The sequence below is a fragment of the Chenopodium album genome, chromosome 11 (assembly GCF_948465745.1).
Source record: "Chenopodium album chromosome 11, dcCheAlbu1.1, whole genome shotgun sequence".
NCBI classification, from domain to species: Eukaryota; Viridiplantae; Streptophyta; class Magnoliopsida; order Caryophyllales; family Amaranthaceae; genus Chenopodium; species Chenopodium album.
Window position 1 is genome coordinate 15,702,780 of NC_137844.1, and position 126,812 is coordinate 15,829,591.

Consider the following 126,812-nt stretch of genomic DNA (forward strand, 5'->3'; position numbering starts at 1 on the left):
CATGATCCCAACCTGTCATATTTATCACAATATTATACATATCAAATTATGCCTCTTGTCCCCAAATTAATTAATTACTTAACAAATCTAACCAAGCAAAAAAAAATTCCCAGATTATGTTTGTAATCCCCCATATTTTCAACTTAACTATAATATATTTATTTATTACTTATACAAATATTTTTACTTCGATTTTATGGTATGAATTATTTTGATGTAAAAATAATAAGATTTTCGTTATTAGTAAGCTAAAATTGCTAAGTTTTTAATTTAAATTATAAGTCTCTTTTAGTTAATAGCCCAATATTTAAATGTTACTCAAGCCCAAACAACAATCCTACTCCTACTTGGATTAGGAAAGTTAAGCCCATACCCTTACAAAACATAAAACCCCAAAAACCCTTACTTTCCCTCACCTCTCTTCCTCCTCTTTCACGGTTTCACAACAAAGAAAAAATTCGAACTGCTGCTGCACCACCGCAGACCACCGCCATTGACCACCGCGCCACCGCCGCGCTGCTGCCCAGCCACCACTGCAGTTCGCATCTCTTCTTCCTCCCTTTTCTTTACTTCTTTCTATTTTATTAAATTGATTTAAAGTTTCAATCTTTGTTTAATTTTGATTCTAAATTATTATTATTATGGTTTGATATATACATGGGTTATAAAAGATTATAAATTTATGAATTTTAATATGTTTTATTTACAATACAAAATTTCAGATTCGTTTAATTAAGAAAATAAGGGTTTAAGTATTGATTTTTCATGTTTTTAGGGCTTGAAAACGTGCTAATCAATTTACCTAATCATACTATGTTTAGATTACGTTAAAGTATAATTATTTTGATTATATATAAAATTTCAGATTATTAAAGTTTCAATTTTTATGATCAAGTTGTGTTAATTTCATATTTTTTATGCTTCTAATCTCATAAAATAATGTTGTGGGTATTTTATGATAAAAAGCCTTGAACTTTAAAGTCTAACCTCAAGAATAAATTTTCAGATTTTATACTTATTATTTTGAAGCCTCTAATTGCATTGAATTGGTATAATTTTGGGTTTTTAACATACTAACCTACTATATAATGATTATTTCAAGTAAGTATGTTTATAAGGTTGTTTTATATACCTAAACTAAATTTTTCAGATTATTTACTTACTGTAAAGTTGCTGGAATTTTATGTTATAAGCTATATTTTTATGATTCTAACATTTAAACTTATAGTGAACTATTGAATTATCAACTTTGACTATTGGGTGTAATTTAAAGGCATTATTTTGATGGTTTAAGAGGTTTTAAAGTAGTTTGGTATTGCTGTAAATTTGTTTGCTTGGGTGTTGATTAAATTCTTGTCATTTGGTTTAGGAGAGGACTTTGTAGAAGGCGACTTCTAGTTCCTAAAGTGGTCAATCGAATCGTTTATACAAGGTACGTACGAGTTATGAAACCTTGCCTTTAGATACATGTTTAGGGATGTATCGAGAATTTAGTATCATGTATAGAGAAGATTGTGCTAAATTGTTTGGTTATACATTGTGATTTCCGTATGTTGTGCACTATTCTACACTGCAAGTACTATTTATGCATTAATTATGCAAGATGCGCTTAGAGGCAAAGGTATGTGCTTTGTTGAAATGATTTATTTATTACTCGTTCATGATTATTGAGATAGAACGAGTAAAGGAAGATTTTAAGTCTCATAAGACGAGGTTCAGGTTTTGGGGTGCCTTATGCACTCAAGGTGTTTATACACCGAGGTAGTTAAAGGAATCAATAATAAATATTGCTTGTCACTAGTAAACCAAGAATTGAAATTGGGAACTTGCTTTACTTGATTGAATTGATATTGGATTGATTGTATTGTTTACATATGAGTCATCACCAAGTCTAAACTCGTAAATCACGTAAAGTGCAAGATGGATGAGCAATAAAACTCTGGATTTGTGCACATCTGGAGTAATGACAACCAGGGGTTGTGGTACACGGGATACCAGCCGTGCACTTTTCTAGAGGTCGTCTGATCTATGAGTCTCTTATTTCAAATACTTTTCAAAAACTAGGAGTTAGATGAGATCTCATACTAGCTACGGTCACGGAGTCGCGCCAGTGGTCGTTGGATGTTTTATTGATGTTTCCAAAAGGAGGCATGGGGTTTTTCTTTTAATGTAGCTTCTCTTACTGAGAGGACCTAGAAGCCTGAGTGATGTCGTTATAATCCCCTATTACGGCAGACGTTTGACAATCATCAAAGCGGACTAGTACTCAAAAAAGAAAGCTCACAATACTCATGGTCGAGGAAAAAGGTTCCGATAGCAATAATGAGAAGTATACTTATGACAATTTTTAATCTCTTAAAGTATTCTCATAGGTCGATCCAGTATGGTTCTAAACCAATACCTGTGTAAATCAAACTACACACTAATCTCAAATGGTCATTAATCGTCCATCGTTTAAATGACCTCGATTAGGGATAATTTTCGATTATAATATTCATTGTTCACTTAATAGGTGTTTCCTTACCAAGACTGGTCTTGATACCCTATTTTGAATATTCCAAGAATCGAATGGACTCATTATTTAATTCTAAACCACAATTAAATAGTCAACGGAGTGATTTAAATCGCATGAAAATTTTAATTACTCCAAAACCGAATGGTTCATCATAGTGCTTTACATTAAAATTGTCCAAAATTAATTAAAACACTAAAAATAAGGAAATCAAAGCCAATCTCCGATGTGCCTGATTCCCATTGCCTCAACGTGCTTGTTGTGCTTCACTTGAGGCAAAGGTTTAGTCAGTGGATCGGCTACATTGTCATCCGTTCCAACTTTACAAATTCTGATTTCACCTTCTGATTTCCATTCTCGAATCATGTGAAACCGCCGCTTGACATGTTTGACCTTCTAATGTTCTCTTGGATCTCTGGCCTGAGCAATAGCTCCATTGTTATCACAATAGAGGTCTATTGGACCCTTGATGGAGGGTACAACACCAAGTTCACCAATGAACTTGCGAATCCAAACTGCCTCCTTAGCTACCTCAGATGCTGCTAAGTATTCAGCTTCAGTTGTAGAATCTGCAGTTGTGCTTTGCTTAGCACTCTTCCAACTAAACGCTCCTCCATTGAGACAGAATATGCACCCAGATTGTGACTTGAAGTCGTCTCTGTCTGTCTAGAAGCTTGCATCGGTATAACCCTCAACAACTAATTCATCTCTGCCACCATAGACCAGGAATTTATCCTTGTTCCTTTTCAGGTACTTTATGATACTCTTGGTCGCAGTCCAATGCGCCTTTCCTAGGTCTGATTGGTATCGGCTCGTAGCGCTCAAGGCATACGATACATCTGGCCTAGTACATATCATGGCATACATGATCAATCCAATTAGCGAAGCATATGGAATCTGATTCATCCTTTCTCGCTCATCAGGTGTCTTAGGACACTGCTTCTTGCTTAGGGTTATGCCATGAGACATGGGTAGGTGACCTCTCTTGGCCCCTTCCATTTGGAAACGAGCTAGTACCTTATCAATATAAGTACTTTGACTCAATCCTATAATCCTTTTCGATCTATCCCTATAGATCTTGATGCCTAGTATGTACTAAGCCTCTCCCAAGTCTTTCATTGAAAAACATTTTCCGAGCCAAGCCTTTACAGACTCTAATAACGAAATGTTGTTTCCAATGAGCAATATGTCATCGACATATAAGACTAGGAAGGCAATGTCACTCCCACTAACCTTCTTGTAAACACAATACTCATCTGGATTCTTGATAAAACCAAACTTACTGATGGCTTCATCCAATCGCAGATTCCAACTTCTGCTTGCTTGCTTTAATCCATAAATGGACTTCTTAAGCTTGCATACCTTTCCAGCATTGTTTTGGTCAACAAAACCTTCAGGTTGTGTCATGTACACAGTTTCTTCCAAAATACCATTTAGGAAGGCGGTTTTGACATCCATCTGTCATATTTCATAGTTGTAATATGCAGCAATCGCTAGGAGGATCCGAACAAATTTAAGCATTACGACTGGAGAAAAGGTTTCATCGTAATCAATACCATAAACTTGTCTATAACCTTTTGCTACCAATCTAGCTTTGTAAATGAATACATTTCCATCTATGTTAGTTTTCAACTTGAAAATCCACTTACATCCGATAGGTGTGTAACCTTCGGGTAAGTCAACCAAGTCCCAGACTTGATTTTCAAACATGGAATCCATTTCAGATCTCATGGCCTCTTGCCATTTAGCAGAGTCGGTGCTTGCCATCGCTTGCTTGTAGGTTGCCGGTTCATCTCCATCCATGATCAGGATGTCCTGATTCTCGGTTAATACTAAACCAAGAAATCTATCAGGTTGAGATCTCGGCCTCTGAGACCTACGTAGGGTAATGGACTGAGCATTTGCATTGTCGGTTCGACTTTGCATATTTTGATCACTTTGACCTTCGTCAACAGATGTTATTTGAGCACTTTGACTGTCATTCTGATTTTGTTGCTCATCTTCACGAACTTCGTCGAGTTCGATTTTCCTCCCACTTGTCATTTTGGAAAGGTGCTCCTTCTCCAAAAAGACACCATCGCGAGCAACAAACACTTTGTTCTCCGATTTGTTGTAGAAGTAATACCCTTTGGTTTCTTTTGGGTAGCCCACAAAGTAAACCTTATCAGATTTGGGAAGAAGTTTGTCAGAAATCAATTTAGTGTTAGTGCCGCAGTTAAAAGTGCATGTCCCCAGAAAGAGATAGGTAGATCACTAAGACCCATGGTTGATCGTACCAAGTCTAACAAGGTTCGATTTCTCCGTTCGGATACTCCGTTCCATTGTGGAGTTCCCGGAGGTGTCAGTTCTGAAAGTATGCCATGATCTTTCAGATGGTCATCGAATTCTTGGCTCAAGTATTCACCACCTCGATCTGATTGAAGGGCTTTGATTTTCTTGCCAAGCTGATTTTCCACTTCACTCTGAAATTCTTTAAACTTGTCAAATGATTCAGATTTATGCAACATGAGGCAGACATAGCCATATCTACTATAGTCGTCTGTGAAGGTGATGAAATATCGATGTCCATTTCTTGTGGCGGAGCTCATTGGTCCACATACATTGGTATGTATTAGACCCAATAAGTCACCTGCTCTTTCTCCCAACTTGGAGAATGGCTGTTTTATCATCTTGCCTAATAAACATCCTTCGCAATTCTCAAAAGATTCTAAATCAAAAGAGTCAAGAACGCCTTCTTGTAGAAGCTTCTTGATGCGTTTGATGTTAATGTGGCCAAGACAAAAATGCCACAAGTAAGTTTGATTTGACTCCATGGTCTTAGCTCTTATGGTATCATTATAAACAATTTTGTCTAAACACACAAAATTGTCATTTTCATAAATATAAACAAGACATGAAACAAAATTCTTGTGAGCAAAGTTAAAATGACGTCTAACATCATGAGATCAAAGTATGGTAGATAAAACTCAACAAGTTTTAGAATTTAGACAAAACACATGAGAATACAAGCTTTCTTTGGATAGATTATCTTCATCTTCCACTTGTGTACTTATGTCCACTTGAAAAGCGCCGCTCACTTTGTTCCTGAAATAGGAGCATAGAGTGAGTCAATTTTCCGGTATCTAATACCTTATAAATTGCTTGTATTCAAGTGTCAAGATGATACCTGAGATTGAGGCTCCTTTTCCTCTTGCCTCATCTTCCAGATACTCGCTACGTTCTCCTTTGTAGTGACCTTGCTTGCTACAATAGAAGCAGCGCATCTTATCCTTGTTCTTGAACTCCTTCTTCTTGAACCTAAGAGCAAACTTAGCCGCCTTGTAAGAATAGGTTTTCTGGAGCTCTTGGACAACTTCCTTGTAGGATAGTTTGTCCCGATTGTTGGTAAGTTGCATCTTAATTGCAATGTACCCCGAGTGGAGTGAACTTAAAAGAATATGAGCCGCTTTCTCATCCTCCACCGGCCTACAAATCAGTTCCAGATGGTTAAATAACCTTGTCATCTTTTGCACATGGGCTTGAAGCGGCATCCCGGGTCTAAGTCTTGCACTATAGACCCTAGCCTATACTTCTTGCCTCTCTTTGCTGAGACAACCATCTTGCGGTGGCTTGATCCTCATGTTAGACAGTGACCTATTCACTTCTTCCACAAGTCCATCATAGTTGCCCCTGTCGCTCTTTGTGACCCTCAGATTGACAACATCTTCTAGAGCCTTGAGGAGTACATCCGGAAGGTAGTTGGAGAATTTCTTCTTCCACTGTTTTGGAATGGAGTTTGCCATGAGTCACGAGACTCTCTTGCAATCATAACTCCACTCCTCATGAGCTTCATCGCTCATAACCCCTTTTGAGTAGAAACTCGGGATGGGTGTATCCAAGATATGCTCTGGGTAGCAATTGCGCAGGGTCATACGAAGTTCTTCCTCCCATTCCTTGAAGTTCACCAAATTCAAGCTAAATGGTAACTTCTCGGGAAGATCTGGGAATATTAGATTGTTGTCGATAGTTGAAGACATGATTCTACAATTTGAAAGAATTTTAATGAAAAACCATTCATGATACTTAAATAAGATTGAATTTAATTCACGCATATTTCAAACTTATTTAACGTCTTATTTACAAATAAAATTGTCCTTATTTTGTGAAAATAAGTCGATTCCAAGATCCAAGGAAACAAAGAGTGGCTAAGCATGCTTTGGCTTGTCTTAGCACTCAATCTCCCAAGGTAAGCAACGCTTAGCTAATGGCTCCAAGCCACTCTTGGTTGAATAAATCGTCGCATCTAATGCTCTCTCAAAAATTTATTCACTTTGCCACGACATGTTAGGACTCCATCACTCATATCGTTGAGTACAACCAAAACCAACTTGCATACCCGGTATGCCTTATGAGTCTAAGGAGTAGTAGTGATGCCTCTCTTTGGCGTAGCCCATCACTACTCTCAATAGGTCGATAAGTGTTGTTTTGGAATGGCAATTTCACTCAATATTTTAGGGACCTAGGGTTTCTATGTTGGTTGATTTAAGTGAACTTAATTAATCATCACAACATTCGAAATCCTAAACATGCATCTAACATATAATTCATATATAAATGATCATAAATATGTAAAGCATAAGCATTTGATGCATATTGGCAACTAGCATGACCCCTTGAATTCTTCAAGTCTTCAAAAGGTCTTCTTTTGCAACTTCATGGCTTTGTCTTCCAAGAACCTCCGTCTTCAAGACTTGACCAAAATTATGCAACTACTAGTATCTACGATAAAGACTATTCTAAATATTAAGGTACAAAAATACTCAACGGTACGCAAACTGTATTTAGATTTACAAAAATACATCACGGATCGCAGTCCATATTTTCTATCCTAATCGGGCCCCACTAGTTGCCATTTTATTGAACCTGTGAGAGAATATACATTTCATTCATCCATTCACTATTTGTGAATGGCCCATGCATTTTACAACGATAAAACAAGCAACAATGCATAAACACACGATAACTAGTAACTAATCTAGGTGGTTAATCCAATTAACACGCCTAATTAAAACTAGTCAAAGTTGTTTTAACCGATTATGTAAATAAGCGCAATTAATATTTGAAGCTCCCACTTAATTCCGCATCCAACTTAATTAATCCAATTAATTAAGCCGGTAAAACCCAATTTTTTGCCAAAATAAAATTTTTGCAAATGCCGCTTAAAAAACTGAGGCCTAGCCTCCAAAATTTATTAAAATAATTAAAACGACAAATCAAGCAAAAAAAATTACGTAGCCCAACATATCTAAGTGCCTAGCACTAAGACTTGGAGTGCTCACAACTCGCACAACCGAATGATGCTCAAGGAACGTGGGAGTGGGACACGATGTCGCTAGGCGTTACATCACCCACATCAGCGAACTTTCACACACCAATTCGTGGCCCATTATGGCCATGTTGCACGAGCTCATTGCACCACATTACTTCGCAAGCAATGTCTACGCATATTACCCTTAATTATGTACCAAGCTACGCACTCAAAGCATATTCAATGCAAGCTCAATGCAAGCACGATGCAAGCACCATACACGGCTTACCCATGGCAAGCCACGAGGCCGCACACACGATGCGCGCACAGCAGCTAGTTGTTGCCGCACCTTGTGGCAGCCTTGGCTGCCATGGTGCGCTAAGGTGTGCACACAGCAGCTCCTCCCCACACACAGCAGCACCAAGTCGAGGCACCCGAGCAGCCTCGGCAGCCCATGGCTGCGTGAGCAGTCCGGCTGGCCGAGAGCTAGCTCGGGGCTTCTTCGGCCTTGATTTTGGTGCTCATGCCTCGGGAAAAATCCCAATTTATTGTGACATAATTAATCAATTCTAAATTGATTTTAGAATCAATTAATTTTGAGGAAAAATGAAAATATAACAAGTCCAACTTAAATAAATTCATCCAAGTGCATAAAACCAAAAATTATTCCAAGAACCATTCTTTAATAAAATTGGTTAAACTTGGTGCAACAAAATAAGAGGGCAATTACTCACTATTAATTTAATCAATTTAAATTAATCTTGAGATTTTGACAAAATAAAAGAGAGTTGGAAAAATGAACATGAGTTCAATAAAGATTCCAACTTTAATACTTGTGAATCCTTGAAAAATTATATCTTCCAATATGAAGATAAACAATTTTCTATCACAAGTTTCAAACTTTATGATTCCAATCAACTTAGAAATGATTAAATCAACAAAGTTCAATAAAAATTCATGGAATTTAGTAACTCAAAGTTTCAATCACTTAACATAATTAAAGATTGAATCTTTAGTACTTAGAAGCCTCAAACAACAACAATTTCACACTTAATGCAATTAATTTGCAATTATGTTAAAAATAAAACCAAGCTTTCAAACACAAATTACTACCAAGTAATCATGCCTAAAGAGGTTTAAAATTGCATATAAAATAAGGATTGAACCAATTACATAACCACCATAAATATGCAATTAATTTTCAAGGTTAGAAAGACTTAAAAAATTTCGTCAAAACGAAAAATCCCTTGAAAAGTGCATTTCTGGTTGTTTTTTGGCTAAAAACCGAGTCTTGAAAGGGAAAAACCATTTCCAGGACGCCTTTTCCACCCAAAATTCACTATTTTTGGGTCGAAATCTGGGTTCGGGAGCTGAAGTCAGCTCTAATATGAGATTAAAATTAATAAACCGAGCTACTAATCTAATTAGCAACTTAAAATCAGAAAAATTAAGCCATAAAAACACCTTGAAAAATAATATGATTTTAAAAATAAACGAGCGAGGCTCCGATACCACTGTTGGGGTTTGGTGAGTCTGACTCACCGCGGAAACAAACCCAAAAACAAGACTGCACTCGCAATAAATAAAACCATAAACATAATTAACTTAATGACAAGATTAAGATAATAATTATACCTTTGATGCGTGCTTCGCCGGACCTCGAGGGGATCTTACTTCAAAAGCTAACCTCGAAAATACGACGACCTCCAACGGAAGTCCACCACAACTCGAACACCGACTAGGTCCAATGCCTTGGAGTTAGCAAGGCCCGACCGAAAAACCCGAGTAATTGAGTTCAAAGGTTTCCACAATGGTGATGCCTTTTTCAACTCTTGAGTTCAAAGGTTTTCACTACTAGTGATGCCTTTTCCAACTCTTACTCAAGTTTTTTACCAATACCCCAAGTTGGGTATTTATAGGGAAATGCAAGATTATGAAAAGCTCTCCCATCAATGTAGGAGAATTTGATTTTCTCATTTTATTTTAAAGCTAAAATAAAATTAATAATCAAACTAGTAATAAATCAACAAGTGGCAAGCTCATAAGGAAGAGTAGGTGAGGACCATTTGGAGGAGGGGGGGACCAAACTTGCCCCCCACTCTAGCTCCCATAACCAGCCACCTCCCTTTCTATTCCTCCAATTGAGTTCGGCCACATGGCAGCTCACTTGGGCACCCATGGTTGCCTTGTGGGCTGCCATGGTGCGGTTGTGAGGCTTCGACCCACCTCACTTGCGCCCAAAACCGTGGGCTGCTAGCTGCCACGGCCTAGAAAGCCACGCACCAAGTGTGCGGGCTGCTAGCTACCGTATGCTAGCACAGCCACGCACACTAGTGCGAGCTGCTAGCTGCGGTATGCTAGCCTAGCCCCGCACTTGGTGCAGGCTGCTAGCATTTGCCGCGCCCCTAGCACTCGGTTTTTCCGATGCTAGGGGTATTTTGGTCATTGTTGATTTATTATTATTTTCACGTCTCGTCTTTTACTATTTTCGACTCGACTTCCGACGCTCGGTTTTGACACTCCAAGCTCGAATTTCTGACGTCTAAATATTAATTACTCGGTCGACTTATTAATTAATTCGTCGCTTCGGCTCGTTAGTTGCTTGGGTGTGACCCGAAGGATTCAGTCAAGATTAAGCTGTAATATTAATAACTAATATTACTGATCAGAAGTGGCCTCCACCCAGGCATTCCGATCACTTGACCTCACTGAAAAATTAGCTTTCTAATAATTTCGAACCCCCTATCGGAATAATACACTTGTTCGAATGACACTATTCCTTTCAACATTACAGCAAGCAATTGGTCTATATTGAGTAACCTTTGTAGCTTGATCCAACTTAGGAACCAGGGTCAGAGTGGTGCATTTAATTTGTCTCAACATCTTCTTAGAAGAGAAGAAATCGAGTATCTCATCACCAACTTCCTCTCCCACTATAGTCCAAGCACTTTTATAGAACTTGCTCGAAAACCCATCAGGACCTGGTGCTTTATCATCATTAATATCCTTAAGGGCTTGCCAAACATCAATCCTGCAAAATGGCCTACAAAGCAGCTGTTGTTGTCTATCAACTGAAGTACCCAGCAACTCTTTATAAAAATAAACAAAAGCACCTACCACACTCACATGATTTGTACAAGTAATCCCACCCTCTGGACACTATAAGTGGCAAATAGAATTCATACTAGTCTCAAAGATAAGCAAACACTAACCTATGTAGAAGCACACTAAACAGCCTATTAGAAAATAAAAATAAAAATTTAAAACAACATTAAACCTTAACTAAACAAACACCTAAACACAAGCTTAACATATTACTCATCATCATCACTATTGTCCTCCACATCATCATCACTCATCACCATCGCCATCGTCCTCCTCCTAAGCTCCCCCTATTAGCCTTTGCAATGGAGAGATTAATAACAGTTTTTCAACTGCTATAAAAAGCTTTTTAACCGTTGTAAAAAGACAATTCTGGCATAGTGCTCCTCCTCTTCCTCCTCCTCCTCCTCATCATCATCATCATCATAATCATCATCGATAACCATCACCATCAACATCGTTCTCCTCCTCCTCCTATACATCATCAACATCATACTCATCATCTGGCGGCTCCTAATCACTAATGATGTCATCATCATCACACAAACCCATAGTGGACTCCTGGTCGAGCCTAAATCTACGGCAAATGTACGGGTTAATTGCGGTAGATATAGGGTGAGCAAGGTATCGTATCCATAAGGAAGACTAAACAATTACCAAGTTAAGAAACTGAAATATTATTTAGACGATGGAAAATAGGAAAAAAAGTACTACTGGGTTATAAATGATAAAATTGCAAACTAATAAAGACGACAAACAAGTATAAGAAATAGTTTTAGGTTTCGGGTTTCGTCGGATACTCTCTATAATGAAATCAAACTAATCGCAGGGTTGAATAAATATGATATTGCAATGATCAATTACCAATAGTATGTTATCTCCTCTCCCAAGGTAAAAACGTATATTTAAATCAACCTTATGTCTACTCTAGTGATCACAACAATTGAAATAAACTCATTAAGAATAGGAATTCAATAAAGATCACCGCAAGTGTATAATTATTCCTAAAATTGTACTACTTGACGTTTGATAATCCCATGAACTATTGAAAGTTCATTCCCTTAATAAATCAATACCTAAACATACAATAAATTTTCCAGATTAAAAGTACGAATTAAAATAAAATTATCAAAGTGCAATTATATAAAGAAAAAATGGAAATAAAAAATCCAACCTTTGCACCTTCTTCCCCAAAAAATCCAATCTTAATTTATTCCAATAAAAATCCAACCTTTATACCCCCTTCGTTGACAGGTCATACTATTCAGAGAATTCTCATAATATTCATATTGTCTCTCTTGTTAAATAAATTAGTACAAGTATTTATTTATCTTTTCAATATTTTTAATTTTAATTTTTTTTTTCAAATAAGTAGGGTCAATTAACCCCATTACCTTGAACTTTTAACAACCCCTATTCCTCAGTGCGCTTCTCAAATCCATACTGGTGCAGCTAGGGGTTGGGGGCAGACGGGCAGTGTGCAGGTAGTGGAATGGTGAGCAAGGAAGGGGAATAGTGAACAGAGAAGGGAATAGCATTGTGCAGAGAAGGGGAGCAGGGAGGGGATCAATATGCAGGGAAGGGGCTGTCAAAATGTGCTGCTGTCAAAATACCATTGGAGATTCTGATGTTTTCAAAAGGGGTGGTGGGTGTGATTAATTTGGACTATATCTAACATTTGTATTAGTTGATTTAACTTTTTTGTGTAAAAAATCAGTTGATACCATAAGTACGTAATAAAATTAACATACTTAAGAAATGTGTACATAGTATTGTGCAAGTAGGGTAGGGGGAGGTGTGTAGGCAGGGAAAGGGAATGTTTGCACTCAAAGAGAGGGAGGTTGGTAGTGAAAATTGAGTTGGATATTTTACTTCTTTTCAAAAGGGGTGGTGTGTGTAGTTCAATTTGTATTACTTCATTTAACTTTATAAGTTGTCGTGGTTGTTATGGTTTATTACGTTATAGAAGTAACATGTTGATAATTACGTTTTCAGAAGTAAAATGTATGTTGAGTTTTTGCTTAACTTTAATGAAGTTCAAAATTTTAACATCTTGTTCTCCTTCGAAGTTAGAGCATGACTTAATTGACTTGTCTTTTGAATTCTTTTTGTATTTATAGTTCTTCTTTACACATGGATACTTTGAAGGTTCAAGAGAGGTTATGATGGATGAGGTGTGCTAATAGGACAGACAATTTATATATAAATGGTGTTAATAATGCGTTTCAAAAGTACTAAAAAGATAAAAGAAAAGAGAAAAGGGAGGGGGTGGGGGATGGGGGCAGTTGCAGGCACGGAGTACAAAAGATGGGAGAAGGGTTGTGCAGGGAGGGGGTGGATCATTTTGGGTTATGCAAATTAGTCAATTAGAATTTTTTTTTTTTTGGGATGGGGTGGGGGGAAGAGAGTTTAGATTACATATCTTAGCTTTGGGAGTGTCCAGCCACTTAAAAGTCTTAGACCCCATTTGATGATTTAATTACATTGAATTTCAATCTACTATCAATTTCCCCTAACTTTACATCTTATTTTTACATTTCTAGAATTAATTTGTATCCGACAGTGCAACTTAGAGTAATAAATAGAAGTGTTGGTTGGTGACATGCTTAGTTTTAGCTAACTTTTAGCCAATTAATCCTGTAAGGACAAGTCATTTCTAGTGATGTTAAATTATATTATTTGGCCTATTTTTTCCATGTACATGTAAACAGAAAATGTGGAAGAAACTGGTGAGACAGGGGATAATGACAACAACACAGAGCAATACTATGATGAGGAAAGACATGTTGGTCAATATCTTGAACTTGAAGATGCATGTACGCATAATGAGCCACTAAACAACGATGAACATATGAATACAGTAGAGGAACTTCACATTTCAGCAGGTATGAATTAACGTATGCTTAATACATAAAAAAATGTTCAATTTGTGTATAGTCATGTCAATTCATTGTCTTATGAACTTATGCGTGATCTAGGCGGCACTGTTATTAAAAAAAAGAGGGACAATATACAGTTGAAAGCTTACTCTACTACCTCCTAAGGAAAAATTGAATGTGGAGTTTGATGAGGATGGTGTTGCCATTGGTGACAATGCCTCATTATTTTCTTTCTTCTTGGGTTAACAAGTTTGTAATTAATCTGTTTGTCCAATACAATTGTAAAATGTTGAAATGAGTATACATCCGAAACATTTGACCATTTGTGGGCTTGCATCAAGGTAATATGTTTTCGTAAAACACATGTTCATGAGTTTTTTTCTCTCTTATTATCAAGCAATAGCATCATAAACATTATACCTCTATTTCTGAAAGATGTGCACTTTGCTATTAGCTAGATGCTTTCATTGAATCCTCGTTCCTCACACTATGTGCTGCTCATTCTCTGTCAACTTCTTAAAATCACTAGGAGATGTGTATTAACTGAAATTCATGCTTAGAGTTATTAAAATAGACTGATGTAGTGGGCCATAATGTGGGGATCGAGGGAATGTAGTGCAGGGAGGGGGTGCCGAGTGCAATGCAAGTAAGGGTACAGTGCAGAGAGGGGAGGAATGCAGGAGGGGGGCTATGCAGGAAGGCGGGCAGTGAGGGAGGGGATAAGTATAGGGAGGGGGCAATGTAGGGGGTAGGCTTCTTCACTTTGTTTTTTCAGAAAAGAATGAATAGTACAACCTTAATCGGGTGCACTTGTAATACACCGTATTTTTATTATATTTTTATATATATAAATTAACGATTTTATTTATTTTATTTATTAAAATGATTTATTTCATTTTAAAAAATAAAATTATTTATTTAAATAAATTATAAGTGTGTGTAAATAAAATGGATCATGAATTGAGGCAACAAAAGTATTTTTAATTGGGTCAATCCTATTTTAAAGGGTGGACCAACTTATCGAGAATTTAAGGGCCCAATAAGTTGGCCCAAAGGGAGAATTTGTAAGGGATTAGGAATTAGTAATGGCAAAGTTGTAAGGTAGATAACCGTACGAATCAGTCTTGAGACACGGTTGTGTCAGAGTCAAAGAAAGCTCCAGCTCCAAGTACCTCAGGTTGTTGCCATTGAAATAAGTCATTTTTGCACCAGGCTGCGTTACAATCGGTTGTGTGTCCGTGTAAGCTTCTGTAAACTACTGTAAAAGGTGCACAGTCTGGTAATTTTTTTTTGTTTATTGTATTATTCTATAAAGGGTGTAGTGTTATTAGTGAGCTGCTGAAACTTGGTTAATTATTATGAACGTGATAATTCAGCTTTCCTGCTTTGATTTAAGAGGAAGAAAAATAAATAAAATGAAAATTGGGAAAAGATGGAAGTTTCAAGATTAGAATGCTTTATTTCTACTTTACTGGCACAATCTATTTCTACATTACCCTTGTGAATTGGCGCAATCTATTATACGATTTTGCACAAATTGTTGTCCTGTATAGTGTATACTGTTGGAGTTATAACAATTTACGAATTGTTAACTCAAATATTAATAAGGATTATAAGAAAGAATTCATATGGGTTACAACCCGAAATAACAAAATATACTTCTTTGAATTAAGTTACATCTCCTTATATCTCCCCTTTAATTTCTCTCTTATCATCTACCTTCTGTTATCTCTCCTTCTTCTCATTACAATGAAAAAGAACAACTCTATATTTATAACTTATGAATTACTAAACAAACAAAGGACGAGAATTATTCTCATCTTGAACCACAACTTATTTAAGCCAATGCTATTAAAAACAATCTAATAATAAAAATGCTATTTTAAAGTTTGTATTTTCAACACACCCCCTCAAACTTTAAATTTCATCCCGAGCATTTCTCTCAATATATTGAATGTGTCTAGATATAGAGGCTTCGTAAATATGTCTGCAACTTGCTCATCTGTATTACAATACTTCAGTGTGATTGTTCCTTGTTTAACTTGTTCTCGAAGAAAATGAAATCGAGTATCAATATGCTTGCTTCTCCCATGTTGTATTGGATTCTTAGCAAGTTTTATTGCTGACACATTGTCAACATACACTATTGTAGACTCCTCTTGAGCATGACAAAGTTCTTTTAGGAGATTTCTTAACCATAATGCCTCACACACTGCAGATGAAGATGCTGTATATTCTGCTTCACAACTTGATAATGCCACTACTGGCTGTTTTTTAGAACTTCAAGTAAAAGCAGTTGATCCTAGATAAAATGCATATCCTGTTGTACTTTTTCTCTCATCTAGATCTCCAGCCCAATCGCTATCTGAATAACCAAATAATTTTGCTTCATCTCCATAAGAATAGAACATTCCATAATCTAAGGTACCTTTAATATACCTTACTATTCTCTTTGCAGTGCACCAATGTGACTCTTTTGGTGTTTCCATGTATATACTAACAAGCCTTACTCCATATACAATATCAGGCCTGGTGATAGTCAAGTATCTCAAACTTCCCACTAGACTCTTATATAAAGTTGGATTAACCAATTTTCCTTCTCCAACTTTTGTCAACTTCAACCCTGTTGCGACGGGAGTGCTCATGGGTTTGCATGAGCCCATTTTAATTTCTCAAGTATTTCTTTTGCGAAATAAATATTCCATCTTCACATTGTTCACCTCAATTCCTAGAAAGAATTTCATTATCCCACAATCTGTCATTTCAAATTTTGAACATTACCGCTTTGAATTCATCAAACATACTTTGATTGTTGCCAGTGAATAGTAGATCATCAACATATAAGCTTATTATGAGTATATTATCACCATTCATCTTCACATAGACTGCATGTTCATACGAACATTTGATAAAACCATTCCGAATCAAGTATTCATCTATACGTGTATTCCAAGCTCGTGGGGCTTGCTTTGGACCATAAAGTGCCTTTTTCAAACGAAGCACTTTATCTTCTTTTCCCTTGATGACAAAACCTTCTGGTTGTTCCACATAAACTTCTTCTTCTAAAATTCCATTTAAAAATGCTGACTAAACATCAAGTTGATATATCTTCCATTTGTGATGTGCGGCAAGTGAAATCATCATTCTTACAATGTCTAAACGAGCTACAGGAGCAAATACTTCATCATAATCAACACCATACTTTTTCTTGTATCCTTTTACTACAAGTCTTGCCTTGTATCATTCAATGCTTTCATCTGCACCTCTTTTTATCTTATAAACCCATTTACACCTATGGACTTATGGCCCTTTGGCAATGTAGCCAACTCCCATGTATCATTTTTCTCTATTGATCGGATCTCTTCTTTCATAGCAGATCTCCATTCCTCTTCTCCTAAAGCTTCTTCAAAATTAATGGGTTCGTGGTCTGCATATAAGAAGAATAAATCAACTTCATTTACTTCATTTGTCTCTTCATATATGTCTCTGAGACTTCTCATTTTAACAGGTGTTTTCGATGGCGAGATGATCCTTCAGTTGATGGCGATGATGATTATGAATCATTAGTATTTGTTAGAGTCCTTGGTTGATTTCTTTCAGAACTCTTTTCTGTAATATCATGATAGTCTTCAAACACAATTTTCTCTTTCTCTTTCTCTTCTTCTTGATCATCCCATTTCCAAGATTCTCCTTCGTTGAATATAACATCTCTACTCTCTATCAACTTTCCCGTGATTGGATTGTATAATTTATATGCTTTGGATTGTGAGCTGTATCCGATGAAGATACATTTCTCACCACGATCATCTAACTTTTTTCTCTTTGCCTCGAGTATTTGAGCATATGTTATGCACCCAAATACTCGAAAATGTTCAACATTTGGCTTCTCCCCACTCCATGCTTCTTGTGGAGTCATATTCTTCACACTTTTTGTAGGACAACGATTTAAAATATAAGTTGTCCAAACAACAACTTCTGCCCAAAATTGTTTCGGCAATCCTCTTTCTTTCAATATGTTGCGCATCATATCTAGAATTGTTCGATTCTTTCTTTCGGCAATTCCATTTTGTTGTGGTGTATAGGAGTTTGTGAATTGTTGCCGTATTCCACTAGCTTTGCAATAATTTTTTAATACATTCGATTTATATTCACCCCCTTGATCTGATTTTAGGGTTTTCAACTTATATCCACTTTCGAGCTCCACCCGAGCTTTGAATTGCATAAACGTATCGAATGCAGCTGATTTCTCCTTCAACATATACACCCACAATTTCCTGCTATAATCATCGATAAAGGTAATAAAATAACGATTACCTCCCAAAGATATTGGTTCTAGTGGTCCACAAATATCTGTGTGTACCAATTCCAATGGTTCTTTTGCTCTCCATGATAATCCCTTCTGAAATGGAAGTCTAGCTTGCTTCACGATAGTGCATATATTGCAAATCTGTTCCGGATCTTCAATGGTAGGTAATCCATGCACCATATTCTTTGATTGCAAAAGTTTTAGGCCATTGAAATGCAAATGCCCAAAACATTTATGCCATTTCCATGACTCATTCTCAATAACACCATAATAACACTTTTGTACCTCAATGTTAAGTTGCAGTGGAAACATGCGATTCTTCTCCATTTTTTATTGAGCAATAAGTCTTCCACTTTTATCTCTAAGTTTAAGATTATCACCCTCCATATGAACAATATATCCTTTTTCAAGCAGTTGCCCTATACTAAGGATATTACTTTTCATATTAGGCACGTAATATACATTTGAAATAAATTCTTCATTTCCATTCTTCTGAAATATTCGTATTTTCCTTTACCTTTAACTTGTAGTTTGGATGAATCTCCTAAACTTACATTACCTTGTACCTTCTTATCAAGGTCAATAAAATATTCTTTTCTTCCACACATGTGGTTGCTAGCTCCAGAATCGAAAAACCACATGTCTTGCTGATTACCAACTTTTTCGTGTGCTAGTAACAATGTAGGACTTTCTTCATTATTTCTTGATAATTCAACAAAATTTAATCGATTGCCTTGGTCCTTTGGTTTGCTCCAACACTCAGATGCATAATGTCCATATTTTTGACAATTATAGCATTGAATGTCTTTTAATTTACCGCGTTCATTGAAACTCTTTCCTCCTCTGTTTGACCCTCTCCCTTGGCCAAAACTTCTCTCATTACTTTGGTTGCGAGGTTGGTAGGTATTACGACCTCTTCCTCGTCCACGAAATCCGCCTCGTCGATTTCCACCTTTTTTTTCATTTAATGACAACTTTGATTTAAGTGCTTGCTCTATAATACCAGGTTCATCATTCTTCTGAATTCTTTGTTCATGTACTTGAAGGGACCCCATAAGTTCTTCTATTGATAATGAATCAATATCTTTTGATTCTTCTATTGCAGGCAATACATGATTAAATTTATTATTACATGATCGAAGTACTTTTTCAACGATCTTTTTATCTTCAATCTTTTCTCCATTTAATTTCTGTTGGTTAACATTTGTAAGTAGTCGAGAAAAATATTCAGAGATTGACTCATTACTAGTCATTTTGATTTCCTCAAATTCACTTTGATTTCAACATATACCTGTGTTATATGCCTGACTTTTATCCTCGACACCTGCTAGTACGCCGTACAGATGATTTACAGCTCCTGGGCTCCTACTAGTATGGTGAAATGTAAAATTCAGCTATTTTGCATACTGAACTCTACCTTGATATTTGCATATTGAAGTCTTCCAAGGAAGCATCCGGAGAAGCTAAATAAGCAAGACTGGGATTTAAATCCACCCGCAGCTCAAAACCTTGATATATACTGAACGCTACTCCAAGGAAGCTTTCGTAAGAAAAAATTAGCTGAAACTACACTGTGAGATTTGAATTGGCCTGCAAATGTCAATATTTTGCTCACTGAACTTTACACCATGGATGCATTTGGATGCTAAATTAGCGAGTCTGCAACTATATTTGTAAATCCACCAACAGATCATATTACAAATATATGATTCTCATCCTAGTCAGCTTAGACACGTCATTCAGTTTGTTATAACAAACTTTTTGTAATAGCATCATATATTAAGTGCTCTTCTGTTTGTTAGCTGACAATTAATGAGAATAATAATTTCCTCCTAAACTCTTCTCTTTCTCTCTCAAACTTTCTCTCTCTATATTTCTCTGTTTTTACTACTGGAAATTTTCCGCCATTAACGGAAGCTTGAGCTCTTTCTTGCAGCAACAGATAGCTGACTCATAGTGTACTTTATCATGGTATCAGAGCGGGTGAGCTCGTTTCTCGATCTCTTCTGAGTTTTTTGGATGTTTTTTGTTCGATGTTTTGGTTATCTCAATTTCTATTCAATCTGTTGCATGTTATACTTCGGTATTTCGATTGATTTCTGGAGTTATCTCTAGTCTCTTTGTGTGTTTTTAATTCAATTTTGGGATGATTTGTGGATTGTTTGGAGTAATTGATTGTTCTGGATTTCTTCGCGATTGTTGATTGATTTTTCGCGTATTATCCTGCAATTTTTTGGATTATATCTGGTTTTCTTGAGGATTTGCATCTAGATCTATTCTCCTTTTGTTGCGATCTTAGTATATCTAAAATGCCTGATTCAAACACTCTCCCTCTCACTGATGATCCTTCTAGCGTATACTTCATTCATCCTTCAGAAAATCCAGCCAATTCTTTAGTCACTGATAAATTCAGTGGTAATTGTTACAATGAATGGAAGCGAAGTATGATAATCGCTCTTTCTGCTAAGAATAAATAGAGTTTCATTGATGGAACTTTGTCAAGACCTCCATCTGGACCAGAGGTTCAGGCTTGGGATCGTTGCAATGCGATGATCACCAGCTATATTTTGCACTCAGTTGATAGTAATATAGCTCGGAGTGTTTTGTATTTCACATCAGCTCGAGAGATATGGTTGGATTTGGAAGAGAGATATTCTCAGAGTTCAGGACCTCAGTTGTTTACTCTTCAACAAACACTGAGTGACTTATCTCAAGGATCTAGCTCAATTGTTGAGTTTTTTACTAAGATCAAGGCAGTTTGGGATGAGATAAATGGTGTCAATCCAATTCCTGTGTGTACATGCACTGGATGCAAGTGTAATCTGACTCAGAAAATTGTTAAACAACAGCAAGAGGAACGATTAGTTCACTTGTTGATGAAACTTGATAGTAAATATGCAGGAGTAAGGTCAAATATTCTCATGATGCAACCTCTACCAAACGTTTCAGTTGCATATAGGCTTCTGATGCAGGAAGAGAAGCAAAGACAAGTTACTATGATGGATGATGGTAGTAACATGGCATTTTCAGCAGATGCTAACAGATTTTCTTCTCAAGGTTTTTCTGCAAGGCCTTCAGGAAACTATAGGTTTCAACAGGGTTCAGTCAGACCTGTTTTTTCTGGTAATAATGGTTTTGCTCCTGGTCCAAGGAGGAATCAAAATTTGTTCTGTACTCACTGCAAGATGACTGGTCACACAATTGATAAATGCTTCAAGATTCATGGATATCCTTCTGGATTTGGACAAAATAAGTTCAAAGGGAGAAAGATTGCAGCAATAGTATATGGAGATGAGGATCTTAGTGATGAGCAAAGCACTAACACTGAGCCTGCTCAGATTTCCTTGGGACAGTATAATCAGTTTCTGCAGCACATCAGTCAAGAAGAGCAGAATTCCACTCATATCAGTGCAAGTACTCAGGATGCTGGTTTCTCAAATGCCTCAGCTCATGTAGCAGGTACTTGTCTTCTCACCTGTTTTAATACAAGGTGGATCATTGATAGTGGTGCTACAGACCACATGTGTTCTTCATTGGATTTATTTGATACTTATCATAAGTACAATAAGTATCCTAAAACTATAACAGTAGCTGATGGGAAGCAAGTGACAGTTGAACACATAGGGAATGTGACTTTTCAGAATGGCATTGTTCTTAAAAATGTTCTTCATGTCCCTGGATTTCAATTTAACTTGATATCTACTCACAAGTTGTGCAAGGATCTTGGCTGTGACATAAAGTTTACACATGATACTTGTGTGATCCAGGATCCTATCAAGAACTCTTCCCTGGTTCTTGGTAAGCTGGACTCTGGTCTCTATGCTGTGGAAGACTCAAATAAGGAAGTTCAGCAGAACAGCACAGTCATGTCTGGTATGATTTCTGTTTCTAGTTCAGAAGAAGCCAAACTTTGGCATTTAAGATTAGGTCACATGCCTTTCAATAAACTGCATCATGTGAAATCTAAGTTTTCTTGCAATATAGAACATGATAGCATATGTCAAATCTGTCCTAAGGCTAGACAGTCTAGACTTCCTTTCCCTAATAGTAGTTCAAAGTCTGTTGTCTGTTTTGAACTATTACATATTGACACTTGGGGTCCTTATAAGCTAGCAACTCATGATGGTTTTAGTTTCTTTCTGACCATTGTTGATGACTTCTCAAGAAACACTTGGACTTTTCTGATGAAAAATAAATCTGATGCTGTGAGAGTTATGGAAAATTTTGCTATTCTGGTTCAAAATCAGTTTAGTGCTCATATAAAAACAATCAGATCAGACAATGCAAAGGAATTGTGTGAAGGAGATATGCTATTGTTTTATCAGAAATATGGAATTTTACACCAAAAGAGTTACACTAACACACCACAGCAGAATGGTGTAGTGGAAAGGAAGCATAGGCACTTGCTTGAAACAGCAAGAGCTTTATATTTTCAGTCCAAGGTTCCTTATTATCTTTGGGGAGAATGTTTACTTGCTGCTACCCATCTCATAAATAGGATGCCATTAAGTGCCATTGGTTTTGCCAGCCCTTATGAGAAACTCTTTGGTTCAAAACCCAATATTGACCATTTAAGAGTTTTTGGATGTTTATGTTTTGCATCTACTGTCAAGGCACATAGAACAAAGTTTGATCCCAGAGCAGTCCCATGTATCCTAATAGGCTACCCACCAGGACAAAAGGCTTATAAGCTTTTTGATTTGGACAGCAAGAAAGTTTTCATCTCTAGGGATGTTACTTTTCATGAAAAACACCTACCCTACCATTTTTCACCCACATCCACAAATCCTAAACCCATTTTCTTACCTGCTTCAACACCTTTAACCTTTGATTCTGATTTTACTGTACCAGAACCATTCACACTGAGTACAGATTCTGATTTTGTTCCCAATTCACAAACACATTCTCCACCTCTCAGTCCAATACATACCACACATCAAACTACACCTCCACATACCCCAGATACAGCTGCTGATACATCACAAAATACACCACAAAATACTCAACACACCCCAGTTACAGCCCATAATACACCACAAAACACACCTTAGAATCCCATCCCTGATCCTGTTCCTCTAAGACAGTCAGGTAGACCCACCAAACCACCATATTGGATGATTAATTATGTGAGTAATGTAGCCTCTCACTGGTGCAATCTGGTTATGTCTGATAAAGTTCCTGCAACACACATAGCTTTGTTCACTCATTTGAATGTTGTTTCTGAACCAACAAGTTATCTAGAGGCATCACAGCATCAAGAATGGATTGATGCAATGCAAAAGGAAATCCAAGCTCTTAATGCTAATGAAACATGGGATTTGGTTTTACTTCCTAAAGGGAAAAGGGCTATTGGTTGCAAGTGGGTATACAAAGTCAAGCTTAAGGCAGATGGTACAATAGAAAGATACAAGGCTAGACTTGTGGCTAAAGGGTTTACTCAGAGATATGGGATTGATTTTGAGGAAACCTTTTCACCAGTAATCAAGATGGCAACAATCAGATGCCTTCTTTCTCTAGCTGCCAGTAAACATTGGGAACTGCACCAGCTGGACATAAATAATGCCTTCCTGCATGGTCATTTGACAGAAGAGGTATACATGCAAGTCCCTGAAGGAATTCCTAACCCAGATGGACTTGTTTGCAAGCTCAAAAAATCATTGTATGGCTTAAAACAAGCATCCAGACAGTGGTATGCTAGATTGAATGCAGAGTTGTTGTCCAAAGGGTTTATACAGTCATTTAATGACTATTCTTTGTTCTTGAAGAAATCAGACTCTCACATAACAGTTGTAGCTGTTTATGTGGATGAAATCATCATTACTGGGAGTCATGTTGCTGAAATACTGGAGCTAAAAGCTCATTTGCATGAAGTTTTCAGCATTAAGGATCTAGGAAAGTTAAACTTCTTTCTTGGTATAGAAGTCTGTTATGTTAGTCAAGGCATTATTTTGACTCAGAGGAAGTTCACAAAGGAGTTATTACAGGGCTGCAATCTTGATGTATCTAAGACTGCAAAGACTCCTTTACCAGTTAGTGTGAAGTTGTATTAAGATCTAGGTGATTTCTGTCCTGATCCAGTTCTTTACAGGTGTTTGGTTGGGAAATTGAATTTTCTCACTCACACTAGGCCAGACATTTCTTATGCTGTTCAGACCTTGAGTCAATTTCTTCAGCAACCAAGGTTGCCTCATCTTCATGCACTTCAACATGTTCTCAGGTACATTGCAGGCACCATTGGTCAAGGCATATTGCTACATGCTAGTGACCAACTGAAGTTACAGGCTTATTCTAATTCTGATTGGGCTGCCTGTCCCAACTCCAGAAGATCAGTAACAGGTTATCTCATGCTGTTGGGTAATTCACCTATATCCTGGAAGTCTAAGAAGCAGGGCACTACATCCAAGTCCTCATCAGAAGCTGAATATAGGGCTATGGCATCTGCTTCATCTGAAATTTGTTGGTTGGTTAGACTCTTACAGGAGTTAGGAGTGGACAACTTGTTGCCTGTTGAGCTAAATTGTGATAATCAAGCTGCTATTCACATAGCAAAGAACCCTGTGTTCCATGAGAGGACTAAACACATAGAAATTGACTGTCATTTCACCAGAGAAAAGGTTCTAGCTGGTTTGATTCAACTGTCCTATGTTCCAAGTCATGAGCAGTTAGCAGATTTGTTCACTAAGAATTTGCCTGTGCAGCAGCATGTTGAGCTCAGTTCCAAGCTAGGTCTGATTGATTCACAATCACCCACTAGCTTGAAGGGGGGTATTACAGATATATGATTCTCATCCTAGTCAGCTTAGCCACGTCATTCAGTTTGTTATAACAAACTTTTTGTAATAGCATCATATATTAAGTGCTCTTCTGTTTGTTAGCTGACAATTAATGAGAATAATAATTTCCTCCTAAACTCTTCTCTTTCTCTCTCAAACTTTCTCTCTCTATATTTCTCTGTTTTTACTACTGGAAATTTTCCGCCATTAACGAAAGCTTGAGCTCTTTCTTGCAGCAACAGATAGCTGACTCATAGTGTACTTTATCAGATCAAAACCTCAATAATTTGTTTCATGAATTAGTTTTCAAAAAACCAAGCATTGCTCAGGTTTTTGACTCATCTATGATTTTATACTCAAGTCAGTCAAATACAGCTTACGTGAATGCACTAAGTTGGACTTGGATTTGGATGAATTAGTTGGTACAAGTTTAATAGCCCAAGAACAAGAAATGAGAGCTGGTTCATCAGATCAAGTATGAGCATCTGTCTAGTGTCTATTATGAGTATTTCTATTATGGAATACCTCTGTTTAATTTAAATGCAACAATCTGGTCGACGTACCAGAGTGGCGGATCCATAATTCACATATATAAGCACAATGAAATTTTTATACATTTTAATCATGAATTGGGCGAAAAGTAGGGATTAAAGAGAAACTTCAAAGTAAACATATGATATACACTTATGCACTTACAAGAATTCCCAAGGATATTGACTTTATGCTAACATCACCAGTTGCCACTAAGCTAGAGTGTCTTTAATATTATCTAGTTGCATCAAATTATAAATATAATGAGGGATGTGCACTTGAATATCCTTAATTATAGCTTATCCACCATGATCTTACAAGGTATAATTTTGACCATTAATAATACTTTGATAGATTTGTAAGTCGATCTACTCCTAATTGTTTAAAGTGTTACTCTCAGTGTTACAAGGTTCGCGGTACGTAGCCACGAATCGCGAACCCGAATCGCGCGTATCGGAACGCGGAACAAACGCGACTTGGGTCGCTGGGGTTCGCGATCTGGATCGCTAAAGGAGGCGACTCTGGTAGCAGCTAAGCGGTTATTCTTCTTGTGCAATGTTCAATGGTTTCTTCCCGATATTTCCAATGCATTTTCTCTCTCTTCTGATTTTATTTCTTAGGAGTAGTTTTTTCTCTCTCCTCTCTCCTCTCTCCTCTCTCCTCTCTTCTGTTTTACACAGTAGTACATAGGTTGCCGGCTAGGCACTGTTCCAAATGGGCTTAAGTCTTTGGGCTTTTTATTATACAAGTATATATTATGTACTTTGTTTTCTTAAGCAATTCACTAACTTACATAAATTCAAGCTAGGACTGATACAACTACGTTTTATATTATTTTCCAAATCAAAATCTTATTAATAAAAATCACCCATATATTTTATTAATTTATTTATTTCGTACCCAATCGTACCGGATTCATCATGGGTAGCGTACCGCGTATCCGTTTCCGTACCACGTTTCGCATCGAACCACGTACCTTGTAACATTGGTTACTCTTATCAAATATGGACATATTTTAAGTTTTATACTTCTATTTTTAAAAACTTTTCATTATAATATTATCGCTCTTTCAATATTCCTCATTAAAACCCGCTACTCTTTTTTTATTCTTGTATTTCTTTCCCTTTCACATCCCTTACTTTTCAATAAAATATAAACTCCCTTATCTTTTCTTATACATTTTTAATACTTCAACTAGTTTTTTGCACGGGCGATGCCCCGGATCATCATATAATATATTGAAAATGATATTTTATACATACTAATAAAAATTATGTGATGAAATATAAATATAGATGAAAATGAGCTTTTATACATAGTAATAAGAATTATTTAATAAATATATATATTTTTTCAATCACTATTAAACATCGATACACATTTTGGGATACACATATAAAATAGTTGTAGATTTTATTTTATGTATGAGCATAAAAAAGAAATTAGATTATATTTTGTTATTAAATGGTTAAGTTTTTTTTTTAACAAAACATTGTAGACATGGATGTGTTATTGGAGTAGTGGTTAAATTTAAAGTGTAATGAGCATGAGGTCATGGATTCAAACATTAATTGTAGGGAATATTTCAAGCATCCCACACTTGAGCCCCACTGTGATCATACACTTAAGCATGGTGGCGTCCAAAGGGAAGGAAGATAGAGCAAAAGAGTCACCAACAAGTTTTAGGAACTTGTAAATTGTTTACAGGGTGAAGGTTACACCCCTTCATGATCCATGAGATTTCTAACTCCATAGTGGTCCGGAACCATGACTGGATATTCAGGGATGAAGGTACAAATCCAATCTAAAAGAGATTGAACCTGCCCTTAAAATAGGCCTCTACTTTATTCTTCTCATATTCATGTGCACTTTCTGATTAACATACAACCAATATATTAATCCTAAACCTGTTTATCTATGTTGGTTGAATATTAATGCACAAACAAACCCACATAAAGCAACAACCTTTCGTTATCTAGTGACTAATGTTGTCATATAATTAAACCATAAACCCCCCTCCCCCCATTAAATATAGAAAATTTTAAACTTTATTATTCCATTCTCCATTTAATTTCTAATTTATTGATGGGTCTTAAGAAATTACAAAATTACACATGTGGGTAATAAGGTAAACAAACATTTTGAGAGGTATAATTATCCGTGCACTATTCATAAGAGCAATCTCGTACTTTTTATAAGGTAGGGATTTAAACTTTATTATTCCATTTTCCATTTAATTTCTAATTTATTGATGGGTGTTAAGGAATTACAAAATTATACATGTGGCTAATAAGGTAAACAAACATTTTGAGGGGTATAATGGTCCGTGCACTATTCATAAGAGCAATCTCATGGTTTTTATAAGGTAGGGAAGTCAATTGATTCGCCTATGTATTGGTCAAAGCATAACGCTATTTTCATTATAATTACATGTCGTTTAATCTAGGAAAATTGTTCCGTGTACCCTTAAGGTTTTAAAAAATGCACCGTGTACCCTTAAAAACTTTCAAATGCACCGTGTACCCCTGAGGTTTGTAAGAATTTGCACCAAATACCCCTAGACTCATATAACAAATGATAATTTTGTTAAATTGAGCCCCGTATAGGCTATAAGCTATTAACCTCAAGATTTTTCCACACAAGTTCATAATTGTCAGATTTCACAAAAATTTAAAAGTTTTCTCTTTATTTCTCTCCTTTTCCTTTATTTTTCTTTTCTTTTTCCTCTTTTTTTTCCCTAAAAATCCCACACATCTCCTCTCTCCTCCTCCCTCCTTTTTGCACAGCCGGCCACCGGCACCACCACCACCACCGGCGCACCCTTCTCCCCTTTTCTCTCTCTCTCTTTTCGGTTTGTACATATAAAAAAAAAAAAAAAAAAAAAAAACTTCTTTAATCCTAAAATTTATTCTATTAATTTATTATTTTAAAGGCATGATTTTTATTATGTTTTGGTGTTGATTTTGGGATTTTTATGTTGCTAATTTATTGTTATAAATTTCAGATTTTTATTTAATTAAAAACCCCAAATTATAAACCCTAGAAATTGGGGGTTTTGTATAATTGGTTAGGGATTGAGGCTAGGTTGTTGTTGTTGATTAATTCATGGTCTAATCATGTTTTTGATGAGTTTTAAGCCTTCAATTTAATGCTGAAAATTATTTACACACACTACTTTTTAATTATTGAGTTAGGGTTTGATTGCCCATAAAAGGGAAAAAGATTTTAATGATTTATATATGATTTCCTAGTCTAAAAGTGATGTTTTATACTAAATAAGTATGCTGAAATTTTATTTAAGTCATAAAAATTAAGTCTTTTTGAAAGGATTTAAAGTACCCACTTAAAGAAAAGGTTTTATGGCTTTTATGTCATTAAAAGGGGTTAATTAGTATGTTTTTAATAGTATTATAGTTGCTGGAAATTTGTGAGAATATTGGATTAATTATAGTTATGTATTTTTAATTGTAGGAAGGTTCGAGCTAGGTGATTTCTAGCAAGTGTGGCCGAATTTAGGCGTTATTCAAGGTACGCATGTGCACAAGAATATTTTTGTATGTGTAGTATCATGCTAGGATGGTGAATTGTGTTTGAAGTGATGAATTAGTAGCATGTTTGGTTGATTATATGCTTGGAATTGATGTTGGTTGAACATGAATTATTATGCAAGCATGTGAATATGATATTTGAAGCATAATACAAGTTGAATATATGTGAATCGTGGAAAGTATGTTTTATTTTTGAGTATCAAGGAAGCATGAAATTAATAAGCAAGGCTTATGTATGTTTAAAAGAGCTATAATTAGAATTATTGAACATGATTCATGAATTTTATTCTCACCCATTATTTATTGGTGTTGAGTCAAGGAAGTTAATTTATTTATTTGCTCACTCAAGTAAGTTGAGATCGAGTTAGGAAAGTTTATTAGTGCATCCTATGCACCAAGGTAGTAATCGTGCAAATTTGTGCACAAAACTAGGCAAGGAACCGTAATTAAAATAAATAGTATGTACTCACTAATTAATTCAAGAATTAATTGAAAGTATGTGATGATTATTATTATGTTTATTCTTGATTGATTGGTTGGAGTCTTCACATGTTAAATTGGTAAATCACGTAAAGTGTAAGAGGATACGCACCAAAACTCTTGAAACGTATATACCTTGAGTATGGACATATGGGGGAGAGTTATGGGGTTTTATATTTAACCATACCTTCTACAGGGGTACAGGACGCTATACTTTCTTTTATTATTATTATTATTATTGTTATTATTATTATTTATGCACTGGAATTCCGTCACCAAGGTGTGACATAGTAGGTGCCAATTGGGGTAGCTCCCTGGTTGGAAGCTCCATGTTTAATGGGCTATATTTTTAAGGAAGGAAACCCGTTCGATGCGTAATTCAAAAGATATTAATTAATAATTAATATTGCTAGTTATAAGTCAAAGGTAAGTTGACTGTGATTGTATGGCAAGCATGTTTTAATACTATTCTTATTGATAGGATATTCATGATAGTGTGGTGCATATGTACTCAGCTTTTGCTGACTCGTACTTTTGTGTTTGTGTTTGGTTTTCCTTTGGTTGGCCCTATTATGACCCATTTATATGGTGAGTAAAGGGTTGAAATAAAGGGGAAGTGACAGGCACTTGAAGCATGAAGAGCATGATGGGAATGAGTGCCAAGAGTTACTTGTTATGTTTTCCTAGTTTTATATTTTGAATTATTTTATTATGGACTAACCTTTATGTGTTATTTAAAGTTGGATTTTAAAAAGGGCCATGTTCGAAATGGTTCCAACTTGTGATTTAATTACTTTTATTTTGTTTTGAGGTTGTGAACTCAAGTTTTATTTTAAAAGTTGGTTTATTTTATTTAGACTTCTACTGTATGACTTTGAAAAATAGCCTTAGTCGTTATCACGGTGGCGGTAATATTGGTTATTTCCTTAAAATAGTTTTAATTAGAATAAAAAAAAAGTAATTTAAATTAAAGGAATTTCCGGGGTATTACAACACTCTACATCACAAACTATTCAATTTGGTGTGTAGAAAATGCCATAACACTTTTTTTTTTTAACCAATTTTCACCATTTTAAAATTTTCCCTAACTTATTTAGTTACTTTATGATGCCTAGCACGTGCTCCTAAATACTTTTCTTTAACTTATTTTGTAATTTATGATGAATTGCAAGATTTGCAACAAATGAATTATGTTTGGCTACATAATAAAGTTTTCTAGTGTCATAAATCGAAATTTCACGACACAAATTATACAAATTCATCCAAACAACATACAATTTCAACGAATCATCATAACACCAAAGAATACCCTAATTTTTTAAAATTATGAATAAAAAGAAAATTAACCAAATGCATGTATTCACATAGAGGTAGAAATTGAGTTTCATATATAATTTACCAAAGTACAATTTAAAGAATGTCTTGTGCCATTTGATTGCCTAGGATTTTAGGATTGGGCTTCGTCTTCTTCCTCATTTACCTTGGTGTTATTCAAGGAATAGTATTAATTTTTACTGAATGGGGGGTGATGGGTGAATTATAATCAAGGGGGCATGTTCTTAGCATAGTAAATTAATTATATAGGTGAGAGAAAATTTTTAAAAAAAAGGTGAAACTGGTTTAAAATATTAAAATAATAAAAATATGTTTTTCTGGTAGAATTTCTGATCTCCGACATCGTTTTTGACATTCTCTGCACCAAACTTAATAGTTTGTGATGTAGAGTGCACCCAATTAAAATTGTGTTATTCTCTGCACCCAACCTATAATTGGTGCTATTGAGGCCAATTTTTCCATGAAAATATTAAATGTCGTTTTTTTTCTTTTTTTTTTTCTTTTGACAAGAAAATATGTTGTATGTCAATTTGATTTGAAAGTTCTAATAATATATGAGCTTAACATAAATTGCATATATTTTGTGTCAATTTGAAATTTTCGTTTTACAGTTTGACTTGATTTTTTTAAAAAAATTCATTGTAGGTAAAAAGTCGTGGAGCACAAACGTATTATCACATTCTTTTATAGTTATTTAGAAAAAGGATTTGAGTTTTTTTTATTATTTTTTTTATTTTTTAAAGTAAGCAAGTGATGAGACAATTAGACAACTGGTTTCTAGTACATTTGTATGTAAGGATACCAATTTCCAGTATAGTTGTATGTATGGGATATCAGACATCAATTTCATTTTATTTTTGTTTGTGTTATATAACTATTTCAACAACCACAAATGTGATGTATTTATTAAAAAAAAAAGTCATTTTAAATATATAGTCACTCGTATACTTTATATGCTTCAACAAAGCGTATGCCTATTGAATTTGGTAGCCATGGTAATCATTAATACCGTGGCAATAAAACTAATTAGCCACCATAAGATTTGTGGCGGCAAAGTTTATTTGCCACGGTAGAATTTGTGGCAAAGAAGCTTAGTGGCCTGGCCACGGTAATGTTCGTGGCAACAAAGTTAATTAGCCGCAGTAAAATATGTGGCAAATAATTTGTTAGCCACGTTAATATTCGTGGCAAGTGTGTGTTTTTTTTCCCACGTAAATGCTCTTGGCATAAAACTCAAAATTTGTCACGATATTAATTTTCCCATGGTAAATTTCTAGCCACGCCTTCAAGTGCCACGGGAGAAAGTTTTAAAATTCCCGTGGCAAAATTGCATAGCCACAAAAAATTTTAAACTTGTGCCACGTTTTTTCAAAGGTTTAAAAAAAAAATCGTTTACCTGCTTCAAAGGTTAACCAGGACACGTGTCACATAGTGATTGCTTAGAATTTTTTATTTTAATTTTTCAAATTTTCTTTTTAGTAAAATGTTTTAATTAAAAAAAATTAATTTAACAAAAAAAAAAAAAAAAAAAAAAAAACCCTTTCTGCCAAAACCGTCAATTCTGCTCAACCCCTTCCCCAAACCGCCTCCCTCTGCTCCTCCGTGCAGCGCCACCGGCACCGGTCCCCTCCCCCTCTCTTCCTGGCAACGCTGGCAACGCCACACATCCCCCCTCCTCTTTTCGCATCCCGCAGCGCCCCAAGCCCTCACGCTTTGCCTGAATCTGCTATCTCTGTAAAGTCGTAACTCGTAAGGTCTTACCCATGTCAAAAGTTTCCCTTCACCAATTTTGTTCTGGACCTTCCTCATTTGAGGCAATGTAATCTGGTATAAGTGTATTACTGAAAACCAAGAAATTTACTTTGAAATGTCTACTTTGAGCCAATTTCTACTATTATTTACAATTTCCATTATAACCAATTTATAAAAGCTGGTGAAAATAGTTTACCAATTAATAAGCAACAATAGACATGATTAGATACTTCTTTTTTTAAAAAAAGACATGATTAGATACATTAATTTGACCCTTATTTGATCATCCAATCCGAAATCGAACTTTTTTTTTGCAAGTGAATCTGCTTTCACTGAGAAACAGGTACTTGCATGCATCAATTCGCCCGGGATAGTGGAGGCAAGGGTGGGATTCGCTGGGGCTGTCGGGGTGTGGAGGTTGGTGTTGGATTTTGGTGACGACGGTGGGTGCTTGGGTGGTGGATGAGGGCTGGGGTTTTGGCTGGGCTTGTTGGTGGGGAGGGGGGTTCCGGTTGGTGGTGGCTGGAAATGATGGGTTGGGGATGACTATTTGTTTTATTTTAATTAAATTTTTTTTTTTAAAAGAAAATGTTAAATTTTTTTTTTTAAAAGAAAATGTTTTTCTAAAAAAAAATATTGTAAAAAAAGTTGAACGATCACATGAAGACACTTGTTCCAATTACCAATCAAATAGGTCACCAATCGGTTACGTTCTATTTCTAGAAGATGCATGTCAAAGGTCGTTTTATTGCTGAATAATGAAAAGATCATTTTATTTTTGAAAGCCGCTGAAAGGTCGTTTGTGTTTTTAAAATTTTAATTTACTTCATATATGTCTTATTATTTAGATAAAAAGAATTTTGTTTAAAGACATTTTTTTTTCGTCGATTAAGTATTAGTGACAATTTAATTACTTATAATAACTATTTATTAGGCTATCATATTTAAAATATAAATAAATAAATAAATCCTTGTCTGGAGTATCAATTGTTCAATATCTTATATTGATAGTTAAACAATTATATATATCTAACATTTTTAGAACTATGGTATTGGATTTTGGAGCGATATATATCATATATTTCCTATAGGAAAGCCACATCTTTCTCGCTCACTCCTCTATTGACAGTGGCTCGCTGATGTTACCTGCGACATGACAACATTTACAACCAACTCACTATCGATGGTATTTGAGTACCATGGTTCTTCAAATGGGCAAGATTGCGACTCCCGAAGAATGGGATGGTGGAGGTGAAAGTGTGATATACTGATACCTAATCAGAAAGGTTCAACAATAATACAACCTTGGAAAAGTTGATGAAGGTGCGATGGTTTAATTTTCATGAAGAGTAAGGATATTCTTGCCCTGATTCTCATTATGTTAGGTGAACTCACGATGAGTCTAAGTCACACAATACTAAAGTCAATTATCTTGCCTAAAATCTCACGTTGGTCAAATCGATGCAACTAGTTCGTGATAACAAAGTTAGGGGCTATTTGGTTCGCACGGAGGTAAATGGAATGAAATGAACAAATGGAAAAGAAAAGAATGGAATGAAAATGCCTGATATTTTCTATGTTGTTTGCTTTAGAAATAAAGGGAAACAATCCCACTAGTCCCACCACCACCACACAACACCCTAATTCCTTCACTTTCCACCTTTTTCGGCCACCACCCAACCACCAAACCACTTGCCGCACCCCCCCACCATTCACCGCCTTTCTTCGGCCCTCCCCCGTCCCTTGTCGTCCCCCGCGCAGCTCTCCCCTACCCTGAAAAACCTCCCTCGGCCCCGAAAACACTAGAAACTAGTCTCACTCCTCGTAAAACCCGTCGGGCGGCTTCCCCCACCCTCGAAACCCTAGCGCCTAGGGTTTCGAGGGTGGGGGAGAGCCGACCGACTGTTTTACACCGAGGGAGAAAGGTTTTTTTTAGGTTTTTACGAGGATGGGGAAAGGATTCGGGAGTGCGGATGGTCGGCAAAGGGAGGGAAGGTGCGGTGAAGGGTGGGGGGAGAGGAGACAAGTGGTGACATGGCTGGTCGTGGTGCAGTGGTGCAAGTTTTTGGTGATTTGGGTAGGTATAGGGATGGCAATTTAATCCAGATTCAATCCTTAGGAAAAACTTCGATCCGAATCCAAAATAGAAAAACTCCGAGTTTGGGAATGGAAATGGGAATGGTGTATGTAGTGGTGGTTAAGGAATAGGAATGAAAATACCTAGGGGTGGGGAATCAATTTCGAAAGGTTTGAGGGAATAAAGAGAGAAATGAGAATGGAAAAAAAAAAAAAAAAAAAAAGCTAACGAAGAATGACAAAGGGAATGAAATTCTCATTTCCTTTGATAATTACCCCCAATCAAACAACTTCTTATAATATATATAAGGAGTATAGATGGAATGGTGTGAATATACTCCCAAGTTGAATATGAAACTATGAAATGAAAGGGTGAATTTTGATTAATCACCCTAATTTTCAAACCTAAATAGTCCAACTTAATTTAGTTTAGTTGTTGATTACCAAATTGAGTATCTTACACGCTCTATAGGACAAAACAATATTGTAAGAACACAACCAACAAACCCTTGTTACCATTTTCTTACATCATCTCTTTTACTCTAAAACATCTCATTAAAAAATCCCCATTTTTTCTCTCTCCTCCCCAAATTCCCCCAATTTTCCGCTTTGTCTGAACAAAAACACCAATTCCTTTGAAAACCCTAACAATGGCGACGACGGTTGAGGGAGAAGATAGGGTTCTTGCAACAGCTCAACACATAGTCAAGAGTCTTCGAACCTCCAAAGATGTCACTGATGATATGCTTCTCATCCTCTCCACCTTCGACAATCGTCTCTCCAACATCTCCGACCTCATCGGCGGCGGCGGCGGCGGAGATGGTGGTGGTTCCGCCGGAAGTTCTTCGGCCGTGAATTCCAATTCCATCTCACCCGAGATCTCTCGCCTTGATTGCGCTGAAAAAGTCATTCTTCGCCATGAAAACCCCTTCAACGATTCCCCTGATGATTGCTGCGAATTTCTCGCTGCTGTTGATGAAGTTTTGGATTTGTTTGCAGATCTTAAGGTTCAGGAAAACCCTAATTTCATGGATCGCGCTGAATCGGCAGTTCAATCGGCGATGTCGAAGCTTGAAGACGAGCTTCGGAGGGTTCTATCGAGGAGCGCGGTTCCTTTGGATGCTGATAGGCTATACGGTTCGATTCATCGAAGGGTTACGCTGTCGTTCGCTTCGCACGACGGCGATATAATCGACGAGGAATTTGGTAATTTCAATCACCCTTTTCATGAAAGAGGGGGTAGTTTGGCGGGTGATGTTTCGGTCGATTTGATTCATCCAGACGTGATTTCGGACCTTCGTGAGATCGCTGATCGTATGATTCGAGCAGGGTATGAGAAGGAATGTTATCAGGTTTATAGCAGTGTAAGAAGGGATGCATTAGAAGAACATTTAGGGGTTTTAGGGGTTGAGAGATTGAGTATTGAAGAAGTTCAGAGGATTGAGTGGAGTGCTTTGGATGAGAAGATGAAGAAATGGGTTCAAGCTGTGAAGATCTTTGTTAGGGTTCTTCTTACTGGGGAGAAGCATCTTTGTGAGTTGATATTCGACGGGGCCGATTCGGATTTGATTAAGGAGGTTTGTTTTGTTGAGACTGCGAAAGGGTGTGTGTTGCAGTTGTTGAATTTTGGGGAGGCTGTTGCGATTGGGAAGAGATCCCCTGAGAAATTGTTTCGAATTCTCGATATGTATGAAGCTTTGGATGATACATTGCGTTACTTGAGGGCGTTGTTTTGTGATGAATCCGGGGAGTTTGTTTGCGCCGAGGCTAGAGGGGTTTTGGATGGGTTAGGTGAGGCAGCTAGGGGGACGTTTATTGAGTTTGAGAGTGCTGTTAAGGGTGAAGTTTCGAGGAAGCTGGTTCAGGGAGGTGAGATTCATCCGCTTGCTCGATATGTAATGAATTATGTTAAATTGCTTGTTGATTATAGTGCTACCTTGAATAAGCTTTTGGAACATGATGTAAATGAGGAAGAAGCAAGTCAGTCACAGAGTAGGTCTGATGGGGATGAAGTTAGGGAAATGTCGCCTCTTGGGCATCGTTTGACATCGTTGATAAGTTCATTGGAATCGAACCTTGAGGAGAAGGCAAAGTTTTATGATGATAGTGCGATGCAGTATATATTTCTTTTGAATAATAAACTCTACATATTACAGAAGGTGAAAGACTCTGAGCTTGGCAAGCTTTTAGGAGATGATTGGGTTAAGAGGCGTCGTGGGATCATTCGAAAATATGCTACTAATTACCTTAGAGCTTCTTGGAGCAAGGTCTTGGCTTGTTTGAGGGATGAAGGAATCGGGAGTGGATCAAGCAGTGCCTTCAAAATGGCTTTAAAGGAAAGGTTTAAAAACTTCAATGCTTGTTTTGAAGATATATATAGGACTCAGACTGCTTGGAAGGTCCCCGATCCCCAACTTAGGACTGAGCTTCGAATATCTATATCTGAGAAGGTTATACCTGCATACCGTTCGTTTTTGGGGAGGTTTGGTCCCCAATTAGAGAATACAAGACATGCTTGGAAGTACATTAAATACACAGCTGAGGATTTAGATGGCTATTTGTCTGATTTGTTTGAAGGAACACCTGGTGTTCTCAACCATATGAGACGCAAAAGTTCATAGAGCTCTCACCTGTATAGTAGGTAATGCCCTTTTCTCTCACAAAGGGCTTGTTCGATCCCCTTTGTACCTGTTGGGTCAGGCTTGATAACATGCTTTTCTTTTTTCTTTTTCTTTTTTTTTTTTTGCCTTTTTGTTGTATCTGTTAATGTTTTAAAAAAAAAAACTATGATCACAGGTTTTTTCCAGTGAAATATGGCTGTTGCACAACATAGTGTAATCATATTGTAAATTACATATATAATTCTCATGTTTGCTATGTCATACTTCATGTTTTCATCGCTAAAATGCTCAAACACCCTAAGTTTAAGGTTGGCGTTCTGTTATTCTGTATCTTGTCCTAGGCTAATGTGTAGCGTAACTTGAATTGCTGCTGCTGTTTATCAGAAGTTATTAAGTTTTCTTTTGTAGTGTTTTCTAAGCTCTTGGTAGAAAGGTTTTAAAGCTTTTGAGTTTTTAGCTGTAATTGTTTCTTGCTGTTGGTCTTGCTGATTATTCTGTTGCTTATTTGGCTCTGTATTTACACTGTCTTGCTTATTTTGTTCAAAACAACAATACCTAGTGGCTGCAGAAACTTGGACTATGTACTTGAATTTGAAGTATGAAGTGCTGGGAATCTGTCGGGTTTTAACTTTATGAGTGTGCTTAGATAGAGTAATTTGGAGGGAATGGGAAGGGAGAGAAAGTGAGGGGTGCATCCTTTCTTGTTTGGATATGATTTGGGGAGGGGAAAAGGAATTGGACTTGAGGAATCCACTTTTCTTCTTTTAATATAACAAATCTTACCAATACATTTGAACGATTTGGAAGGAAATTGCAAGCTCACTTTTTCCTACCCTTCATTTCCTCTCCCTCCCTTCCCACTAAGATTGCTATCCAAACAAAGTGCTCAAGTCTTTAGATTGCTATCCAAACAAAGTGTTCAAGTCTTTAGAAATCAAGTCGAAATTTAGATTTGTTCTGTTCACTAAGGTAATAATACTAGTGATTTTCTTGTGATTTTGAGGATTTATTACGTGTGTGTTAACATGCTGGAATTTGTGGTAGTGACCAAAATACAGAGCTTGGTATGAGATTAATGTAGTTGTCACTGTTTTTCTGAGATTTTGAAGTTTTGGAACGCATTGCAATGCAGTGTTAGGTCAGAACCCTTGTTTCTTACCTGGTTGGTTGAGAAAATTGTCAAGAATCTTAAGTAACATGCTTTCTTATATATGTGGGAGAGGAATTTATGCCTTGGAATCCATTTACTTGTTGGTTTGGCTTAGTAATTTTTTCTTGCTCTGGACAATTCTTGCCAAGTTTCTGCAGAAATGTTTTAAATTGAGCCAAGTTTTACTCCTGGGAATGTCCAACCCTTCTCTGTGGTTGTATTTCGCTTGCCCCTTTTTCTGAATTAAAGCTGAATTGAACTTTTGTAATTGATACCTGTATGGATTTTCTTGACATTCTGTATTAACCCTAGTCATCTAGAGATGTGTATTTTTGATGTATTCAGCGATGATAGGCACCCAAAAGCCTTGTGTTGTTGGTCTTGTTAACACGTTACTATATTTGAAAACTTATGCATGATTTTTTGGTAATAAACTAATAATCTACCTGTGTTTTAAATAACCTTGCCTGTAATTTAATTATTACAAAATTCTGTGCTTTAGATCTGCATTAGCTGGGAATTGAACTAATCAATTGGAAGTCCGTTCCATCTTTGTTGGGGACATCATCTTTCACTTCGACTAGGGAGAGTGCTTGATTAAATTAAATTTAGCTATTGCTGTAGGAAAAATTCTCCACTCTTCAGGCTAGAGAAATCATGTTGTTGCTGAAGTCTGGAACTTGTCTGTGGTATATGCTGAATTCAAAACTCAGAGGCTGTTGCTTGTTGTTAACGTTTCTAGCATTAGAATCTAGATATATACTTGATTTCACGGTAAAGTAGGCGTAATATTACTAGATTTAAGCTTTCTTTTTGAAACTCCTAGTGTGTAAGATTAACTCTGTCGATGCAGCTTAGCCGCTTAGGTGTGTTGGTACGTTTGTTATGTGATGATGTAGGGTTGGCTTGCTCACACACTCCAGTTTGATGGTTCTTCTGATGTGTAATCTGCTTATTGACTTTGCTGCTTTATTTAGTAAAGTACGGACTAGTATCATAAATAACAATACTTTAAGAGGGGTTAATGAAAAAACAGCCTGCCTTCTTTAACACTTGGGTATAATTTAAGGTGTTACATTTTGACTTCTGACATAGGCTGGCATTGTTTTATGCTGTACACATCTAGCTATCGATGCTGCTTTAAATCATGAGAGAATTACGGAGTAGCTATTAGCGTCATGTCTTTGTCCGCAATTTCTTTGGTACTCATGGAGTACCATGACTCCAGGTTATGTACATATCATGTTATTTTGATGTGGAGAGCACCCCCATTTATCTCCTAGATTAACAAAACAAAGATATCCCATGGCATTGTTGTAAATAAGTCATGAAATCTAAATTAAAAAATAATAAATGTTGTTAAAGCAAACTGCAAAAGCCTGCCACGTGAGTTTTGATAAAAGTAACGTCTATTGTATAGGGTTTGACGACGTTGGGTTAATTTAACCTAGGGTTAGAAGATATACTTTCACTTTTTCTCGATTCTTGTAAAAATGCAAGAAGCTCTACAATGGCGGTGTGACATATTTACATACAGATCATATCCCCAATATTAGAAATTGGCAACATAATCAACTAGTCACCTGAAATATAACAGAATGCAATTAAAATATTTCTTCAATTTCAATTCATGGCCATCTCCACCGGCCACCGCCCTCAAGTAATTCGAAGCACCATATGTCCATATATCATTCTTTTTTCTTTTTTTCTTTTTTTGAAAATTATCATTCTTATCAATTTAACTTCAGAAAATTAATTTGTTGTAATTTGTAAACACTATTCATCACCAATTCACTAACTCTTTAATATGATGGAAATAATAATCATTCAAAGCAACTACAATAATCACTCAAATTTAAATTTCTTCAATTTCAATTCAGCACTGTACATATATAACAATTTTCCTATTACACAATTTCTTAACATCAATATTAATCATTCAAATAAATCAATTCCAAAATAATTAACAAACCACTCGAATACCCTAGCACTTCTCGGTGATAACGACGCTGCAAAATTAACAGTAAATTTTAGATATCATCTTAGAGAGTTGAGTCTTCTGAAAACGCTTCCCTCAGCACTTCGCCTAGCGTCCTGAAAGGTTGAATGTGGGAGTCCTAAAAACGATTCCCGGATTCTACACTTCACGTTCTGAGAGGTTGAAGAAGGTTGAAGCCGGTTAGAGGGGTTTAAGAATGGATATGTGTTAACCCAGGGTTACCTGTTACCAGGCGTCAATAATGTCTTTTTATTCCAGTTGGTGGGCTAAAGTTTACTTTTCAAATTTACCCCCACTTTTGCAATGCGAAATTCCAAAACTAGGTCTGGATATAAACTAGAATTCTCTCTTTGATGTGACCTATTATTTCATTTTGTAGATAAGTTATTCTAAAAATAATTATATATAATTCCATATAGGCATGCATGCTATTTAAAATATTTTGCATCATTTTTCTTTCAAAAAATAAAATAAAATAAAATAATAAATAAAATAAAATAAAATATTTTACATCATTTTATTACATAAAGTTCTTTTGTTAATTTGAATATTGCCTGCTCCGAACGTTATTTTTCATGTAAGTTTTAAACAAATTAACACAAGTTTTCAGGAAAATAATTTAATGTTCAAACAATATAACAAAAGGATTAATATAAAAAATGCAAAATTGGCCACTATACCCTGAAGTATGGCTTAGATGTATTGAGCACCCTGAACTATGCGTAGTGATCAAAACACCACCAACTATGGTGTTAGGTGTGACGCGTGCCTGAAATGAAAGTTTTTAGCCACTTATTTCATCGGAGGAGGTGAATTCATGTGTGATAAGTTGATGGAAGACTACATAACTATTCTAGAGAGTGAAGATTCACCTCCTCTCAGTGAAATAAGTTGCTAACTTACAGATAATTCTTAATTGGGTGGGAAAGAGAAAAAGTGGGTCCCACTAACATCTAATTGGATGGAAAACATTATTGGGTAGTACTATACAAACGTTTGCTAACTTATGGGTAATTCTAAGCAAATTAGAAAAAAAACGGGTAGTTGTTCACAAATTAGCCTATCTTTAGGGTAGTTTTAGACAAAATTTCCAATTCTTATTGAGCTATGTGGTAATGGTAAAATTTGTCACTAGTTTATGGCTTTGTAATATTGTTTGGAGATCAGAACAGTATAATTTATCTTAAATACTACATAGACAAAATTTCCAATTCTTATTGAGCTATGTGGTAATGGTAAAATTTGTCACTAGTATATGGCTTTGTAATATTGTTTGGAGATCAGAACAGTACAATTTATCTTAAATACTACATATAAAAAATTTAGAAGAGAGCATGTGATTGCACAATATCTCAAGGTTGTCTAGGTTGAATTTGACTTAAGTTGAATATGGTTGGGTCAGTGATAAGACAATTGAATTTTGGTCTAGTTAAATTGAATTTAAATAGCGATCACAAATAGTGAAATAGTAATAAGTCGAGTTGAATTTAAATCGGGTTAGTTTTAATTTAATGGAAAAATTGATATTTATAATCCCAACTTTACCCCATTTTATTTTAATAATCTCAACTTTGAGGGTTGTTACTTTCTTCAATCCCAAACCGATAAAAAAAAGTCAGTGACCTATTATATCAGGTTATTTGACACGTGTCAGGCCCTGATTGGTACAAAAATTATAAAAAAATAATAATAACTGTAGACACCTAAAAATGTCTCCCCGAAACCAAACCCGATGATGAACAATCTTTCACCGCCATTATTGGTCGGGTTGAGTATTTAATCCCGGGAGTGCTTAAAATCTATGTTCAATCAAAATCAGTTCACAAAATAATCAACGGATCAGTCCTGATGTTTAGTCAAAGTATAGTCCAATTTATATTTTGGCCAGAACCTTTTTAATCCATTTTTATTAATTTAGCCCAATTAATAATAAACCTAAATAGCCCGAAATTATAGAACGACACTTAAAAATACTGAACGTAATTAGGTTTAAAATGAACTTGGACGCAAAAGTGGAAAAATGTCCACCGTGTCACGGCATCACGTGCAACGCCACGGTGGAATGTGCCGCGTTGCGGCATATTTTGCCTTGACACGGGATTGTCCCGTGTTTTACCCCCGTAAAACCTGAACGCGTTTTATCCTTTAGGGCAGATATTTCTCGCGACGCGGTAGAATGTCCCGTGTCACGGTAGAGTTTGCCGTGTCGCGACATATTGCTGACGTGTCACGGCAACCAAATTTAGGGTTTTTATCTTTTAAGGGTTCCGTATGTTCCCTCTACTCATTTTCTCCATAAATACCCCCTCATTTCTGCAGTTCGGGGTATTAATTAATTCTCTCTTCTCTTTTCTATGCTCTAGCCTAAACATTAGCCTACCCTATTCTTCAAAAATACTTCCTTTAAGCACTCCAAGGAGTCCGTACTTTACCCGAGATTCCATCCTTAAAGTAAGGCGTGAAAGGTAGAACTGTTTGAGGGTTTGGCCCCAAAACAACTCTATTTAATTTAATTATTGTTTTGTTTATTTTCTTGAAGTTACTAACTCGTTTATTATTTAATAGTTGCAAGCAAGCAAAATCAAAGTAAGGAATCATGTTCCTTTTATTTCTATTATTTTTCTAACGATTTTATATTGTTGAATTATTGTTAAATTGCTTCCAATATTAATGTTTATTCAATTATATTTGTTGATCACTATATTGCATGTTTAAAGGGAATATGTAATTGAATATCACGCCTAATAAGATAATTTGGACAACCGATTTAGGATCCTTTTTAATCTTGTTATTTAATTCAAGTGATCACAAATATTTTAGAATTATATGTTGCATTAATATTCAACCAATTTAGCCTAATGTTAGTTTGGAGCAAATTGAATCTTTGTTTGCATGTCTTTGAGATTGCAGGAATCACTTTTTGCTATAAGAATCGAGTAGAGGCCAATACGGGCGAATGTTACTCATAACTCACTTCGTACTATCATCCCCGATCCTCCTTTCGTGGTTCCGAACCATACGGAGTTAGTAATCTCATGGATTATGAATGGGGCGTAACCTTCACGGGTCAATCGTTGTTGCCTATCGTTGTCCCTTTATCGTGATTGCCTTTTATATCAGGTTATTTGACACGTGTCAAACCCTGATTGGTCCAATTTTGTTTAAAAAAAAATAATAACAAAACCCAAAAAATAGAAAACACCCGCCCCCCTCCCCTTTCCCCACCATCTCACCTTAACACCAGTTGGCCGCCCATCCACCACCGTCGGTGTTGTCGATTTTCCCCCCTCCCCAAAACACCGAACACTCCTGCTTAAAGGAAGCAACTTCATCTACTACCTTTATTATCTGGTTGGTCAATTGAATTAGCCTTTTAAAGATCTGTTTAACCAAATCCTCTATTTTTGTACCTCAAATTCTCCCGTTTTCAACTGGGGTTTCTATTTCTTCAATAAATTGAACTTGAATACAATGTGTTCGATGTTTTGCCGCAATGAACCCAGAAATTAAAAAATAAAAAATTGTGAAGTGGATTTACAAATTAGCTGGCGATCTAGGTAGACGTGGAGGACCCTTTAGTCACTCCTACATACAAATGGTTTGAAAAAGAAATTCATAATTTTATTTTTTAGGGTTGGAAGAAATTAGGAATTGTAGTGGTTTACCATATTAAAGTTTCTTCATTTCTCATTTGTTTAAACCTAGAAAAATTGAAGTTCAGGGAAGACTGAGGAGAGAGAGAATGGAGGGCGGTGGTGGGGTGAGTCGCATCACCAGCGCGGGCGGGGGGACCGACACAGGGGGGAATAGCGATGACTGGTCGACATCTAGGTTCTGGTGGCTGATTGGGGGGTGTGGGGTTTGGCTGGGTGGGTTTTTTTTTTTTTTAATAAGTGTTTAACTAAAGGTGGGTATGGGCTGTGTCGGCACGTGGACGGTATGGGCCCGGCATGATTCCGACACGACGGCCCACTTGTGGGCCGTGAACAAAAAAATTGAAATCCGACACGGGCAGGGCACGGGCACGACGGGCGGCACGGTCATCGGCCCGTGGGTCGGCATGCCGGCACGGCCCACCAGCCCGGCACGTGGCACGGCCCATGCCCACCTTCATTTATATAAACTTATTTAATTAAATTTATTTATATAAACTTATTTAATCTAATATATATAAATAAAGTAGGCATTTTTGGAGAACATTCGGCGCGCCACATAAGCAAATGTATATTTTTTACCAATTAAAAATTAGAATTATATTTTATTTTAGAATTAAAAAATTCACTTGCCATCTAAATAAAAGCGACGAATGAGATTTAAGAAATTTTTCACTTAGATAAAAACAACGAATAATGATTTATGAGGATTTAATTTATTTAAAAAACTAAAATTTATCTCTTAAAAAAATCATCTTAAGATAATCTTTATAGTGTTTATGATAAGAAATAAAAATTATTATTTAATTGTAATTACATTAAAATTTGTGATCCCTACCACTACAAATTGACGCATTCTACGACACACATAAAATCTCATATCAATACAAAACCAAATCAAGCGAATTTTTTGTCCATTTTAGGTCATCAATGGTTGCGTAATTCTTAATTAGTTTAATTTTTTAAATTCCATGTGTTAAATGTATATATATTTGTGATTATTGCTTACATTGTGTTTATTTGGAAAACTTAATGATTATATATATGTTTATGTTTTGTTTATTGAATTTTGTTTTTACATGTAGATCTAATTAAATTCAATCAAAAATGATTGGAAAATCAAAGTACGAAGAGGTATCATATCTTTATAAATCGTTTACATTTTTTAAATTTTTTATAGACCTTTTTAGTTTTTATTAATTAATTTTATGATTAAAACAATTTTTTGTGATTTTGGTAGCATAATCAAGCCTTCAAATTAACTTAATTATTATTTTTAATTACATTGCGTTCATGCCTCAATTAAAGCCAACTTTATACTATTTCGTCCAAAATAAATTGAAAGAAAAGTTTAGGCCATTAGATATTTTTGTCAATCGTTACAAATAAGAAGCAATATCGCACACATTGTTAGTGACAACAAAATAATGATTTAATTTTTTAAAATATTATTGTTCGGGCGATTGAGGATGATGATAAAATTCAATGTATAGATCTAGATTTGATTTTGTACAATTAAAATTTTTAGATCAATTTCACAACAATTTTTCACTTCCCGGTAGATATATATGTTGATTTATTTTATAAGACTATAAAGATTAATTTTATATGAATTTTATTTTTGCTAACATGTTTTATTTATCCATTTTGATTATATGGAAGCGATATGGGTGTGAACGAAGGTGGTGATTTTATCTAAATAGAAGATAAATAGTATTGATTTTATTATTTTTTAATATTTTTATCTTTTAAAAAGCAACGAATAATGATTTAGGATTTTTATTATTTAAAAATAAAAAAATATCTTTTCATATTAAAGATTTATCCCAATATGTAATAGATAAAATATCACATTTACAAAATTTTTTTTGAAAGATATCATATTTACAATTATTCATATTTTTAAATTCAGTAGTCATATAATTAACAACCACAATAAAAAACAAAACAGCAAAAAAAAATTCGAATTATAAATTACATTAAAAAAAAAAAACTTTTGTAATAGGCAATAACACTTTAATTAAAATATTATGTGTTTTTTGTCTGAAATTATTAGATAGTAAAATAAATCAAATAATTAAAAAAACATTAGAATCTATTCAAAAATATATTTTCTTGAAATTTATATATAAAAAACCGTGCATCGCACGGGCTTTCATCTAGTTAATAAATAAATAAGTTTATTTATATAAACTTAATTAAATTAAAGTTGTTCAAAAAAAATATATATTAACATTAACATAAACATAAATTAATAACATTATTTATATAAACTTAAGTTGTTCAAAAAACAAATATATATCGATTTTTTTTTTTTTATATACATATATATTTAAAAAATAAAAAATAAAAAAAATACGGGTTGGCCCGCTGCCTAGCACGGCATGCCCCACCAGCCACGTGGGCCGTGCCGTGCTGTGGGCTAGGGTGTGTCAAAATTTGGCACGGCCCGGCACAACACGATGCCCATGTTTATGTTTAACCAATAAATTTGCGCCACGTGTCATATAAAGAAAAAATAAAAAAAATAATGACTCATTCAACAGGTAACCGGTCATAGGGATTGAAGAAAGAAAACACCCTCAAAGTTAGGAATATTCCAGAATAATCCAAAGTTGGATAATTAAAAGAAAATAGAGCAAAGTTGAGATTATTATTTATAATTTTCCCTCATTCTCTTAATTAACCAAACTTTAGGACATGTACTACTGCCACTTTGTGTATGTCATTTTCTAATAAAATTTTGTGCATGTCATTTTCTTACCAAACTCCAAGACAATAAAGTCAAGCCCAAACTTGCTTTTTTGAGCCAAAAATAACAAGCTTTACAGACCATAATTGGGTTGGGTTTAATTTTTAACTAAAAATAGATGTTTTGGACCGCTAAAACATGTTTTAATTTTTTTTTTATAAAAATCGAATTGGGCTCGAGATTCGGCCAACCGGTTTCTTTTGGGCTGGACTTGGTTTGATTAGGTCAATTATTTATGCATAGATTCGAATATATTTTATATGATAACTTTTTTTTTAAGAAAAAGCTTAACTATTCTTTACAAGAAATACACTAATACTAAAATAATTTTTAATCTCTCTATATACCTATCTCTCTCTCTTTTTTTTTTTTTTTTTTTTTTATATATATATATATATATATATATAAAAAAAAGTAAGACTAAACACTTATGAATAGTGTTGAGACAATTATGTCCCTCGAAATGTTTATTTACATATTTACCCTTATATTATATTTGTTACTTTAGTGTTGAGACAATTATGCCCTTAAAATATTTATACACTTATGAATAATATTGCTGAGACAACTATGTTCCTAAAAATATTAAATTACATATTTACCCTAATATTAAACTTTTTATTTCATTTTTATGAACAATGTTGAGACAATTATGCCCCTTAAAATATTTATTTACATATTTATACTTAAATATATTTGTTCTATTTTTATGAACAGTATTTATATGCTAAAAATATTAGTTTACGTATTCTCTTTTATTAACACTGGCAACAACTAAAGTTGTGGCATAAGACCAAATCAAAAAAGCTCTCTGGGTATGGCTAGCTAGGGTGTGGCAGACACGTGCATCGCGCTGGTTAACCGCCCTAATATTTTTCAAGTTTGCGAGATGTATTTGAGCATGGACTTAATTGCTTACGAATAAAATTGACTAAATAGGGTGAGAGTAGAGATAGCTCAAGAGGTTAGAGCTTCACTTCACCGATGTGTATAATCTTACTTGACTCCTATTATAAAAAGGCGAGAGTAATATCATAAATAAGAAGTTTGAAACATAAAGCTATTTGAATTTGGATCAAATATTGAATGAGTTTATAGATTATATTCATACTTTTAATAAAAAAAAAATCTTAATCCATAGTTACTCATAAAGATACATCAAATAAGTCAAGTTAAAATCTTTGCTTGAAAAAACATTGTCAAGATAATTATCAAGAAATTAACGAAAAAAAGCTAAACACATTTATTTACTTATCTAGCTAAACAATTTTTTTTTTTTTTTTTTTTAAAAAAAATATCAAACTAAACATCACTTGTTCAATTGATATCTTGTACACTTGTGCCCATCCCTTACCTCCTCCTTCTTTAAAACCATTAGGATTTTCCATCTATCAATACACATTTATAAATACCATGAAAAATGTTTTTATATTCTTATTTTTGATATTACTCTCGCCTCTTTAAAATAGGAGTTAAGTAAGATGTAGACATTAGTGGATCGGATGGGTATGAAATCAGACACATCACTAAAGAAAAAAATATAAATTTATTTACAAAATATCATTTTTCTTAAGAAAAATGTGAGATGTTCACTCATCTCGCTATTTTTTTAATTGAGGTAATGATCTTATTTTTGATAAAATTTTTTGTTTAAATAATATACATAAAAGTAGAAAAATAAAACATTTTGACTTCTTTAAAAAAAAAAAAGAAAAAAAAACATTTTAAATATTTAAAAATTATACATATGAAAGTAAATAAAATATTGTAATGTATAAGTACATATAACGTGAGGCAATTAAAAAAATTGTTAATTTGCTAGAAAAATAAAACATTACGTGAGGCAATAAGGCAACTAATAAAACATTTTAAATTTTTAATAAATAAAAAAATATGGTCCTGGCGAGGCTCGAACTCGCGACCTTCGGCTCATAAGACCAATGCTCTAACCAACTGAGCTACAAGACCTTATGATTTTAATTTTAAAAATTTAATATTTTATATAAAGATACAATGATTCAAATTGTAGGTATACATTTATTATCTTATTGTTATGAATTAAAATAATACTACATTTATTATTACTTTAAGGGGATTATAATGAGTAGCCATTAATAATCTTTGTATTATAAAATCATGAAAGAGATATTGTAATCCCACAACTTTATTAATCATATTCTCATCTTATAATCCCACATACCAAACACCTCTTCAATGGAAGAGATGAACAATAATTATAATATGAAAATTTGTTAGTGAAAAATCAATCTAATTTGTAATTCTTCATTTAGAAATATTGTTTAATTAGTGTAATTGAGGTAGAGGGTTAATGAAGGCAGAGTGTTAATGAAAGAGGGAGATTAAATAAGCGAAAGAACAATACAATACATTTTTTTTAAAAAAAAAAATTCTTGAGGTAAATTAGGAAATTAAAGTTTAAGAAACTTGGTTGGGAACGGGGTTAGTAAAAGTCACTTGAGGTGGTCAATGCCGGAGAAAAGGATAGATTAATTGCATATTTTAGTGTAAGAATTGGTGGTTTTAATTTTAACACATGCTTAAAGAAAGCTACGAATTGCTAGTAAACCAATACTTTTCGCAACTATTGTACTTAAATTGTGCACTCGTAGCTGTGGAGATCAACCTTAGCTTACTTGTGCATCTTGCAATATTGGAATTTCGAATCTTGTAATTTAATCCTGTGAAGGACCAAAGGTATCTGATATCCCCTTTTCAATCATCTTGAAACAATGACACTAAACCATACTGTTTTTCTTGTACATTGCTACACACTATATTCGTTGCATGGCTCTTTTTTTTTTCTTTTTTTTTTGTTTTTTTTTGGGTTGAAAAAGGCTCTTATGTTTTTAATTTAGAGAGAAACTAGTTTTTGGCTCCGTGCAATGCATGGATTTATAAAGTAAGATTTATTAATAATTATAGTCGATTGAAATTAAATAGGGTTAATTGAAATTAAATGACTTATGTAACAATTTTATTTTATTTTTCAAATTTGAATTTATTAATGTTTATCTTTTAAATTCTTAAATTATGTGTTGCATAAATAAAATTTATTAAAAGAATTTTAATTTATTAATAGAATTTTTTTAAGAAAAATAAATAGCATTTTGGAGGGAAAATTTTTCACAAAATTATGCCAAGTGTCCCCTTTGGTGATTACTTTAGTAATAGTATATAGATAAGCTATTGTGAAAATGGAAAAAATTAGTAGTTTTTCAATTTTAACCCTTATTTATATTTTTCTACTTCTAAATAAGTGCAACATTTGTCTTATTCGATTATTTTTGATAACTGCACAATTTTTTTTTAATAAAAAATATCCCTTTAGATTAAACATTTCTTTCCCATCCCATTACCCTACTCAATTTTTTTTTTTTTTTTTTTTTTTTTTTTTTTTTCCTTTCTACAAATCTCAATTCTCATGCATACTCACATTCCTTTTGTGTCTAAATAAAACTATTTTTTGTTTACATTTTATTAATTTCTTTGACTCTTAACTTGACTCATGCACGATAAAATAGTAGATAAAGTATTATAGACTTTATACTTTGGGACCACAAATCGTATGGTGCTCTTGTAATCAATTTTTCTCTTGTGATATGTAATAAGTCGAGTTGAATTTAAATCGAGTCAATAATAGGGACAGTTGAATTCAGGTTTGGGGTCATTCTCGGGTTTCAAACAAGTTTCATTTAGGTAAATAATTTGAGTTATATTTGGGTTGACTCATGTTCGGGTCAAGAAGTCTAAAAAATTGGGCTAGTTTCAGGTCATATTGGGATCAAGTCACCATTTGAAAGGAATAGTGTCCTTCGAATAAGTGTATTATTCCGATATAGAGGGTTCAGAATTAATTTGGAAAGCTAATTGTTAAGTGAAGTTAAGTGATCGGAATGCCTAGCTGGAGGCCGCTTTCGATCAGTAAAATTAATATATAATAAATCTTACAGCGTCACACCCAATCGTGTAACCGAACAAAAGCGACGAATTAATCCGAAGGATTTAATAAGTCGATAAGGATTTTATGAACTCAGACATCGGATTCCGAGCTTAGAGTGTCAAAGTCGAGCGTTGAACACCAAGTCAATTCAACGAATTGAGAAGATGAGAAAAAAGTCAAATTACAAGTCAATGCGCAAAGTCCTAGCCTCACGATCGATGACCTAGCTAAACGAGGGCTACGTGTGCTAGGCTAGCAAGGATGATAGCCATGTGGTTGCCTCGGCCATAAGCCTAGCAGCCACACATGTGTGCAGGCTGGGCGAGTTAGCCGAGCAGGCTAGCTAGCAGTGCTAGCTCGTAAGCACGCAACAAGTGTCCAGACCAGCATGCTTGCGTGCGTTGCCAGGCAGCGAGGCCAACTCGCAACACGACAAACCCAGCAGCACGCTGGGCTTGCGAGGGCTGGCCCTGCCGTAGGCCAAGGCCGCTAGCGCGACAGGCCTTGAGGCCCATGGCTGGGGCATGGCGTGCACATGACCGGTTTTGTGGGGCTTGCTTGCTCTCTAAGGGGAGGGCTTGTGATCCTATCCCTTGGATTGACACTTGTCATTGGCTTATTGTTTATGCTAGAATTAAATTAATTGCTTATTTTCTCATTTTACCACTTTTCCTACATGGAAAGATGTTTGAGGTTTTTGGCAATGTTTTGCCTCTAAATACCAACCTTGGGAGTTGGGAATTTAAACAATTTGAGTAGAGCTCAATAATGCATCGCCCAAAAGCGTGAGAAAACCTTTAAGTTCATAAAACTCCAATTTTGGCTCGGTCTCGTTTAAGGTACGAGATAAGAGTCAGGTTCGGGCGTGTGGGTATGCGAAGTAGGAGGATTCGCGCGTGCGTGTCTTGAGCTTTCCGGGGGTCGTGCTTGGGTTCGTGTGAAGCACGCTACGAGGGTAAGAATGTCTTTTCCCTTCTTTCTCTTTCTCCTTCTTTATGTGTTTATCACTTTGTTTATTGCATGTTTGTTTGTTTAGCTGTATTAATGATGCATGCGGTTCGAGCGGGTTTTGGTTCTGCACGGTGCTCACCATCATAAAACCCAACACTATTATCTCGACTTCAAACATGTTAGGTAATGAACAAGTTCGATTTGGGTCGGGTCAACTTTTAACTACTATAGCAATGATGTTTTCCTATGGAATAAATGAATAGGCCATAGCATTTTGTACATCAAGGTCATATCTCAAGTTCATGACAAGGTTTTCCACTATATGTCTATATTACATACCAATTTCTCTCATCTCTCTAGTCTCTATTGTGAATTAGTTCATTCATTACAAAAAGTCACAATTTTCCTTGTAACCTTGATACAACGTTTTTTTAAATAATTTTTAAAAGTTGTATATCCAAAGGCAAATGAAGATGACTTCCAATAGCCTAACAACTCCCAAGCATGAAAATTTCAAGCTAATAATTTATGTAGTGTTTGGATTTAAGCATTTCATATTTGAAATATGGAATTTGAAATATCCACATTCACTTTCAAATTCTCTATTTGGAAAAAAAACTAATTTCAAATCGATCATTTTAAATTTATATTCCATGTATATATCCACTTCTCCAGACCATTCTCTTTTCCTCGCTCTTCTCTTACATTACTTCTCTCCCTCAATCTCTCTCCTTCTCATATGTTCATCCAAATTTTCTAAATTGTTGATCCAAACATGTGAGGAATCGGCATCAATCAACCTAAATTTTCAACCAAGCGCCTGATGTTGCCATTGAAATAATGAACATACCATTCTTGTAGCGGTGGAGTCGACTGTGGTGGATTGTAGAAATGAAGAAGGTTATGAAGGTGAAGGTGTCGGCAAGTGTTAGAGGTCATTATGGTTGGTGGTCGGCAAATTGATATTCAAAAACAAAAGAATATATAACTTAGAAGTTGATTCAATGGAGGAGAAAGCTCAGAAGCCACTTTATTGGAGGTAAAAAAGCTCACACGCTGCTTCAATGGAGAATCTAGAGTAAAATTCATTCGATGGAAGAGAAAAAGCTCAGAAGTCGCTTTAATGGAAGTTTTAGAGTATGCTACCATATAGGAGCTGAGAGAAAGATACCAAACTTAGCCCTAGGAGAGAGCTCAAAAGCTACTTCAACGGAGGAGAGAGAAAAAAATCAGGGAAAGGGAAACAGAGCTCTAGGAAAGAGAAATTGGGTTTTTTTTTTTTTTTTTTTTTTTTTTTTTTCATGCAAGAATCTGAAATGACATCATTTGAGATGAATTTGTAATTTATTAAATTGGATTTTAATTCTGTAAATGCTTGGATTCAACCCAAATGCAAATCCAAATTCTTGCATTATCAAACAGGTCATTTGGTCCAAATAAGAATTTCAAGTAAAATCCATGGTACAAATAAACCATTATCGCTTTCTTTATGGTTGGTTTTTAAGAGTTAGAATAACCCAATACAATTAGTTCATTTATGTTGTGCTATCATTTTATTGAGAGGGAAAAACACCCAATTAAAATAATAGCACAATAGGAGAGATTGTTATATACACTCAGGTGTACCGTACATTTATAAGTATTTTGTTCTCATTTTGATGATTGTTTTTCATTTAATCAACAAAAGAAGAGCAAAAACTAACCTTGAGTTAGTTGGGTATATTGTATATAGTGTACCTATGCATATATAGTGTACCTATGCATATATAACAATCAAGAAAGCAAAGCCACCTACATACCCCTCCTAGCTGCTATAGCCAACTTGTGGGCTTCTATTACATTAAGTCTATTGACTTTTACAATAACAAAATTATCTAACTCGCTAACAGCTTGTCTAATGTCAAGCACTAATTGCTTAATTTCCCTCTTTACATTGCTATTGTCATTAAAAGCCTTCACCAAATCACTTGAGTCAGTGATCATCGTGACATTCCTCCCTCTAAGGCTTGAATTTTTTATAGCCATAAGGGCAGCCATGGCTTCTGTTTGAGTCGGGGTAGAGGCAAAAACAAGAGCTTTTCCCCTATCAATTACTACATCTTTATCTTTGATAATCCATCCTACAGCCGCTCTCCACGTATTCATCGAATTAAGCTTATTCTTCTTCCAAGCACCATCAATAATCATGGTGACATTATCCTGATTTGCCACCCTTGAGATGTTACTATCCGTACTCTGCTCCAAGCTTCCACCATCATGAGAGTCTTCATTTTTTGGCTTCACTTTAGCTGCTAGCAGATTGCCATTAATCCATCTGTTTTTCCAATGTTGGGCAGTGTATATTATGTTGAGAGGATTGCAAATTTCATTGTTGAAGATAGCCTTATTTCGTGTGAGCCAAATGCTCCACAGAACACTGACAAAGTCCATGATGCTGTCTTCTTTATTGCTGTTCAGGCCATGGATGTAAGAGAAAGTTTTTTATCCATTCCCCTATTTTAAGCTCCTTGCCGATGTCAGAATGAATGCCTAGGTTGCTGCATTTCCATACTCTTCTAGAAATCTCGCAGTCCCTGCAAATATGCTCTTGCGTTATTGACTAGCATTTTCCCGATGCTTAGCTACTCACTTCTTGATAATAAGTTATTATGAATTAACTCGATACGATTAGTTTTATTGGTGATAATAATACAACAGTGAAATTATGTTTTAACAACTAAAAAAAACCTACAATATGAACTCCACCATAACTTACAAAAGAAAAGGCATACAAGAATGCTCATATCATGGATCAGTTAGGTAGCATCCATCTATTATTACGCATATAATACAACAGGGGTGCCAATGATATGAACCCTTAGCTTAGCTAAATACAATGGCCACTTTCCAGAGACCTAGATTTATCATTTCTGGTACCACCACTTACATTATCGTCATTCATATATATCATTCTATCCCGTTAGCTGATGATGATCCGAGTTCAGAATCTGACCGAGAAAACATGCATATTAAGAGGTTGGTCACTCATACTCTACTATTAGCTGGCATTGGTATCACTCCATCAAAGAAATCACCAAAGTAGTTGCGAGGCTCATGTACAAGCCTCGAGATGATGTCCCTTAGCGTAATGACACCTTCAAGACATCCGCCTTCATCAACCACGTAGATACGATGGATGTTCAGAGAGTCAAGGGTGAGGATAACTTTCTTGAGAGTGTCATCCTTTTTGCATGTAATCATCCCACTTAGTGGAGGTGATGATCCTTCATGGTGTTCTTCTCTGTATTTCTTTGAAGCAAGTAAGAAGTCCTTAGCAGTGATTGATCTGCAACAATTATTATTATGACATTAAATTTAAGAAGAAAATGTTCGATTAATGATAATCTTATGTGCCAAACATGAGTTTATGCAAACATATCATATATATGCATTGGTGTCTCTAGTTGTATGACTAAGCCTTATTTTAGGTGAATTCTAAACTAAGATCGCCACATGTTTTTTTGCTCTTACTACATAGGATCTAAAAACAGCAGACATATTCCCTCAGTCCAGAATTACACTCGTACTATTCTGGGATACACGTTAAATTTGTAACATTTCCTAATAGATTTCCATGTATAGCCAACTTAAGTGAAGCAGTGGGGACAGAGGGTAATAACAGACCTGCAATCCTTGTATATCTCTGGAGCAGTCAAAAGAAATTGAACATCCCTTATGCTAATATTACCAACTGCTTTAGCTCCATCGCGTTCAACAACAGGAATCCCTCCAACACCCTTTAGCCTCATCAGTTTGAAGGCCTGAAGAACCGGTTCATCCTCATAGACCTAGAAGAAGATAGAAACAGCAAGTCAATACAAAGAATGCCTTGAAAGCTAGGAAGTTAGGAATGTGTTTTTTTTTTAGGGGGTGGGGTGTATTGTATGCTGGTATTTCAGAGAGCCGAGACACTTTTCTCGAAATTTATCACAACAAACGACATGCAAAATTGGAGCGTAGTATTCCAAATTAGTGCCTTTGACAAAAGAAGCGGTTTCAGAGATTCAAAATAAACACTACCCTGTACTTAGCTTGCACCCATTTAATGATACTGCAAACTAAAGAACGAAGATTTTTATCTAACAAGAATTAACAACACTGCCTTTTGCTCTAAATAGAAAAAATAGCCATAAAGAACCACAAACCTTGACTACTTCCTTAGGACTCATCAGTGGAAGACCAATTTCAGTGAGCTTTCGGGTTCCAAAGTTTTCAAACCAATGAAGCCCGGCACACTCAGCTAGCATGTGAATAACAGCAGACTGAGTTATTATATTCTCAACCTTTGCACCACCAACAACAGGAACACCTTTCATTTTGTACTTTGAGAGCAGCAGAAGGACAGTCAACATAGAGTTTGTATCTTGTAAGGCTAGAAATGGAGCCCACCGAAATGACCCTGAAATATCTCGAACCTGTTTGTATAAAGGTTAGTTGATGCAAGAATTATACTGACATTAGCATGAAGTATAAAAAAGAAAATTAAAAAGATTCACCGTTGTTTTCTTATACAGCTCCGAAGCAGTAAGTGCCCCAAAGAAGTTTCCAGAAGTCATTGCAGCGGATCTTGGGCTCATGGTTCTTTCTAGTTTTGTGACCCTATTTACTCCATTTGTGTTAACTGCAGCTGCACTGCTATTGCTCTTTGGGGATGGTAAAACTCGGTTTGACTCATCATCTTCTGACTGCCAGAAAAGCATTATAAACCTCAAGAGAATATCAATAGAGTTCAAAATTCATTAGTAGTAGTATATTGTCAGAACACAGTAAAACCTCAATCCTTTTTTTTCTTTGGGAGCAAGGTACAACCATTTTAAAATCACTGCTTACCCCCATAAATTTGGTTTCTGCTATGTTCTTAATTCAAAAGCATAAGTAACAGTCAGCTTACATACAATTGCTGAAAATGGACACAGTTAATAAACGGGCCTAGGCCACACCTGCCACAAGCGTCCACTTTATACAACTAAAGAGGTTCCACCTCAAAACCATATGGCAATGAGGGGAGTAGCCCTTTAACCTTATAAAGTGGACACAACTTTCTCTTTTCTGCAATATGAAATACACATCCAATATACCTCTTTACTTTTTCACTCTTTCAATGTGGAACAACACTTTCACTCACATGTGGGTTTGCTCATGGGCTCAACAACAGTACATAGACAAACTACTTTGACTTACAAATATGAAGAAAAAAAAACTCCATTAACAAGGCTACATAACATCCTTTTCCTAAAGCCCCTAAAGTAAATCTAAAGGGGCTGACTGGACAGAACATACACAAACTACTATAACTTAGAAAACAACTTCTCAATTAGCAAGGTTACATGTATAGGCAACATCCTTTACCCGATCACTATAGTAATTCTAAAGGGAGGGTCGAATAGAAACAGATTGGTATACGGTAGTAAGTCATGATACTCGAACGTGTGGAAGAAAAATTAAACTGAAGCAAAGCCGAGAAAAAAGGACAATTAGAGAGTTTTGAAGCAACCAAATGCACATAGCATACAAAATTCAGTAGCGAGATTGCAGCTCAATAACTAGCCCATCTTTCACAGACCGTTTCTAAAAACAGCTTTTGTTTCAGAGATTGAGCTAAGAGCCTAAGAGGTTAGCTGACCTGATGCAGTATCCAAACAGCTATTCCAGCAAACTCCACAATCCCAATATATCTCTCAATCCAAGTAGCATCATCTGACGCTTCAACATCGACAACAGGCGCGCTAAGAAGTTTATGCTGAGAAAGTATGCTAACAGCTTCAGCCAAACTACAGTTCGATTTTATTTCAACTGCATAACACATAATTAATTAGGACACTGGCTCGACATACTGGAACATCACTACATAGCAAATTTCTGAATAACCAATCGTAATACGTAAAGGATGTCTTTCATATAGGCCAAATAGTACTATCATGGCATGTTCAATCAGTAAACATCAGAACTACTACATAACATTAATCAAATTGATGAGACTACCTAAAACTTTTTGATCCAAACCCATCACTCTTACAAAACAAACAGCAATGGAACAAAATATTGTACTTCCATTTTATTTTTTTTCCATCACAACGATTTGAATTTACACTTATCAACAAGTCAAAATTATAATCGAAACAAATCGACAAGAACACACTTAGCTTCACTTAAACTAAAGATGATCAAACGAAAGTACGTGAATGATGCAAATGTAAACATGTTGCAACTAAAAGAAGACTGATTAGTTAAATTAAAAAAAATACTTATATATTTGCTCCAATAATTTAAGTGCCCATGATCACTTTTCTGCACTATATATAAGAATTATAACATAAGTTACGTGAATTTATGTTAGAATCGTCTCAATATACTATGTAATACTTGTATTATTTCAACTTTCATGGAATACAATTTATATCTATTGATAATTAGAGATAGCCAGCCTAAAAAGCCAAATCATTTTTTTTTTTAAAAAAACAGAGGAAATATGTACATAATTTTTTTTAGTTTTTTTTTTTTTTCATTTGTCTCCTAATAAATGTATTGTTGGAAAGTGATCGGTGGATTAATATTTAATAAATAAAATCACAAAATTTAATCTAACATAACAAAACCCAAAATTCATAACAATCTTAATTTTCATGATCTAAACCTAAAATAACTGAAATTAATATTCTGTATCAATCATCATCAAATTAAATAATTCCATCTAATTATCATCAAACAACTTTTTAATTATAATTCATCAAACACTCGTAAACATAATCAAACATCACAAAACAAATATATATATATATATATATATATATATATATATATATATATATATATATATATATATATATATATATATATATATATAAAATAAAAAATAAAAAAAATAAAAAAAAAAACCTTTGGAAGCTTGAGCAAGAGGAAAGGAAGAAACAGGAATACTCTCAAAACAAGCATTAAGTTTATCAGTAGGACTAAGTTGAGCTTCAAGATTATCCCAAATATCCTCCACTCTCATCCCTAATTTCGCCTCCGGACTCGAAGACTCCATCATTTTTCCTTCTCTCTCAAAATCATTACCATTCTCTCTTTTCTTCAACTGCACCTCCATTCTTGATCAAATCAAATCACCTTCTAAAATATCTTCCTTCCTTTTCTTTTTGTTTTTCTTTTGTTTTAGCAATTAAAACAAAATAAAGAAGTGATTAGCTAGATGAAAATGATGGGGCTATATATATGAATTATTGGAGGTTTTATTCTGTGTGTTGGGGAACATGGGGATATGATGGGGTGATTGGTTTGGTGGAATCAGAGGCGTTGAAAGGTAATGATTGAGGGGTGATTGGGTCAAAAGGGTAAGTATGATGGAGTGTTGACGTGGTATGGGGTGCTAAATATGGAGACTTATCCGTTTAGATTTATTTGTCTGGACATTGATTGGTGTCACTGTGTCAGTAATTAAAATGGATATACTTGGATAGATTTATATGAACACTCCTATGTTTATGTTCAAGTACACTCTTGTCCAATTGTCCGCCCATAGGTAAAGATTTGTTTTTTATAAGAATAATTTAGGACAAGTGTACTACTCCTGTAATTAAGGGATTTCTTAAATTAATTTTATCATCAATCAAGTAATTAAGGGAGTACTAAAATCAATACTAGAAGTGACATGTGTTGCATCTTTTTTTTGAATATTTGTGTAATATAAGTATACAACTATAATAAATTAATAATATTATTATTCTAAATCTATTATACTCATATCCCTAACCTGTAAAAGCACCAAGACACAAATAAGAAGAACTTCAAAATTTATGAAATTCTTATTAATAATGTTATGCCGAAATTGCCCTTAAATTTTGCTTTTCATTTTCTTATCTACAGTAACTGGACACTTATGCCCTCTATTTAAATTACATGTGCACATGGGTATGTATACCTCATCCTTTTGCGGTTCAAATTGTTCTTTACTAACCTAAACTTTCGCCACTCTCTGCACTCAGTCTCAGAGTATACCCCCCTCTTCACCATTTTCGTCTTCCTCCATTTTCTCTCTCCTCTATTGCCGTTCACCATTTGTGCTTCAATCTACAAATTCGCGCTTAATTTCAAACTAATTTGATACCTCCACAACCTTGATGATGTTGCTTGTCAGAAAACTAAGGTAATTGGATCGTTCAACAATCTTCATCAACTAATTAAGCAAATTATTCATTAGGGTTTGTAACAATCTTCACTAACTAATGTTGTTGTTGTTTTATTAGACAACGACGACGATGAATTCACCACTGGTAGAAAATGCTCTACTTCAAATTCCAAGTCAAATCATCGAAATTTAAGGTTTGTATTGAATTCAAAGTCGAGGAGAACTTGTTCTACTAAAACGACGACGACGAAGAAGGCGCGACTTTCTCATTCTCTCCTCCTCTTCCTTCGAATTGCTCTCAAATTTTGATGAGGTGAATTTTTTTTTTATTAATTTGGTTGTGTTTGTTTTTCCATGAATTGAAAGTTGATTTTAAGGTAATTCAAATGCAGTTCAAGTTTCTTTCTGGAGATTTGGTCGAGGATTTTTCAGGGTGTTAGAACAATTCCAATGGTTGGGAAAAAGGATTAGCTTGCAAATATTAAAAATCTTAAGCTATTAGCTATACCATTGTTGCACATCATGTTGATTAGTTTTGGCAAGCAAATTAGCTTTGTGGAGCTAATTAGCTTGGCAAATATTTATTAGATAAAAAATATTATTAATTTAAAAATAAATTCATTTACAATTAGCTTAACCATTGGAGCAACAAATAGCTAGAATTGTTGTAGCTTAAGAAGATGATGTGGCATGACAAGCTATTAAATGAATTAGCCAATGGCTCACGTGACCTGGCGATTTTTTTTTTTTTTAAAAAAACTAAGTTATATTGAAAATGAAAGCATGCAATTATCATATGGGCATTGGTGGTGTAGTGATTAACTACCACTATTACTATTACAGTTGGCACGGGATCAATTCTTCTGGCGATCAATTTTGGAACATTTTTGTTTTTTAACTTGACATGTTATATAACATTTTATGTAAGTAGGCAAAGTAGCATTATAGGATTTATACCCCATTATGGATTAATTTGTATGATTTCTTTGCTTTATTTGTTCTTTGTATATATATATAATCAGACGTAGTATAGATTAAGGAAAAAAAGGTAAAATTAATCACGCTGATCTCCGACTAGAGTAAAAATAGAAAAAAAAAATAATAATTAGAATTATAGCAAATACTAATTATTCTTTAATAATATATGCTTTGCTTTTTGATGAGAAGTAAAACATATAAACATATATATATATATATATATATATATATATATATATATATATATATATATATATATATATATATATATATATAATATATAATATATATATATTATATAATATATATAATATATATATTATATATATATATATATAATATATATAATATATAATATATATAATATAATATATATAATATATATAATATATATATATATATATATATATATATATATATATATATATATATATATATATATATATATATATATATGTTTATATGTTTTACTTCTCATCAAAAAGCAAAGCATATATTATTAAGGAATAATTAGTATTTGCTATAATTCTAATTATTATTTTTTTTTTCTATTTTTACTCTAGTCGGAGATCAGCGTGATTAATTTTACCTTTTTTTCCTTAATCTATACTACGTCTGATTATTTTTAATACAATCATACTTTAATCCTCCTCCATCACAAAATCATCCACCATAAATTATAATTCCCCTCTTAGATCGATGGGTGATGGTGACCTAGTACCCATAAAATCCTGGATCCGCCATTGAAATTAGCTAACCATTGTAGTTGCTCTAAGGTATCTACTAATATGCCAAGTACATCTATTTGTTCCTTAATTTTTTTTTTTAAAAATTAATATGTAATTTGGTCTACTGTTTATATTGTGATTTTGCTGGAATAACACGAGTTATATAAGATAACATAAAGAAGGAAATTGTATGAGATTATAGGAGGCTCGATGGGTTGGAGTCCTGGATTGATAAGTATGGACCGCGATCTTTGGAAGAGCTTAATGTTCATAAAAAGGAGGTAAACCAAGTATCTAAACTCTAAAGTAATGATCTAATGTGATATTATTGTTTTCTGTGTATTCATTGATGCTGATCCATTATGCCCGTCATTTGTTAATTTTTAAGGGGAAGAAGTCAGAATGTGGTTTTAGGAAAAGCTGACAATTTCAAAGGTAATTCAGTTCTTGGTGAATACATGATACTCTATATGATATCATGTCTAGCTCTTGTACAGTTGTATTACATGCTTAGAGTTTGTATTTTTGTAAGTCGTTGTTTCCAATGTGCCTACCATTGGTTGTTGTTAATTCGTTATTCTGCATGAGAATTTCTTGGTCTCAACTCATGGACTCAACTAGGGTAAAAAAATTCATTTGCTGGAGGATAAATTTTTTTGTCCTCTTTACAAACATGGGCCACTTTACAAAAAGCATAACATGGTTTTTGAGAAATTTAAAATCTGAATGGAAGATAAAAAAATATTAATAAAGGTGGAGAGGAGAGAGAAAACAATAAAATTGCACAAGTAAAACCATCAATTACTCTTTGTTTTGCAATACTGAGAGAAATCCCCTTAATATCACAAAATAAAGGGTAATTTCGAAGTTGAAGCTGTAATTGCCGGGGGGGGGGGGGGGGTGAAGCGACGGTGACATTAATTTTCCGACTTTGAAGCTCTAGTAAGTTTCATTTTCCTTTCATGTAGTTAAGGTTTTGTGTATTTCTCAATTTGTGTTTATGGCTTTAAATTATTTAAGGGATTCCTTGTTTCATTCAAGTAAGACAATGGATGTATTAATTTGTTTAATTAGGGTTTTCGTGGATTGGGAATTAAGAGATTTGTTAATATGTGAAATTGTTGATTTGAGAACGTTTCACATCATTAATTCTGTTTTGCAACCCTAATATTTGTTGAGTATCAGAAGCTTAATAATTACTTGATGAGTTAAAGCTGAAATAGGGGGTTGATTTGTTGTGGGTCACAATATTTGAAGAATTCTTGTCCTTTAGAGTCTAATTAATAATGGATTTGTCCTAGAATGTGGTTTGATAATTTGTTAAATTAGTGTTTGGGGGTTTGCAATTTTGATTAGCAATTGAAGACCAATTTCGCGACTTGATGGTATTTGGTTACAATACCAATAAATTTCGATATTTTCACAACTTAATACCAACTAGATGCACAATTGAATACCATCCAGATTCACTAACATTGTTGATACCATCTATTAAGGGCTTTGTTAGTATATTTATTATATCATCATCCTAAGGTTGTTTAGGATTTTCAGTATTCAAAACATCACTGACTGTCATATTTGGTGATCTTGTTTGCAGGGACTTTGTGGCGCAGCACCGCAAAACAGAAGGTCACTTTAAAAGTTGTTAGGTTATTATAAATTTGATAAAATTACTTAGGGCCTGTTCTCTTCAGCTTAATTTCAGTTCAGTCCAGTTCAGCTGCGCTCCAATCAGTTCAGTTCAGTTTAATTCCTAATTTCCTTCTCTCATAAACAATTCATTTCAGTTCAGTTCAGTTTAGCTCAACTCAGCTTCAATCATTCAGTTTAGTTTAGTCCAGTTCATCTCAGTTTAGTAAATTAGAACAGGCCCTTAGATGTATTTGTAAGCAAGGACCATTGGAAGGTCATCCTATATTGATTATTTGATTGTAATGCTTCACACAACGTTAAATTAATAAAATTCTTAATTATTTATATAATGTAAATATCGTAGCTTAGCTTGAAATTTAATTCTTAAACATCGCTAAGTACGATACTACATATGTGTTAGTGCATAAATAAAAAAGCAGATCAAGATGGTTATGCTATGATACCAACATAACATTGCATCAATACCGACAGACGAAATTGGTACTCATAGTAGGTATCAACACAGTGGTTAATACTATATAATACCATTGATGAAGTATAGTTTTATACCAACTTTCTGTAAGTATGTATTTATTTTTAATTACTGTGCTATATTACTTACTCCTCTTTTGGTTCTTGAATGTCAACAACAACTTTGATTTTCCAATCCACATGTTTGGAGATCTCCCAACACGAGTTGACCAAACAAATGATACGATAAATCATAAAACATCGAACATAGAAAAAAAAAAGGAATAACTAAAAACCACACTTTCTTTTAATAAGAGAAAGTCCATGTTAATAATTACTCGTCATGAATGAGTTAATGACAACAATAAGTGTATATTGGTACTTTTATACCTCATGTTGGTATATTAATTGAACCAACATAAAGTTTACAAATACCAACAATCATGTTGGTAAATTTAGACCACATATTGATGTAGAAATTATACCAACATGAGATTTAAAAATATCAACAAAACATTGTTATTGTTATTGAAGACATGACAAATTATTAATTTATACAACATCCTTTTAGTAACCCGTACTCTCTTGTTAATATTTTATCTCTTTCAATTAAGGACAAAAATTTGTCCTACTACCACACATATATCCTTGGAAATACTCCCCATTTACGAGGCACTATGCTCAAGTAGTTGACATAAAAAATCTAAATACCAAAAAAAAAAAAAATTTGCATTGTTGGTACTTCCTCTTCATGTTTTTTGTAGTTTTTTTAAAATGTAGTTTTTTGTCAAAAAATAAAAAAAAGTATAACACTTATTAAAGAAAATTTCATTTGGTAAATGTAGCACTTATTAATTAAAACACTGAGGGAGTACTTAACTTTATACAATTTATACAACCAAACTGAAATTAGCATTGTTGGTATTTTCTTCATATCAACTACGGATAACTAGTTTAAAGTGTGAATTGTCCATGCATATATTCCACTGCTACTTGTCCAATTTTCCAATAATACAAAATGAACAGTCTATGAATGCCAACTATACTTGTGTTGGTATTCTTGGATATTTCGTTGGTATTGATTAAATCCAAACTATAGCTATGTTGGTATTCTTGAGTATTGATAAGTGACATTTATGTCACATTTAGTGGTCATTATAGAGTCTTTTTGGGTCTATTTTTCAATAATTTCTCTAATTTTAACTTTGTATTCTTTTATTTTCATAGTATATCCCTTAATTTTAGTTATTTGGTAATTTTTAGTATGGAGTAGTATTTAACTTATTTTATATTTATTGATATTTATTTGATATATGGTTTAATCTCCTGGTTTATAGCTAATGAATAATTTTCTCACTTTTCCTCTTATCCATCTGATGTGGGGGTAATCTAGGTCGTTGAAATCTAAAGCACCACCAATCAAACAAATAAGAAAATCAAACTTACTCCTAGTATAGGACAAGTTCGAGTCGTACCACGAGGAATGAGGGGGAGAATGCTATAGCCTATGGTTAAGCTACTTCGAAGAATGAGAGGTAAATCGAGGTGTAACTAAGTTTCAATCAACTAAACAATGAAGAAAATCAATATGATAAACATTACAGATTAAGGTTCCACATGCAAGCTCAATGATCATGCTAAACGACGAAGAACTCAATCGATTCAAACGTTGCAAGGGAAAACAATAGTTGCAATCAATAGAATTCAAGAGCTATCTCCTATAAGTCAAGCTAGGGTTCACTAAAAATGACTAACAAGGAAAATCACAATCAAATTCAATCAATTAAAGCAATTCTCAAATCAAGGGTTCATGTCATTGAAAATTACAATCCAATCTAGATTAATCATCAAGGTTGATCACTCCTAATCAAATTAAGCACATGCACAACTATGTCAACCAATTTAATTGCAACAATTCAATCAATCAAGAATCATCAACTAGCAAAGATCATCAATCAAGCATGCTTCCCATTCTCCCTAGCTACTAATCTACTCACTAGACATAACTAAATTTAAAAACAAAACAAATTGAATCACAAACATCATCATTTGAAGCTTAATTAAGAGGAAAATCAAATCAAACAAACTTTCAAACCAAAGATCAACAATCAAATCAATCATTCAAGAATTAAAGGTAGAATCAAGCAAAAAGTAAGTTCAGGGGAAGAAATTCTCACTAATTATCATTGATTAAGGAAGAAATCCAAGCTTAATGAAGTAATTTGAAGTACAAATCAAGTATTCAAGTGTTTCTCTCTCTACTAAATCTGGAAAAATATATCAAGTACTAGAAAAAACGTCCTCCCCTAAAAAGGAAAGGTCAAAGATATATAGCAAAAGAAAAACAAAAGGGACGGAGAGCCAAGGTGCACACGCATAGTAGGCCCGTGCGCGCGCACAGAGGGGCCTGCGCATGCGCACCCCTGCTGCAAGCTTGGCGCGCGGCTCCTGTCGTTGCTAGCTTGTGGCCCCTTTGCGTGAAGCTTCGATCCTAGCGCTCTCATGCATCCCTATAGTCGACGCTCTCATGTGATGCCCACGAGGAGGGAAACCTTGAAAACTTCATTTTTACGAGTTCATGACCAAGGCATGCGATGATGGTGATGCACAAGAACGCCAAAGCCAAAAGTGGGAACTTGCCTCTTAACTTGCACATATGCCAACCGAATGATGCGAAAGCTTGTCCTAAGCATCCAAAAAACTTGGAAAGCCTTCCAAAACGAATCCCGAAGACGAGCAAGTCCTGTAAAGAAAGAAAGTAGAGCAAGTAAAAAGGAAAAGACGAAAATACCCTTAAAATGCAAGAAATTGCAATGTAAAGGGAATGAAGAAACTAAATCATAAAAGATCAAAACTAAAGCATTATTTGAAGATAAAAGCTATAAAATATAAGAAAAACGTCCTAAAATGCTACCATATGAGTGCCATAAATGACACTCATCACCATCACCTCTCTGCCACCACACACCAACTCCCTCACGATCTCCCCTGCAATTTCATGCCAACACCGTCTAGCCACGAACACAAACCACCCTCAATCACCAAACCAATGCACAACAACCGCTACAAACATCAAGCCACCACCACTAATCGCAACTACCACTGAACCGCCACCCACCAATCGTAACCACCACTGAACTGCCACCCACCAATAAGCACATTCCGCTAGTAATCCAGCACCAGCAATTGATAAGGGAGAGCTTGTAAGACGAAGAAGAAGAAGAAGAAGAAGAAAGAAAAAAATTAGAAAAGAAGAGGAAAAATGGATTTTGTATTAATTGTTGGCTCAACTAACAATTATTACAGTATTTATAATAGTGGATTCCACGTCAGAATTCCACTCATAACCCTCTAATTACACAGCTAGCTAACTAACTCTCCCACTAATTGTTTTTGCAACAAACTAATTACTTTGTAACAAACTCATAACATGATAATTGTGTGATTAATCCTCAATTAATCCAACCATATCACAGCTTCCCCCTTTTTGACATAGTTTTCCTTAAGTCTGAGATTGGAAAAACTCAAGAAACCGTTGCTCCACAAACTCAGCTAATTCCCAAGTAGCTTCATAGGAAGGAAAACCTTCCTAATGCACCAAATACTACACCTGAGCTTTTTTCTGGAATTTGACCATCTTCCTGTCCAAAATAATAGCAGGTTTAATCTTATATGATCCCACATTATGGCCTTGAAACACTGGTGGAATATGAGCAACTAGAGGTAGTTGTCCTCTGAACATCTTAAGCTGAGATATATGAAAGGTGTCATGTATCTTAACTTCACTAGGAAGTTTCAACTTATATGCAACCTTCCCAATCACTGAAGCAGCCTAAAAGGGCCCATAATATTGATGAGAAAGCTTTTGGTTACTTCTTTTTCTATACAGTATGTTGCCCATATGCCTACAACTTAACCTGCAACTTAAGCCACACCCAGTCCCCAACTTGAAACACTCTCTCTAACCTGTGTTTATCAGCTTGGGACTTCATCCTCTGCCGTGTTCTTTCTAGATGAAATTTAAGCTCAGAAATCATCCTTTCTCTTCTCTACAAACTTCTGTCAACATTATCATTCTTTGTCTCACCAGTAAGACATGGTAAGTGTAGAGGTGGGGGTTGATTATACACCATTTCATAAGGGTGAGCTATATAGCTGAGTGAAAGTGGGTATTATACCACCACTCTGCCAAGGGAAGCTATTTATGCCATTTATAAGGATTCTCTCCAGTCATACACCTCAAATAAGCTTCCAAACACCTATTAAGCCCTTTAGTTTGCCCATCAGTTTGGGGATGGTAAGCTGAGGACAATAAGATGTCTGTACCATAGAGAGAAAATAGTCCTTTCCAAAACCGACTTAGGAAAATAGGATCCCTATCACTCACAATGGACCTAGGCCTCCCATGTACCTTGAATACATTATCCATGTAACACTGAGCAACTTGAATGGTTGTGAATGGATGTGCTAATGCCATAAAATGTGCATACTTGCTGAACCTGTCTACCACCACTAATATGACTTCTTAACCTGCTAACTTGGGAAGTCCAATAATAAAATCCATGGAAATGTCTAGCCAAACTTCTTCAGGGATAGGCAAAGGTTGTAGATGACCTGGATAAGCAGATGTATCATATTTGGATGCTTGACACACAATGAACTTCCTAAGAAATGCACTAACATCCTTAGTCATTCCTTTCCAATAGAATAGCTTCTTGACCCTTCTCAAAGTCAATTCTCTTCCTCCATGGCCACTTTCTAGTGACTCATGATGCCAGGAAAGAATTTTGTTTCTCAACTAGACATCTGGTCCCACCGTAATTCTCCCTTTCCTTTTTAACAAATTGTTTTCGCACTTGAAATCAGAAACTGATATCTGATTTTGCAGTTGTTAAATAATTGTTGTGTAATTATCATCTAACTGATAACTTGAGGTAATTAAAGACCTCAAATTTGAATTCACCACATATATAGCCATGCATAACACCTCTGAACCTTACACTCTGGACAAAACATCTGTAGCAACATTCTCTTTCCCACATTTATATTGAATCTCATAATCAAACCCCATCAACTTTGACAGCCAAAATTGTTAAAAAGGAGTTGAAATTTTCTACAGCAAAAGCCATTTCAAGCTTTTCTGATCAGTTTTTATTATGAAATGAGATCCAACAAGATATTACTCCCAGTTTTGTACTGCAAACACTTTTGCTAGTAACTCCTTGTCATATACTGTGATTTCTGCCATTTAGGGCCCAAAGACCTGCTTATATAAGCCAATGGGTGCCCTTCCTGCATCAACACAACTTCTATGCCAGTATTTGAAGCATCAGTTTCCAAAATGAACTGTTTTTCAAAGTTTGGTATAGTAAGAACAGGTGCTGATATTATAGCTGACTTTAGATCTTTAAAAGCCTTTTGAGCTTGATCATTCCAAGAAAAACCATTCTTCTTGAGTTGGTCAGTTAATGGTTTGCAAATATTGGCATAACTCTTGACAAACTTCCTGTAATATCCAATTAAGCCTAGGAAACACCTCAATTCCTTGACATTAGCTGGTACATGCCAACTGCTCACTGTAGAAACCTTTGTAGGATCAGTCTCCACTCCATTTTGAGTGATTTAGTGACCTAGGTACTCCACCTTAGAAGTAGCAAAGATGCACTTGCTCTCTTTTGCAAACATGTTATTATCTTTCATCAACTCAAAGACTTCAGCTAAATGTGTAATCCCCCGTAAATTTGTGAAATTTATAATTATATTTTATGATAGCTATATGTATATTATTATAATTATGTATTTATATAGATTATTTTAATTTAATTTAATCAAAGATTTATGTATATTTTTTTTATGAGGATTACTTTAATGAGAAAAGTATTTTATTCTACTATCATTGTACTTGGAATAACTCTTCTTATATTTCTCCTTAAACTCACTATTTTGAGCCTAATTAGTAAGAAACCCCAAGCCCATTTCATTAGAAAGAACAAAAACCCTCAAATTTTCCCCTCCTTGCAACTTCACGTACTACTACAAGTACTACTTTGCCTCTTGCTTTTCCCCTTTATTCACGAACTACAAAAAGAAAAAATAAATAAATCTTCAAGCTGCACCTGCTCTGCCGGAGCTTTTGTTGTTCGACGCACCACCAGAGCCACCATCGCCTGCTGCTGCCCCTGAACCACCGCACGTCTAGCCACCGTTTTCCCTTCTCTTTCTTTTTTCTTTTGTTAAATTGTTTCAAACATTAATCTTTATTAATTTTTGGTCTTAAATTGTTATTATAATTGTTAAGTGTTTATTTAATTTAAAAGACTATAAATTTATGAGTTTTAGATGTTAAAATTCTTAGATCAATTTTTAGATTTTCTTAATTAAGAACTTTATGTTTAAAGTCTTGAGTTTTTGTGATTTTAGGGCTTAAAATGTGTTAGTCAAGTTATTTAATTATATTGTGTTTATGTTATGTTAAAAATTTATTTTTGGAGATTAAATTCAACTTTCATATTATAAAAGTATAGATTTGTGGGTTTAAACTATTATAAACCATGTTTTTAGAATTCTAAATTAGCCTTAACGTTTGAACACGTGGCTGTAGCATTGCACGTCAGTAATTCTCTTGCATTTTTATTAAAGGTATTTACAGGTTTAAAGAGGGAATTATTTAGGTGTTATAAAATGCTTCCAGTGCTCCTGCAATGACCTTATATACACCAAAATGTCATCAAAAAATACAAGCACATACTTCCTAAGCAATATTCTGAACACATGATTCATCCACCCTTGGAAAGAGGCAGGGGCATTAGTTAGGCCAAAAGGCATAACTAAGAACTCATAATGCCATGTATGAGTTTCAAAGGCTGTCTTGAATACATCACTTGCACTAACTCTCATCTGATGATATCCATCCCTAAGGTCCAGCTTACTGAAAACACAAGCACCAGCTAACTTATCAATGAGCTCATCAATCACTGGGATAGGAAACTTATTCTTGACTGTTCTATTGTTAAGTTCCCTATAATCAACACACAATCTTCAAGTACCATCCTTCTTTCCCACCAATACCACTGGAGAAGCAAAAGGACTTGAACTATTTTGTATGATACCTCTGCCTAACATCTCTTAAACAAGCTGTTCAATAATGTGTCTCTACTTCAATGGGTATCTGTATAGCCTAATACGGAAATCTGCCAGGCATAAAAGGAATAGAGTGATCAAAGACCCCTCTTTCTGGAGGCAAATCAGTAGGCTCATAAAAAACCACCTTAATTGTTGCTTAATGCTAACAAATTTAGGACATAACAGAACATCCTTACTTTCCTGCTCTAACTGCATCAAGGAACTTGTAATCCTAGTAACTTGTAACAATAGTTGATTAGCAGAATCTAGTATCTTAATAGTGGGATTACCATCTGTAACTGACATCTTCCTAGAAGGTACCCCTTAAGAACAAAATGCTTACCCTGTATAGTAAACTCCATTCTTAGTTTCAAAAAATCCCAGTGAATAGGTCCCAATAGTCTCAACCATTGGATTCCCAATACCTTGTCATGACTTCCTATGGGAATTAAGAAAATATATGCATAAAAGTTATGTCCATTCATTTCCCAATTAAAGCCCTTGCACATATGTTGATAGGGAATATGATTCCCATAAGCTACTGAAATAGACTGAAAAGGGATTTGATCTAATTGACACCCCAGCTTGTTTGCTGTATTCACATCCACAAAATTGTGAGTGCTACTAGAATCAATCAGAATATGCAAATCCTTGCCATTGACCCTGCCTATAACCCTCATAGTTTAGAAAGACTGGTTTTCAGCAAAAGCATTAATAGACATTTAGGGTTCAGAACCAGATTCAACAACTAAATCTGGATCCTCATCTTCATCATTATAATCTAAGGAACCTGGTATTTCTACTGTAAACAATTGAGGCTTCTTGAACTAACAATCTGACATTGATGCTCTTTAGAGTAGGGTTGGTCACAATAGTAACATAAACCCTTACCAATTTTCTCAGTCTAACATTAGCTGGTATGTGTCTATAGTTTCTTATATTGTGAGGTTGTTGGGTTAAAGCTGGTAAGGTAGGTTTAGTTTTGGGTGTTGGTAAAAGGGGAGATAAAGTGTTTGGGGTTAATGTGTTTGAGGTTAGTGTTTTAGAAGTGTAGAAAGAGGGTTTATTCTGATTATAGCTGACAAAAGCTAAATTCAGTGACTCCTCCTACGATCTTACATACTCCACTGCTTGAGTAATTTCCATGGGTTTAAAGGCTTTGACAAATGGCTTAATAGCTGTCTAAGGCTTCCCAAAAAACTTTCAAGAAAATACGAGTCTAGTAATATGTGATTATTCATCAACATTACAGACCTCAAATTCACATATTCATCAATATAATCCTCAATTGAACTCAATTGTTGCAATTGATTAAATTGATCAACAACATCTAACACGGAATTTTCTTTAGATCGAGCATACAGATCTACCACAAAATCATTCTAATCAGCAACTATTGATCTTCTTATAGACAAATAATTCATAACCCAATTCTCAGCCTTACCAGTTATATTCAATGATGTTAAATCAACCTTCTGAACATCAGCAATTTTACATAGATTGAAATATTTACAACATTTCTTAACCCAGATTCTCAGATTAGACCCATGAAACTTTGGAAATTTGAGTTTAGGGTTCATACCTTAGGTCCTGGTAGGATTGGACTGGGACAAACTCTTGAAATAAGAAGTAGGGGAAGAAGGTTCGGTAGGTGAGCTCGAAGTAACTGTAACCTTCTCAGCTTGCAACGCCTACACCATCTTCAACATTTCATCAAATTTTTTATCGAATTTTGAATTCTGATCATCAATTTGCTTTTCCAAATTCTTGAATTGAGTTTCCTTTGCAGCTACTCTTCTCATAAAAAAGGAGGCGTCAGAATCGCTTACTAAAGAAGAACAATAAGTAATGTCCTGATACCAATGAGAAGGGAGAGCTTGAAGCTTCTCTAATGGCGGCAGAATTTCGGAAAGAAGAGAAAAGAAAAAGAAGAAGATAGAAATCAAAGAAGAAGAGGAAAATGGATTTTGTATTTATTATTGGCTCAACTAACAATTATTACAGTATTTATAATAGTGGATTCCACATCAGAATTCCATTCGCAACTCTCTAATTACACAGCTAGCTAACTAACTCTCCCACTAACTATTTTTGCAACAAACTAATTAATTTGTAACAAACTCCTAACATGACAATTGTGTGATTAATCCTCAATTAATCCAGCCATATCAACAATCGGACCAACTCAGCCCATGCAACTCCAAACCGCACCACCCACACACCCTTTACACCCCTACTTTAATTCGACCCCTGCTACACCACAACCCCCACATAGCATCCGCCACCAATTACCGACGCTACTCCTACCCACCGCACCACTATTACTAATCCTCTACCCCACCATAAACCACCAAATCAGGCCACAAATTTGTTGATTCTTGGCTCTAAAGGGTCTTATTCTTGGCTGAATGTAAGCTTTTTTGCTGCTATTTGTGGCTTGATTTGGTGGTTTTTGGTGGGGTTGAGGGTGAATAATGGGGCTAACAATTACTTTTTTCAATTTCTTTTATTTTTTTAATTTCATTTTTTTCTCTAAAATTGAAAGGAACATGAAGTGGGGCTAATAACAATTACTTTTTTCAATTTTTTTTTTGACCCTTAGTTGAGTCCATGTGAGACCTAGAAATTCTCATTTTACATTGCAGCAAGGATCCCAACACTATGTTCTCCTCATTACAGGCCAAGCTCGGACTGGAAATTTGTATGTTGCTGTACCTCTTGTCTTGATATCTTCCTCTTTAGTTTTTACTCTTGTGCGCGAAGTCCCAAACAGCTTTATAGGTGTGAATAAAGGTGATTATTGGATTGGATGATAATAGGGTCAAGGCCAAGCTTAAAGGGCTTTTAATGGACAGGGTCTTTAATGGATAGGGCCCTTATTGGGTAGGGTCAATATAGGGCCAAAATATTTTTCCAATATAATTGATAAAGAAAATTAATAATGTAAAGATAATTACATAAATAAATTTGTATTCATATATATTTAATAATGGCTTTGTCCAATATTTATTTTAATTGATATTTTGTAGGCTCGCCCATTATCGATCCGCTATTGACCCACGACCTACATTAACCTGACCCGATATTGACCCTATAAAATGTGACCCTCTTTGACCTGACCTGCAACCGACCCACACCAACCTTGACCCGATCCGCCCCGCTCAATAACCAGGTCTAGGTGTGAAGTAAAGGCTATGAGTAATACTATATATACATCTTATCTTCTTCAATTTCTCTTTTCCATTGAAGCTAAAGTTGGATGATTAATCTATGCTCCCCATCTTCGCTTTCTCTGACCTCTACATCTCCTGACAAACCTACATTTCGTGGTGATGATCAGCTTTGAAGAATGAAATATTGTTTTAGCTTCTGAGTTCAGAACTGTAGACATCTACTTTTGGCATCCTGTCCCGACAGGAAGTGCTATGACGATAAATAAAACCATCTTTGTGTTAGATCAACGTGAAGAATGCTTATGGACAACTGATTGAGCCACAAAAATACAAAACATCTAGCCTAAACCAAAACAAAATGAATTAAAGTCCAAATTAACTAAGCCCGATAATAATTAGGCTTAAGCTCGAGGTTAAACCTAATTTTGACGGATTTAGAGGCGCCTAGGTTAAAAATTAAAGCCGCCGCAGAAAAATACGTGCGCATCTCAATGAGTAGCGCTGGTCTGGCGCGCGCAACTCACAAGGTTGCGCGTGACACCCAACGCAACCTCTAGTGATGCGCTCGCAGAAGATTCAGAATTTCCTAAAAATATAAAATTGAATCTTACCATAATACTGCACGCAAGACATCTAGTTACGCTGCCCTTATCAGCGTATCCAAATCACTTGAAACCCTAAACGCACCCATTTCCTATAAATAGAGGCTTAATACGAGGCTTAAACAGACAGAAAATAACCCGAAACTCTGGAAGAAACTTTATGAACTTGTGTACTCTTAACCCTCTTGTCCTAAACACTCACCCCTTTATTACTTGTCACTATGGTGGAGGTTCCCGAACAAGAAAGATTCCATAAGTGTTCTAAACGAAGATCTAGCAAGGAAAAGTGGTAAATTCTCGAGCACTTAGATCAATCATCTTTCCTTTTTTTAATAAAATTAAATTGATTAATTATTGTTGTTTGACCACTTTAAACAAACTCTTAATTAATTAATTTCACATAGTATCTTGCGTTAAATAAACAAAATTGTTGTTTGATCACTTAAGACAAGGCGAATATTGTTTATTTATCGTTCTTTTCACGAATATTAATTAAATAAAGAATAACGACTTTGCAATGTAATTCCTACGTGATTAAATGCTTGTAAATAAAATCAACTAACTTAGTTTTTAGGTATCACATTGCATATATTGTTTGGTAATGAAATTGTGAAAAAGGAAGAGCTAGTAGAGGCCACACTACCGCTAGAATAACGATTCCTCCCTAAAGGGAACGTTATTTTAGTACCCTCGCTCCTGAACTCATTTTTGGTATAAGTAGACCAATTTGGGCATGGGTATACGATTCGTGCTAAATATCCCTTGAACTCTACTTGGGAGAAAGGCATGAACGAGGTTTATGAGTTTTCCTAAAACTCATTGGCGACTCCTTACTAGTTTCTTACAAAAAAGCATAATAATAGGATCAACTCTAATTCAAGGTCCCCCAAACAGTCAGGAATTCAAATCCTAATACACCCTAACAAGTGTAAAGTCCTAGGCTTTTAAAGGGCCATGGGCATATAAGGAGAAGGATCCCCTACGATGGGCATACCCTCCTTACAGTGGAGACTCCACTGGGGACTTAGAAGTTACAAGATTAAATTTTAGTTATGGTCCAAGGTTTCCAACACTAGGTTGCCTATGGGTTGTAACGGGAATTAACTTGGATGATCTCTAGTTAGAGAGCGAGACTTGAACGCATAATATCTTCCTTCTTCACAAAAGTAAAAACCAAACAAGCAATATTGCATCATGCATAATCATAACACACTATAACCCTTGGGGATTGGCTCATTGACTAGGGGTTGCCAACACTAGGTTTCTATCCCGAAATCAATAACAATCATCCTACCCATATCGCCAACAAAATTTTGGGAGGACTATGCCACGAGTCAACACGTTGAGTGATTGATTTGCGCATCGTTTCTTAAGATATGGTACCTTTGGATACCCAAGCTTTCGACCTTAGAAAGGCATTATGTGAATCTTGACTTGTAGTATGCTTATGTGATTACATGACTATGTGCGACGTGTTTTAGGATAGCCTTTTAGTTTTGGTTTAGGTTCCCAATTGCGAAGTTGCCCCTTCGTAATTTCGAGTCGCATTCGAAGGGTATCATGAAAAAGAAAAATCATTAAAAAAAAAGAGAGACACAAACAAAAAAAACTGCTCGAAAAAAAAATCGCATGAGCAGGTGGCGTGCGCATCTCCTCAGTTGCGCGACCACGACCAGCGCAAGAGCCAGGGATGCGTGCGCCTTCTGTTACAAGATCTTTTTAATTCCTCAAGAACAACTGACTCGTACAATTAATATCATTATTAATGAATTGTTTAAAGGTGATGTTATCCATTCGAATGCATCTTGCGTCTTTTCTTTTTTCTTTTTTCTTCTTTTTGTCTTCTAAACAAGCGTATCGATTTCCTTAACCTTTCGTACTTTCTTTATGGCTGGTTTCCAAGCTTGGGAACGAAGATACCCGGGCGCTCGCATTCTACGTTTACCATCAAACAATTCACTCCTTTAAAAGTATCTTCCCTCAACAATTCACTCTAGTCCAACAACAATATCAACCACAGAGCAACTCCAAGAAGAGATTGTTCGCTTGAGAGAGAAAAAGGCTCAAGAGGCCGAAGAAAGAAGAATTAAGAAACTTGAAAAAGCTGAAAAGAAAAATGCCGAAGCTTTGTCTTTGCAACAAAAGATGGATGAACTATCCATAAAAGAGAAGTCATTAGAGAAGTTTGTTCTTCGTTCCACAATGGGGAACAAGTACTTTGAAGTAGAAAAGTTTGCTCCTCCTACAGGACTCACTTTACCAGAAAAGTTCGTAGCTATGGACTTTCCAATATTCAAGGTGACCAATGATCTAAAAAAATCATCTAATGAGTTTTACTGGCACCATGGCTTTAAAGGGAGTTGATCATAAGCTCTATGCTTTAACTTTCCCTTTATCTCTAGACCCAGCCGCGAATGGTACTATGGGTTAGATGCTAAATTTAAAACCACATGGGAAGATATAGTTTCGGCTTTCATCACCCAATATGAGAGTAACGTAGAGTTCAAATCAACTTTGCGTGAACTTGAAATGCTTAAGCAAGGCGACGACGAAGGGTTCCTTGCTTTCTATGGTAGATGGTGAGAAAAGGCGGCCTACCTTGCCCAAAGGCCACCTAAACTCGAGTTGGTACAAAAATTCATTGACAATTGTCATGAAAAGTACAACAAACATTTACGCTACCTTGGTTTTGACTCTTTTCAAAAGGTCTATTATGTGGCTACTAGGATTGAAGATGATCTTGCTAAGGAAAAGGCAAGCAAGCCTCATCATCATCAACCTAAGAATAACTACAAAAAGGGGAATGATAACACTTCATCCTCTATTGATGTATTTGCGACAAGAGAAAGAAGGTTTACACAATTTCCTGTGAGCTATACCAACAGGGCCAATGCCACTCACGCACTCCTCCAGAAAAAAGAAACTTTCAATGGGATGGCAATGCCTGTTGCGCTTATCATAGAGGTGTTGGACATGATACTGAACGTTGCTTTGTCCTAAAGCACAAAATTTAAGATCTAGTAGACGATGAGATAATTCCCACGCCTAAACCCAATAACAATATATCCCCATTGGGAACATTTCACATTAATATGGATCATATGGGAAGTGATACATTCAATCCTTTGAATTATATCACTCCCATAGGGAAACCTTTAACCACAACACTCATAGGGGAAAATAATGAAGTGTGTAGGTTATGGGACAACGACTTCCAAGACTTATATGTCTCTAAGAATGTCGTCGTCCCACCTCCACTTTGTCTGCAAAACGAAACAAGTGGAGCGCTTGATTGGGATCATTTCTTGGGGAAATCACAATATTTATCAAGTCTCTCCTTGGATGAACAATGGAATCAAGCACAACTTATGGAGCATCTTGAAATGGAGGCACATTTAAAGCCTCTAGAAGAAAGTTGGTTCACGAGCCCTACAAGTAACCCAAACGAGATAGATCATTTAACTAGTTCTGGGCGACTTTATCAAATGCAACCAAATGGATCTTCAACCACTCAAAATCAAGTTCAAAATCTAGTGCCACCTCCACCCGAGGTAGAAGATCCATTGATTAAACAACTTCACCAGTCTAAGGCGAATGTTAGCATTTGGGAACTCCTAAGTACTTCTAAAGAACATAAGAATTTTCTTATGAATGCTCTAACTACTTTGTTTATAAGTACGGGCACAACTCCACATGATCTTGTTAGCTTGCTTACTATTGAAAAATCTGACAAATCAATCACCTTTACTAGTGATGATTTGCCCTGAAAAGACACTACCCACAACAATAAACTATAACTAACTGTGGGGTGCAAGGGATACAACATCCCTCTTACTTTAGTTGAAAATGGGTCTGCCGTAAATGTATGCCTATTATGAACTGCGAAATATTTAGGCCTTAATCCAGAAAAAGACTTTCAATCAACAACACAAAGCATTAGGGCCTATCACAATTCAAGGAGATCGGTGTGTGGGATTGTTAAGCTACCAATTACCACAGGCTCAATATAAAAGATGGTTGAATTCCATGTCATGGACATTAAACCTACATTCAATCTTCTTCTTGGACGTCCTTGGATACATGAGCTTGGAGCAACACCATCTTCGCTCCACCAAATGATTAGGTTGAACTATCAAGCTCTTCCTATGACTATACATGCTTCTCCTCTTAAAATAGCAATAAATAATCAATCTCTTTTAGAAATAAACCATGATAATGATGAAGAAGACATGTGGGGATTCGCCGCAGTGGCAATTTGCACACTAGAAATGGAGGAAAGCCTTGAAGAACCATTCAAGCTTGATCTATATTCCACCCAAATAGTAAACAACATCTTATTCAAGAGTAGTTTCTTTCCTAGGATGCCTTTGGGAATAGGAATAAAGAAATCTATCTTACTTCCTATCCCAAAGAAAAGCTTTTTTTTGGATTGGGATATAAGCCAACCAAAGAGGAACTCAAATCTCACGATGCTAAGATCAAAGCACGTAGGGACAATAACAAGAAAGGGATAGTCTCTTTAGTCCCATCCTACAATCAAACCCTCAACGGACAATTCATTAGGGAGGGAGAAGATTACCCATGCTAAGACTTTTCAGAACCACTAATTCTATAAGGTAACAAGAATCCTGGATTCGAAATATTCCACGATTGCTACTTCTTGAATGACGATTTTGAACTCGTCCAATCAAAACACCCAACTCCAGGGTGTTATGGTAGGCAAGCATTTAACTTGCTATTTGGACTAGAGCAAAACCATGTTGCTAAAATGACTAATCAAAATGCCATTCAAGATAAAGCTTTGACCCAACCTCGTTGATCACCCTTTCCAACGAAACCTTCGAGCATGGATGGAGAAAGACTTTCAAGTGGATTAACCATAAAGGTGACAATCTAGAGATCACCGCAGGCGAAGGAGAGATGTTCGAAGAATCAGATGATGAGTCTAGTCTAGGTTTTAAGGAAGCTGAAAATTTAGGCCTTGCGGCATTACTGAGTCTTTATTTTCTAGTTCTAAGGATGAGGATCCCAAAAAGGATTCTCCTCTTGATGTACTTTCTTTTGATTTCAATAATATGAGCTCTATTTCTAAGTATATGCCTTCTCTTGAATCTTTTGAATGCTATAATAACCAATCTAATGAAGATGATAACATTAATAAACTGGTTGAATTAATGAATGAACGAGAACAAACGAATCCTGTAATTGAAGAAACTAAAACAGTCAATATAGGAACTAATGAAAATAAGAAAGAAGTCAAATTGGCTTAACATTAAATCCGGAAGAGCTATTGACCCTGATATCGACGCTTAAAGAATCCGAAGACGTGTTCGCTTGGTCATACAGGGACATGCCTAGAATAGATGGGGAAATCGCGGAACACACCATTCCCTTGAACCCTACCTCTAAACTAGTAAAACAAAAACTTCGACGAATGAAACCTGATGTCGCTTTGAAAACAAAAGAAGAGGTACAAAAACAATTAGACGCTGGTTTCATTCGCGTATGTAATTACACAGAATGAGTAGCAAACATCGTCCCAGTCCCTAAAAAGGATGGACAAATTTGCATGTGTGTAGACTTTAAGGACCTCAACAAGGCTAGCCTTAAAGACGATTTTCCTCTACCTCATATTGACATATTGGTTGATAACACGGCTGAACATGTGATGTTATCCTTTATGGATGGATACGCAGGTTACAACCAAATTCTAATGGCAAAAGAAGACAAAGAAAATACATGCTTTATTACCCCTTGGGGTACGTATTGCTATACAGTCATGCCATTTGGTCTAAAAAATGCAGGAGCTACGTACCAAAGGACGGCTACGACTCTCTTACATGACATGATGCATAAAGAAATAGATGTATATGTGGATGACATGATCATGAAGTCTAAAGATAGAATAGGACATATAAAAGCTTTACGCAAATTCTTCACTCGCATAAAAGAATATAAAATGCGATTGAATCCACAAAAATGCGCCTTCGGAGTGACTTCCGGCAAGTTACTCAGATACGTAGCAAGCACACGTGGTATTGAGATCGATCCCTCTAAAATAAAGGCAATTGTTGATATGCCTCCCCCTCAAACAGAAAAAGAAATTAGGGGGTTCCTTGGAAAACTAGAGTACATTAGTCGATTCATCAATAAGTTGACAATGACTTGTGAGCCAATATTCCAAAAACTGAAAAAAGAAGAAAAACATGAATGGGACGATCAATGCCAAGAGGCCTTTGAGAAAATCTAAGACTATCTAAAAAATCCAAGGCTATACATCACTGTTACAGATACGACCATAGGATCTATGTTAGCACAAGAGGTAGAAAAATTAGAACGTGCAATATACTATATAAGCAAAAAAATCATCCAATACGAAACAAAGTATAGCACCTTGAAAAAAACAAATTTAGCATTAGTGTGGGCAACCAAAAAATTACGACATTATATGCTACCCCACACCACTCATGTGATTTCACAACAAAATCCGATAAAGTATTTGTTTGAACAACCATCCATACAAGGAAGAGTATCCAAATGGTAGGTGATGTTGGCCGAATTTGAACTAAAATATATTTCTGAAAAATCAATAAAAGGAAAAGTAATAGCCGATTTTCTGGCTCAACATCCTATTCAAACAAGTCATGTAGAAACTACTCATCTTCATGTAGAAACTACACAAGATGACAAATGGGTAATGTACTTCAACGACGCGTCCAATCAAAAAGGATGTGGTGTAGGAGTGTTACTCATAAATCCATAGGGAGCACATACTCCAATCTCTGCCAAACTAGACTTTGAGGCTACTAATAATGCCGCGGAATGTGAAGCGTGCATTATTGGATTAGAAGCAGCAGCTAGCATAAGTGTGCAAAAATTAGAGTTATATGGAGATTCAAGTTTGATAATAAATCATATACTAAAAAAAGGGAAAATTAAAAACTCCACAATGATATATACCAAGCACACTTAGAGCAACTTATCGAGCATTTTGATTATATTGACTTTAAATATCTCCCAAGGGATGAGAATTAATTTGCCGATGCACTAGCAAAATCAGCCTCAATGATCAACATTCCAGATCACTTAAATATGATGCCATTATGCGTTGATAGAAGAAGTGAACCAACTTATTGCAACGTCATAGAGGAAATAAATGACATCGAAGGAGAAAATCCTTGGTATGATCATATCCTCCAATACATTACTCATGGCACATATCCTGCAAATACTTCATCGAAAGACTAACGAGCTTTGAGAACGCTCGCAGCCCAATATGGTTTAGTAAATGGTCAATTATGCAAAAAGGGACCCAACGGTCAAAGCTTATTGCGTATAGACCAACCTGAATCCACGTGCCTTATGAAGGATACTCACAAAGGCGTCTGTGGACCTCACATGAATGGAAAAATTCTTGCTAAAATAATCTCATGACAAGGGTACTTTTGGTCCACAATGGAACATGATTGCTAAAAATGTCCTGAGTGCCAAATGTTCGCTAATTTACAACACCTCCCACCATTCGAACTATATAACCTCACTTCCCCTTGGCCCTTTTCAACTTGGGGAATTGACATCTTTGGTAAAGTTTCTCCAACAGGAGCCAGAGGACATGAGTACGTAATAGTAGCCACCGATTAATTTACTAAGTGGATCGAGACCGCCTCTTACGTTAACATCACTTTTAAACATATCGCAAAGTTTCTCGAACGAAACATATTTTGTAGATATGGAGTTCCACATGAACTAATTAGTGACTAGGGATCTCAATTCAAATCGAAAGTTGAGACCCTCTTAGCTCGTTATAAAGTAAAACATCATCATTCGTCTCCATATAGACCCCAAATGAACAGAGTAGTAGAATTGGCGAATAAAAATATAGCAGTCATCATTAAGAAAATGGCAGAAAATTATAAAGACTGGCCGAACAAACTACACTTCGCCCTATAGGGTTATAGAACATCCATACGAACATCAAAGGAGTAACTCCATACTCCTTAGTTTTCGGCATGGACGCAGTTCAACTAGTTGAACTACAAATACCATCCTTACGCATTGTACTCGAAAGTAAGCTATTGGAAGCTGAATAGGACGAGCAAGGTATGAAGAGCTTTTATTTCTCGATGAACGACGATTAAAAGCTTTGCATCATGTACAAGTCTATCAACGACGCATCGCGCGACACTTTAGCAAACGGGTACGACCCCGTAATATTAAAGAAGGTGGCTTTGTACTAAAAGAGGTTAGGGTTCCACCAACCGATCCAAGAGGGAAGTTAAAACCTAATTAGATAGGACCATACCGTGTAATTGAAATTCTATCAGGAGGATTCGTTCGATTAATGGATATTGGTGGCGATGAAATCCGTCAACTAATAAACATTGATCGACTTAAAAAGTATTACATATAAAAATCCGGATAAACTCGTTCATTCATAATTAACAATCATATTTCTTTGCATTCAAGTAAAGATTCTAATGCACTTTACCGAATCACACGGTAAAGCTCATAACACTTGGGGGGGTGGGGGTAATCATAAAAATATATACCATTCAAAGTGTTCAGGTTTTTTTTTTCGAACTTTACGAAAAAAAACTCTTTACACATGGGGGGAAAATGATTAAAAAAAAATTCAACGTTCGTAGCACAGGTGTCGCGCGCAACCAAATGAGTTGCACGTGGATGTCACGCCCAACAGAATAAGTTGCGCGCGACAGGCACGCGCAACCTTGAATGTTGTGCGTGCCACCTGATGACGAACTACGAACCCAGAATTTTACGCTAGAATAGAAATTTTGATTTGAATAAATTTTGAATTTTACTAGCGATAAAATAAGGGCGTTTTCAAACATTATGTATACTCGGAAAACTACAAAATTAAACTTTGATTTAAGGTGTTAAATAAAGTTTGATAGATTTTTCATTTAATTTCTACAAGTAGGATTAAAGAAAAGTTAAATGTATATATATATATATATATATATATATATATATATATATATATATATATATATATATATATATATATATATATATATATATATATAATTCTTTTTGCAAAGAACTACGCAAAGACCTGTTTCGTAATGCGAATACGTAGTCAATCTTTATGATTCGGTCATATAAATATATATAAAAAAAAGAGCTCATTTTTATTCCCAAAGAAATCATAAAACTAGATAATAAATAAATAAAAAACATAGTAGTGATTACACTTTATTCAAAAAAAAAAAAAAAAAAAAATTAAACTACTGGTATTGTGTAACACTCTAAGGTTTTACTATATCCTCAATCGTCACAGTTGAAGGAGGAGTGGTTTCCATTACAGTATTCTCAGCAACCTTAGAACTTTCCCCTTCTATCTTCTTTTTAACCCAAACATTGTTCTTCAATTTAGGTATAGGGGCCCTTTCGACTCTCTTTCCCTTGTCTTTGGTGTTTGATGAAGCCTTCTTGCGAGGGTTTAATGAAGGTTCCTTAATCTTCACGCCTTGTTGAGCAGGTTTGGGAGGAACCTTCCTTTTAGGTTCCCTTGAACGAGCCTTAGGTGATGAGGAGAAGTCTAATTTTCTTCTCACTCCTTTGTTTTTGCCATTAGGAGGAGTAGTAGTGGCCGAATGCATCGAAGGCTTGGGTGGATTGTAAGCCGAGGCGGCTTGATTTTGTTGATGAGCCTTATTTAACTCTCCCTTGTCTACCGCATTCATCCAAGCTTTGTGAAAGGAAGATATCACTATGCTCGCCGTGGGATTTTGCACCACTCACTTAGGAAGACTAGACCAATATTCCATCCATCCTTTCAGGTTTAAAATTCACATCTTTAGGGGCATCACAATCCTGTGGGGGAATAATTTGTTTCATCCCATACTGTCTCATCACCTTGCAAGGAAAGATATAAGTAGTACTAGAGAGGCCTAAAAGCCTAATGTAAGGACAATTAAAACTATTCCCAATCATACTACTTATGTTCCACCAAGGAATCACAAAGCGCATGTTAGGAACCCCATGACAGAAAAAAGGACGTCCGTTCTTCCTCATTCTTATGTTTGTATAGAATACGATGACCAGGAAATGTTCTCACTCCGTTAGCCTCAAGATTTTGTGGCTGATCAACAATTTGCAAGCGCTCCATGAGCAAAATCTGAAAAAAAAGAGAAGAAAAAAAATTAATTTTCGACATTACACCAGCAGGTAGCGCGCGCATGCTCTCGCGCATCCTGGAAGATTGCGTTGGTCAGACCAGCGCAACTTTCAAGGTTGCGCTTAGATACGACATTTTCCGTTTCCCATGAAACCGTAGTCGTTTGGATCTCCTCTGAGGCGATTCAAGCAAAGTACAGTTTCCGCTAGAGCTAAAGGAGCGGGTGAATGACATCCCTCTATTTGCTCCACTATGGACACTATAGAATAATCCCCATATTCTTTACCTGTCCTAAGAAAACAATTAACAACAAGACAAAAACACAAAGCACGAATTTTAAAACAACGTTTTGTCAAGTTATCACGAGGGGCGACGAAGTGTTTAATAAATTGAATTAAATTCACGTCTTCTTCTGTCCCAATTTTGGCCATATCATTGTCATTCAAGCTAAAAAATCGTTGAAACACAGGTTTTGAATCTGACAAGGTAAGGGCATACGTCACGGGAAGAGTATTTGTAGGGAAGCCTAGTAAAGCCTCATATTCACCAGGTAGTGGGACAGTTTCATCCCCCTTAAAGAGGAAAAGATGATGGTTCGAGTCCCAATGATTAATGTTGCATGGAGGAAATCGAAATTTATGTTGATTTGCATATAACTTAATAGGGGGTCAAGATGGTATATTTTAAAAGCCAATTTATCCTCAGTATAAAGGGAAGTGACCCATTGTTTCAAACATTGGTCAAATGTTTTCACCATTGTTTAAAAAAAAAAGAGAAAAAGCACAAATAAAAAAGAGAGCAATATTTTTCTTTATGAATAAAACTATCAACGAATGAATGTGAGATGATCAAAAGCCTACATGAAACCACGCTTAAATAGACCCAAACAGGGTAATTTTTCGGCAATTTTCGCCCAAAGGAAAGTTCACGCGCAGGCGGCGCGCGCATCACACGCGTTACGCGCGCTTGCCGCGCACAACCAATTTACGTGCACGCGATAGTCACGTGCAACCTATCCAGTTGCTCGCGCCCTATTCTATCGTGACATGTTGGTTGCTTTATTTTCGTATTTTGGACTACCAAATAATGGAATATTAACGAAATCTTATGACTAATCCATACGCTTGCCTTTGTCAGTTTTGTTTCCTTTCTTTATTCTTTATTATTTTATTTTTTTTCCTTTTTTTTTCTAACTTCCTTTTTATTTTTATTTTTTTTTTTACTTTTATCTTATTTTAAGTTTTTTTTCTTTTTCCTTTCATCCTTTTTCTTTCCCCTTTGTTTTCTTTTCGTTTTTTTTTTATTATTTTTTCGAGGGGAGTAAGTCGGGAACCCTTTCCCTCCCTCGGAAATTTTTTTCGCTTTTACATACTTATGGAAATAAAAAATAATAATAATAATAATGATATATACAAAAAAAATATGTGTCATATGTACAATAGTAAAACTAAAAAATGTACATTTTCCATAAGAAAAAATAATAATAAAAAAATGAATTCAGGATCCTCGGCGACTCCCGGAAGGCTGTTGTACATCCTGCAAAATCCAATACAAAGATTAGTACACAAAACGTGTAATAACTTTGACATAAAAAAAAAGAAAAATATTACCGCGACCACCGTATCCGATGATCACGACATGATAAAGCCACGAGGGCTCTCCGATAAGCAGCTCGGAAAGCACGCATAGTCCTCACCATGCCGCTCACAGTCTCTCGCGGAACCTGTTCCAAAAAAAAACATAATAATAAAGGACAGTTATAAGACAAATGTATATGATATATGGAAAAGAAAATATATACATATACATAATAAAGCATACCGACTCAACCGTCTCAGGTACGAACAGTATGTCCTCATCCTCCGCCGCATGAAGAATCTCACAAATTACCGACCCGAAAGCGTCGGTATACGTGATCTCCGTAGTGGGAGGCACTCAACTACCCAGCTTGACTCGCTAAAAATACAATAATAAAGGAGTCAAAGATCCGAACAAAAGTCAAATAAAAGAAAAAAAACAAAAAAAGAAATACTAATCGGAACGAACGCTAGAAAAGGAGTCAGCCTTGATGCAACGAACGTTGGGTAAGATGCACCCGACAGCACCAGTTGCTCGCTGGATAACCAAGGATCGCCATAGCTCAATCCTCGATAGACAGCAGGTCCGGACGCAGCATCCAGATCGGAGGGTCCGCAGGAACCAAAGGCTCTTCGGACGAGAACTGCTAGAAGACACGCTCGCCTAAGAACCAAGCGTCCGTCCTCTAGAGCACAGAGAGTCCCTGATAAAGGGCCCGAAAACAGCAGCGAACCATACCTGCTCGGACAACCTCAGGGACCCCGACGATCAAACTCCAAGGACGGAGATCGATCTACAAAACACAACCACATGAGAAAATCATCCAAAAAATATATACAGGAAAATGTGTGTTGTCAAAGTCATACTCACCGACGCACAAGTCACCGAAAGAATCCTCTGGCGAAAGTCGTCGGCTGAAGTTGCTCGTCTCTTCCTAATCGTGACCAAACGATGGCCGATAGGAAAACGAGCCTCCTCAAGTATCCTGGGGGCTAGAAAAGGCAGCTACGAGTACCCCTAAGCCTAAAAAAGAATACAATTAATCAAAAAAGCCAAAATGATGATAAAAAATATAAGATTAAGATAAGTACGCACCACAGGGATGACCATGCCACGAAATGGAGATCAGAGGCATCTAAGTAGCTACCGCGGAATCCATCACCCGGTCGCCTTGCCCATAGCTGTCATCATACGGGCATACGACACCTCCGCCAAACTCAAGTTACCTACTTCCCCTAAATCACTAAGGCAAACGAGTAACTCGATAGCAAAACGCTCTCCCTGATCACTCAGAATAGAGACGGAAAGAACGTGGGCAATGTATATTCAAGCCAACTGCTCAGGTGTACACTACCGATCAACCTCGTCAGCCGACAGCTCGTCGGCAAGAACCGAGTACGGACAAGACTGCGCGTACATATGAAGGGCCACCGCAAGACGGTCCCCTACGAGGTCGCGCAACCTCTCGTCTGACCCCTTCACGGTCTCTATAACCATAGGCTCACCTCCAAAAGGAAAACCCGTGATCATAGAGAAGTCGAAAGGGGTAACCGTCATCTCCCCCCACAAGAAGTGGAAAGTGTTGGTGGAATCCTACCAAAACTCCAACAACCAGCAAAGCAAGGCTGATAATGCAGGCTGACTCGATAAGTCCTGAAGAGCCGCCAGCTGGGGGCTGATCCTCAAAAGCTCCACCACCTTCTTCACCACGTTAGGTAAACTCGCGAAACGACCTCTCAAGTCACCTGAGCCGTATAGACGCATGCTAGGCTCGCTCTAAAGAAAATGATATGAGAAAGCCCGGTTATGACTTTTCAAAAAAAAAAAGAGAGAAAGAAAGAAATGATGAAAGGATGGAGGTGCAAAAGAACTCACTATACCGCGCCAACTCCGGATCGAAACGTGATGGTTTGGGTCCCAACTCAGGACCTAAGGGTCCCAGTTGGGAGGAGCCTCCCATACCACATCCTCCTGACTACGTCGATCAACCCCTACGCGTTGCTCTCGAACCTCCTCATGAGGACGTGTCACCCTCTTTCGAGGGCGAACCGCCTCGTCAGGCACTCCTCCTAGATCCTCCTCAACATTGACGAATGGAGGGGAGTCCATACTATAATCGACAAAATTCCTTATTAGTTTACTTTCCTAAAAAACTAATATACGTGTTCTAGCCCATTTCGGCAGCATAACGACTGCCGAGAAGGCAAAACACAAAAATTGAATGCCCACCCACACTAGGGGGCTACGATACCTACAATTAAACTCAGTAAATAGGGGCTTTAACACCCACAAAAGCCATCCTATACCATTTTCAACTAAAGTATTCTAGATATTATATTCTCAGGCGAATAATAATAACATAAACATAATTATCGTCTACCAAACAATCTTGAGGTTCGAACATAGCAAAAACAAGCTAAAGTATATACTTCGCGCCATTTTTCGGATTCAAAATTTTCAAAACATGATTCATGAAAGTAATCGTAGCTCTAATAGTATAATTCACTTCATAATCAACAAGTATAACCAAATGAACAAGCAAAAACAACAAATTCAAACTAAAATTCGACTAAAATACTAAGAACGCACTTAAACAAAGAAATGCTCATACAAGGTTCAATACTCAACCATTTTTCATGAAATTTGTTGCAAAAGACTCCTTAAACATAGCATGACAACATGGAATAAACAATTTCAAGAATAATGGACCAAATTAAAAACCCCCAAATTCGAATTTTGGGGTTTAACGGTTCGAACTTCCCCAAATTCAGCCAAAAAACGAAATAAAATAGCAAAAACTTACATTGGATTGTGGCAAATATGAATAGGGGATGAGATCTACTTCCTTTAGCTTCAAGAAAACAAAAAATTTTGAGCTTTGTAAAAAGAGAAAGAGTTGAAAATGGCGAAGGAAGGAGAGAGAGCGCGAAATGAAAACGCGCTCAGCGATTTCTTTTTGCTAACTTAAATGTCACGCGCAACTCAATTAGTTGCGCGTGAAAGCCCAACGCAACTCAGTACGATGCACGTGCCTAGCCAGTGCGATTCACTGAGTTGTGCGCGGATTCCGGTCATTTAAAAGACCGGTACTTTGATTCCAATTTATTTGATTTATTTTTAATGGTTTTCGCTGGTTATTAAACGTAATGGCGCGCGAATTATCGAAATCTTTTAATTGCTTTACATCTTGTAGTTTATTTTCTTCTATGATAGTTTTTTTGCATCATCCTACATGCATTCCGTGCTTTGTGCCTGCCCCAAGCATACGTTTTGGACGTTTTTCGTGAGCGTGTCTTAAAACGTTCCGTAGTGAAGCTTTGCGTAAAATCTCACATAGAAAGGCTTGTCATTTTACTGCACTGACTTTAGAAATGTCACGTTCTTTTCTTTCTTTTTAGTGTCCACAGCAAAAAGACTGGCGTATCGTACAGCGTAAAATTGTATGTGTAGACACCCAAATGTGTCTCCCCAAAAACCAAACCCAGTGATGAGTACCTTTCACGTCGCTTGATTATCAAATAAGGTGAAAGTATGAAAAGTCTTGTGATGCGGTTGTTTTAATAGAAAATCTTTCTTTCTGTTTTCGAAAATCTTCTCTATTTATGAAAATAGCTAGTCTAGTTCATCTTGGTCCACGACAAGGGTCAATAATAGTGTAGTTTGGTCGAGCCCGCAAAGAGCTTTCCAATGATATATTATAAGCCCAATTCCCATGAATAATGAGGAAGTTATGGCCAAAGTACTGAATTGTGTCTGAAATGGTTTTATGGCCCAATGATCTAGTGGAGGGCCCATTAATTATTATTCCTAAAATTATTAGGATTGATTCTAATTTTCTAGAGTAGTCTAGAAGGTTATTTTTGAGTTCTAATAGCGTTAGGATTAATAATTATCTTTTTTTGAAAAATAATGAATTTGGTTTGAAATAAAACAAGTGTTTTATTTTGATAAAATCTGTTTTAAAATTGATAAACACAAAGTTTAATTGCTTAATTACATTAAGGAGAGGATTCCATACAAAAGCGCGTTTTATCTTTTAACTAGCGCCAAACGACAAGTCTGTCGCCAAGCGATAGAGCCTGTCACCATGCGTGATGCTTGTCGTTTCGTGCTGGGCTTTGTCGCTGGCAACAGGGGTCAGTTTTATTCCAATTCAAATTCTGATTCTTTTTTATCGTTTTCGGACTATTTTCTTTATAAATAGGGTCATATTTCCCCATTTTTCATTCACTCGGAATCATCAAGATCAATCATCCTTAATTCTCAAGCAATAACTTATTCTTCTCCTTCTTTCAAACCTTTCCCAAATACAAAATTCCTCATTCACAAGTTCTAGACACACCTAGCCAAGTTCGAAGTTGCCTTCGCCCTAAACGTGAAAGGTTGATAATTTCTGAGGGTTTGGTCCCAAATCCCTATTTCAATTATTTAGTTTAATTGTTTGATTTAATATTTTCCTTGAAGTTACTAACGTGTGTATTGTTTTGATAGAAAGAGATACGAGGCATCAAAGTAAGTAATTCGATTACTTAATTATTCTTTTGATATAGAAATCATGCTTAGATTATTTTAATTACTAGTATCATGTTAGGATGTCTCTATTGCTTTCTAGTATCATGCTTAGGTTGCTTCCTATTTCTTCTATCATGTTAGTATCGCGTTAGGGATAAAGCTTTGATCTTTATTACTTAGTGACATGCTAGGATTTGTTATTAATCTTGTTAGTATCATGCCTAGGATCTTGCAAATATTATTATTTCTTTATTGAGATTGATATTATTATGATGATGATTGTTGTTATTGTTGCTTGATATATATTATCGTTGTTATTGCTTGAACACGCCCTCTCTTGCAGGTTTAAAGGGAATATATACTTGTAATCACGCTTAATAAGAAAATTAATAATCTTGTTTAGGCTAATATGATTATAATTCAAGTGATCACCAATAATAGATTTGTTTGTGCATTAATATTCAACCAACATAGATTAAACAGGTTTAGTTAATATATTGGTTGTATGTTAGTCAGAAAGCGCACATGAATATGAGAAGAATAAAGTAGAGGCTTATTTTTAGGGCAGGTTCGATCTCTTTTAGGTTGAATTTGTACCTTCATCCCCGAATATCCAGTCATGGTTAAGGACCACTATGGAGTTAGCGATCTCATGGATCGTGAAGGGGTGTAACCTTCACCCTGTGAATGGTTTATTTCTAAAACTTATTGGCGACTCTTTTGCTCCAGCTTCCTTTCCTTTGGACGCCACCATACTTAAGTGTATAATCATAGTGGGGCTCAAGTGTGGGATGCTTGAAATATTCCCTACGGTTTTTTGGCGACTCCATTAGGGACGATTTCTATTTTAATTTCTAAAATTTATTTTGGCAATGATTTAGAATGAGTGGATGAGACTCGAAAAGTTCTAAATATTCAAGTGCGTAATTTTAATTGACATTATTGACATATGCATAAAAAAGGTCAGCATTGGAAAGACCATCCATAATGCATCAAAAACATAGGATTTTTACATGTAGGAAATTTGAGGAATATCTTTCACAACTAGGATAAAAAAAACGCTACGAAAAATCGGAAAATTCAAAGAACAGAAAGCTGCTGAGGCATGTAGGAACCGGCGCCGAGAAAACAGTGCCAGCCACATGCGATGGCTCTGTCGCCGTGCAACAGCAATGTCGTTTGGCGACAGAGTTATCGTCTGGCGATAGGCCCTGTTGTCTCTCGCCATGTTCTTCCAATACCGAGCCAGAAATCTACCTTATTTGTTTCAACCGATTCTAGTACTGTTCGCTCGATTCTACTTCTTGATTGAGTTTTTCTCACTTTTCTGAACCCATATGTGCTCTACATATGGCCATAACCTTCTGGGAATTCACGCTCCATCTACCCAATCGAACGCTCATGGCAACAAAGGGTACATCCGAGTTTGTTGAATTCGCCAAACCGTGGAAGCGAGTTTAACTCCTGAGGTCCCATCCACACGCGCCAACCCTTCCAAAGGTAAGGCTTCCGCGCGGTGCATCCGGACTCATAACCATGGACCCTTTTGACTAACCCTTTATCTTGGAACTTTAGAACAATAGAGCCATGGTTAGGTTGCAAACTCATTGCATCATATTGTGCTTACTTGACTACTTGTGCATTCATTTCTTGTGCATAACTTGTGTGTGTTTACACTAACCGCTTCTTTGACATGTGAATAATACTAAATAAACTAATTAATTACTAAAGGACTTCGCTTAATTGGTTAATTAATTAAAATGAGTAATTAAAGTCTTAATAAATTGATCAAACTTGACTTAGTACTACTATAGGCTTGTCGTTTTAGAGTAAAACACTGGAAACAGACTCAGACTAATGTTTCGGCAATGACGCAAAAGTTTGGCATGTGGCGCAAAACGCTAGTGTCCAGCGTTATGCGACAGCACTGTCGCATCGCGTTGGTCCTAGCGTATGGCGACAGTTCTGTTGCTTCAGCGACGGTCCAGTTCTTTGCTCAAGTCCTCACATTGAGTCTAATTAATCAATTTATTTAATGACAGAAGCTATATTTAGCCCTTAATTGAGTCTAAGCACATAGTCCATGGTCTTACACAAGTGTCAAAGCATGTCACTCTCACTCACTATTAAAAGCACACACTTTACATGTATATTTCACCTCGACCATGTCTAGAGAGTCTTGTGTGCGCGTGTTTTCCGTCATTTTTTTAGGGGGGAAAGTCGGATATTAATCCTCCAATTAAACCATACTTGTTTAAACCCTATACTTAATTCCCATTTGAACCCTATACACCGATTCCCAAAAATATACACCAAATATGCACCCTATTTTTGCTTTTTCAAACCAATAAAATCAAAGTCAATTTGAGTCAAGTCATTAAAATAAATGGTTTAATTTATAGCGCTTGTTCAAGAAGAGAAGGGCGGCTAATCAAGGACAACGCTTTTGTTTAAATCTTACTTTTTGATAAACCGATTCGTCAAAAGAGAAAAACCTAGAGGATAATGGCAACTCAAGAAGAGGTCAATGAACTTAGGCAGAACTTGGCCAATGTAACTGAAATGATGAAGGCTATGGCTCTTCAAGTCAATGACCCTGCGAAACAACAATAGATACAACGAATGGAGGAAAGCTTGAACAAGCTCTCCAATGACTACAAGTTCCAGGGCATTAGTTCAAGAGGGGTCTTAGTGGACAAGGAGTGAAAAAGTTCAAAAGTTCAATGCCAATGACATCCCTAGGTTCAAACCTACTAACAATCCTTATTTTCACTTAAGAGCTTTCGAAACCATAATGAACATTAAGGGGATTGATAGGAAAGTCTTTCACTCTTTGTTCTCTTTATCTCTTGAAACCGTTTTCCAACAATGGTTCTTTTCCCTTGACAAAGAAAAGATCTCTACTTGGGATGGGATAGTAAACGCTTTTCTTGATAGGTACAAATGTAATATTCAAGTTGAAACTGATCATAGAGAACTTGAAATGTTAAAACAAAAAGAGAATGAAGGTTTTACTTCTTTCTTCTTCTTTCTTCAATAAGTGGAGGAAAACTCCTGCTAAAATGGTTGAGGTGCCGAGTGAGAAGGAATCTATAAGGTTGTTCATTAAGAACCTCTAAGAAAAATATTCTAAGCATCTCAAGTATCAAAGTAATTTGAATACTTTCAAGGCCGTTTATGACAATAGGAATCAACATCGAGGACGACCTTGCAAAGCAAAAAGCTGCTACCAACTCCAACAGTGGCTGGAAAGGAAAGAAGAGCGACAATCCATCTTCTTCCAAAGCTACCTACTCAAACAACGTTAGTACCTTTAATCTGAATGAAGTCCATGCTACGAATAATCAAGGACAAAAGAAGCTATTTAGGAAGAACTTTACTCCTATTGGCATGAGTTATGACACTGCATTTGATCGCCTTCATGCAAAAGGTCTTATAACTCCTATTGGACCATTTGGAGATCCACCAGTCGAAAGGAGGACAGCTAGTTGGAACCCCAATGCACATTGTAAGTACCATCAAGGCAGGGGCCATCTTACTGAAAACTGCTGGAAGCTAAAGGAAGTTATTCAAGATCTGATTAATAGCAACAAACTTCCATTGCCCCCTGCATGTAAGAAGCCAAGCATCAATGTGCCCCACTGTTAGATTCTTTGGCTATTTCTGATGAGGAAAGTGATATTGACCCATCGTCCCTCATTAAACCAGTCAAAGAAGCCCATGCTATTGAGGAAGAGGAGGAAACTTTCTTCGATGCCATGAGTGATCTTCCTACAAGTCAACGACTTGCCACAAAAGAGGAAGTATGGGTCCTCACACAACTGGTAAAGGAAGAGATAGTCATATGTCGCGAGGCCCTTGATCACGTAAAGGTGTTCAAAGATCTAATCCAAGGGTTGATTGACAGTAAAAAGTTGGTCCAAATCCCACCAGAAAGGGATGTTAGCATCAACGGAGTATGGGAAAGTGATGATGAGGATGTCTATCTCAAAGATGTGGAAGAAACCCCACTTTCCACAATATACCCAGTAGATGACATTTGGGATGAAGAGGATTCACCCATAGATGTTCTCACAAGGTTAGGGAGAGTGCAACCTCTCATCACTACACAACCCATTCCTACTACCCAACAAGTTCCCATACCAATCATAGAAGACAACGACGTTGTCAAACAACTTAAAAAGAATAAGGTTGAAATGAACGTATGGAAACTACTAGCCACATCTCGTGATCATAGAATTGCAGTAATGGATGCTTTGGCTAAAGTAGGGATAGATTCAGAAACCACTCCTGAGGGATTAGCTAATTTTCTCACGAGTGATCTTCTGAGTCCCATCAATCTAATCACCTTTTCCGACAAGGACTTACCTCCAGAAGGTGACAAACACAATAAGGCCTTAAACCTCACAGTAATCTGCAAGAGAATGAATGTCCCAATGACTCTTGTAGACAATGGGTCAACAATCAATGTTTTGCTAATATGAACTGCGAGGATGTTAGGAATAAGGGATAAAGACTTGTCTCCATCCACACAAGGAATAAGAGCTTATGACAACACTCGTCGCCAAGCTCTTGGGACTATTACTATGAATGTCACCGCAGGAGTTATAGAACACGATATAACTTTCCAAGTGGTTGATATCAAGACTTCTTTCAACTTATTGTTAGGACGCCCTTGGCTTCAAGACCTAAAGGTTGTCCCTTCATCAACAAGTGAAGGCCATAGTTGGAGGAATTCCTATTACAATCGATGCTTCCCGAATAAGAATCAAGGCAATTGATAAGTCAATCATAAATGTGGAACACGATGGCAACGATGAAGACCTATGGGGCTTCAACGCAGAAGAGGTCTCCTTAATCGAGGAAGATGAAAGGACCCCTCTTTGCTACGACCTCCATTAAAATATGATAGTTAATGGTATACTTCGAAAACAGAGACACTTTCCTGGAATGACTCTAGGAAAGAAGAAAGGAGTAGCAATGCAAACGAAATCGCCTCGCCTTCCTAAATTAGAAACTTTTGGACTTGGTTTTGAACCGACTCCGAAAGGCTATAAGAAATCCCAGGAAAAGGCTAATGCGCGAAGAAATGCTCGTACTTAAAAGAAAGCAATCCTAATGGATCAATATCCTCTCACCCTAAATGGACAATTTATAAGGAGAGGGTGAAGATTATCCATGCTATGAATTTCCGAGCCCTTTGTCAAAAATGGAATAAGACAACCTGGGTTTGAAATCTTCCTGGATTGCCACTTCTTAGATGACATCCCAACTCCTATCCATAAGGAGAAAGCACCTCCGTGCTTCGACTTTAATGTCATGGGACTTCTTTTTGGGCACGAGAAGAATAAGCCAAAATATGTTGAAGATAACTCTGCGCTCATTCAGACGGCACTACAAAGTGAGAGCTTTGACCCCTCAAAGCTTATCACTCCAGCAGAGGGATTAGTCCAAGGATGGCGAAAGACTGTGAAAGTGACTACACCAAGTGGACGAAAGATCTCCATAACAACAGGACAAGGACCTATGTTCGATAAGTCGTTTGAGTCAGAGTCTGAATCTGAGTCTTCCCCTATCGAGTCTTCAAAATCTTTAGCTATAGTACCTCTCCCTAGTTTTTTCTACTTTAGCACCTACTCCTAGGATAGTTAGTGGTCAAGTCCCAACGGACATTTCCTTATTTGATGTAATGGTTTTCAAATTCAATAATATGTCTTCTTTTGCTTACTCCTCGTGTCATTCCTTAACCCATGATGACGAGCATTGCTTAACTAACAATGAAAGTGACAAAGAAATAATTAAAGCAATGGAAACACTTGAGAATAAAACACCAGTAATAGAAGACACTGAAACAGTGGATATCTCAAAAGATCCAAATGTTGAAAGAGAAATTAAAATCGGACTGACTCTTACTAAAGAAGAAAGAACCGGTTTAATTAATCTACTAAAGGAATTTATCGATGTATTTGCTTGGCCATATGAAGATATGCAAGGAATAAATAGAGAAATAGCTCAACACACAATACCACTAATTCCAGGAATGAAACCTGTAAAACAAAAGTTACGTCGAATGAAACCCGACGTAGCTCTTAAAATTAAAGAAGAAGTTCAAAAATAAATTACTGCAGGTTTTATCAAGGTATCTAAATACCCCGAATGGATTGAAAATGTGGTGCCAGTTCCAAAGAAAGATGGAAGGGTAAGAATGTATGTCGACTATAGAGATCTAAATAAGGCAAGACCAAAGGACGACTTCCCTTTACCACACATCAACATTTTAGTAGATAACACAGCAAATCATGCGCTCTCTCATTTATGGATGGATATGCGGGGTACAACCAGATTCTCATGGCCGAGAAAGATATGGAAAAGACTACATTCATAAAGCCATGGGGCACTTACTGTTACACGATAATGCCATTCGGTTTGAAAAACGCGAGTGCCACTTACCAACGAGCAGCGACTACCTTATTACATGACATGATGCACAAAGAAGTTGAAGTCTACGTGGATGATATGATTGTAAAATCAAAAGAATGTCCAGTACATCTAGTAGCCTTAACAAAATTCTTCAAAAGGCTGAGGAAATACAACATGAGGTTAAACCCATTTAAGTGTGCCTTTAGAGTCACCTCAGGAAAACTCTTGGGATATGTCATTAGCTCTAGAAGAATAGAGATAGACCCGACCAAGATTAAAGCAATCATGTCAATGCCACTGTCCAAAACCGAGAAACAAATTCGGGGATTCATTGGCCGGTTGCAATACATAAGTAGGTTCATATCCAAATTAACCGCGATACGTGAGCCCATATTCAAGAAGCTAAAGAAGAATGTGCCTGTAATATGGGACGATAAGTGTCAAAAAGCCTTTGGGAAAATCAAAGCCTATCTCGCTAATCCTCCCATACTAGCACCTGCGCTCCCGGGAATCCCTCTTAGGTTGTATTTAACAGTCACCAAAGACACAATGGGGGCTATGCTCGCACAAGAAGTAGAAGGAAAAGAAAACGCCATCTACTACTGTAGACACCCAAATGTGTCTCCCCAAAACCAAACCCATTGATGAATGTTTTTCACTTCATTTGATTATCGAACGAAGTGAAAGTGTGAAAATTCTAGTGATGTGGTTGTTTTTATTAAAATATCTCTCTTTTTGTTTTTGAAAATATTTCTTCTTATACTCTATTTATGAAAACATCCAGTCCAGTTTAGTTTGGTCTGTGATAATGGTGTAGTTTTATGGAGTTTGAAAAGACCTTTCCAACAATATATTATAAGCCCAATTCCGATGAATAATGAGGAAGTTATGGCCAAAATACTAAACTGGGCCAAAACCGGATTTTACTTACGACCCAATGATCATGTGGAGGGTCCAATGGTTTAATCCTATTCCTAAACTAATTAGGATTTAATTAGAAGATTCTATGAGTTTCTAAAAGATCTTAATTATCCTTTTTGAAAATATAAGATCATAAAATTTGAAATTGAATAAAAACTTTCCTTTTTTAAGTCCTAATTCTATGGGAATTTAAAGATGTTCAAAGACAGTCAGATATTATTTTTGTGCCTCATAATTTTTATCCAAATATTATATGGTTGGATAGATCTTGAAAGTATCTTTCCAATGATATATTATAATATTAATTTCGAGGTATAACCAAAAAGATATGAAAGAAATACGAAACTCTATCCAAAACTAACACCGTCCCATTATTTCGGCCATATATTTTATTATACAAAATATTTTAATCTTATTTTAATTGGGTTGGAAATTAGACTTCAAGATCTTTCCAACGACATATTATATGCCTTATTTGGACTTCTGGATCAAAAGTTATGATAAAAACAAAATCTGTAAAAATTGCTGTCCATCGAGTTTTATTTCGATTTGAATTCGGATTCTTTTCTTATTCTTTGACTCTCTTTTTTCCTATAAATAGAGGTCATATCTCCTCTTTTTTCAATCACCAACAATCATCTAATTATATTATTCCTTCTCTCAAGCTAGAAGCTTATTCTTTCTCCCTCTTTCTAAGACTTCCCTTTTCAAATACAAAATTCCATATTCACAAATTCTAGACACACCTAGCCAAGTTCGAAGTTACCTTCGCCCTAGACGTGAAAGGTTGATAATTTCTGAGGGTTTGGTCCCAAATCCCTATTTCAATTATTTAATTTAATTGTTCTGTTTTAATATTTTCCTAGAAGTTACTAACGTGTGTATTTTGTTATTAGAAAGAGGTACGAGGCATCGAAGTAAGTAATTTAATTGCTTTATTGCTCTTTTGATATAGAAATAATGCTTAGAGTATTTTTTTGATTCCTAGTATCATGTTAGGATGTTTTATTGCTTCCTAATACCATGTTTAGGGTTAACTAAAATTTCTAATATCATGTATATTTTATTATGATGCTTCCTATTTCTTTCCTAATAGCATGTTAGTGTCATGTTAGGGATAACTGATCTTTAATGTTTAGTGACATGCTAGGGTTTGTTATTAATCTTGTTAGTATCATGCCTAGGATCTTGCTATTATTATTAAGCTTTGATTATGATGATGATTATTATGTTGCTTGACATATTTTTATTGTTATTGCTTGATCACACCCTTTCTTGCATGTTTAAAGGGAATTCGTACTTGTAATCACGCTTAATAAGATAATTAGTAATCTTGTTTAGGCTAATATGATTATAATTCAAGTGATCGCCAATAATAGCTTTGTTTGTGCATTAATATTCAACCAACATAGATTAACAGGTTTAGGGTTAATCTACTGATTGCATGTTAGTCAGAAAGCGCACATGAATACGAGAAGAATAAAGTAGAGGCCTATTTAGGACAGGTTCAATCTCTTTTAGGTTGGATTTGTACCTTCATCCCCGAACTTCCAGTCATGGTTCCAGACCTATTGGAGTTGACGGTCTCCTGGATCGTTAAGGGGTGTAACCTTCACCCTGTGAACGGTTTACAAGTTCCTAAAACTTGTTAGCGACTCTTTTACTCTAGCTTCCTTCCCTTTGGACGCCACCATGCTTAAGTGTATGATCACAGTGGGGCTCAAGTGTGGGATGCTTGCAATATTCCCTACAACTACTTAATCAAAAAGATGCTCGAGTATGAAGTACGTTATACACCACTTGAGAAATTGTGCCTCGCATTAGTGTGGGCCACAACCAAGTTAAGACACTACATGCTCGTTCATACAGTCTATGTGGTATCTCGGATGGATCCACTAAAGTATCTCTTCGAGAAATCTACACTTAATGGGCGAATATCCAGATGGATAGTTAACTTAGCCCAAATTGATGTAAGGTTTATGCCTCAAAAGGCTATCAAAGGATCAGTGATCTCGGATTTCTTAGCGGATTTCCCAATAGAAGATTCGACATCTATACATGAAAATGAGTTTCCAGATGAAGACTTAATGCTTACAGAGGATGATACTTGGACGTTATACTTCGATGGAGCATCAAACCAAAAGGGTTTGGTGTAGGAGTATTATTAGTATCACCTAAAGAGGAACATATCCCAATCTCCATAAAGTTAGATTTTGACGTTACCAACAACGCTGCGGAATATGAAGCATGCGTGGTAGGCCTCGAAACAGCTTTGGCATTGGGAGTAAAGAAACTTCGAATATTCGGTGATTCTTCTTTAATCATCAACCAAATTTCCAAAAGGTGGAAAGTAAGGAGCGAAAGCTTGGCCCCTTACCAAACATATCTGGAAACTCTCACTAATCAGTTAGAAAAGGTAGAATACACATATCTACAAAGAGAGGAAAAACAATTTGTCGATGCCTTGGCAAGACTAGCCTCGATGGTTAGAATTCCCACGAAAATCGAACAAATGCCTTTGACAATAGAAAAGAGGCATAAACCGGCTTACATTCAAGCTATAAAAGACGATGAAGTAGTCCAAGGAGAAGAGGAAGAAGAAGAACCTTGGTATACAGACATCCTCAACTATGTCACCAAAGGAGAATATCCACTCCACGCTGACAAAAGAGCAAAGCAAGCCTTAAGACTTTTAGCTTCCCAATATGTACTCATAAACAATGAGCTACACAAAAGGGTACTAAAGGTCGAGCTCTTTTGTGTGTAGGCAAAAAGGAAGCCCAAAAGGCAATGAGGATAGTCCACGAAGGAGTATGTGGAACTCATGTGAATGGCAAGATGCTAGTTCAAAAGATAATGCGCAAGGAATATTATTGGACTACCATGAATAGGGACTGTTACCATTATGTAAAAAGATGCCCTAAGTGCCAGATATACTCTAACTTGCAGCACGTTCCTCCGTCACTCCTTTACACCTACACTTCACCGTGGCCATTCTCGACATGGGGAATAGATCTCATTAGAAAGATTACTCCTCCTGGGACAGGAGATCATGAATACATCCTAGTAGCAATCGATTACTTCACGAAGTGGGTCGAAGCAACCTCATATACAAAACTCACCGCAGAGCATGTGGCACTCTTTATCGAAAGAAACATTATATGTCGATATGGAATCCCACATGAATGGTAAGTGACAATGGAACTCACTTTCAAGTTGAATGTGAGGAATTGCTACAAAAATACGGCATTCAACATCATCACTCTTCCCCATATAGACCTCAAGTAAATGGTGCAGTAGAGGCATCCAATAAGAGTTTAAAGACCATCATCGAGAAAATGACAGAGAATTACAAGGATTGGCCTGACAAACTCCATTTAGCTCTTTGGGGTTATCGCACATCAATTCGCTCATCAACAGGAAATACGTCATTCTCCTTAGTCTATGGAATGGATGCCGTACAACCTATAGAGCTAGAAATACCTTCCCTACGCATTGCGTTGGAAAGTAAACTCGATGAAGTCGAATGGACTAGAGCGAGATATGAGTAGCTAATACTACTTGATGAAAAACGACTAGAAGCTCTACATCATACTCAATGCTACCAGACTCGTATGGCTAGACACTTTAACAAGAAGTTCAAGACAAGAAACATCAAGGTAGGAGACTTGGTGTTAAAAGCATTAAGGAAGAATGTTCTAGACCCAAGAGCAAATTTAGGTCTAATTGGTCCGGACCATACATTGTCAAAACTATCCTATCAGGAGGTGCTGCAAAACTAATTGATATGGATGGCAATGAATTTTCAAATATGACAAATCTTGACCAACTTAAGAAGTATTACCCATAATTACTTGAGTAGGACACTCAAGAGAGCAACGTTTGGCCTGATTCCTTAGGAAAGGATACGTAGGCAACCCTTTACAGGGTGCGGCCACTTTAATCTTCAAAAAAATCAATTCGTCAACAACAGAGCAACTGGAGCGCAAGGATTAAGTCCGGCGCGACACGCAGCAAATGTCGCACAGCGACAGAAAGCAGCGCATCGCGACAATCGCTCCGAACGGCGAGAAGTTCAAATTCACAGCGCCAGACGTTCTGCGTCAATCTAGGCAAATTTCGGTGTTTTTCGGAAATTTTCGACTTCCGTACTCGAATAATTCTCCAAAAATTCAAGACGTTTTCATTGGTTTAATAGAATTTTAGTTTAATGTAAAAGCTAAAAATTGCATTAATAAAATAAAGTAAAAATTGCATTATTGATGGAATTTTAAATAAAGCTTAAAATTAAATTTGTCTAATAAATTGAATGTAAAACAATGCTTTAATCTATCTTCTCTTTTCTAGCTCTTTTCCAATTCTTGTCCGCTTCTTTTTCATCATCCATCACTTTTGCTAGTAGGCATCCTTTGGAAGATCTACATTCGATTTTGGTGTCGATAGTTTCTCCAATAGCCATTATACCATGCTTCTTTTCAACCCATACTTTCTTTTCTGTAGAGTCAGCTTTTCTTTTCTCTTTACCCTTATTATAACTTTTCTTCTTAAGCATAATAGGGGTCTTGAATTCAACTCTTTCCCAAAACGCTCCTTAGGAGGATTTTTTGCGTAACAACTTCCCGTAAAGGCCTAGCACACCAATAATCATCGAATCTCTCTACATCCTATGAAACGGGAAATTCATAGGGATGACGGAGATCACCAGATGGAACAATTTGAGCAAGACCATATTGTCTTCTTACCCTGGAAAGGTAATAAAAAGTCAATTTTGACAAGCTAGGAAGATGGCAAAAAGGTTGACTGTTAACACCAACCATATTTTCAATTTTCCATCAAGGGACGACCCATTTGATGGTAAAGTCGCAAGTTTCGAAGATTCTCCTCCACTCCCGGCGACCCATCTTTATGGAAAAGCGTTTCTTCCGTCTTACAAAGCAATTTGGTTATATTTGTCAGCATTGTCTGGAGGACTAATTAATTTAAGTCTCACCATTAGCCACATCTGCAAAAATTCAATGCAAATAATTATTATTACTATACAAGTTAGATATTTTTAATTTCTGTAATTAAAAGTATTGATTTTTCTACCTGTAATAATATTAGAGAACCTCGAAGAAGTGCCTTTGGATTTTTCTTTAGTTCATCTAAACCAAGCATGGTTTCTCCAACAATCGTAGGCATTGGATTTCTACCTGATTCAATTTGCTCCATGACAGATGCTAAAATAGCTTGACCCTCATGAATATTACAACTAGTAAGCAGATATTGGTTCAACATGCAAAAAGGAAGGCTCTTCTCCTATAAACATGAAAATATTTGGAGTGTGGTCTATCAAAATAGAAACGTGCAAATTCCTTCAAATTAACTACGTTCCCATGCACTATATCTTTCAAGTCCTTATACTTAAGGTTGAAAAAACGCTCAAAATCTTTGTAATAATACTCTCTCACTTTAGGAATTACCGCAAGATTTAGGGAAGGGAAGCCTAGAATGGCACCAAATTCTTCCAGTAAAGGAAAAATTTCATCATAACCAAGTCTAAAGTAATGAGTATCTGAATCCCAATACTCCAAGGCGGTATGAATAAAGTCTATGTCAAGATCTACCCCCTTTATACCATATATACCCCCAAGTGAAAAAAGTCAAGCTCTTTTCTCTCCTTAGCAGTCAGAGACCGGCACCACTCACCAGTGAAATCGCTAAAACTCTTAGACATAATTGAGAGATAAAAGCTAGAATAATTTTTAATATGTTCGACTATACCAGAATCGACAGATTTGGGGGCTATTTATGCACAAAATTGGTGCAAATCAAATCTTGTTAGGATTCGGAAAAATAGGTCCAGCGCCATGCGACAGAAATCACGCATCGCGACAGCTAGGTGTACGTCACACCAGCCTCACGCGCTACGCTAACCGATCTTTCTTCAACTTTGACTCAGTTTTGTACTACGATTTTACGTTTCTACCCTTATTTCAAAGCCTCATCCACTCAAATCCGACCTTATTCCATATTTGATTTCTCGAGTTTAAATTTACGCTTATTAAAGACAAACTCACTTTTATTTTTCATTTTTCTTTTTGGGGGAGAAAGTTGGATACCCTCCATAGATAAAAAAAAAATGATGGAAATTTTTTGCGCAAAAATTAGTCATAATTTTCACACGCTCACACAAAATGAAAAATAAAAAATGCAAGGCTAAATAATCATAGATATACATATACAAAGTGTCTAGCACAAATGATGAGTCAAATAAGCAAATTTCTATTAAGTCAAAATAAATACAAGTACAGGTAAATCTATGACGGCGGAGGACGCAGATGAAGAGGGACTCCGAATGTATCAAAAAATTGTACAGTCCGTGGAGTATGATCCTCGCCTGCAGCTTAATCAGTAGTAGCCGGGATCGAGAGAGTAGGGCCAGCCCATCCAGGCTCACCCTGCTGCTAGGCTCCCGAATGCTGAGGCTGCTGTGGCTGCTGCGACGACGAGCCAACCTCGTATGTCCCACCACCCGTTAAAGGAGTGACGTCGTGCCTCCTTGGCCGGTCGGCCTCCCTAATGCACCCTCAGACGAAGAGCCAGAACCCTCTGGTCTGGCAGTACGGTCTGACTCTGCTCGACCGCCCTGACTCCCAGCTGAAGTACGATGACGCCTCGAGTCAGACTCCGATCACTCCCAGCTGAAGTACGATGACGCCTCGGGTCTCATACGAGTGCGCGTCGAAGGAATAGGCTGAAATAGAAAAAGCAAACCAAGTCAAATACAGAAAGATAAATATAAACATAAGAGAAGGTCAAGAGAAGTACCTCCATGCCATCATCACCGCGACAACACATAGCTCGGTGGCTCAACCTCACGAGCTGATAACAGAAGGCGTCCATGCCTCTCACCATCCTCGTCAGCACCTCACGTGAAAACTGTCAAAGTCACAAAGTTAGAGATAATCAAAACATATGTGCAAATAAGGTAACAAATAAAGTGACTTATCGAAGTCTGGTGTCGAGGGATGGACTCCTCTATGAAGCGGCATAGCTCAAGAGCCAGGGGAATCATCTCCTCAACAGGACCAAAAGTGCCCTGGTAGATGATGGATACCGGCAGAGGCACGAACTCTCTAGTCGAATCCTGCCAAAATAAAAGTGGTTAGAATTTGCTAGGGGGCTACCACAGGAATAAATAAAAGAATACAAAAGATACCTCTACCCTCTCTCGCAAGCAAGGTGGTGGGGCTAAACGCGGCAAAAGCTTATCCCCATAACTCCGGTTCGGATTGGAATGACTCCGCCAATCCGTACCCGCTGGTGTCCTAGCCGCCCGAGCTCTCAGCCTCGTCTAATCGAACATATAGCGTGGAGGGCGAGAAGGAACAACAAGGGACTCTGAAGAGTGCTAAATCGCAACTCTCTCACCCAGGTATACTACGGCGTCATATGTTCCCTAAAAATACCGACGCTGGGCAGTGTACTGGACTGCCAGTGCAGGAAAAACAAAATCATCCCACGGCCGAAACTGAACATCAGGCTCCTACAAAACGAACATCCATAAGCTCAAATCCTAGTAAGGGTAATACCAACGAGAATTGTTAAGAAAACATACCGAGAGAATCAGCTCTCGAATACGAGCAGTAGCAGTCTGGTCGTTATAACGGCCTCCCCAACTGGCAGTAATGGGGAGCCCTCGAGGCGAAGGCCTCACTGGTGAAAAAGAAGGGAAATCTCGTAGAACCAGACCTATGAACAGGGAAGCGTCAGCGAGTGCTAACACAAAACCTAAGATGAACTTCGGTTAAAGAAATAAAGTATACCTCTACGAATCCCCAGAAACTGGAAAGTGTAACTTCCCAATCAAATTTGCGGTGGTGACAAGCGAGTCGCAATCCAAGCAGGAAGTCAGCATAGGCCAAGCTGGCCCAGTCATATGATCCGACCATACGAAGGTCGCGAAGAGCAGGCAGAATTGAGTAGCACACGGCTACCCTTGTCAGGGGAGAAGGTCCCCAACAAAAGAATCAAAGTAAAGATGCGCACCCGCTGCTCCAGGGTAGTCGCACCATCTTAAAAGGCCTCCGTTAGCATGGTCCGATGAATGCACCGAGCACTGATCTGCGTCGGCCGAGCCTCGCCACGAGCTCGAACAACTATAGGGATGATCGGTTCCTCTACCTCCAGAGAGAAAACAGTAATGTCGCTGCCGAATGGAACCGCAGCTGGCCGGAATTCCAGTCCGGTGATGAGAGAGAAGTCGAGGGGAGTGATAGTCATCTTACCCCAAGGAAAGTGAAAAGTGTTGGTGGTGTCCCAAAAGAATTCCACCAAAACTCGAACCAAAGAATGGCTCGACACGAAAGAGTACATGGCCCGAGTAGCCTGAACAGAGGAGTCAGACCATAAGACTCCCATAACTCGCGCAACTCATTGTTGTCGCAAAAGTGAAGGTCGTATAGCTGACTAATCACCTCGTTGCCTGAGATGTGACAACGAACTCGATCGTCGATCATCCCGAGTAGCACCCGCTCCGAGATGTGAAACTCGGGCGCGAGGTAAAGAGTGCGCTCATCCCACTCAGGGAACTCCCCTAGGCTAGTGGAAGCTCCCTCGTCAACGGGCTCGTCCTCCCGGCTAGCCTCGCGAGAGCGAGAGCCAGAGCCACGACGTCGAGACATGCTAAATTATGCAAAACAACAGTAAATCAATGGTTCTATAGTATCTAAGGTTTGCCTAGCCGCATGATACTATGTTTGAACAAAAACAAAGTATGTAGTACTAAAACAGAGCATAATTTTAATTCGAGCAGAGATAGCATTTTCAAGCAATCAAATGATTTCTTACAATACTATGACAAATATTGTGACAAATTAAGCATGAATAGCTAGCAAAAACATCAAGAACGGGCCACATTGTTCTCACAAACTCAAAGGGCTCAACAATGGTAAAATGTTCGTTTCTCCGCCAAATCGAGTTAAACAAGTCTCAAAATTTAGTAAAAAAACTGATATTTGTAACTGGTGAAATTGACTTTTAGTAACTGACATTGTTGGTTGCTATTGCCACCGTTACAATTAGTGAAAATTATTCGTAACTGACTAATGTTAGTTACTAATAAAATACTATTCGTAACTGGCTTAACCTAACGCCAGTTACAAATAGCCTATTTTCAAATTAGAAAGAATACTATTCGTAACTGGCGTTAAATAACGCCGGTTACAAGTAGAGTATTATTTGTAACTAGCATAGTCAAACGCCAGTTACTAATGAATAGTGTTTTTTTAAAAAATAAATAAATAAATAAAATGGAAGTAGTAGCAAATTCCTCTACTGCCACCACCCGTACACTACATTTTTTTAATGTGAAGACCATAAATTATTAAAAAAAACTTTTATAAAATACAATAATTTTCAATCTAACTAATAATTTTTATTAATAAATACTTGTTTATTTACAATCATCCAAAAAAATAAAAACAAAACCAGTACAATGAAAAAAATACATAGCAGCAGCTAACACTGAAGAGTAGAAATCATCATTACCCGCTCTAGCTCTTCCAGTGATGTCCCGTCCTCACACACGAACTGACTCACACCAGGCCACTGACAATCCACAGCACATACAGCAGGCTTTCAGACCATCAGCAACCCACAAATTGTAGCAGATTGTCAAAGTTCAATAACGATTATTCAGACTTAGTTTGTTCTCGATGTCGCACCTTCTGCACCTCATAACAATACCTGAGATACTCTTAAAAAATCACACTCTAACAGGAAATTGCACATGTAGAGAAGAATTGAACTTTCAGACCCCAAAATTAGATCTTTTTCAGAATTGAACTTACTATAAATGTTATTATGTTTGACCATATGATATTATTTTGTAGATAAAAAATATGTATCCTTTGAATAACTTGTTCCATCTTTATTATGTGCTTAAGGAAAATAATATCCCCGAGCTTCCCTTTAAAACAAATTTCATTAGCATAAGTAGAGCATATAGAATCAAAAAAAATACAATGTGCAACAAATATTCAATCACTCAAGAGTTTCCTTGGATAACTAACATTAAGGTCCAACAAAACATTAAAACATATATATCTATTTCGATTCAACCAATCCAATAAGCAGGAAGGACCATTAACACTATTGCATGCAGCTTGTATACCTTTAATTAATCATATATTAATAAAAAAATTAAAAAAAAATGCACATAAAAATGTTCTGCTATCAAGTAAGATAATAATGCTTGGAGTATTATGCTACTAGTGGAAGTTAAGTGGCACGTTATGTAACTGGTCTTGTAAAACAGTAATAATTCGAGCACATTTTGCTAATAATCAAGTACATACCGAAGCTTTAAAATTCTAATTCTTCGAAAACTGTTGTTCTATATTGAGGAACAGTAGCCTCCAAAGATGCCAAAACAGTCTATTGACAACATAAAGTGGTTGTATTACTTAATTGACAATAAACATAACTACATAAGTAAAAAAAAAAAACAAAAAAACAAAAAAAAAAAAAAGCAATTTATATGAATGACAAAAACAAAAAGACCACACCTTAATTATAAAAAATGCACTAGGGTCTAAAAGAAACTAAATTCATAGATTTCAGTGGCTATTTTTATTATTTTGTCTTGCATAACCCTCCAAGTGAAATTTATACATCACCTAAGCTAAACTCTTTCTAAGAAAGTGTAGGGAATATTTCAAGCCATTAACCCCAAGCTTGAACCCCACTGTGATCATACACTTAAGCATGGTGGCGTCAAAAGGGAAGGAAGCTGAGCAAAAGAGTCGCCAACAAGTTTTTAGGAACTTGTAAACCGTTCACAAGGTGAAGGTTACACCCCTTAACGATCCATGAGATCGTCAACTCCAAAAGGTCTTGAACCAAATAGGGTTCGGGGATGAGGGTACAAATCCAACCTAAAAGAGATTGAACCTGCCCTAATAATAGGCCTCTACTTCATTCTTCTCGTATTCATGTGCGCTTTCTGACTAACATGCAAACAATAGGTTAACCCTTAACCTGTTTATCTATGTTGGTTGAATTTAATGCACGAGCAAAACTATTATTGGCGATCACTTGAATTATAATCATATTATCCCTAAACAAGATTATTAATTATCTTATTATGCGTGATTACAAGTATAAATTCCCTTTAAACATGCATAAAAGGCGTGATCAAGCAATAACAATATATAACAAAAAGCAACATAACAATAATCATCATAATCATAATCATGCTAATAATAAAACTTAAATATAATAGCAAGATCCTAGGCATGATACTAACAAGATTAATAACAAACCCTAGCATGTCACTAAACATAAAGATCAAAGCTTTAGCCCTAACATGATAATAACATGATATTAGAAAAGAGTAAAAGGCACCCTAAACATGATACTAGAAAGCAATAAAGACATCCTAACATGATACTAGGAATTAAACAAATTTAAACATGCTTTCTACAAGAATAGAGTAATAAGATTAAATACTTTGATGCCTCGTACCTCTTTCTAATAACAAAATACATGCGTTAGTAACTTCAAGGAAAATAATAAATCAAACAATTAAATTAAATAATTGAAATAGAGACTAGGGACCAAACCCTCAGAAATTATAACCTTTCACGTTTAGGGCGAAGGCAACTTCGAACTCGGCTAGGTGTGTCTAGATCTCGTGAATGCAGAATTTTGTAAGAGGGAAAGTTTAGAAAAAGAATAGAGAGAGAAAGCTTCTAGCTTTTGAGAGAGAGATGATGATTGAAAATTATTGATTCATAAAAACGGAGGTTTAGGACCCTATTTATAAGAAAACAGTCCGGAAATAGGTAGAATTTGATAAGGAATAAAACTCCACGTTGTTGCTGCAAAACCGACCTTGTTGCCAGGCGACAGGGTCTATCGCGTGGCGACAAGGCTTGTCGCGTAGCGACATGCCTGTCGTCTGACGACAGCTTGGATTTCTACGCGCTTTCAACACGGAGTCCACATATGAATCAAAATCGATTTGTAAAATCTGTATGAAAACTGAAATCGTATTTTTTATAAAATAATATAAAAAAATGATTCAGAACGTTCTGCGATCCGAAATCATTCTTATAACGCCGATACTTGCAAACTAGTGTTAGTTAAACAGATAAGAGAGTTAAGAAACGCGTATCTTGCACCGTCGAGCACACGTCTCTGATGTTATTATTTGTTGAAGACGACTCTGCTTGTAGTCATTCTCCGCCGCTTGTGACCATCTTCCACATCTTAGGGAACACGATCGAAGATAACTCTGCTCGTAGCCATCTTCAGTTTTTTGTGACCATCTTCCACATCCTAGGGAACGTCGTCTATCATTATTGCTACATCTCGAGCTTTTTTCTTGAATCATAGTGACAACCTTCCCAATCATAGCAAAAGCCGTCGAAGACCGCCTCATCACGAACCGCTCTTCTCAAATCTTGGTAACAACCTCCACAATCTTAGCGAATGCTGTTGAAGACCGCCCATCTCGTGCTATCTTCTCAAATCTTGGTGACAACCTCCATAATCTTAGCGAACGCTGTCGAAGACCGCCCATCTCATGCTATCTTCTCAAATCTTGGTGACAACCTCCACAATCTTAGCGAACGCTGTCAAAGACGGCCCATCTCGTGCTATCTTCTCAAATCTTAGTGACAACTTCCACAATCTTAGCGAACGCTGTCGAAGACGGCCCATCTCGTGCTATCTTCTCAAATCTTGGTGACAACCTCCACAATCTTAGTGAACGCTGTCGAAGACGGCCCATCTCGTGCTATCTTCTCAAATCTTGGTGACAACTTCCACAATCTTAGCGAACGCTGTCGAAGACGGCCCATCTCGTGCTATCTTCTCAAATCTTGGTGACAACCTCCACAATCTTAGCGAACGCTGTCGAAGACCGCCCATCTCGTGCTATCTTCTCAAATATTTTGTAAATTAAAGCTCCTCATCTCTAATTTACTGATCTATGTAACTCCTCTCATCTTGGAAGAATCTCATGTGTCATATTCGCGGTTTTTGAAAAAATGCGGGAATGTTCTTGCTTGCTGGGATGCTCCTGCATTTATATTTGACTATAGGACTTTGCTTATCTTTCTTTAGGGTTGACCTAAGACTTAGTGTTGTTTGACTCATTGACTTGACACGTCTCAAGGTATAAACTTGACTCGCGGTGATTGACTCGAGGTTGACTCGACTCGAAGTGAAATGACATGTGTGACTCATAACCCGTGTGTGAATTGTATTGTGAAAAGCAACAAATTTTTCCGTCATTTTTGTGGAGGGTACCGACTTTTCCCCCGAAAAAGAAAGACGCGAAAAAGAATTGGAGTGAAGTTTTTGAAGGTGCATGTTGAATGAGCTTAGTCAAACGTTGTTTGATACTATCTCTCAAGGTGCAAGGATAAACTCATCCTAGGCTAACTCAATTGTTGACTCAATGATGAAAGTATTTGGGTAACTTAGGCACGGAGGCTAAGCACTTCATACTTTGTGATGCAATGATGAGTGATTTTGTTATGACAAAGTATGCTTCAATGTTGTGTTAAGATTTCATGACAAAGGGTTCCTAAGGGAAGGACTATTTGGTCATGTATCTGTGACGTGTGTGACAGTGACACTAAAGTTAGGCTGCAAAGACTAAGTGTATGGAAAAAAATATTATTTTTAGAAGAGTCAAATAGTGGTGACTCTTAGGCTAGGTAAGCTAATGATGTAAGGATCAAGCCCTCAAGTCTAGCTCTAAGTAGATAGGGATGAGCGTAGGAGATCCCTTGATGTGATCATGATGTGTGAATGCGAATGCATTTTATTACGGCCGCACCTCGATGTGAGTTTGCCTACGTATCCGTTAGGAATCAGGCCGAACGTAGCTCTAGCCGAACCTCGCACAAGTGTGTATACCTCAAAAAGGTCTTTTAAGGGTTGTAACGTGGTTAGGCTAAAGGTTTGAAGAAGAGGGGGATAAAGGCTCAACACCCTAGGTAAGCCCCCAAGGTGTGCAACCTTGCTTTTGAACCTTTGTATTTTTTTGCTAGAGTGTTTCTCACTTTTGAACTCTTTTCTTTATATTTTGCTCTCTCTTTTTGCTTTATCATTTTTTCAAATTTCTTTTTATAAGCGTGGGCAATCCCGATCATGCGGTCTATCACTCACTTGGCATTCATGTTTCTCAGGCACGGTACCGAGCACTCGATAAGAGACGCAATTTGAGACGTGTTCATATCAAAGACATTTTCATGTCAATGACATTGGAACACTTGCCCTTTTGTACACTTTTATCATTTTTGCTTTTTGAATTTTTGAGTTTTATGTAAAATCACTCAAGCTTTCGTTCTTTGAAAATTGCATAAGTTGCACACCATCCCATCCCAAGGTTAGGTAGATATGGGTTGAAAAATGACAGGTCTATCGTTAGACGAGGTTCAAAAAAGGATTGCATATTTTTTAAAGGGTGAAAGGTGATATGATGTGGCTACAAGGGGTGCCTCAAATCATTGGTGTATCTTGTGCTTAGTTTGACATGGATTTTTTTTTTAAATGCAATGCAATGCGATGATCATATGTAAGGAAATAAATGCTCATTTTATTAAAAAGGGAAGAAGAAGAAATCTACAAAGTATATCTAAGGAAAAATAGAAGGTGTCTATGCTAGACTTATTGGGGAAGGGATAAATAAAAAAAAATAGAAAAAGAGGTCACGAAATCTTGTCGTTGAAGCTCGCCTCTTGTCTTGTATCGTTCGCTTTATCATCACTCGCTCTTCTTGCTGGCTGGAGGTATGGGAAGCTCGTTATTATCGATCAAGTATTGGATGGCCTCTTTTAGCTTCCAACAGCTCTCAGTAGTATGACCCCTACCTTGATGGTACTTGCACTGTGAATCGGGGTTCAAACTAGGCAATCTTTTTTCGGGCGCGGGATCTTGAATAGGTCAAATGGGAGTAAGGAGTCCCTTGGCATGGAGTCGATCGAAGGCAGTATCATAGCTCATTCCAATGGGGGTGAAGTCTTTCCTTAGTTGCTTCTTAGATCCTTGGTTACCCATGGCTAAGACTTCACTGAGATCAAAGGTACTAACATTATTACTGGAGTGGGCGTTTTCGGAAGAAGAAAGATTGTCGTTCTTCTTTCCTTTCCAACCACTATGGTTACTATTGTTAGCAGCTTTTTGCTTTGCAAGGTCATCTTCGATCTCGATGCCTATGTCATAGACGGCCTTGAAAGTATTCAAGTTGTGTTGATATTTTAAGTGCTTTTAATACTTTTCTTGTAAATTTTTGATGAACATCCTCACGGACTCTTTCTCACTAGGCACCTCAACCATCTTTGCAGAAGTTTCCCTCCATTTATTAAAGAAGGAAGTAAAGCCTTCATTCTCTTTCTGCTTAAGTATTTCAAGTTCCCTATGATCAGTTTCAACTTGAATATTGCATTTATATCTATCAATGAAAGCGTTTACAATTGACTCCTAACTAGAGGTTTTCTCTTTATCAAGAGAAAAGTACCATTGCTGACAAACGGTTTCTAAAGATAGAGAAAACACAGAATGAAAAGCTTTCTTGTCTATTCCCTTAATATTCATTACAGTTTCAAAAGCTCTTAAATGAAAATAAGGGTTATCCATTGCTTTGAATTTCGGGATGTCGTTGGCATTGAACTTCTGCGGAAGAAGATCCTTGTCCACCGAGACCCCTTGGTGAGCTAATGCCCTGCAATCTATAGTCATTGGATAATTTGCTCAAACTTTCCTAGATGAGCTCCATTTGCTGTTGTCTCATAGGGTCATTGATTTGGAGAGTCAAATTCTTAAACATTTCAGCCATGTTAGCCACCTGTCCCTTGAGTTCGTTGACTTCTTCCTGACTTGCCATTATCTTCTTAGATTTCCTTTTTCGACCGATTGGCTTATCAAACAGTTGAACTTGAACAAAGGTGTTGTCTTTGATTAATCGTCCTTCTCTCCTTGACCAAGTACTGTGGAAAGGGAAACTAAGGGATATTCATTGTTAATTATTTGACTCTATTCAACATGCAATAGATGGAAGAAGGTAGGAAGAATGAATGTTGTGACACGGGAAAGCATGTAGAGAATGGAAAGATGATGAGATGGAGAGATGTGAAAAAATTAGGAATAGAATGTACCCCCAACTCAAATGACGGAAAAAACTGACTCATGCATGAACCTAAGACATGGTTATGGTGACTATATAAAGTGAGTGCTAACACTAGTGAGTGTACATGACATGCTTTGACTCTTGTGTATGACCATGGGACTAGGTGCCTAGACTCAACTAAGGACTTAAAAAATTGATTAAACTGATTAGCAGACTGGTTAATTAGACTCGTCGTGATGACTCGAGTAAGAATCTGGACTGTCGCCGGAACAACAGAACTGTCGCCACAATTTAAATCTTGTCGCCAGACGACAAACCTGTCGCCAGGCGACAAGAAGTAAACTGTGGCGCCACAGCCCAAACTCCTGCGCCATTGCTGGAACATTAATCTGGGACTGTTTCCAGTAATTTTACTCTAAGGGGACATGTCTAAAGTCGTACTAAGTCAGATTAATTACTTCATTAGTCTTTGATTAATTCATTAATTAGACAAAGTCCTTTTTAGTCATTAATTGGTTTATTTACTTAAACACAAGTCAAACAAACGGTTAGCGCGTATAAAGTATGCACAAGCAAAGAATGCACAAATAGTCAAGTAGTCACAACATGATGCAATGAGTTTGCAACCTAACCATGGCTCTAGTTCTCTAAAGTTCGGGATATGGGTTAGTCAAAGAGGGTCCATGGTTATGAGTCCGGATGCACCGCGCGGAAGCCTTACCTTTGGAAGGGTTGGTGCAAGTGGATGGGACCCCGAAGTTAAAAACTTGCTTCCACGGTTTGGTGGATTCACAAACTCGGATGTACCCGTCGTTGCCAAGAGCGTTTGATTGGGTAGATGGAGCGTGAACCCCCAGAGGGTTATGTCCATATGTAGAACACATATGGGTTTTAGAAAAGAGAGAAAAACTCAATCAGGAAGTAGAATCGAGCCAACAGTGCTAGGAATGGTCAAAACAAGAAGGCAGAGTTCTGGCTCGGTATTGGAAGAACTTGGCGCCAGACTTCAGGGACTGTCGCCACAAAAGTACCCATGTCGCCAGGCGACAGAAGCACTTTACAGGCGACAAGCCCTGTTTTCTAGACGCTAGTTCCTACATGCCTCAGCAGGTATCTACGTTCTTAGAATTTTCCAGATTTCGCAGTATTATTTCAATTCTAGTTGTGAAAGATATTTCTCAAGTTTCCTACATGTAAAAATCCTATGTTTTTTACTCATGTCGGATGGTCTATCCAATGAGGACCTTTTTTATGCATACGACAATAATGCTAATCAAAATTACGCACATGAAATACTTAGAACTTTTCGAGTCTCATCCAGTCATTCTAAATCATTGCCGAAATAAATTTCAGGAATTAAAATAGAAATCCTCCCCAGTGGAGTCGCCAAAAACTGCAGGGAATATTTCAAGCCATTAACCCCAAGCTTGAACCCCACTATGATCATACACTTAAGCATGGTGGCATACAAAGGGAAGGAAGCTAGAGCAAAAGAGTCGCCAACAAGTTTTTAGGAACTTGTAAACCGTTCACAAGGTGAAAGTCACACCCCTTAACGATCCATGAGATCGTCAACTCCAAAAGGTCTTGAACCAAATAGGGTTCGGGGATGAGGGTACAAATCCAACCTAAAAGAGATTGAACCTGCCCTAATAATAGGCCTCTACTTCATTCTTCTCGTATTCATGTGCGCTTTCTGACTAACATGCAAACAATAGGTTAACCCTAAACCTGTTTATCTATGTTGGTTGAATTTAATGCACGAGCAAAACTATTATTGGCGATCACTTGAATTGTAATCATATTAGCCCTAAACAAGATTATTAATTATCTTATTAAGCGTGATTACAAGTACAAATTTCCTTTAAACATGCATAAAAGGCGTGATCAAGCAATAACAATATATAACATCAAGCAACATAACAATAATCATCATAATCATAATCATGCTAATGATAAAACTTAAATATAATAGCAAGATCCTAGGCATGATACTAACAAGATTAATAACAAACCCTAGCATGTCACTAAACATAAAGATCAAAGCTTTAGCCCTAACATGATAATAACATGATATTAGAAAAGAGTAAAAGGCACCCTAAACATGATACTAGAAAGCAATAAAGACATCCTAACATGATAATAGGAATTAAACAAATTTAAACATGCTTTCTACAAGAATAGAGTAATAAGATTACATACTTTGATGCCTCGTACCTCTTTCTAACAACAAAATACACACGTTAGTAACTTCAAGGAAAATAATAAATCAAACAATTAAATTAAATAATTGAAATAGAGACTAGGGACCAAACCCTCAGAAATTATAACCTTTCACGTCTAGGGCGAAGGCAACTTCGAACTCGGCTAGGTGTGTCTAGATCTCGTGAATGCGGAATTTTGTAAGAGGAAAGGTTTAGAAAAAGAATAGAGAGAGAAAGCTTCTAGCTTTTGAGAGAGAGATGATGATTGAAAATTATTGATTCATAAAAACGGAGGTTTAGGACCCTATTTATAAGAAAACAGTCCGGAAATAGGTAGGATTTGATAAGGAATAAAACTCCACGTTGTCGCTGCAAAACCAACCTTGTTGCCAGGCGACAGGGTCTGTAGCGTGGCGACAAGGCTTGTCGCGTAGCGACAGGCCTGTCGTCTGGCGACAACCTGGATTTCTACGCGCTTTCAACACGGAGTCCACATATGAATCAAAATCGATTTGTAAAATCTGTATGAAAACTGAAATCGTATTTTTTATAAAATAATATTCTATTCCAAATAAAACTTATCAAAATATAATTATTAATTCTAATCTTATTAGGATTAAAAAGAACCTTCTAGAGAATTCTAGAAGACTATAATTAATTCTAATAACTTTAGGAATAATGATTAACATTGGGCCCTCCCCTAGATCATTGGGCCGCATGTAAAGATCAAACCGGGCCCAATTTAGTATTTTGGCCATAACTTCCTCATTATTCATCGGAATTGGGCTTATAATATATCGTTGGAAAGCTCTTTGCAAGCCCCATCCAACTACACTATTATTGGACCCTTGTCGTGGACCAAACTAAACTGGATTGGATGTTTTCATAAAATAGAGTTGTTTTCGAAAACAGAAAGAAATAATTTAATAAAAACCAACCGCAACACTTGACTTTTCACAATTTCACCTCATTAAATAATCATTCGACGCAAAAGGTATTCATCACTGGGTTTTATTTTGGGGAGACACATTTATGTGTCTACAGAAAGGCAAATGCTTTAAATAATCACGCCTTTGTTATCTGACTATTTCTACAATCACTACTCAAATATGAAGAACATGAGTTCAATCCGACGCCCAATCCTACCTGATTACTGCCACTCTATACTCTATGTAACATATACTTGAGTCAACTTAACTACTTAGACATATTAGAGTTTTTTTTTTTAATTTTTATAATTGGGTTCACAACCATTAACATCTTGATGAGAGATAAGATTCCCAACTGGAAAACAATGGTGATGAACAGAATTATAATTCCTTGTTCAGGAATCAGGACAGAGGTAGAGAAAGAAATAAACCTTTTTGGGGTTTGGAATTAAGCAAAGTGGGAGATGACTACTTATCCCTCTTAGTGAGCTGAATTACTCCATCTAAAACAAAGACACAATTAAATTAATAAAATAACTTTTAAATTCTATAAACTAAGAGCTTATGTTAAGTCATATATTTAGAATATATGAAAGACTATGACATCCTAATACTTTAACTTTTTTTCTAAAACAAAGTTTTCCCCACTTTCAAAGAATGTGCTTCACATATTTCAAATTTAAGGGCTCATCATCAGCAATTTATAGGATAGACCTCAAATTTACTTATTAATCATCATATTAACTCTCCAATAGCAAAACAATTTTCCGTAAAATTTCAAACATAAAAAGGAAAATCGAAAAGAAAACTCAAAAATATCAAAATTTACTTCCATATTACTAGATAATGAATCTCAACACAACAATTAACAAACTAAACCAGAAATTCATCCGATTCAACTATCTCATAGCTTAATTAGATATAAATTCATGCAAATTGGATAGTGTAAACTGCTAACAAACTAAGACTGAGTAGATTCAAAACCCCGAAACTTCCATTAAATTAAACTAACAAACAAAAGCACAAACCCTAGAATTCTTTTTAGTCTTTTTAATCAAATAATCTCTTATAATTAATTCAAAATACATAAATTAGGTGGAGATCGAGAGCATACCTTGAAGACATTCTTGATGAATGAGTTTTGGAGAAGCATTAGAGGAGTTTTGGAGGAGTTTTGGAGGAGTTTTAGAGCGGTTTCAGAGGAGAGAGAAAAGTTGTGGGTTTATATGAAAAAATGGAGAAACGGAAAATAATGAGGGTAACGGGAACCGACTCGCTTAGGAAGCGCATAAATTTCTCAAAAAAGAATAAATATGAGGTGTGAGTCGTGTGTGGTACTGTGCTAGCATTAGTGACTAACCAAGCCCGTTACAATTAGGGTGTGTTCTATTCACCTGATTTTTACTTATCTGAACTTAACTGAACTTATCTGAACTTATCAACCCTTATTTGAACTTATCTGAACTTATTACACCTTATTAACACTTATTTTCACTTATTTGACCTTATTAAACCTTATTAACACTTATAAGACTTTATTAGACATTATTTGTCATTCTTGAAACATATTGTGTAACATATTGGTAATATAATATGAGTATATATATAACAATATATTAAAATAAAAGCAATAAAATATGAAAATATTAGCATTTTTATAATTTCAAATATTACTCCCTGCGTTTCATAATGTTAGTCTCATATGGAATCAATCACATAAAATAAGAAAATAAATATATTTGGAATCTAACATTAAAGTACAACATATTTCATAATTAGTTTACCTTATTTAACTTTTTTGATTTTTCATTAGGAAAGCACAAGTCATAATTGCATAATTTAAGGTAAAAATTTCCTTACTTAGAGTTATGTCATTAATCCACAATCAATTAATTCCAAAAAAAATCAAGTTATAAATGAATATATTCAATATGGGTAGATCTTTTTAAAAACGCCCAAAATAATATATGGGACTAACATTATGAAACGGAGGGAGTAAAAAAAATAAACACTGAAACAATCAAAAGTGTATGTCGCAATAACACCAAATAAAATTTTAATCTTCCAATGCTTCATCATCATCATTCTCATCATTTCCTTAATCTGTATCATCCTCTACGACACCTCCAACCGACTTCCATATATCATTTGTTATTTTATCCCGAATACGGTTCATAGCTTTTTTCCTTTGGATATCATACATATTACAATCTGCTCTAGTCTCCATTTCTTCAACCTCTTGAAATATTGGTATCCCTAATTCGTATAGACGGATAAAATTGTGAAGCGTAAATGTTGCAACAATGATAGACAATTGAAATGCTTCATCCATCGGTGGCATCATCTTTAAGATTTTCCATTTTTTCTTTAATACGCCGAAACATCTTTCAATTGTTGAACGTAAAGAGGAATGTCGATAATTATAATGCTCTAAGTTTCCAATAGGTGGACCCCTTTCTTCAAAATCTGGCAAATGATACCTCGAGTCTTTGCCCATATGCAGGCTTAGATATCCAAGAGTATTTGGATACGCTGAGTCAACTAAAAAGTATTTTCCTATTCATTCAAAGAAAATATTAGTATACACTAAAAATTAGGTAGCATATTTATATAAGTAACAACAAATTTTAACTTTAAATTGTACCTGAAGGTGGATGGGGGAATTTCTTGGTTACTTCACCTAAACAATGTGTCCAAATTGTCGTGTCATGTGCACTTCCTTCGAAGCCCACATTAAGAAAAGTAAATAACATGTTAAACGAACACGCAGCCATGACATTCCATGTTTTGTTTCCTTTACGTCCTCTATATGGCTTACCACCAACATCATCAACAACTGCTTCTATATGGGTACCATCTAAAGCTCTGACACAATCCTAAGAATGATTTTTTTTTATTAATATTAGAATGAAAAAATGTAGCATGATAGGATAAACATTTTTACTGACTAAATATATTAGAATTGTTACCTTGAAAAATGGCCAATATAATGAATTTTTTTAATTTCTGGTGGTGATTCATTGAAACTCTGATATGGTCTAATAATATCACAAGATTATGAAACCAAAGCTTTCAACACTTCTCTGAAGTAGATAGAAATGGTTGATATTGAATGTTGAAATCTCTCCGCAGCATCACGATATGAATCAACTTTAGCCATCATGAATAGACATATGCTGACTTGCTCTTCCATGTGTATAAATCGACCATCAGATAATAGTTCTTTCCCTCTTAATACATCAATAATCTTTATGAAGATATCTTTATCAACCCTTATTTGCTCTTTGCACAAATTAGGATGTCTAGTCAATAACCTATGTATCCACTCACTTCCAAGTTCACCCCCTACATGTAGAGGCATTCATTCTATTTGTGTAAGTAATCTCTTCAACTCGTGCAAGGCAATATACATCATACAATTTTGGTACAATGTTTCGTCCATTCTACAAATCAAAATAAAAGTTAATTTCTCAAAACAAAAAAAAAAATCAACGAATACATAATTAATAATATGTGACTCTTCTTACTTGTCATTGAAACATAATAAAATAAAGTTTCACATATCACAATAAAAACACATTAGTTACCAAAATTTAACTTATTCCAAATTGGAAAAAATGAAATTTACACACCCAAACTTTAACAAGTGCTAAGCATCTTAGACGACTTATGATAGTTTAATAATCATCATCCAAGTTATCATAGAAGCTAGGCCTATAGAAATCATCTGGGAATGAGATTTTTGTCTTCAAATACAAGATTCTAAACTCATTACCCAGAAGACACAAAAACAAATAACTTTCATCTGGATCACGTAAGAACTCCAACACTTGAAGAATGAAAGAATTTCCGTAATCGCTAATGCCGGCATTCCTTCCAATATTGAAATCATTTTTTCATATTTTGATGGAGATGGTCTAGGTTGTGTCTTAGAGGAACCAAGTTGCATGTTTCCTCTTAAATAATCCATGCAAGTTTCAATGTCATCCTTCGCACTCTTTCTACTAGAGGTAGCACCGCAATCTGAACTCTTACGTTTGTTAGAAGATATGCTCTTGGGAGGGGACCTGCTTTCGTAAGCTGACCTTTCAGTATCTTCCATATCATCATCTTTGTTCTAAGTTCTTCATTAGAATCCCCAGCTCCTTCCTTAGAATCATCTTAAACAAGAATCATGGGTTATTTGTGTTTGGTTTGTATGGTCGGTCCTCCAACGGCGGGAGACCAAGATTTGTTACTTGTCGCATACGTCCCAACAAATATATCATACAACTTATCCTCAAACATCAAGGGTTTCTTTAGAAAGCTTGAAGAGTTCTTATGTTTCTATACGGCAATACAATAAAAAAATATTATTGATATTTTCCAAGTAATAATAACAAAAATATAAATGGGAAAAGCAAAATTCATAACCTAAATACCTTTATAAATGCCTTCCACTTCTCATCTTTTGGATCAATCACAGGGCAACCCGTTTCCTCATTCCAACCTATTCCTGTCCAACTTTTAAGTTTGTTCCAAGCTTTAAATTTTCCTCTAATGTCACTATAAAAGTTTTCCAATTGTTTCTTTTCGAACTCTTTCCCTGTTTGTGCATTCAAACGTAATAGAATTGTGTCCCAATTATACTTGCCACCTCTTGACCTTTTGTTTTCTTTTATTAAATCCAAAAATATCGCAATATCCTCATTGTTCCATGATGTCCTTTCCTTAGAAGCCATTGTAGTTTTGCTAATAAATAAAATTTTTCAAAGCATTATTAACTATATGAAGTCAATAAGATACTAATATGGGTGATGTTGGGACTTACAAATATAGGTGCTAAGATCAAAATGCACAAAACAACAAACACTCTAAAGCAATAGTTTAAAAACCAAGGTACACGTACTACTCAATTCCGAAATTCGTATAAGTTAGCAAATCATGTCCTTGTATATGAAATAAATATTGTCAACGATAATGTAAGATAGTATAACATATCAAATTTAGTAGCTAATATGGACTTGCGTATGTAGCTTGTTTGTCGATCAAGTACACTTTTTATTGAAACTACCTCCGCAAAACCTGAAAATATATGAAAATAGTATATTAGTATCAAAATAATGAAGTTATCTACAATACTCATAAACAAGCTCTCGTACCTTCTTGGTGTTTTGTGAAGATACACCTAATTAGTTGTTGAATAAGAAAAAGTATGTGCGTGTATATATATATATATATATATATATATATATATATATATATATATATATATATATATATATATATATATATATATATATATATATATATATATATATATTAGTAATGGTAACTAATCTCATGCATGAAGAAACTAAAACCACTATTTTATAGCTTAGAAATAGTGTGTACTTGACTTTTAACAACATGCAATTAATCACTATTTTATAGCTCAGGAATAGTAAAAAGTTAACGGCTAACAACTAACACTACTATTTTATATAGTTTAGAAATAGTAAAAATTTTCCTTTGGTTTTGTTGTTGATCTGACTTTCATTCTCATTAATTTCCCTTTGTTTTTTTCATAAAAATAATAAACTTGTTTATTTGCTTGACTTTTATTTAAGCAAAATTTATGTGATTGACATGTTAGTCTTACCATAACTTATGAGTATAACGTTACTTAAATTATATTTTTTATGCAAATATTACTTTATTCTTATATGAAATAATGATAATAAAACACATAAAATTTTACAAAAAAAAAGTGAAAAGCAATCTTGATGAGTAATAACTCTATATAAATATAATAAGTGGAAATAAGGTGAGGAGAACGTTAATTTAGAACTTATTAACCCTGAACTTATCTGAACTTATTAACCCTTATCTGAACTTATCAAACCTAAAATAAGTGAAAATAAGGTAAACAGAATAGACCCTTAATAAGGTCAATAAAATTTTACTTACTATTTGTAACTGGCCTTTTTTATGCCCATTACTAATAGTTGATCAGCTTATCATTGACCTACTATTTGCAACTGACCTTGGTTATGCCAGTTACTAATACTAATTTATTTGTAACCCGCATTATCTATGCCAGTTACTAATACGCTAATTGTAACTAACATAATTTATGCCAGTTACTAGTAGGGCGTTACAAATAGCTTTTTTTCTACTAGTGTATGCAAGCATAAACAAACAATTTCATGGCATTAGATTAAAAAAAGGCCAATTAAGCAACATAAGTTTCGAATTTTTCGGAAATTCGCGAACAGAACACGCCAAATTCAGCAAAAACTGATATGAGTTTGAGTAAAACTTACATAGATCTGGAGACTAGAGATCGAAAGCTTCGATTTGCAAAAAACTTGAGCGAATTCGGTTGAGAAACGAGTGAGAATGAGCAATTCGAACTTTTAAGCAAAACCGAGCAAATGCAAGCAGCCACAGCGAAATGGAGAAGAAAGGGGTTTTTATTTCGAAAACCCGACTCTAGCGTCAAACGACAAAAATCACGCGATGCATGATTCCTGTCGCATCGCGACAACTCCTGCGAGCAGCGATAGCATGTAGCAGCGCGCGCTTGCTCAGCGACAAAGCCTGTGGCCCCCATAATGGTTTATGCGGACCAATGCAGCGGTTTTGGGTTCCTGGTATGCCAGTTAGCCCTTATAAGCAAATTGACATGATTAGTAGTCGGCTCGATTACAATTGCATTAAGTGATCGACCTGGCAACGATCGTCTCACTTAGCTTAAGCGCCTAAGTATTAGCTCATCACAAGCACCAAGGTAATGGTTCACAAGAAAGCACAAGCGCCAAAGCACCGGCCCATTACAAAATGTGCCGAGACACTGGCACAGCAAGTAATCGCATTGAGAAATTGCAGCAACGCATCAACACAACAAGCATTCAAGCAAAGCATCAGCAGACAGAGGATCACAAGGCAATGAGATCTTCGACGACTTTCACTAGGATGAGAAGGTTGTCAATTAAATGATCGAGTCAAGGCACAGACGAAATTTTGAAGACAGCTACAAGCAGCGGTCTTCGGCGATGTTCCCTATGATGAGGAAGATTGTCATTCCAAGATTGAAGACAACTACAAGCAGTGGTCTTCGACGATATTCTCTAGGATGAGAAAATTGTCAAAACTGAAGATGGCTACAAGCAGTCAACTTCGACGATATTCCCTAAGATATGGAAGATTGTCATAGAAAAGCTGAAGATGGCTACAAGCAGTCACCTTCGACGATGATCCCTAGGATTTGGAGAGTTGTCACAAACAATCGAGGATAGCTACAGGCAGCGGTCTTCGACGACAGCGTTCACGAGGCACTGTGGAGGTCATCACTACAAAATGCAGCAGCAAAATCGGTTACCTCAAAGGCGTGTGCTCGACGGTGCAAGATACGCTTTTCTTAACACTTTTATCTGTTTAACTAACACTAGTTTACAGGTATCGGCATTACAAGGATGATTTAGGATTGCAGAACGTTCTAAATCATTCTCCGTCCCTATCACTACTTTGACTTTTGTTTTCGAAACTTGCGTTTCTCCAAACTCAGTCAAAATGGGGGCTTCTATAGACACCCAAATGTGTCTCCCTAAAAACCAGACCCAGTGATGAGTACCTTTCACGTCGCTTAATTATCGAATAAGGTGAAAGTGTGAAAAGTCTTGTGATGCGGTTGTTTTAATAGAAAATCTTTCTTTCTGTTTTTGAAAATCTTCTCTATTTATGAAAATATCTAGTCCAGTTTAGCTTGGTCCACGACAAGGGTCAATAATAGTGTAGTTGGGTCGAGCCCGCAAAGAGCTTTCCAATGATATATTATAAGCCCAATTCCGATGAATAATGAGGAAGTTATGGCCAAAGTAATGAATTGGATCTGAAATGGTTTTATGGCCAAATGATCTAGTGGAGGGCCCATTAGTTATTATTCCTAAAATTATTAGGATTGATCTAATTTTCTAGAGTAGTCTAGAAGGTTATTTTTGAGTTCTATAGCGTTAAGATTAATAATTATCTTTTTTAAAAAAAAATAATGAATTTGGTTTGAAATAAAACAAAAATCTGTTTTAAAATTGATAAACATGGAGTTTAATTGCTTAATTATATTAAGGAGAGGATTTCGTACAAAAGCGCGTTTTATATTTTAACTAGCGCCAAACGACAAGCCTGTCGCCAAACAACATAGCCTGTTGCCATGCGTGATGCTTGTCGTTTCGCGCTGGGCTTTGTCGCTGGCGACAGGAGTCAGTTTTATTCCGATTCCAAGTTCTGATTCTTTTCTATCGTTTTCGGACTATTTTCTTTATAAATAGAGTCGTATTTCCCCGTTTTTCATTCACTCAAAATCATCAAGATCAATCATCCTTAATTCTCTCAAGCAATAGCTTATTCTTCTCCCTCTTTCAAACCTTTCCCAAATACAAAATTCCTCATTCACAAGTTCTAGACACACCTAGCCAAGTTCGAAGTTGCCTTCACCCTAGATGTGAAAGGTTGATAATTTCTGAGGGTTTGGTCCCAAATCCCTATTTTAATTATTTAGTTTAATTGTTGGATTTAATAGTTTCCTTGAAGTTACTAACGTGTGTATTGTTGTGATAGAAAGAGATATGAGGCATCGAAGTAAGTAATTCGATTACTTAATTATTCTTTTGATATAGAAATCATGCTTATATTATTTTAATTCCTAGTATCATGTTAGGATGTCTCTATTTCTTTCTAATATCATGCTTAGGTTGCTTCCTATTTCTTCTATCATGTTGGTATCACGTTAGGGATAAAGCTTTGATCTTTATTGCTTAGTGACATGCTAGGATTTGTTATTAATCTTGTTAGTATCATGCCTAGGATCTTGCTAATTAATATTATTATTGCTTTATTGAGATTGATATTATTATGATGATGATTGTTGATATTGTTGCTTGATATATATTATCGTTGTTATTGCTTGATCACGCCCTCTCTTACAGGTTTAAAGGGAATTTGTACTTGTAATCACGCTTAATAAGATAATTAATAATCTTGTTTAGGCTAATATGATTATAATTAAAGTGATCTCCAATAATAGATTTGTTTGTGCATTAATATTCAACCAACATAGATTAAACAGGTTTAGTTAATATATTGGTTATTGAGACGCGTGTTTTCATCTTGTGGATAAAACTGCTGAGAGAGTTGCCGATTTTCTTCTCTCTCACTGGATTTGGATATACGCCTCCAGTCTTGAGACATGTATTTCTATCTTGTGGACCCTGAATACTACATTTTGGCAAGCGAGTGTCAAAACCTCTATTCACGTGTTAGGCTACGAATGCCGAAACACCTCTTCTTTTCTCATCTTTTAACTTGTTAAAATCATAGATTAAAGTTTCAATGACATATTGAGGGACTTTAGATCAACGATGCCATAATTGAGAAGATATCATCCTCTTTACTCTTTTTTAGACCGATATCATCTCATGACGTGA

At 36.1% G+C, this 126,812-nt stretch overlaps 4 protein-coding genes, 2 long non-coding RNA genes, 1 other non-coding gene and 1 pseudogene across 7 annotated transcripts; 2 read left to right on the top strand and 6 right to left on the bottom strand.

Moving 5' to 3' along the window:
* Positions 1-18,416: 18,416 nt before the first annotated feature.
* On the bottom strand, positions 18,417-19,339 carry LOC145566371 (uncharacterized). The gene is made up of 2 exons (XM_081625811.1): positions 18,604-19,339; positions 18,417-18,505 (listed from the first exon to the last, which is right to left on the bottom strand). The coding sequence occupies exons 1-2, from the start codon at positions 19,337-19,339 to the stop codon at positions 18,417-18,419; spliced, it is 825 nt and encodes a 274-aa protein (XP_081481937.1).
* Positions 19,340-35,090: 15,751 nt separating this feature from the next.
* Positions 35,091-37,465, top strand: LOC145567443 (exocyst complex component EXO70B1 pseudogene; annotated as a pseudogene).
* An 11,185-nt stretch (positions 37,466-48,650) lies between these two features.
* On the bottom strand, positions 48,651-48,724 carry TRNAI-UAU (transfer RNA isoleucine (anticodon UAU)). The gene has a single exon. It is a non-coding gene; the product is annotated as a tRNA-Ile (tRNA).
* A 5,672-nt stretch (positions 48,725-54,396) lies between these two features.
* Positions 54,397-58,872, bottom strand: LOC145567444 (SNF1-related protein kinase regulatory subunit gamma-1-like). Its single transcript, XM_081626715.1, has 6 exons — positions 58,584-58,872; positions 57,331-57,500; positions 56,204-56,392; positions 55,853-56,122; positions 55,332-55,495; positions 54,397-54,993 (listed from the first exon to the last, which is right to left on the bottom strand). The coding sequence occupies exons 1-6, from the start codon at positions 58,792-58,794 to the stop codon at positions 54,693-54,695; spliced, it is 1,305 nt and encodes a 434-aa protein (XP_081482841.1). The 5' UTR covers positions 58,795-58,872; the 3' UTR covers positions 54,397-54,692.
* A 2,506-nt stretch (positions 58,873-61,378) lies between these two features.
* On the top strand, positions 61,379-63,505 carry LOC145568656 (uncharacterized). The gene is made up of 3 exons (XR_014095872.1): positions 61,379-61,819; positions 61,927-61,973; positions 63,136-63,505. It is a non-coding gene; the product is annotated as an uncharacterized LOC145568656 (long non-coding RNA).
* Positions 63,506-67,245: 3,740 nt separating this feature from the next.
* Positions 67,246-67,678, bottom strand: LOC145566372 (uncharacterized). The gene is made up of 2 exons (XM_081625812.1): positions 67,559-67,678; positions 67,246-67,473 (listed from the first exon to the last, which is right to left on the bottom strand). The coding sequence occupies exons 1-2, from the start codon at positions 67,676-67,678 to the stop codon at positions 67,246-67,248; spliced, it is 348 nt and encodes a 115-aa protein (XP_081481938.1).
* A 49,935-nt stretch (positions 67,679-117,613) lies between these two features.
* Positions 117,614-118,637, bottom strand: LOC145568657 (uncharacterized). Its single transcript, XR_014095873.1, has 2 exons — positions 118,484-118,637; positions 117,614-117,872 (listed from the first exon to the last, which is right to left on the bottom strand). It is a non-coding gene; the product is annotated as an uncharacterized LOC145568657 (long non-coding RNA).
* An 830-nt stretch (positions 118,638-119,467) lies between these two features.
* LOC145566373 (uncharacterized) lies at positions 119,468-122,090 on the bottom strand. Its single transcript, XM_081625813.1, has 5 exons — positions 121,791-122,090; positions 121,608-121,695; positions 120,434-120,714; positions 120,014-120,245; positions 119,468-119,925 (listed from the first exon to the last, which is right to left on the bottom strand). The coding sequence occupies exons 1-5, from the start codon at positions 122,088-122,090 to the stop codon at positions 119,468-119,470; spliced, it is 1,359 nt and encodes a 452-aa protein (XP_081481939.1).
* Positions 122,091-126,812: the final 4,722 nt, after the last annotated feature.

Excerpts from the sequence above, each read along its gene's own strand:
- LOC145566371 (XM_081625811.1), bottom strand. The coding sequence starts at position 19,339 with ATGACTAGTAATGAGTCAATCTCTGAATATTTTTCTCGACTACTTACA. Across the intron at positions 18,506-18,603 it reads ATCCAAACTACAAGTTAAAG|GGCAACTGCTTGAAAAAGGA; the intron begins GTAAAGGAAAAT and ends TCCTTAGTATAG.
- LOC145566372 (XM_081625812.1), bottom strand. The coding sequence starts at position 67,678 with ATGATTTCTGAGCTTAAATTTCATCTAGAAAGAACACGGCAGAGGATG. Across the intron at positions 67,474-67,558 it reads GGGTGTGGCTTAAGTTGCAG|GCTGCTTCAGTGATTGGGAA; the intron begins GTTAAGTTGTAG and ends GGGCCCTTTTAG.
- LOC145566373 (XM_081625813.1), bottom strand. The coding sequence starts at position 122,090 with ATGGCTTCTAAGGAAAGGACATCATGGAACAATGAGGATATTGCGATA. Across the intron at positions 120,246-120,433 it reads GAGAAGTGTTGAAAGCTTTG|GATTGTGTCAGAGCTTTAGA; the intron begins GTTTCATAATCT and ends AATCATTCTTAG. Across the intron at positions 119,926-120,013 it reads ATTCCCCCATCCACCTTCAG|GAAAATACTTTTTAGTTGAC; the intron begins GTACAATTTAAA and ends TTGAATGAATAG.
- LOC145567444 (XM_081626715.1), bottom strand. The coding sequence starts at position 58,794 with ATGGAGGTGCAGTTGAAGAAAAGAGAGAATGGTAATGATTTTGAGAGA. Across the intron at positions 57,501-58,583 it reads TCTTGCTCAAGCTTCCAAAG|TTGAAATAAAATCGAACTGT; the intron begins GTTTTTTTTTTT and ends TGTGTTATGCAG. Across the intron at positions 55,496-55,852 it reads GTCCTAAGGAAGTAGTCAAG|GTCTATGAGGATGAACCGGT; the intron begins GTTTGTGGTTCT and ends ATCTTCTTCTAG.